The sequence below is a fragment of the Ranitomeya variabilis genome, chromosome 1, assembly GCF_051348905.1.
Source record: "Ranitomeya variabilis isolate aRanVar5 chromosome 1, aRanVar5.hap1, whole genome shotgun sequence".
In the NCBI taxonomy this organism is placed as follows: domain Eukaryota; kingdom Metazoa; phylum Chordata; class Amphibia; order Anura; family Dendrobatidae; genus Ranitomeya; species Ranitomeya variabilis.
The window spans coordinates 719,534,384-719,678,562 of NC_135232.1; the positions used below are offsets into that span (position 1 = coordinate 719,534,384).

Here is a 144,179-nt window from a genome sequence, read left to right on the forward strand (position 1 = left end):
CTGACATTATATAGCGGGGTGTTGCAGACACTATAGCAGGGTGCTGCTGACACTATAGCGGAGTGCTGCTGACACTAAATAGCGGAGTGCTTCTGACACTACATAGCGGGGTGCTGCTGACACTATATAGTGGGGTGCTGCCGATACTCCATAGCGGGGTCCTGCCAACACTATATAGCGGGGTGCTGCTGACACTATATAGCGGGGTGCTGCTGACACTATATAGCGGGGTGTTGCAGACACTATATAGCGGGGTGCTGCTGACACTATAGCGGAGTGCTGCTGACACTATATAGCGGGGTGCTGCTGACACTATATAGCGGGGTGTTGCCGACACTATATAGCGGGGTGTTGCAGACACTATAGCAGGGTGCTGCTGACACTATAGCGGAGTGCTGCTGACACTATATAGCGGGGTGCTGCTGACACTATATAGCGGGGTGCTGCTGACACTATATAGCGGGGTGTTGCAGACACTATAGCAGGGTGCTGCTGACACTATAGCGGAGTGCTGCTGACACTATATAGCGGAGTGCTTCTGACACTACATAGCGGGGTGCTGCTGACACTATATAGCAGGGTGCTGCTGACATTATAGCGGAGTGCTGCTGACACTATATAGCGGATTGCTGCTGACACTATATAGCGGGGTGCTGCTGACACTATATAGCGGGGTACTGCTTACACTTCATAGAAGTGTGATGATGACTCCAAGCCTCTAATACCAGATAACATCTCAGTTATTACTCAGCAGACGTGACTCCAGCCCTGATCCGTTCCGATGTCTACAGGTTGTCACCTGGCCCCGAGCCGGACAGAAAGACAAGTTCCTCCTGTTTGAGGATTAATGCACATGAAGAACTTATCACAATGAAGAGGAAACACAATCACTGTCTATTTACAGGGTTTGATGGTGGCGACAGTGACGCGTCCCGGAGGGCGGAGTATAGATTTTTGAGAACAGCATTCAATCAATCCCTCAATCAATGGTTAATTAAGATCAGTGTGAAGCTGGAATTAGGGCATGAAACTGATGGGAACTGTACTTTCATAAAGTTTAATTTAATCAATAGTATAAGCGAATATAAGAAACTTTGTACAATATTGTCTAAGATAACAGCATGGGAATCGCGCAGATCCCACCGCTGCCACCACGTTGTCAGGGAACACAATTTTGCTGCCTCCAGTCATTAGGACAATTATGCAATTGACTGACGAGTGATGGATGAGGCCATGGCTGCTTCCACTACTAGGCCGGTTATTCGGGAACTAATAGCGAGCACCTGGTAGATACACCTCTGAGTCCAGCAGATGGAATATATGCTCAGTGATCATACTCAGAGTGGTGATAAATGGTTGCATATCCAATTGGCAGAGTGTTTCTAGTGGGGTACCACAAGGCTCTGTCCTGGCCCCAGTGTTACAAGTGGGGACCACGAGGCTCTGTCCTTGCCCCAGTGTTACAAGTGGGGTACCACAAGGTTCTGTCCTGGCCCCAGTGTTACAAGTGGGGTACCACAAGGCTCTGTGCTGGCCCCAGTGTTACACGTGGGGTACCACAAGGCTCCGTCCTGGCCCCAGTGTTACAAGTGGGGTACCACAAGGCTCTGTCCTGGCCCCAGTGTTACAAGTGAGGTACCACAAGACTCCGTCTTGGCCCCAGTGTTACAAGTGGGATACCACAAGGTTCTGTCCTGGCCCCAGTGTTACAAGTGGGGTACCACAAGGCTCTGTCTTGGCCCCAGTGTTACACGTGGGGTACCACAAGGCTCCATCCCGGCCCCCAGTGTTACAAGTGGGGACCACGAGGCTCTGTCCTTGCCCCAGTGTTACAAGTGGGGTACCACAAGGTTCTGTCCTGGCCCCAGTGTTACAAGTGGGGTACCACAAGGCTCTGTGCTGGCCCCAGTGTTACACGTGGGGTACCACAAGGCTCCGTCCTGGCCCCAGTGTTACAAGTGGGGTACCACAAGGCTCTGTCCTGGCCCCAGTGTTACAAGTGAGGTACCACAAGACTCCGTCTTGGCCCCAGTGTTACAAGTGGGATACCACAAGGTTCTGTCCTGGCCCCAGTGTTACAAGTGGGGTACCACAAGGCTCTGTCTTGGCCCCAGTGTTACACGTGGGGTACCACAAGGCTCCGTCCTGTCCCCCAGTGTTACAAGTGGGGCACCACAAGGCTCTGTCCTGGCCCCAGTGTTACAAGTGGGGTACCACAAGGCTCTGTCCTGGCCCCAGTGTTACAAGTGAGGTACCACAAGACTCCGTCTTGGCCCCAGTGTTACAAGTGGGGTACCAGAAGGCTCTGTCCTGGCCCCAGTGTTACAAGTGAGGTACCACAAGACTCCGTCCTGGCCCCAGTGTTACAAGTGGGGTACCAAAAGGCTCTGTCCTGGCCCCAGTGTTGTTCAACATTTTAATAAATGATCTACAGGGTAGGCCATTTATATGGATACACCTAAATAAAATGGGAATGGTTGGTGATATCAACCTCCTGTTTGTGGCGCATTAGTATATGGGAGGGGGAAACTTTTTAAGATGGGTGGTGACCATGGCGGCCATTTTGAAGTCGGCCATTTTGGATCCAACTTTATTTTTTTCAATGGGAAGAGGGTCATGTGACACATCAATCTTATTGAGAATTTCACAAGAAAAACAATGGTGTGCTTGTTTTTAACGTAACTTTATTCTTTCATGAGTTACTTACAAGTCTATGACCACTTATAAAATGTGTTCAAAGTGCTGCCCATTGTGTTGGATTGTCAATGCAACCCTCTTCTCCCACTCTTGACACACTGATAGCAACACCGCAGAAGAAATGCTAGCACAGGCTTCCAGTATCCGTTGTTTCAGATGCAGCACGTCTCGTATCTTCACAGCATAGACAATTGTCTTCAGATGACCCCAAAGATAAAAGTCTAAGGGGGGTCAGATCAGGAGAGCTTGGTGGCCATTCAACTGGTCCACGACAACCAATCCACTTTCCAGGAAACTGTTCATGTAGGAATGCTCGGACCTGACACCCATAATGTGGTGGTGCACCATCTTGCTGGAAAAACTCAGGGAACATGCCATCTTCAGTGCATAAAGAGGGAAACACATCATCATGTAGCAATTTCAGATATCCAGTGGCATTGAGGTTTCCATTGATGAAGAATGGCCCCACTATCTTTGTACCCCATATACCACACCATACCATCAATTTTTGTGTTCCAATTTTTGTGTTTCCTGGAAAGTGGATTTGTCGTCGTGGGCCAGTTGAATGGCCACCAAGGTCTCCCGATCTGACCCCCTTAGACCTTTATCTTTAGGGTCATCTGAAGGCAATTGTCTATGCTGTGAAGATATGAGATGTACAGCATCTGAAACAACGGATACTGGAAGCCTGTGCTAGCATTTCTTCTGCAGTGTTGCTGGAGCGCCCCCAGACGCAGGGCCGCGGGGTACTCGGTACCGGGCCTCTCTGTCTCAGTCCTGGGGTTGTCACGGTGGCTAGACCCGGTCCGTGACCCTGCTAAGGGGTGTCCAATGAAAGATGAGATGATGGTGCGTGGTGCAGGTCACGATGAATAACGAGGACACAGGGTTGCAGTCTCTTTACCTCTTTACTGAAGGCTTCAGGATCCTCAATCCAGAGCACTGCTAACAGGGCTGCCTGAGACCGGCCGGTCCAAAAGCACATCCAGAGTTCCCTTTGCAGGTGGAAATCAGTGCCTACCTTCTAGCGCCTGTGTGTTGTAGTACCTCCCTGCTGAGCACCACGGGATAGTCCTCACAACTGTTGTGTCTGTTTCTGATGTTCTTCTCTCACAACTCGTATCTATTCTGATGTTCTTCTCCGTCCCCCAGATGATATGGATAGGACGCACCCGTATGACGGGTAGGCCTGGAGTTCTTCCGGAACCCTAGAGTCGCCCCTCTCCCACAATTGCCCCCTATGTCTGCTTAGGTGATTTAGGTGAGACAGCCAACCTAAAATTAACTGTCCTGCCGCTGTTTGAAGTAATGCTTGGAGCCCAATACTTCCTCGGCGTTCCGGCCACCGGCTACGCGCCTCAGTAGGATGTTGCCTCGATCTTACGGCACGACTCCTACTGGCTTTATCTCCTTTTTGCTGCGATCTCGTTTCTCACTTCTCCACCGTAAACCTCGCTTCTTTTCCTTTCTTAGGATGCCACCGCATTCGAGTGCAGGCGCAGCTCCGTGACATTCTGTTCTGTTCGCTAGGCCACTGTCAGGATCCCACCCCTGACAGAGACCCACCTGAATCTTCCCCTGCAACACCCTCTGCCACAGGATGTTGCCTGGTTCCAACCCAGTCAGCTTCTGACTAACTTCCTATCCAGCCCCCAGTTTTACCAGATTGTGAGGAGTGGCCTAATACATAGAACCCTTTGCTCCCCCTGGTGGCCAGAATGTGAAGTGTAAAATGTGACTGTGATACCTGGTCAGGTGAACTCCTTAAGTGCCATCAGACGTACCATCACTCCCCTTAGTGGCGGAGCAACAGTACTGCAACGACCAGGACTCTGGGGCGCTGCATTGCTATCAGTGTGTCAAGAGTGGGAGAAGAGGGTTGCATTGACAATCCAACACAATGGGCAGCACTTTGAACACATTATATAAGTGGTTATAAACTTGTAAATAACTCATGAAAGAATAAAGTTAAGCTAAAACCAAGCACACCATTGTTTTTCTTGGGAAATTCTCAATAAGTTTGATGTGTCACACGACCCTCTTCCCATTGACAGAAATAAAGTTGGATCCAAAATGGCCAACTTCAAAATGGCCGTCATGGTCACCACCCATCTTGAAAAGCTTTCCCCCTTCGATATACTAATGTGCTACAAACAGGAAGTTGATATCACCAACCATTCCCATTTTATTTAGGTGTCTCCATATAAATGGCCCACCCTGTAGATAAGGGAACTCTAGGGAAACTGATCAATTTGCAGCGACTAATTATTATTTATTATTATTATAGCGCCATTTATTCCATGGCGCTTTACATGTGAGGAGGGGTGTGCATACTAAAAACAAGTACAATAATCTTAAACAACACAAGTCATGACCGGTAGAGGAGGAGAGAGGACCCTGCCGGCGAGGGCTCACAATCTGCGAATCCGTGAAATATTTTTGAATTGAAGTCGGCAGGAAGTGGAAAGGGCTTGGATATGTGGTTTGGAGGAGAGATCAGAGTCAAGGTTTACCCCGAGGCAGCAAGCTTGTGGGACTGGGGAGAGTGGGCAGCCATTTACGGTACTTTAAAGGATAGGGGGTGAGGTGAGGAGATGGTGAGAGAGTGGGAGACGCTGAATCTCTGGTCTGTTAGGTATGACGAGATCCAAGATAGGGCCAAGTCTGTAATGCCAAGAGATGAGAGGGTCTGTAGTAAGAGGGAATGGTCCACTGTGTCAATGGCAGAGGACAGGTCCAGGAGGAGGAGAACAGAGGAGTATCACTTGGATTTGTCGGTTAGTAGGTCATTGGTGACTTTAGTCAGGGCAGTTTTCAGTGGAGTGATGCGGTCGGAAGCCAGATTGTAAGCGGCCGAAGAGGGAGCAGGAGGAGAGGTGGTAGGACAGTTCAAGATGAACGTGTTGTTCCAGTAGTTTTGAGGCAAAGGGGAGAAGTGATATAACTAGATACAGAGGATGGATCAAGAAATGCCTTTTTGAGAATAGGTGTGATTGAGTCATGTTTGAAGCATGAGGGGAAAGCACCAGTTATTAGTGATAGGTTGAAGAGATGGGTTAGAGTTGGGATAAAGACTGTTGTGAGGTTTGGAATGAAGTGGGATGGGATCGAGTCAAGTGCACAGGTGGTAAGATGTGATCTTGAAAGTAGAGAGGGAAGTTGATCCTATGTAATGGTGGAGAAGTTGGTTTTCGAGGAGGAGGGCTGAGTAGTTAGGAGGAGGGGCTGTGAGTGCTGTAGGCCAAAGCTTTCTCTGATGTTATCAATCTTCTGCTTGAAGACTAATAGAATTGTATTTAACAGGGAGAAATGCAAGCTTCTACATCTGGGCAAGAAAAACAAAAATTACATCTATAGAATGGGAGAAATAAAACTAAGCAGCAGAATGTGTGAAAAATACGGGTATACTAATAGATCACAGACTGCACATGAGTCAACAATGTGATGCAGCGGCAAAAAAGGCAGACACCATTCTGGGATGTATTAAGAGAAGCATAGAGTCTAGATCATGTGAAACAATTATCCCCCTCTGCTCCTCCTCGGTCAGGCCTCACCTGGAATACTGTGTCCAGTTCGGGGCACCACATTTTAAGAAAGACAATGAAAAACTGGAGCAAGTTCAGAGAAGAGCAACCAGGATTGTGAGAGGACTGCAAAGTATGTCCTACGAGGAATGGTAACAGGATCTGGGAATGTTTAGCTTGCAAAAAAGAAGGCTAAAGGCCCCGTCACACTTAGCGACGCTAAAACGATCCCGACAACGATACGACCTGTCAAGGATCGTTGCTGCGTCGCTATGGGTTGCTGGTGAGATGTCAAACAGTGAGATCTTCCCAACGATCGCTGCTGCGATCTCACTGTTTGACATCTCACCAGCGACCTGTAGCGACCTGTACAACGATGTCACATGGGAGCTATTATGACGATTCAGTGTCTGAGTCGTCAACGAGGTCGTTGGTAAGGTGTCAAACACAGCGATGTGTGCTACCCAGCGGGACCTCAACGATCAAAAAAAGGTCCAGGCCATTCCGACACGACCAGCGATCTCACAGCAGGGGCCTGGTCGCTGCTACGTGTCACACATAGCGAGATCGCTACTGAGGTCGCTGTTGCGTCACAAAACTTGTGACTCAGCAGCGATCTCGCTAGCGATCTCGCTAGCGATCTCGCTTAGTGAGACGGGGGCTTAAGAGATTTAATAGCTGTCTACAAATATTTGAAGGAGGGATCATCCTTATTCTAATTTGCACATGGAAACACGAGAAGCAATGGAATGAAACTGAAAGGAAGAAGATACAGATTAGATATTAGAAAAAACTTTTTGACAATGAGGGTAATCAATGAGTGGAACAGGCTGCCATGAGAGGTGGTCAGTTCTCCTTCAATGGAAGTCTTCATACAGAGGCTGGAAAGACAGCTGTCTGAAATGGTTTAGTGAATCCTGCACTGAGCAGGGGTTGGACAAGATGACCCTGGAGGTCCCTTCCAACTCTAGCACTTTAGGATTCTATATACAGTATACCCCGGTACGGTCACTGTCAACACCACAATAACAAAAGCAACAACCAGCTGCCACCACCTATCATTTATACAGGCTGATTTGACACCCGTTACAGGTAGCATATGGCTTCAGGGTGCGGCTTACAAAGCAAGAGGAACAGGTCTATTAAATTTTATATATTTAATCCGGAAAGATAGGAAGTGTTTATTAAAACAATGTACAAAGATGTTGCAAAATAGGAACAAAACAATATAGTGTATACAATTACATAAAAAAACAGGGCTAACAAAAATAAATTACTAAACATTATGTCATGGCTTAGCGGAAGGAGGTATGCCTTAGGAAAACATGCAGAACCCACAGCAAGCTGTATTTTCCTGGACTTACAAATTACCAAAAACAAAACTCTGCTTTTTTTAGATCAAGGTTACTGCCCCATTGCTCCCCTTGGTGAGCTCATATGGGGGCTGGTTGTGGAATGTGCCAGGTCTTTTAGAAGTTTATGATATCTGCAACTTTCTGGATACCTTCGCCCCTGGAGTTCCCATGCGGTAGATATTTTCGACATGTCCTACCGCGATTTTACTTTTCTATAGATATGAAACATGGCAGGGATAACATCACCCATCAGAACAATATTAAGTTGAAGTTGTTAGAATGGCTTTATGGTGATGTGAGTGGATGCGTTATATTCGTCCCTTCGCTATGACACCGATAATATATCTCCCATAAATATCGGATCGATGCAAACCCCAATATTTATCAATGACCTCTGGCTCCAAATGGTTTGCAATCAGTGGTTTGTATAGGAAGCTCTTGCCTTAGAAGTGTACTTCACCTCTGAATACACAATTCCCAGTCTTGGTGTCTGTGTCTCAGAGTAGATCTCCTGTTGTAACACACAGAGAGACCCTGCTGCACTTTATAAGTCTTTTATTTCTCCCCAGATCTGGATTTACATCTACACTGCTCAATCTTGCTGCATAATGTCCTCCATACTGCTACTCCTACAACTGAACATGTGCTACATAGAGAAAAAAGAGCAGGAATCCCTCATGTCTGATGTATGGGAGACATCATAGCAGCTTGTCTCCACCCACCAGCTCAGAGACAACTGTGAAATAAGGCAGAGGGGAGAAATGGTGCGAAATCTGGTCATATAATGGCCAATATAGTGTTATTACTCATGCACACACAGAACTGCTTGTTTAATTACAAGCATCCATTGTCACCCCTCTCCCCCATGTGAGGGTGGGGGGACATGGCCAAGCACCCACCCAATATCCGTTATATGGAGGGATCTCACATATTAGATTTATTCTGGAGTTTTCCAGATCACAGTGCTGCGACCTAAAGGTACCGTCACATTAAGCGACGCTGCAGCGATAACGACAACGATGCCGATCGCTGCAGCGTCGCTGTTTGATCGCTGGAGAGCTGTCACACAGACCGCTCTCCAGCGATCAACGATGCCGAGGTCCCCTGGTAACCAGGGTAAACATCGGGTAACTAAGCGCAGGGCCGCGCTTAGTAACCCGATGTTTACCCTGGTTACCAGCGTAAAATGTAAAAAAAACAAACAGCACATACTTACATTCACGTCCCCCTGCGTCCACTTCCTGACTGACTGAGCGCCGTACAGTGAGAGCAGAGCGGTGACGTCACCGCTGTGCTGCTTTCACTTTCACTTTGCGGCGCTGAGTCAGAGGAGGAAGCAGACTGCAGGGGACGCAATGTGAGTATGTGCTGTTTGTTTTTTTTACATTTTACGCTGGTAACCAGGGTAAACATCGGGTTACTAAGCGCGGCCCCGCGCTTAGTTACCCGATGTTTACCCTGGTTACCAGTGTAAAATATCGCTGGTATCGTTGCATTTGGTGTCAAACACAACGATACACAGCGATCAAACGACCAAATAAAGTTCTGGACTTTATTCAGCGACCAGCGACATCACAGCAGGATCCTGATCGCTGCTGCGTGTCAAACTAAACGATATCGCTAGCGAGGACGCTGCAACGTCACGGATCGCTAGCGATATCGTTATAAAGTCGTTTAGTGTGACGGTACCTTAACTCTCTATAGAGCTGGACAGGGACCATGTTCCCTGAAATCCCCTCACTGCCCCCTGCGGGGGTCATTGTTCACTAGTGTCATTATTTATTAAGGGTCTTAACTCTGCAGAGCTGCCTGTGCCATTTCTAAAGTATGTGCCCCACTACATATGATCTAGGAGGACTGCAGCATTGATTGAATAGGGCTCATCCTGGAGGGGGAGCAGCGGGGGGCTTTTGTCTCCTCTCTTCTGTAACTAGTAGGGCCGCTCTAACCTGTCAATATCCCGCTCTCCATCTTCATCCATCTCTGTAAATGTAAATCATCCAGTCACCTCTTCAATCAAGTTGTCAGACACTCTCCTTAGGCATTTATTAGTGTTATCTTCTATCTTATCTCTGGGAAAGGTGGATGACTGCCATGTTTGTCATTATTGAGCTTTTCCTGACTTTGAGAGCATAAAAGAAGAAATAATGTAGGCAGGAAAGCATCACTGAATAGGCAGGAGCCCAGGAAACCTGAGAGACAACCCATGGACCTAATTATAGCCACAATGGTGGTCCTGTCACCCAGCTTTCCCAAATATAAGAAGTATATGTATGTGTACCAGCAAAGAAGGACTCCAGGACAATGCTCTATAACTCCGGGACTATGCTCTATAACTCCGTGACTATGCTATATAACCCAGGACTATGTCTGTAACTCCAGGACTATGTCTGTAACTCCGGGACTATGCTCTGTATCTCCGGGACTATGCTCTGTATCTCCAGGAGTATGCACTGTAACTCTGTATTTCTGGGAGTATGCTCTATAACTCCAGTACTATGCTCTGTAACTCTAGGACTATGCTCTGTAACTCCAGGACTATGCTCTGTAACTTCAGGCCTATGCTCCAGGACTATGCTCTATAACTCAAGGACTATGCTCTGTAGCTCCAGGACTATGCTCTATAACGCCAAGACTATGCTTTGTAACTTCAGGACTATGCTCTGTTACTCCAAGACTATGCTCTGTAACTTCATGACTATGCTCTGTAACTTCATGACTAAGCTCTGAAACTCCAGGACTATGCTCTGTAACTTCAGGACTATGCTCTGTAACTCTGGGACTATGTTCCATAACTTCAGGGCTATGCTCTGTAACTCCAGGACCATGATCTGTAACTCCAGGACTATACTCTGTCAATCTGGGACTATGTTCTGTAACTCTATAACTCCAGGACTATGCTCTGTAACTCCGAGACTATGCTCTATAACTCCGGGACTATGCTCTGTAACTTCGGGACCATACTCTATAACTCCGGGACTATGCTCTGTAACTCCAGAACTATGCTCTGTAACTCCAGGACTTTGCTCTGTAACTCTGGGACTATGCTGTGTAACTCCGGGACTATGGTCTTTAACTCCCGGACTATGCTATTTAACTCCAACACTATGCTCTTTAACTCCAGGACTATGCTCTGTAACTCTATAACTATAATAATAATAATAATAATAATAATAATAATTTTTATTTATATAGCACAACATATTCCGCAGCGCTTTACAAATTATAGAGGGGACTTGTACAGACAAAAGACATTACAGCATAACAGAAATCACAGTTCAAAACAGATACCAGGAGGAATGAGGGCCCTGCTCGCAAGCTTACAAACTATAGGAAAAGGGGAGACACGAGAGGTGGATGGTAACAATTGCTTTAGTTATTTGGACCAGCCATAGTGTAAGGCTCGGGTGTTCATGTAAAGCTGCATGAACCAGTTAACTGCCTAAGTATGTAGCAGTACAGACACAGAGGGCTATTAACTGCATAAAGTGTATGAGAACATGATGCGAGGAACCTATGTTTTTTTTTTTTTGTTTTTGTTTTTTTTTAATGGGCCACACAGGGATGGTTAGGTTAATGCATTGAGGCGGTAGGCCAGTCTGAACAAATGAGTTTTTAGGGCACGCTTAAAACTGTGGGGATTGGGGATTAATCGTATTAACCTAGGTAGTGCTTTCCAAAGAATCGGCGCAGCACGTGTAAAGTCTTGGAGACGGGAGTGGGAGGTTCTGATTATTGAGGATGCTAACCTGAGGTCATTAGCGGAGCGGAGGGCACGGGTAGGGTGGTAGACTGAGACCAGAGAGGAGATGTAGGGTGGTGCTGAGCCATGGAGTGCTTTGTGGATGAGGGTAGTAGTTTTGTACTGGATTCTGGAGTGGATGGGTAGCCAGTGTAATGACTGGCACAAGGTAGAGGCATCGGTGTAATGGTTGGTGAGGAATATGATCCTGGCAGCAGCATTCAGGACAGATTGGAGCGGAGAGAGTGACAACCCATGGACCTAATTATAGCCACAATGGTGGTCTTGTCACCCAGCTTTCCCAAATATAAGAAGTATATGTATGTGTACCAGCAAAGAAGGACTCCAGGACAATGCTCTATAACTCCGGGACTATGCTCTATAACTCCGTGACTATGCTCAATAACTCCAGAACTACGCTCTATAACTTCAGGACTATGCTCTGTAACGCCAGGACTATGCTCTGTAACTCCGGGACTATGTTCTATAACTCTGGGACTATGCTCTGTAACCCCTGGACTATACTCTATAACTTCGGACTATGCTCTGTAACTTCGAGACTATGCTCTGTAAATCCAGGACTATACTCTGTAACTCCAGGACTATGATCTGTGACTCCGGGACTATGCTTTGTCACTCCATTTGTAAAAAAATATTTAGAATTGAGAGTCCTCAGTGGTTGATATCTTTTAATGGCTAACTGAAAAGATGGTAACAAATTGCAAGCTTTCGAGATGAAGAGACCTGTGTAGTCTCGAAAGCTTGCAATTTGTTACCATCTTTTCAGTTAGCCATTAAAAGATATCAACCACTGAGGACTCTCAATTCTAAATATTTTTCTATCTACTGGCTAACACGGTACCAAGACATATATCTTTCCTGTATCACTCCATTTGCATAATTCTCACTTCATGTAACATTTCTTCATGTTTCCACTGATATTTATACTTTGTATCTTTATTTCATTGATTGGAATAAGACTCTGGTCTTTCCAGTTGAACTTTTCTCATAGATGATACATAGTAAGTGATCCACCTTTTCTTCATCCTCTTCACCCTCTAGCACTCAGGGAGGGCCTGCTGGATTTTACTTGTGGAATCACAGTTTAACCATAAATTAGTCCCTGGAGATGTGGATTTTCTTCAGTTCAGTGATTTCCCCTCTCCTCTCCCACAGTTTATGAGTCAACAAGAAACTGCCTGAAGATCCAAAGACAAATCATTTATTTTTTTGTAACTTTGACCCCTGATCCATCAGCCGAGGCTTTGATGTCTGTGATTTACACAGATGCTTTGGAAAAACTTGGCTATAAATAAGGGTTTGGCAATGAGACCCAAAACACCGTGGTCCCAGAACATCTTCAGGAGGTGAAGGATGATCTGATAACAAACATGTAGATGAAACAGGACTGATCCCCCCTGCTGCAGAGAATGAGGGAGGCGGACAGACTGCTGGGGGCACTACATAGAGGGCTATGGTTACATGTCCAGTAATGATCCCTTAGATCAAGAAAGAATCTGTTAGGAAAAAACTTGTTCTGATGGAACTTTTTATTCCATTATTAACTGATCTCTTTCGGATACATCAGTTGTCATCTAATTCTAATGAATCCGGTAAGATAAATATTTTTCTTGCTTGATCCATTAGCATGAGACAACAGAAGCAGCATTAATGAATCCGTTGCAAATTGACTCCAATGTTAAAAAAAAAAAAAAACGGATCCGTCAGAGATCAGGTAGTGAATAAGGCTTCTTTCACACTTCAGTTGTTTGGCGTCAGTCTGCTCCGACATAGTGACGGATCGACGGATCCGTCACAATTGTTGAGAAAACGGTTCTAACGGATCCGTTTTTTTGACGGATCAGTTACTTGGGGGTTGTCTGGGAAAAGTATCTAATTTTTGGAGCATGCGCAATTGAAAAAGCAGATTGGGGCGACGGATCCGCCGAAATGACGGTCGCGACGGATCCGCCGCCCATAGGCGGCCATTCTATGGAATGGCGGACGCGACGGATCCGTCGCGAACCACCATTTCGGCGCAGACAAAAAACGTTATAATGTCCGTCAAGGTCTAGACAACGTCCGCCAAATTTCGACGGATCCGTCGCATGGCGGATGGAACGGATGACCATCCGCCACAATCCGTCACTAATGCATGTCTATGGGAAAATAGCGGATCCGCAAAGAAAAAATGGCGGATCCGCTATTTGAAGAAAATGGCGGTTTCAGACTGAAGCAGAACTTTTTCCTAATGGATTCTTGATGAATCTAAGGGATCATTACTGGACATGTGAACACAGCCTACACATACAGTATACGTCATGGGCGAAACACTGGCTCTCCGACTCATACAGGCAAAGCTCACCGGGAGAAAGATGCAGATCGCACAGAACGCAGTCACAGCCTTTATGACCCGTTTCATCTCCATCATGTTCTATGTGCTAGAATGCTGCATATCTGGCAAAACTGATTGTTCAGGAGTCAGGGAAAGTTGGGTACGAGCATTATTCGTTATCACACAGCTTTTCCAGCATCGGATACAGTTAAGCAGTATCTTATGTCAGGAAAACATTTATTCGGGACATTTCCCACGTTTGCACTAGAAATCTGCAGCAGTGACTTGTTGCAGCGACCGCAGGATCCGCCCTTCAGTTCTCAAGACGTAATCCTGCCTGTAATTCACACTTTCCTAGGTTAGCAGCCCGCGGTGGAAAGTGAATTTATGAATTAATTTGTAAAACAAGCTCGTAGGCCCGGGCAAGTAGGAACCAGTCCTGCAAATCCTGGGAGCCCCCCGAGCGTACGAGCAGGCGCCGTGTTGTGTGTGTAGGTCACAGCAGATACCACCCCTCACCCTCCGTACAAAGACTATCACCACGTGAGCATTTACAGGACGGTGTTACTACACAGACACCAAGTAGGGTTCATTCAAACTTCATGTTCCATTGTTTGTAGCAATTTTCCAAAAATCACAGTTTTGCAGTTGAAAGTGCACCGTGACCAAAGTATTTGCAAAGCTGCACAAAAAAACACTCAACATGGCCAAACCTGCATGTGTCCTGAATGTGGAGGGGGACGAAAGTCACTGTCAGACCCCTTCATCCCCTCTGTCCAATCCAGACTCCTCTTTCCTCCTACAGACTCTTCTTTCCTCCTCTAGACTCATCTTTCCTCCTACAAACTCCTCTTTCCCCCTACAGATTCCTCTTTCCCTCTCCAGACTCTTCTTTCCTCCTGCAGACTCCTCTTCCCCCCTCCAGACTCCTCTTTCTGCCTCCAGATTCCTCTGTTCTCCCCTTAAGACTACTCTGATCCCTCACCCATACTCCACTGTCCCCTCCAGACTCCTTTGTTTTCTCCAGACTCGTCTCTCTTCAGACCCATCTGTCCTCCTCCATACCACTCTGTTCCATCCACAATCATCTGTCCCCTGTAGTCCTCTTCATGCCTTCCAGACCCCTCTGTCCTTTTTAAAACTCCTCGGAAGGCTGCTTATCTCCCCTGAGAACAGAATGATGGGGCATGTCAAAATCCAACAGCCCAATCTTTATTTCCTCTGATTGATATTTGCAGCTATGACTGAGCATTTCTAAACTTCTCACTATAAGGGCTCATACTCACCTGCGAGAAACTCGGATGAGTCTCGCACGTCAATACCCGGCACTGCACCCCGCACTCAGGAGGGGAACGTGCGGCTGCATGTATTGCTATGCGGCCGCACGCTCCAATCTGAGTGCTGGCAGCAGCGCCGGTTATTAATATGCGAGACTCATCCGAGTTTCTCGCAGGTGAGTATGAGCCCTTAATGAGGCTGTGTGAGGACGGTCACACGCACGTCACACAGATGTCACATGGGTGTCACACGCACGTTACACAGATGTCACATGCACTTTAAACATCATAGATGGCAGGGCAAGGAGTTCCACCAGACAGCGCCAGGGGCTCCATCAGGCACGGTGAGCGGCTCCATCAGGCAGGGCAAGGGGATCCATTAGGCAGGGCGAGGGGTTCCATCAGGCATGGCAAGGGGTTCCATCAGGCAGGGCGAGGGGCTTCATCAGGCCAGGCTAGGAGCTCCATCACGCAGGGCGAGGGGCTCCATAGCAGGGCGAGGGTCTCCATTAGACAGGGCAATGGGCTCCATCAGGCAGGTCTAGGGGCTCCATCAGGCAGAGCGAGGGGCTCCATAGCAGGGCGAGGGTCTCCATTAGGCAGGGCGATGGGCTCCATTAGGCAGGGCAAGGGGCTCCATCAGGCAGGGCAAGGGGCTCCATCAGGCAGGGCTAGGGGCTCCATCAGGCAGGGCTAGGAGCTCCATCAGACAGGGCGAAGGGCTCCATAGCAGGGCGAGGGTCTCCATTAGGCAGGGCAATGGGCTCCATCAGGCAGGGCAAGGGGCTAAATCAGGCAGGGCTAGGGGCTCCATCAGGCAGAGCGAGGGGCTCCATAGCAGGCCAATGGTCTCCATCAGGCAGGGCGAGGGGCTCCATCAGGCAGGGCGAGGGGCTCCATCAGGCAGGGCGAGGGGCTCCATGGCAGGATAAGGGGCTCCATAGCAGGGTGGGTCTTGTATAGATACAGGTGGTGCAGAATGTACGCTCTGACCAGGCACTGATGTCTGAGAGGGTCCAATGTTGCCATGAGCCTTGTAAGAAGAGACCAGCATGGCCACCGTGTGTGTGTGGGGAGTGGGGGGTGTTGGAGCAGATTTTGCAATGGGCCCCAGGAGCCCGTAGCCCCCCGTGCAGGTTCTGGCCCTCACTGTGCTGGCAGTCTCCCTGGTTGGTGTGTCTCAGACTGTCAGTCACTTTTCTGCGCTGTCGGTTCCGGGGACGACGCTCTCCTGCTTGCAGACATTGTCTCCGCTCTGTTTTCGCTCATGTTCCGTCTCGTTTCTCTCTTATTTCTCCATGAAAGACTCATAATTGAAGAGTGGGCGACCCGGGCACCAGACCAGATGCCAGCCCTTACCGTAGATGATCAGACTGGTGGTGGGTCAGTCGCTCGGCCGCACCGGTCTCTGAGCGCCGCTCATCACATTTATACAACTTAATGCAAAACATGTAAAGGGAATTGTTACTAGGCATCATCATTCCTGCATGTGATGAGGGATCCGCCGGTAAAGGGAAGGTTCACCCTAAAGATGGGGATCCACGCTGACAGCATGCAGGAGGGATCAGACCGGGGGAGGGGAGACGGGGGTCCCCATGACTGCTCTTCCTGGCACCACCTGAAAATGAACACTGGGCCAAAAGAAGCAGCAAAGAACAAAGTATCACATTATCCGCCGCTCTCCTGTGCGTCCAAGCTGGCCGCCATATTAGTAGTCACCAGCACAGACAGGTGTCACAAGAAATATGTCATCCTGCAAGAGGAAATCCCACCTCTAGAATGTGGTGTGTCAGGCTGGAAGGGGTTAAAGGTCGGGGGATCTCACGTCCCAACATGTAAAGAAAATGTCTCACTATTCTGCAGGAAAAGTTCTGGCAACAAATATAATAGGGCACAATATTTCCAGGGTGTACAATATGGCAGTATTTACAGCAGGTCCGTGTGTACAAATATGGAGCTATATACAGCAGGTCCGTGTGTACAATATGGCGATATATACAGCAGGTCCGTGTGTACAATATAGCAGTATATACAGCAGGTCCGTGTGTACAATATGGCAGTATTTACAGCAGGTCCGTGTGTACAATATGGAGCTATATACAGCAGGTCCGTGTGTACAATATGGCAGTATATACAGCAGGTCCGTGTGTACAATATGGAGCTATATACAGCAGGTCCGTGTGTACAATATGGCGGTATATACAGTAGGTCCGTGTGTACAATATGGCGATATATACAGCAGGTCCGTGTGTACAATATAGCAGTATATACAGCAGGTCCGTGTGTACAATATGGCAGTATTTACAGCAGGTCCGTGTGTACAATATGGCAGTATATACAGCAGGTCCGTGTGTACAATATTGAGCTATATACAGCAGGTCCGTGTGTACAATATGGCAGTATTTACAGCAGGTCCGTGTGTACAATATAGCAGTATATACAGCAGGTCCGTGTGTACAATATGGCGCTATATACAGCAGGTCCGTGTGTACAATATGGCGCTATATACAGCAGGTCCGTGTGTACAATATGGTGGTATATACAGCAGGTCCGTGTGTACAATATAGCGGTATATACAGCAGGTCCGTGTGTACAATATGGCGATATATACAGCAGGTCCGTGTATACAATATGGTGGTATATACAGTAGGTCCGTGTGTACAATATAGCAGTATATACAGCAGGTCCGTGTGTACAATATTGAGCTATATACAGCAGGTCCGTGTGTACAATATGGCAGTATTTACAGCAGGTCCGTGTGTACAATATGGAGCTATATACAGCAGGTCCGTGTGTACAATATTGCGGTATATACAGCAGGTCCGTGTGTACAATATGGCGATATATACAGCAGGTCCGTGTGTACAATATAGCAGTATATACAGCAGGTCCGTGTGTACAATATGGCGCTATATACAGCAGGTATATGGTGGTATATACAGCAGGTCCGTGTGAACAATATGGCGGTATATACAGCAGGTCCTTGTGTACAATATGGCGGTATATACAGCAGGTCCGTGTGTACAATATGGCGGTATATACAGCAGGTCCGTGTGTACAATATGGAGCTATATACAGCAGGTCCGTGTGTACAATATGGAGCTATATACAGCAGGTCCGTGTGTACAATATGGCGGTATATACAGCAGGTCCGTGTGTACAATATAGCGGTATATACAGCAGGTCCGTGTGAACAATATAGCGGTATATACAGCAGGTCCGTGTGTACAATATGGTGCTATATACAGCAGGTCCGTGTGTACAATATGGTGGTATATACAGCAGGTCCGTGTGAACAATATGGCGGTATATACAGCAGGTCCTTGTGTACAATATGGCGGTATATACAGCAGGTCAGTGTGAACAATATAGCGGTATATACAGCAGGTCCGTGTGTACAATATGGTGGTATATAGAGCAAGTCTGTGTGTACAATATGGCGGTATATACAGCAGGTCAGTGTGAACAATATAGCGGTATATACAGCAGGTCCGTGTGTACAATATGGTGGTATATACAGCAGGTCCATGTGTACAATATAGCGGTATATACAGCAGGTCAGTGTGAACAATATAGCGGTATATACAGCAGGTCCTTGTGTACAATATGGCAGTATATACAGTAGGTCCGTGTGTACAATATGGCGGTATATACAGCAGGTCCGTGTGTACAATATGGCGGTATATACAGTAGGTACGTGTGTACAATATGGCGGTATATACAGTAGGTCCGTGTGTACAATATGGCGGTATATACAGTAGGTCCGTGTGTACAATATGGCGGTATATACAGCAGGTCTGTGTGAACAATATAGCGGTATATACAGCAGGTCCGTGTGAACAATATGGCGGTATATACAGCAGGTCCGTGTGTACAATATGGCGGTATATACAGTAGGTACGTGTGTACAATATGGCGGTATATACAGTAGGTCCGTGTGTACAATATGGCGGTATATACAGTAGGTCCGTGTGTACAATATGGCGGTATATACAGCAGGTCTGTGTGAACAATATAGCGGTATATACAGCAGGTCTGTGTGTACAATATGGTGGTGTGCACAGCAGGTCAATTAGGCATTGTGTATAATCTGGAGATATCTAGCAAGAGCCGATGTATAGGATGTGCCAGTGTGTACAGTGCTCTAGACCCGGAGCCTTCAGAATCCTGGTGAGGGGTGGGTCCTCATATACAGCTGAAACCAGATGTTTCCATCCACTATATAAGAAGACACATCTGCAGGTTTTTCTCAATATCTGACATGAAATCAGAATAAACCTTTCCCATTTTAGGTCAATTAGGATTACCATAATTAATAATATTTGCCAAATGCCAGAATAATGAGGGAGAGAGAAGGTTTTAAGGCATTTTTATTACTTACTGCAAAGTCAAAAGTTTATGTACAGGCGAAGACGGGACCCGCTGCTATCAGAGTTGGGGTCCTGTAGTCCCTGTGTGGGCCCCGGTGCTATCAGAGTTGGGGTCCTGTAGTCCCTGTGTGGGCCCCGGTGCTATCAGAGCTGGGGTCCGATAGTCCTTGTGTGGGCCCCGGTGCTATCAGAGCTGGGGTCCTATAGTCCCTGTATGGGCCCCGATGCTATCAGAGCTGGGGTCCTATAGTCCCTGTATGGGCCCCGGGGCTATCAGAGTTGGGGTCCTGTAGTCCCTGTATGGGCCCCGATGCTATCAGAGCTGGGGTCCTATAGTCCCTGTATGGGCCCCGGTGCTATCAGAGTTGGGGTCCTATAGTCCCTGTATGGGCCCCGGTGCTATCAGAGCTGGGGTCCTATAGTCCCTGTATGGGCCTCGATGCTGTCAGAGTTGAGGTCCTATAGTCCCTGTATGGGCCCCGGTGCTATCAGAGCTGGGGTCCTATAGTCCCTGTATGGGCCGCGGTGCTATCAGATTTGGGGTCCTATAGTCCCTGTATGGGCCCCGGGGCTATCAGAGTTGGGGTCCTATAGTCCCTGTATGGGCCCCGGAGCTGTCAGAGCTGGGGTTCTGTGGGCCCCAGTCAGGACGAGGTGGGATTCGGCTCTGGACAGTGTTTCCTGCACATCTGACGTCCCCTCGTCCTCCTCGCCGCCTCGTCATATGCACCTCATTAAAATGACTCTTCACTGACAGCACAAATGAGATTCACATGGGGCCGATTATCGGGGTGAAGCGCTGGTGGCGGTGGGTCAGTTTCTAGAAGACGGCGCGCTGACATCTGTAGCATCTTGTGAGCGCAATGAGCGACGAGACCCCCAACGTGCGCTCCTGGGATTCTAGTACAACCGAACCTGAGGCGGACATGAGCCTCTCACTATGGACGCTTCCCATTCACTGACAGCAAGCAGAACACTTGAAGATCATTAGTCTTATTCATTCACTTAGTTTTCTGGTATAAAAAGAGAAGAAATGGAGTCTGCTATCTCCGTGCCACTTCAGCTCCGGCAGGCAGAGTTTTCATTTTATGTCTTACAGATGGGCATTAAAATGGACTGAATTTTTTTAAAAAATGTTACATTTTAAAAAGCAAGGACGATTTTCAGAAATGCCAGTCTTAATAAATTCCCCCCAAGTCTATTACAAGCCGCAGCAGGTTTCATTATACAGTGATTAAGCTTTATTACCGGAAGATTGGACGCCGGCCCTTTAAGTCCCTCGTGTGCTCGGTGAGATGAGCCTCATTTACATAAATATATAGAATCCCGGGGGCGAGCGAGTCATTGTAACACTTTGTGCCTTAATTTACACCACAAACACTCGCACGGAGCGAGGATCTGAGGAAACGACATTGTCAATTTGCGTCCAGCCCGGGGTCACGACCGGCGGTGAGCGGCGCAGACATCGGAATGTGCCCAGCGAATATTTAGGCGTAAACTCTGCTCCATCCCATTGCGTCATCCATGTGTTATGTGTAACCCGGGGCCAGAACTGCGCAGCGTCAGGCCGGGAACGATGGGGTCACCATCTCGCCGCTCCCTCGCCCACCGCCATCTTCTGACTGTGAGGAGGCGATGTCGCGTTCTGCGGCCTTTGCGCAGAATTGACGCTTTGCACTAAAATTAGGGCAGATGTACTAATCCTGGTGTAACGTGTAGAGAGCTCGTGGTTTTCTTACTTTTAGGTCATTGTTTTTGCAAAATCTTGCAAATATTTACACTTTTTGAACTAGGTCTCTTTCCTGCTAAAAGAGGTTTCCCTTGATGCCATCCCCCTCTACAGTGACCTACAAATATTGGGGGGGTTCAAAGATTTTATGTCTCTTTTACTGATGGAAAAAAGTAGCACATTTTGCAGAAAGCTGCATTTGAGCAAAATGTTGCAATTTGTAGCTATTTTTGCACTTCTTTTGCTGCTATTAATAAGTTATGGAAGAATTAAGAGGAGTTTAGCATCAGGTTCAGAACTGACATCGGGGGCTAAGTGCTGCGAGCCCCCCATAATAAGTGCAGCACTTTGCACCAACATGTGGCGTATTTGCCACCAAAGTCCAGATGTAGAGCAATGTCCATGGAGCCGGCTGTGTGGCTGGTGTTGGACAGTGACTACTAGTACAGGAATACCCCATGATCTGATACCCCTGCCTGCAGTCTGGGGGTCCTCCCTATGGACGCCTACATAGAAGATGCAGCAGCCGTCTGATGGAATATTTTTTGCTCTGTGTTGATACAGCAAGGAGACAATAGTAGAATTCACCCGGAGACGTAATGGCAGGAATTTGGGTTTATTATTTATTTTTGATGCCTTAGGAAATCAGATTTTTTTTTAAAATTTTTTGGGTAAAGTAAAAATAGAGCTGAAGAAGAATGGTGGCCGCTAAGAATAGAACGCACAAGTGACGGCGGCTGCAGGAAACCCGTCCACCCGCCACACGAGGCAAGAAATAACTTATAGCGCAAGCATCAGATAACGCCTTCCAGATGACGAGTCCGCCAGAAAATCCCCGAATCACATCGGGAAAGGATACTTCAAACTCCGAGCAACGGGAGCAAAAAGACCAAATGGAAAAATCTGCGTCCAAGAGGAACTAAAGTCTGGACTAAATAAAGCTTCATCATCGGTAATTTCAGTTTTTCACCATTTTTAAGATCTCTGCTTGCTGCTAGTAAAGAAAAATCATATTTGATGAGTAAGCACAGCAGCTGAGGGTTTGTTACAATGTATCCAGCCCTGTCATCTCCTGTACTGAGGGATTGTTACAATGTATCTCCTGTACTGATGGTTTATTACAATGTATCGGTGTAGAGTCCAGCCTCACAGAGCACTGTAGATTGGATACAATTGTAACAAACCATCAGCGAGGCCTAGATGAGTTTTGGTTGCAAAGTTTAGTTTCTTGACTTTTGCTTCTCTAGATCCCAGGTGATCACATGAGATGATGAAGAGGAATTTGCAGATAATTTATAATCTACGTCATATCTCGGATTCGGCAGCGGATAATCTTCCACTGATTCATTCTAGGAGCAGAATCTCCAGTTTCACAACTTTACATGACTTTACCTGGATAAATGCAGTCGGGAAGCAGAGATATGAGGAAGTGACTCAGCTGGGGGCAGAAGTAATAAAGGAGGTGGCCGGGCCAGTCCTTAAATTCTGTCACTTCCACCCCAGCTCATACAGGATTGCTCACATATATTGCGTTTACTGCATAGTTTACCATATGACTAAATTGTAGCAAATTTAGAGAAAAGAATATCATTCCAGAACTCCAGTGAAGACTGACACAGGAGGAGAGCAGTGGAACTGGGTGACAACCTGTACGGGCGCTATAATGACAGCCATCAGTGGTTGTCATCTATTATCAATGAGACCATGATAAGGAATGGCTCAGTAGAATAGTAATGGACTTCACGTATGAGGATGACCTTTGGTGTTTTAGGATCATTTTAGGGGGTAATGATGTTTAAACACCCCTCGCAGTGACTGCTATTGCCCTATATGAGTTTATGTTGAGACGATTGTGACATAGAAGTTACATTGTTTTTTTTCCTCATCCCTTCCATAAATGTTGTTATTGCGTCCCAGATCCGTGTCCTTCAGCGTACAATCCGCACCGTGGGGATACCGGTGTCAGAATGTTTCACCACTGAAGTTAATCTGTTCTTTCTGTTGTGGTGTGAATCCGAGGCCGGCGCTTCACTCTCAGGGAAAAATTGTGCTCAGAAGACTTATATATTAAACCCACAGCCCACTTGTAAGATCGATTCCCATGCAATGACAACATCCGAAAAGATTAACTCCTGAGAGTCCTGACAGTCTGGAGATGCAAGGAAGCACTTACTTTATGATAAAGTCAGACAAATCATTGGAAACTCCCGATCTCTGGTGAAAATGTTACACCTGGACATAAGTTGATGACTGCATGGAACGTAGGTGATGACATCATGCTGTACAGAATCCATACACATCACATTAGTCTTGAACAATGAGACTGATCCTCTACTGTCATGACATCACTGTACAGCTATCATAATATGTCACTTATACTATGTCCTCAGTACCATAGTGGGGTTTGCATGAGCCCCAGGCGTAAGGGCTTAGTGCAAACCCCACTGCTGTACCTTGTATAGTTATTATACATAATCAGGAAAGGCCCAAAGCTACAAAATTCTAATATATCAATCATCTCAACAAATCATTGGAAGAAAAAGAAAAGCTGTAACATGTCCATCCCATTTACATTACTTATAGTTCTGCCTTCGTTTGACTGCCAAATCCTTGATGATAGAGCATCAGCAAGGCTTCTTTTATTGTATTCCTGAGCAGTCCTCTTAGGAGACCCACAGCTATTACTGACATCATATACTAAAAGAGCACATGGGCCCCTAAGACCCTTAAGGCCCAGGTGCAACTGTGATGTCTTCACCCTCTAGAACTTCCATTGACCTTAAATAGGTCCCTTAATCATGAAATTCTTACCTGAATAGTCATTTCACACCATCACCCTGCAACACACTTGCCAACACGAGCATTGCTAATATCAGGACATTTAATCTAAAAATGGACATAAATGACAATTTTAGAGATGAGTTTTTGTAAACCATGCTTGGTCAGGCTTATGCTTGAATTTGCCAAATTTGGGGCAGTAGTAGCAACTTCTGGACAGGTATTTGCACCTAATGCATTTGTAGCATTTGTACTACAATATCCACCTTTTCAAGTCTTACTTATTGGTAGAATGAGGGATCCAGTGACCTAATTTGTCATCTGCATCCTTCAGTGGAGACTTCTTGTATGCAGCCCTCTGCATTAAAGTTTTGGGAGTCATAAAAGATGTCTAACATTAGAAAATATATTTAATCGAATGTTTACCTCTCCCATATGATGAATTCCTGGTAATATACCCACTGTTTGTCCTCACGATCTCAGTAGGATCCCACAGGTGGTGGAGGACACGGGCATCTTTAGTAGGAAGCCTCAGTTAGGACAATATCTGTTGACAAACTCTCCATGTTATTTTCTCTGCAAACAATGTATCCACTATGAGGGTCATTTCACCTGATGGCTTTATGGTACCTGGTGGTATAAGTAGCTGGCCCTGTGCATTGTGTGCAGCTTTGACTGTGTGTGGAGGCCACAGTTTGTGTGCCTTCACACAGTAGACTGTTGTCTTTGCTGACTGTGTATGTTCTTAGGATAATGAGCCTCCTTTTGTGGCCGCACATCATTGACACAAGTGTTTTCGCTCTATGTTCCCCAGCTGTGAATTCTTGGAGACTGAACAAGACCATTGTGTATGGACGATCCGAACCCTCAAAGCTGAGATCACTGGGAGGAAGGGAAATGCTGCAAATGAGGGCTAAGATAAAAGAAAGGTTCAGATTATTCATGATGGAAAGTGATGGTGGAAGACAGATGAGAGGACGTGTCCATGAGACTTCAGCATTACTGTGTACATCGATCCACTTTACAAGTGCTGCAGGTCCAATGTCTGCACTATGAAGAGTTCTGCAACTCTCTAATAGACGTCATCTTCCAGTTTCTCACCATTGATGTAATATCTGCTTGCTGTCAGTGAATGAAAATAGGGGTTTAGCTCTAGGAGTGGAGAGGTACCTCACACCTTACACTGACCGCCAAAGACCCAATATAGCCAGTGGACATGACATGACCAGTTTATTAGGTTTATGAATCAGGTGTAGTGTAACCCCCCAGTACAGGTGTAGCTGAGCCTCCCAGTACAGGTGTAGTGGAACCTCACAGTACAGGTACAAATGTAGTGTAACCTCCCAGTACAGTTACAGGGCAGCCTCCCAGTACAGGCACAGGTGTATCGGAGCCTCCCAGTACAGGTATAGGTGAGGTGGAGCCTCCCAGTACAGGTACAGGGGTAGAGGAGCCTCTGAGTGCAATTGTAGCGGAACCTTCCAGTACAGGTACAGGTGAGGTGGAGCCTCCGAGTACAGGCGTAGTGGACACTCCCAGTACAGGTACAGGTGAAGCAGAGCCTTCCAGTAGAGATAGAGATGTATCAGAGCCTCCAGTACAGGTACAGGTGTAGTGGAGCCTCCCAGTACAGGTTCAGGTGTAGCTGAGCCTCCCAGTACAGTTACAGGTGTACCGGAGCATCCCAGTACAACTACAGGTGTAGCGGATCCTCCAAGTGCAGATTTAGAGGAGCCTCCCATTACAGATACAAGTGTAACAGAATCTCCCAGTACAGGTGTAGCAGAGCTTCCTAGTACAGGTACAGGTGTAGCGGAGCCTATTAGTACAGGTTCAGGTGTATAATAGCCTCCCGGTACAGGTACAGATGTAGCGCGCCTCCCATTACAGGTAAATCTGTAGTGGAGCCTACCAGTACAGGTACAAGTGAAGCAGAGCCTCCCAGTACAAGTATAGCTGTAGCGAAGCTTCCCAGAGCAGGTACAGGTGTAGCGGAGCCTCCGAGTACAGGTACAGGTGTAGCAGAGCTTCCAAGTACAGGTGTAGCGGAGCCTCCGAGTACAGGTACAGGTGTAGCACAGCTTCCCAGTACAGTTGTAGCAGAGCCTCCCAGTACAGGTACAGGTGTAGCGGAGCCTCCGAGTACAGGTACAGGTGTAGCGGAGCCTCCCAGTACAGGTACAGGTGTAGCGGAGCCTCCGAGTACAGGTACAGGTGTAGCGGAGCCTCCGAGTACAGGTACAGGTGTAGCAGAGCCTCCCAGTACAGGTACAGGTGTAGCAGAGCTTCCCATTACAGGTAAATCTGTAGTGGAGCCTACCAGTACAGGTACAAGTGAAGCAGAGCCTCCCAGTACAAGTATAGCTGTAGCGAAGCTTCCCAGAGCAGGTACAGGTGTAGCGGAGCCTCCGAGTACAGGTACAGGTGTAGTAGAGCTTCCAAGTACAGGTGTAGCGGAGCCTCCGAGTACAGGTACAGGTGTAGCAGAGCTTCCCAGTACAGTTGTAGCAGAGCCTCCCAGTACAGGTACAGATGTAGTGGAGCCTCCGAGTACAGGTACAGGTGTAGCGGAGCCTCCCAGTACAGGTACAGGTGTAGCGGAGGCTCCGAGTACAGGTACAGGTGTAGCAGAGCCTCCCAGTACAGGTACAGGTGTAGCGGAGCCTCCGAGTACAGGTACAGGTGTAGCGGAGCCTCCGAGTACAGGTACAGGTGTAGCGGAGCCTCCCAGTACAGGTACAGGTGTAGCGGAACCTCCCAGTACAGGTACAGGTGTAGCGGAGCCTCCGAGTACAGGTACAGGTGTAGCAGAGCCTCCCAGTACAGGTACAGGTGTAGCAGAGCTTCCCAGTACAGGTACAGGTGTAGCAGAGCCTCCGAGTACAGGTACAGGTGTAGCAGAGCCTCCCAGTACAGGTACAGGTGTAGCAGAGCCTCCCAGTACAGGTACAGGTGTAGCAGAGCCTCCCAGTACAGGTACAGGTGTAGCGGAGCCTCCGAGTACAGGTACAGGTGTAGCAGAGCCTCCCAGTACAGGTACAGGTGTAGCAGAGCCTCCCAATACAGGTACAGGTGTAGCGGAGCCTCCCAGTACAGGTACAGGTGTAGCAGAGCCTCCCAGTACAGGTACAGGTGTAGCGGAGCCTCCCAGTACAGGTACAGGTGTAGCGGAGCCTCCCAATACAGGTACAGGTGTAGCAGAGCCTCCCAGTACAGGTACAGGTGTAGCGGAGCCTCCCAGTACAGGTACAGGTGTAGCGGAGCCTCCCAGTACAGGTACAGGTGTAGCGGAGCCTCCCAGTACAGGTACAGGTGTAGCGGAGCCTCCCAGTACAGGTACAGGTGTAGCGGAGCCTCCCAGTACAGGTACAGGTGTAGCAGAGCCTCCGAGTACAGGTACAGGTGTAGCGGAGCCTCCCAGTACAGGTACAGGTGTAGCGGAGCCTCCGAGTACAGGTACAGGTGTAGCAGAGCTTCCAAGTACAGGTGTAGCGGAGCCTCCGAGTACAGGTACAGGTGTAGCACAGCTTCCCAGTACAGTTGTAGCAGAGCCTCCCAGTACAGGTACAGGTGTAGCGGAGCCTCCGAGTACAGGTGTAGCGGAGCCTCCCAGTACAGGTACAGGTGTAGCGGAGCCTCCGAGTACAGGTACAGGCGTAGCGGAGCCTCCGAGTACAGGTACAGGTGTAGCAGAGCCTCCCAGTACAGGTACAGGTGTAGCAGAGCTTCCCATTACAGGTAAATCTGTAGTGGAGCCTACCAGTACAGGTACAAGTGAAGCAGAGCCTCCCAGTACAAGTATAGCTGTAGCGAAGCTTCCCAGAGCAGGTACAGGTGTAGCAGAGCCTCCGAGTACAGGTACAGGTGTAGCACAGCTTCCCAGTACAGTTGTAGCAGAGCCTCCCAGTACAGGTACAGGTGTAGCGGAGCCTCCGAGTACAGGTACAGGTGTAGCGGAGCCTCCCAGTACAGGTACAGGTGTAGCGGAGCCTCCGAGTACAGGTACAGGTGTAGCGGAGCCTCCCAGTACAGGTACAGGTGTAGCAGAGCCTCCGAGTACAGGTACAGGTGTAGCGGAGCCTCCCAGTACAGGTACAGGTGTAGCGGAGCCTCCCAGTACAGGTACAGGTGTAGCGGAGCCTCCCAGTACAGGTTCAGGTGTAGCTGAGCCTCCCAGTACAGTTACAGGTGTACCGGAGCATCCCAGTACAACTACAAGTGTAGCGGATCCTCCAAGTGCAGATTTAGAGGAGCCTCCCAGTACAGGTACAGGTGTAGCGGAGCCTCCGAGTACAGGTACAGGTGTAGCGGAGCCTCCCAGTACAGGTACAGGTGTAGCGGAGCCTCCGAGTACAGGTACAGGTGTAGCGGAGCCTCCGAGTACAGGTACAGGTGTAGCAGAGCCTCCCAGTACAGGTACAGGTGTAGCAGAGCCTCCGAGTACAGGTACAGGTGTAGCGGAGCCTCCCAGTACAGGTACAGGTGTAGCGGAGCCTCCCAGTACAGGTACAGGTGTAGCGGAGCCTCCGAGTACAGGTACAGGTGTAGCGGAGCCTCCGAGTACAGGTACAGGTGTAGCGGAGCCTCCCAGTACAGGTACAGGTGTAGCGGAGCCTCCGAGTACAGGTACAGGTGTAGCGGAGCCTCCCAGTACAGGTACAGGTGTAGCAGAGCCTCCCAGTACAGGTACAGGTGTAGCGGAGCCTCCGAATACAGGTACAGGTGTAGTGGAGCCTCCCAGTACAGGTACAGGTGTAGCGGAGCCTCCCAGTACAGGTACAGGTGTAGCAGAGCCTCCCATTACAGGTACAGGTGTAGCAGAGCTTCCCAGTACAGGTACAGGTGTAGCAGAGCCTCCGAGTACAGGTACAGGTGTAGCGGAGCCTCCCAGTACAGGTACAGGTGTAGCAGAGCCTCCCAGTACAGGTGTAGCAGAGCCTCCCAGTACAGGTACAGGTGTAGCAGAGCCTCCGAGTACAGGTACAGGTGTAGTGGAGCCTCCCAGTACAGGTACAGGTGTAGCGGAGCCTCCCAGTACAGGTACAGGTGTAGCAGAGCCTCCCAGTACAGGTACAGGTGTAGCAGAGCTTCTCAGTAAAGGTACAGGTGTAGCGGAGCCTCCGAGTACAGGTACAGGTGTAGCGGAGCCTCCCAGTACAGGTACAGGTGTAGCGGAGCCTCCGAGTACAGGTACAGGTGTAGCGGAGCCTCCGAGTACAGGTACAGGTGTAGCGGAGCCTCCGAGTACAGGTACAGGTGTAGCGGAGCCTCCCAGTACAGGTACAGGTGTAGCAGAGCCTCTCAGTACAGGTACAGGTGTAGCGGAGCTTCCCAGTACAGGTACAGGTGTAGCGGAGCCTCCGAGTACAGGTACAGGTGTAGCGGAGCCTCCGAGTACAGGTACAGGTGTAGCGGAGCCTCCCAGTACAGGTACAGGTGTAGCAGAGCCTCCCAGTACAGGTACAGGTGTAGCAGAGCCTCCCAGTACAGGTACAGGTGTAGCGGAGCCTCCGAGTACAGGTACAGGTGTAGCGGAGCCTCCCAGTACAGGTACAGGTGTAGCGGAGCTTCCCAGTACAGGTACAGGTGTAGCGGAGCCTCCGAGTACAGGTACAGGTGTAGCGGAGCCTCCGAGTACAGGTACAGGTGTAGCGGAGCCTCCGAGTACAGGTACAGGTGTAGCGGAGCCTCCCAGTACAGGTACAGGTGTAGCGGAGCCTCCCAGTACAGGTACAGGTGTAGCGGAGCCTCCGAGTACAGGTACAGGTGTAGCGGAGCCTCCGAGTACAGGTACAGGTGTAGCGGAGCCTCCGAGTACAGGTACAGGTGTAGCGGAGCCTCCGAGTACAGGTACAGGTGTAGCGGAGCCTCCCAGTACAGGTACAGGTGTAGCGGAGCCTCCGAGTACAGGTACAGGTGTAGCAGAGCCTCCCAGTACAGGTACAGGTGTAGCGGAGCCTCCCAGTACAGGTACAGGTGTAGCGGAGCCTCCCAGTACAGGTACAGGTGTAGCAGAGCCTCCCAGTACAGGTACAGGTGTAGCGGAGCCTCCCAGTACAGGTGTAGCAGAGCCTCCCAGTACAGGTACAGGTGTAGCAGAGCCTCCCAGTACAGGTACAGGTGTAGCAGAGCTTCCCAGTACAGGTACAGGTGTAGCAGAGCCTCCGAGTACAGGTACAGGTGTAGCGGAGCCTCCCAGTACAGGTACAGGTGTAGCGGAGCCTCCCAGTACAGGTGTAGCGGAGCCTCCCAGTACAGGTACAGGTGTAGCAGAGCCTCCCAGTACAGGTACAGGTGTAGCAGAGCTTCCCAGTACAGGTACAGGTGTAGCAGAGCCTCCGAGTACAGGTACAGGTGTAGCGGAGCCTCCCAGTACAGGTACAGGTGTAGCGGAGCCTCCCAGTACAGGTACAGGTGTAGCGGAGCTTCCCAGTACAGGTACAGGTGTAGCGGAGCCTCCGAGTACAGGTACAGGTGTAGCGGAGCCTCCGAGTACAGGTACAGGTGTAGCGGAGCCTCCCAGTACAGGTACAGGTGTAGCGGAGCCTCCCAGTACAGGTACAGGTGTAGCGGAGCCTCCCAGTACAGGTACAGGTGTAGCGGAGCCTCCGAGTACAGGTACAGGTGTAGCGGAGCCTCCGAGTACAGGTACAGGTGTAGCAGAGCCTCCGAGTACAGGTACATGTGTAGCGGAGCCTCCGAGTACAGGTACAGGTGTAGCGGAGCCTCCCAGTACAGGTACAGGTGTAGCGGAGCCTCCGAGTACAGGTACAGGTGTAGCAGAGCCTCCCAGTACAGGTACAGGTGTAATGGAGCCTCCCAGTACAGGTACAGGTGTAGCGGAGCCTCCCAGTACAGGTACAGGTGTAGCAGAGCCTCCCAGTACAGGTACAGGTGTAGCGGAGCCTCCCAGTACAGGTGTAGCAGAGCCTCCCAGTACAGGTACAGGTGTAGCAGAGCCTCCCAGTACAGGTACAGGTGTAGCGGAGCCTCCCAGTACAGGTACAGGTGTAGCAGAGCCTCCCAGTACAGGTACAGGTGTAGCGGAGCCTCCCAGTACAGGTACAGGTGTAGCGGAGCCTCCCAGTACAGGTACAGGTGTAGCAGAGCCTCCCAGTACAGGTGTAGCAGAGCCTCCCAGTACAGGTACAGGTGTAGCGGAGCCTCCCAGTACAGGTACAGGTGTAGCGGAGCCTCCCAGTATAGGTACAGGTGTAGCGGAGCCTCCCAGTACAGGTACAGGTGTAGCGGAGCCTCCGAGTACAGGTACAGGTGTAGCGGAGCCTCCCAGTACAGGTATAGGTGTAGCGGAGCCTCCCAGTACAGGTACAGGTGTAGCGGAGCCTCCCAGTACAGGTACAGGTGTAGCGGAGCCTCCCAGTACAGGTACAGGTGTAGCGGAGCCTCCCAGTACAGGTACAGGTGTAGCGGAGCCTCCCAGTACAGGTACAGGTGTAGCGGAGCCTCCGAGTACAGGTACAGGTGTAGCGGAGCCTCCCAGTACAGGTACAGGTGTAGCGGAGCCTCCCAGTACAGGTACAGGTGTAGCGGAGCCTCCCAGTACAGGTACAGGTGTAGCGGAGCCTCCCAGTACAGGTACAGGTGTAGCGGAGCCTCCCAGTACAGGTACAGGTGTAGCGGAGCCTCCGAGTACAGGTACAGGTGTAGCGGAGCCTCCGAGTACAGGTACAGGTGTAGCGGAGCCTCCCAGTACAGGTACAGGTGTAGCGGAGCCTCCGAGTACAGGTACAGGTGTAGCGGAGCCTCCCAGTACAGGTACAGGTGTAGCGGAGCCTCCCAGTACAGGTACAGGTGTAGCGGAGCCTCCCAGTACAGGTACAGGTGTAGCGGAGCCTCCCAGTACAGGTACAGGTGTAGCGGAGCCTCCGAGTACAGGTACAGGTGTAGCGGAGCCTCCGAGTACAGGTACGCCTCCTGACGAAGCCACTCAGGTGAAACGCGCGTCGAGGTTTCCCTCTCTGCCTGCAGCACCTTGTCATCCACTGCAACTATGTCCCAAGGTAACAGTATGCTATCTTTAGCTCACTCATTGTACCCATGACTATGTTACCTTTCTTTAGACATATATCCCCCACTATTCATTTTAGTTAGGGGATCACCATAGGAATTTTTCCCTTTGACATTCTGTGCATACTATTTTGGCACACCATTCAGTATTCACTGGGCTGCGGTCAGAGCAGGGTGCTCATATCCTTTTTTTGTTTTTTCATGTCATCGCCAGCATTGTTTTTTTGTCATCTATTACATGCTATCTTTTAGCTGCTTCTTTCTACCACCCTTTTGTCCATGTATTATTATATTTAATATTGTGTGTATATTTGATACCTTAATAAATACCTGTTCATTATAACTGTTCTTTGTACCTCTATTCTTATGCACAGATTCTTGGTCTATGACCTTTCCTCAATTGATCGTTTAGATCTAGGGATTATTTAGTCTGGTGCGTCTTTTTAGGTTCATATAACAGTACAGGTACAGGTGTAGCGGAGCCTCCCAGTACAGGTACAGGTGTAACGGAGCCTCCCAGTACAGGTACAGGTGTAGCGGAGCCTCCGAGTACAGGTACAGGTGTAGCGGAGCCTCCCAGTACAGGTACAGGTGTAGCGGATTGTATAGGGACCTGTGTGATCATTGTCCTGTATATACAGTGGGGTGACCGTTCGCTCCAGGTGCCTCCCTGACAGGGATAACGGAGGATGAAATCCATGTAACGCTCCTCCACTTCCCATTGATTTATTGTTTGTACAGATTGTGTCTGTGTTTTACAGCCCAGAGAGGGGACAGTCTGCAGACAATCACTGCTTCATTCATCCATGAGATCCTACTGTATATACAGACCCCCGCCCCAGACGGTTCCTGTAACCCCCAACCAAGCGTATAATTCCACAGCAGCACCGCCGGCATGGGAAGCAGATTGTTAGCTCTTTGGGTCATTAACTGGATTCCAAATATTCTGCCCTCTAATAATCTGGTACAAAGCCCCCAGACAAGTCTACTGGCCACTGGGGGCCACATGTGTTTTCTAGGGACAGCAAGCGGTTAACACTTAGAAATATTAGAAGCAGACAGACCTGAAATCAATTAGCTGAGCACAAACTGAGCAGAAAAGTAGAGAAAATGAAACTGGCAGGATTTCTTTTTTTTTTGTAGTAAAACTCTCTCTGTACTAGAGCGCCACCTGTGGTAAGGTAGAGGTACTGCACCCTCCGTGGACTGGAACATGGAGCTGCATGGAGCCCTCATATTACTGCGGATGGACTACGTGGAGAATAGTGTGTGCAATGCAGTTATTGAACTGATGCAGTAAACAGGAAAGCAGCATTTAGTGCAGCATCTGGACGAATAAAGGGCATCATGGATTAATGTAGCTATAGGTAAATGAGAAACTCCACTAGATAAGGATCTGGGTTATGAGAAGCATCCAATGTGCAGACGTCTGTGTATGGTATAAATGACTGATAGCATATCATATAGCATGCACTGTGCAAACTGCTGAGCACAGCATGTGTATGAGATGGTATTATTATTATTATTATTATTATTATTATTATTATTATTATTATTATAGTGCACCCAATACCCAGCATGCTGCACATTGTATAATAATACTAATAATATACAATGCACCCATGCCATAACTAGAAGCTTGAACATGGCATATACGATATTATAAACAATAGTAATAATATGTCCTGTCTTCCCACTTTCTTAATGAACCCTGTCTGGTCACATTTGCTCTTCTTCACCAGTTGAATACTGTGCCCTGATCTGAGCCATAATTGGGCTTTTGACCCCATAATATAATTCCTTTCTTTCCATTTCCCTGATCAGGACGGGGGTCTCAGGAGGCCTCCGTGTGCACCAGGCCCTGCAGCTCGCCCCCTAGCCCGGCCTGCTGCCTGCACTGTGCGGGGCTCGGGCTTCAGAGAGATGAGCGACTTCTAGGTTTCCGGTCTCTGAGGACACAGCCATTCTCGGCCCTGACCCGCGGATACAGAGCTGTCCTCCCCTGTCAGGGGCTGCCGAGCTGTCACCCCGGAGTGATTCATTACAGCTGATAAGATCAGTCACTTTCCTGTAATCTGGAGAAAGGGCTTTTAAAGACACATTCTCTGCCTGTCCGGGACATCCATCCTCCGCCGGTGAGAGGTGATGTGAGGCCCATTCACACACTGGCATCACCTGCTGCCTGCACCGGCCGGAGGAGGAGGAGGCCGTCAGGGCTGAGTGATGGCCTGCTCTGGGGACATGTGGCGGGCTGTCAGCAGGACGTGGTTGTATCAGGATAGTCCCTATTGTGAGGTCCCGGGGCCGGGGAGATGTGGGGGTCCGGGGCTGGGGAGATCTGGGGGTCCTGGGGACATGTGGGGGCTGTCAGCAGGACGTGGTTGTGTCAGGATAGTTCCTATTGTGAGGTTCCGGGGCTGGGGAGATCTGGGGGTCCTGGGGACACGTGGGGGCTGTCAGCAGGACGTGGTTGTATCAGGATAGTCCCTATTGTGAGGTCCCGGGGCCGGGGAGATGTGGGGGTCCGGGGCTGGGGAGATCTGGGGGTCCTGGGGACACGTGGGGGCTGTCAGCAGGACGTGGTTGTGTCAGGATAGTTCCTATTGTGAGGTTCCGGGGCTGGGGAGATCTGGGGGTCCTGGGGACATGTGGGGGGCTGTCAGCAGGACGTGGTTGTGTCAGGATAGTCCCTATTGTGAGGTCCCAGGGCCAGGGAGATGAGGGGGTCCGGGGCTGGGGAGATCTGGGGGTCCTGGGGACATGTGGGGGGCTGTCAGCAGGACGTGGTTGTGTCAGGATAGTCCCTATTGTGAGGTCCCAGGGCCGGGGAGATGAGGGGTCCGGGGCTGGGGAGATCTGGGGGTCCTGGGGACATGTGGGGGGCTGTCAGCAGCACGTGGGTGTGTCAGGATAGTCCCTATTGTGAGGTCCCGGGGCTGGGGAGATGTGGGGTCCCAGGGCTGGGGAGATGTGGGGTCCCGGGGCTGGGGAGATGTTCCAGGGCTGGGCAGATGTGGGGTCCCGGGGCTGGGGAGATGTGGGGTCCCAGGACTGGGGAGATGTGGAGTCCCATGGCTGGGGAGATGTGGTGTACCGGGGCTGGGGAGATGTGGGGTCCCGGGGCTGGGGAGATGTGGGGTCCCAGGGCTGGGGAGATGTGGGGTCCCAGGGACTGGGGAGATGTGGGGTCCCGGGGCTGGGGATATGTGGGGGTTCGGGGCTGGTAAGATATGGGGTCCCCAGGCTGGGGAGATGTGGGGTCCCCGGGCTGGTAAGATGTGGGGTCCCCGGGCTGGGGAGATGTTGGGTCCCCAGGCTGGGGAGATGTGGGGGTCCCTGGGCTGTGGAGATGTGGGGGTCATGAGCAGGGTGTTGTTGTATCAGAAAATCTTTTCTGTTTTGAGTTTTTCTATAAAACAAAGACTTTTCTACATAACCAGCGCTGAATGGTTTTGCGACCCCGACAGATCTGTGCTACAAAGTAACAGGCGGCCCGGGCATTAATAAGGGACCTGATGCTGAATCCTTTCCACAAACCCTAATGACCCAATTAGTGCCCCCTCATTAGCAGCTCAATAAAAGCCTCCCTGTCCCGAGCAGTCGTGTACAGTATGGGGGGATCCTGCAGCCCACCCCTGACTGCTCCATACCATACACTGCCCTCTGTTGCGCTCACTATTATCCTGTTCATTCTCCTTCATCTGTTACCCCATGTTACCCTTGTCACCCCCCACTACAGAGTAGCAGGGCAGCCAATGTCACAGGTCACCCCTCCCGACCCTAATGGCAGTCGGAAATGTCTGCTCCTCTATTGGGTTGGAACCTGATTTAATCGGGGAATAATGTGGATTTGTTGCCGGTGGCCGCAGGGGAAGGGTTAAGTGAATGCCATGTCCGTGGTGGGAGCGGTGGCAGCTGCTGGGACCTGGACAGACACAACCAATGTTGCTGTGACTGCACAGTGTGATGTGGAGGAGAGAAGCTGAGACTCCGGAGCAGAAATCACCCACATGCCAGCACTGGGCAGAGTCCCTCCAGTCACCAGCCTGGGGCCACGGGGCCCCAATGTACAGCCCACAGCTCAGACAGTTTTATCCATGGCAGCAGCTCCCTTTCCTCCTGGCATCTGGTTAACCCCATTTATGCGGGTCGGATTGTTATCTTTAAGGTTCAGCAATAACCTTCATACAGATGGGAAGGGGTTAAGCCTCTTCCTACCCCACTGGTGCAGGTTCGGGTGCGGCATGCAGGACTGGCATGCCATGGGTTAATCAGCAGTGGTTTCAGTTGGACTTGTGGCTCAGTCTGCTGCTGTCTGAGTCTCCGCTGCCTAAAAATGTGGGTGATGTCTGGAGGAGAGAGGAGGAGCTGGTGGGGTGCAGGGAACAAGCCCGGCTGGGGACAGAGCTGCCTGCCATGTGCAGCCTCTGCTCAGTGCATCTCTGATCACACTGCTGCCTACATGAGGGGCCAGACAGGACCCCAATAAAACGTTGCCGGAGCTCATTTGCATGACTCCTCCCAGGATCTTTTAATGTCTGCAGTGCTGGGAGCAGGAGGCAGGATCAGGAGCTGGAGGCAGGATCAGGAGCTGGAGGCAGGATCAGGAGCAGGAGGCAGGATCAGGAGCAGGAGGCAGAGCTGCGCTGCGCTCACACTGAGCAGTGAGGACAGGCGGCTGCTGCGCTCACATCCCCTGTGCGGAGCTCTGCACGACGGCGGCCGGGGCGCACACCACTCCGCATCTGGCGCACACCACTCCGCATCTGGCGCACGGGACCCGGGGAGCACCGACACTTACCGAGGGATTACTGTGATATTGGGGAGCAGTGACCCCTCCGAGGAGCCAGGACCCCGGGATGTGCAGCTCGGACACCAGGCGCAAGGTGGAAGATGCTTCACTCTCCTGAGGGGGCTCGGATCGCGCTGGACACCCCCCGGGGGAGGCTGCAGGAGTCCGCGGGGCACCGGGCACTGACCCCCCGCCGCTGGCCCGGCGCTGAACCCCGCGATATTGGATTGAGCCCCTGAGCGGCTGCAGGAGCCGAAACCCAAAGTTTCATTGGATTCTAGAATATTTTGGATGCAGAAAAGAAAGATTCAGAGGGGCTTCAGGATGAGAAGTCGGAGAGGAGAGCGAGACCCCCCCAGGTAAGAGGCGCCGGGCAGCTGCGCCCACCGTCTACAGGGGCCACAACGTATAGCAGTCCCTTTCTATAGGAGCCACTTTCTATAGGAGCCACTTTCTATAGGGGCCACTGTGTATAGCTGTCACTGTGTATAGCTGTCAGTCGTCGCCCTCGTCTATAGGCAGATGTGTCCCAGGCTGACAGCATCCATAGGTGACCAGTGACAGAGACTGATATCTATCCCAGGTGCTAGTGGGATATGGAGCGATGCCGATATATGGGGGTCTTCCCCTGGGGGTCTGTGTCGATCTGTTGGACGTAGGAGATAACTGGTCGGCGATCTGATCGGTGGAAGCAGCACAGTTTGTGGAGACTGTGGAGCTCGCGTGTTTTGTGTATAGACCCGTGTACCTGTGATCGGGGGTCTGTGGGCGATCAGTGCGGGGGTTCATCTGCGATGTAATGTTCATCTGCGATCGATCTTATATGATCCATAGATTATATCTGATGTAGGAACAACATGTACGAGATCTGGGGGAAAGACGCTACAAGGGAGCAGGTCTCTGGAGAGGGATCTGTGGGGATCAGTTATTCAGGGAAGGGAGAAGGAGCATCAGATCTCCAGGGGCTGGTGACGGGGATGAGTTATTTGGGATCATGTGGAGGGATCCGATCTTTATAGAGGGGGATCAGGGGATCTCCAGTCTCATTCCTGCACTGGTGGGAAATCGATTATTATCACATTAAGGGTTCAGTTATCATTGGTGGGGGGTCACTGTCACCTCAGAGAACTGCTGGGGGCTCTACCACTGATCGCCCCCCGAAAAAGAGGGCACCAGGCTCTACACCATGGACTGTAATAACTACCGGGGGACTTGGGTCCAGTATGATGAAGTGGGCTGAGAGACCCCAGAACCCACCCTGGATCCTGGCATCACACCTTCACTGTGTGGCTGCTCCCCCCATTAACCCTCTGCTGCCTGCTCCTCCTGTGTGTGTCACTCGGTGCTGACATGTCAGGTTTATGGCATGTGACAAGATCCCATATAACAGGGTGAACTCCTGCTCATATAGTGCAGTGACTAAGTCCTCACCTGACCACGTTATTGCAGTGATGGTGCCACCGAGCAGGACCCTATGGTGCCACCGTGCAGGACCCTGTGGTGCCACCGTGCAGGACCCTGTGGTGCCACCGTGCAGGACCCTATGGTGCCACCGTGCAGGACCCTATGGTGCCACCGTGCAGGACCCTGTGGTGCCACCGTGCAGGACCCTATGGTGCCACCGTGCAGGACCCTATGGTGCCACCGTGCAGGACCCTATGGTGCCACCGTGCAGGACCCTGTGGTGACGCCGTGCAGGACCCTGTGGTGCCAGGGCTGCCTCCTGTCCGAGCTGTGGCAGGATTTGGGCATGGAGCCTCTCCAGAATGGAGCAGCATATGGGTCTTTATACTCGGTGACAGCAGGCTCATTAACTGATGGGGTTGAAGGCAATTCTTCCATTATGACTAAGTGGTACAAATTGACTAGATGAGGCTATTATGGGTTATGAGGCTCAGGGCAGGAGCAGCCTCCATCTCCAGGCGAACACTTAATCCATATTATCTGCGCTAAGCCTGGATTCCTGGGGTGAGCACACAGGTGAGGGGGCAAGAAGCGGTTAACAGGTCACCCAGACAGAGGCAGGCAGATGCAGCACATCGCATTCCTGGAGATTGGGGGTACGGGATCAGTGAATCCTGCAGATGAGGGAGGAATTGGCGAAAATCTGAGCAGTCCTGTAAATGGATGAGGAAAGATGTGGCCCTGGCTTCTAGTGTTTCCTCTTGTTGTGGATAATAGGGGTTGTAGTCCATGAATAACTGTGAATGTAGTGATGAACTGTAACCATGAAATCCAGCTCTGATCCCCATAGACAGGATGAGTCTGTGACGAGCGGCGGAGACGGAGGCTGATGTCTGGGAGGATCATCTTATATCAAGTGCAGCTTCCTTACTGACACTGCCGCTCCCTGGAGATTTGGGGGGCCTGATGACTTGTGTCATCTAGAAGTGACCATCACCCAGTGCAGTGCTGGATGGATCTGGTCATATGGCCTCTGCTCCTCCGCCTGATGGCACCCTACATGGCACCACCGGGTGACCCCAGACCTGCACCCTTTCCATCCTGGTCCCCCCCTGACTGAGCAGTTTGTGCTGAGTTGATTCACATTCAGTTCATTACTGACCTCTATCTGTAAGAACTGTGCAGCCATTGTTAGTGGGGAGCCATGAGCCAGGCTTTCTGCACAGCCAACTCCTCTCTCCCAGCTCAGGGGAAGCAGGATTTATTTCCTCTATAAACCTGGACAAATTGCACATTATAAATGGAGAATATAATGGCAGGCACCGGCTGTAACTTTACATGCCCGCTTTAATATAATACGTCAGTTCTGTGGTGGCAGGAAGGGAGAAAACGGCAAATTTATTCTCCAAATTGTAAGAATTTAGAACTTGCATTATTGTTTAGCTGCAGGAAAATGTGGAGGGTAATGGGAATGTTTCCTGGCTGGAGACGGAGAGAAGCAATTATTATGTCATGTGCAACAGTAAGAGAAAATACAACAAGAATATTAGTAATACAAATATGTTGTGTTTTATCATCCTCCCCATTATTCTTATCATCCCTCTCCCTGCCGGTGCGGGATGTATATGGGATCATTACTGCGGGCTGTATACTATGTAACATGACAGGAGATACACTGTCACATCCAGAACCCACAGGGTCACATCCACAACCCACAGGGTCACATCCACAACCCACAGGGTCACATCCACAACCCACAGGGTCACATCCACAACCTACACGGACACGGTCACATCCACAACCTACAGGGTCACATCCAGAACCTGCAGGGTCACATCCAGAACCTACAGGGTCACATCCAGAACCTACAGGATCACATCCAGAACCCACAGGATCACATCCAGAACCCACAGGATCACATCCAGAGCCTACAGGATCACATCCAGAGCCTACAGGATCACATCCAGAGCCTACAGGATCACATCCAGAGCCTACAGGGTCACATCCAGAGCCTACAGGGTCACATCCAGAGCCTACAGGGTCACATCCAGAGCCTACAGGGTCACATCCAGAGCCTACAGGGTCACATCCAGAGCCTACAGGGTCACATCCAGAGCCTACAGGATCACATCCAGAGCCTACAGGGTCACATCCAGAGCCTACAGGGTCACATCCAGAGCCTACAGGGTCACATCCAGAGCCTACAGGGTCACATCCAGAGCCTACAGGGTCACATCCAGAGCCTACAGGGTCACATCCATAACCTACAGGGTCACATCCAGAGCCTACAGGGTCACATCCAGAGCCTACAGGGTCACATCCATAACCTACAGGGTCACATCCAGAGCCTACAGGGTCACATCCAGAACCTGCAGTGTCACATCCAGAGCCTGCAGGGTCACATCCAGAGCCTACAGGGTCACATCCAGAGCCTACAGGGTCACATCCATAACCTACAGGGTCACATCCATAACCTACAGGGTCACATCTAGAACCTACAGGGTCACATCCAGAACCTGCAGGGTCACATCCAGAACCTGCAGTGTCACATTGTAACTCTTCATATGGAGCTGGATCCAGTGCTGGGAAGTGGCTGATGCTCCTTCTACTCCAGTTCTGATAAAAGTCAATGAGAGAAGTGATACAAAGTAAATTAACTGAATTATGACAAAGAAAAAGTCTTATTTACAACTTTATTTTTTAACAAAAATAAATAAAGTGAATAAATATTTATAAAAACAATTAAAACACAACTATATAAATGTACAGTACATTGTATTAGTTTATTTCCTACATAGACAGATTTCTTCCCCTGTAATGACGGTCAGGATATGTGCACCAGGGTGGTAGAAGTCGCGGATTTTCCATTTAGATTTTCCAGACAGAAAATCCGCTGTGTATTATGGTAGCAGAATTGTAGATGAGATTTTACAGAATTCCCATTAATGTAATGAGTGAGACGTTCGACAAATCCACAGCGTTTCTGCAATGGAATCTGCAGAAGACCTTACGGTGAATTTTCTGCTGAGCAAATTCCTAAATGTATCCGCAGATGTCGAAAATATAACTTGTGTCATGGAGGAAACATAAGGCCTGATCTGTACATACAAGTCATAGTCATAGGAGGGGAAAATAAGGGGGAAACCGGGGGGGAGAGAGGAGGCAAAAGCCACGAAAGAGAAGTGCAACCAAGGGGTCCGATGGAAAAGGGCCATGGGCTTTACTCATCGTATGGTAGATATAAAGGACAGAGAGATTGAGGGATTAGGGGGTACATATATTATGGGGGTTTTCTGCTGTCGGGAAATGTAGATATAGAAAATGTATCATATAATGTAACACCTTGGAATAAATAATATATTGTGAAATAAAGAATCGATATAATATATAATGTCATACAGCAATAATTTAAAAATATCATTTATATAACAGAAAAATATAATCTAAATTATTCTTATATCATGTCGTGTATATATATATATATATATATATATATATATATATATTAGAATAATACAATAATCTCCTGATATAATGTATGACGGGATATTATATATTACAAGACTATAATATAATGTAGTATTATTATTTGTTATTGTTATAGTGCCATTTATTCCATGGCGCTTTAGATTATGATATAATATTGCTGTGCACATACTATGTTGGGTCTGACGGAGCCGAGCCTCATCCACAGGCGTTGGCTCCTCGGTGTACGATGGATGATTACTCTGCCGGTTCTGCAGCCTCATACTTCTCACCGCATACATTTTTTTTACTGGAATTTGTAAAATGTGACGGTATTTTTTTTTCTGGTCAAGAGGGTGAGGGTAACGTATTTTTCAAATTTTTGCAGTTTCCAAAAGTTTTCTATTAGTTATAGAGTAAATAAACATTGTAGCGTTTAGTCTTCACCTAATTTATTTATTGACGTGTACGAGTCACCAAATGATTGTTGTGGTTGTTTTACATGATGTAGTTATTGTTATTGCACATTATACCATCATGTTCTAGTGCCTCCTTCTTCAGGATGTCAGCGGGTGGCTCATGCCTCTTGTGCTTCCTCAGTGATATCACCTATCTATAATTTATTTAATTTATTTTTATAGCTCCAACATATTCTGCAGCGCTGTACAATTAAGAGGGACATGTACAGACAATAAAGACAATACAAAGTAACACGTAGATCACCAGATACAGGAGGAGCGAGGGGTCAGCTCCAAAATGCAGTCTATGAGGAAATAGGGGGGACAGTAAGTAGCATCTCATGTACAGTCCGGCCATCATTCTAATAAATAATGTACGGGTTATGATATAAACTGCATGAGCCAGTCATTAGGCATTACCTGGTGCCTCATGCCTCTTGTGTCTTATGCCTCAGTGATGTCACCCAGTGCCTCCTTCTTGGGTGATGTCAGCCGGTGCCTCCTTCTTGGGTGATGTCACCCGGTGGCTCCAGCCTCCTATGCCTTCTTCCTCAGTAATGTCACCTAATGCCTCCTTCCTCGGTGATGTCACCCGGTGGCTCCTTCCTCCGTAATGTCACCCGGTACCTCCGGTCTTTTATGCCTCCTTCCTCAGTAATGTCGTGCCTCTCCAGTGTATTGCGGGCTCCATTATATCACTTGATCCTATACTCGCCCCTCCGCTCGCTGTGTCGGAGACTTGTCCATTTTATTAAAGTCATAACTCTGCTGCTCGGTGGGTTTCTCCTCTGTGACGTGTCGTTACTTTGATACAATCGTACGCGGCCTCATTACCTCCCATAACATTAGATATTATATCCACCGAAGATAGAGAGCCCGGACTGAGGCCGAGCCGCCCATGAATAATCTATGAGGCCTCGTGAATGAGTGTGAGGTCTCTATGATCAATCGTCCTTCTACATTATATCCATTATATAAACAGTCGGCGGCGCCGTTCTCACACAGACACTGTCAATTATTAATAACCGTGGATATAAGACATGGCCCTATACAACGACCCGGCGAGATGCCTCCCTGGAGGACTACTACCTCGGCCAGTCAGCTGTAATCTCAGGGAGCTCCCATGCAGCGCCCCCACAGGAGAGACGCAGCATTACACGGATCTGATTCTAACCAATGGGTGGTTGGTGCAAAGTATGGACGTGACAGGTCCTCCAGGAAGCGAGACCGCTGTGTAGCTGCTCTACATCTCTACTAAATGATCAAGATCTCAAGTGACCAACATTTTCTAATAGGATATTGGAAAATGAGTTTTGTGAATAAGATGAGTTCCCAACACAAAGAAAATAAATGGAGAAACGTTACAAAATAATAATGTTATTCCTATAGATCCGACACATTCCGCAGAACTTGACAATTCAGCCGAGACTTGGACAACAGACATTACAGAGCGACACATAATTCAGTAATTAAAAGACGAGTGAGTACTCCGACCCCAAGAGCTCACAATCCATGAGGAGTGAAGACTCCGACCCCAAGAGCTCACAATCTATGATGGCTGAGGACCCAACCAGAAGAGCTCACAATCCATGAAGAGTGAGGACCAAAACCACAAGAGCTCAGAATCCATGAGGAGTGAGGACCCAGACCTTAAGAGCTCAGAATCCATGAGGAGTGAAGACCCAGACCTCAAGAGCTCAGAATCTATGAATAGAAAATACAGGTGCATCTCACAAAATTAGAATATCATCAAAAAGTTAATTTATTTCAGTTCTTCAATACAAAAAGTGAATCTCATATATTATATAGAGTCATTACAATCAGAGTGATCTATTTCAAGTGTTTATTACTGTTAATGTTGATGATTATGGCTTCTTCCAATCAAAACCCAAAAGTCATTATCTCAGTAAATTAGAATACTTTATAACACCAGCTTGAAAAATGATTTTAAAATCCAAAATGTTGGCCTACTGAAATGTATGTTCAGTAAATGCACTCAATACTTGGTCGGGGCTCCTTTTGCATCAATTACTGCATCAATGCGGCATGGCATGGAGGCGATCAGCCTGTGGCACTGCTGAGGTGTTATGGAAGCCCAGGTTGCTTTGATAGCAGCCTTCAGCTCGTCTGCATTGTTGGGTCTGGTGTCTCTCATCTTCCTCTTGACAATACCCCATAGATTCTCTATAGGATTAAGGTCAGGTGAGTTTGCTGGCTGATCAAGCACAGTGATACTGTTGTTTGTAAACCAGGTATTGGTACTTTTGGCAGTGTGGACAGGTGCCAAGTCCTGCTGGAGAATGACATTTCCATCTGCAAAAATCTTGCCGCCTGACCTTAACCCTATAGAGAATCTATGGGGTATTGTCAAGAGGAAGATGAGACACCAGACTCAACAATGCAGACGAGCTGAAGGCTGCTATCAAAGCAACCTGGGCTTCCATAACACCTCAGCAGTGCCACAGGCTGATCGCATCCATGCCACGCCGCATTGATGCAGTAATTGATGCAGAAGAAGCCCTGACCAAGTATTGAGTGCATTTACTGAACATACATTTCAGTAGGCCAACATTTTGGATTTTAAAATAATTTTTCCACTTTTCCAGCTGGTCTTATAAAGTATTCTAATTTACTGAGATAATGACTTTTGGGCTTTCGTTGGCTGTAAGTAATAATCATCAACATTAACAGAAATAAACACGGGAAATAGATCACTCTGTTTGTAATGACTCTATAGAATATGAGATTCACCTTTTGTATTGAAGAACGGAAATTCACTTTTTGATGATATTCTAATTTTATGAGATGCATCTGTAACTCTAAATTAATAACCATTATATAATAATTAATGTTTTCCCTCCGACTCCTCATGTTTCTGTTTTATTTCTTTTATTCTAGAAATTATTAAATCTAAATAACAGTAGACACAAAGTGATAGTTTTGTGGATGAATCGTCACATTGTTCACACAGAGCAGAAACGACGATTGTATCAGGCCGGACTTAGGGTACTGTCACACAGTACCATTTTGATCGCTACGACGGCACGATCCGTGACGTCGCAGCGATCGTATGATTATCGCTCCAGCGTCGTAGACTGCGGTCACATGTTGCAATCACGGCGCTGGAGCGATGCCGAAGTCCCCGGTAACCAGGGTAAACATCGGGTAACTAAGCGCAGGGCCGCGCTTAGTAACCCGATGTTTACCCTGGTTACCAGCGTAAACGTTAAAAAAACAAACAGTACATACTTACATTCCGGTGTCTGTCCCCCGGCGTTCTGCTTCTCTCCACTGTGTAAGCGCCATAGCCGGCAAGCACAGCGGTGACGTCAGACGTCACCGCTGTGCTCGCTTTCCGGCTGGCAGACGCTCACACAGTGGAGAGAAGCTGAGACGCCGGGGACAGACACCGGAATGTAAGTATGTACGGTTTGTTTTTTTAACGTTTACGCTGGTAACCAGGGTAAACATCGGGTTACTAAGCGCGGCCCTGCGCTTAGTTACCCGATGTTTACCCTGGTTACAAGCGAACACATCGCTGGATCGCTGTCACACACAACGATCCAGCGATGTCAGCGGGTGATCAAGCGACGAAAGAAAGTTCCACACGATCTGCTACGACGTACGATTCTCAGCAGGATCCCTGATCGCTGCTGCGTGTCAGACACTGCGATATCGTAACGATATCGCTAGAACGTCACGAATCGTACCGTCGTAGCGATCAAAATGGTACTGTGTGACAGTACCCTTAGACGACAGATAATAGTGATGTAGGACTTACAAACGTGACGTTGTATTAGAATTTATCCTCTTATGGGTAAAGCCAGGATGATCCCTTCTGAGGTAATATGTGACGGCTGTGGGCTTCTGCAGGAGGTTGACCCCGGACTTTACCCTGGATTCGGCTATTTTTGGTGGTTATGTTGAATGTGGTCCTGAGTCACCGGCCCCGTGTCTCCCGGTCATTACTGACTCATAATCTCATTATCAGTCTGATATGGCATCTGCACAGCAGCCTCCGCTCACCGGCTCCCCCTCCTGGTCACATTGATCCATTCACCAGAATGTAGCAGACACGGTCGCTCGTGTGTAAGGAGACGCCTGTTCATCTAGAATCTCAGAATCCAGAACTATTGCTAATCAGTCATTATCAGATCCCAGTAATCAAATTCTCTCCAATGTCCAGATAGTTTTTTTTTTTTTTTTTTTAAGGCAGGTCTGGGGCTCCCCAGGGGCCCAGCGAGTTATCGGGGCCATTGTCGCCTGCTGGTGATACTGGGCCGGCGTCACTTGTACTAGGATATCTGGCCACGTTGTGTAATGAGCTGCAGATTTCCGCTGTCATCTTTGGGTGACATGGAGAGACAGGGATAATATTGTCGGTTTAGCGTTCTCCTTCAGGCTCCTGAATTATTTACCAATAATTTATCCTCAGCCGCCGCAGTAAGAAGAACAAACCGTTAATGCCGACCAAACAAAGAGACTCCCCGCAGAAATGCCGGAGGCGAGAGACGATGAAACGCACAGAAAGAAGCAGGAAAACAGTGAGGAAGTAAGAGCAGCCGCACACAGCCAACGCCACGTTCTCTCTGCCCCCCCCATAATATAGTCTCCAAGCCCCTACTAAATCATTCTCCTCATTTCTCCATATATACTATCTACCTCCCCCAAACAATCTGTTTGCCTCTCTAACAAAATCTCTGCCCTCCCAAAATGACTCACAGCCACATAAAGTCACTGACTACAACCAACAAGGGACCTAGGTGTGCAAGGCGCTCCCCCTAGTGGTAGCTGCAGACAGAATATTATCTCTGTATACAGGGAGCTCCCCCTGGTGGTGACTGCAGGCAGGATTTTATCATGTGTCTCTATACAGGGAGCTCCCCCTACTGGTGGCTGCAGACAGGATCTTATCATGTATCTCTATATACAGGGAGCTCCCCCTAGTGGTGGGCTGCAGACAGAATCTTATCATGTATCTCTGTATACAGGGAGCTCCCCCTAGTGGTGACTGCACACAGGATCTTATCATGTATCTCTGTATACAGAGAGCTCCCCCTAATGGTGGCTGCAGACAGGATCTTATCATGTATCTCTGTATACAGGGAGCTCCCCCTAGTGGAGGCTACAGACAGGATCTTATCATGTATCTCTGTATACAGGGAGCTCCCCCTAGTGGTCGCTGCAGACAGGATCTTATCATGTATCTCTGTATACAGGGAGCTCCCCCTAATGGTGGCTGCAGACAGGATCTTATCATGTATCTCTGTATACAGGGAGCTCCCCCTAGTGGTGACTGCACACAGGATCTTATCATGTATCTCTGTATACAGGGAGCTCCCCCTAGTGGTGACTGCACACAGGATCTTATCATGTATCTCTGTATTCAGGGAGCTCCCCCTAGTGGTGGCTGAAGACAGAATCTTATCATGTATCTCTGTATATAGGGAACTCCCCCTAGTAGTGGCTGCAGACATAATCTTATCATGTATCTCTGTATACAGGGAGCTCCCCCTAGTGGTGGCTGCAGATAAGATCTTATGTATCGCTGTATGCAGAGATCTCCCCCTAGTGGTGGCTGCAGACAGAATCTTATCATATATCTCTGTATACAGGGAGCTCCCCCTAGTGGTGACTGCACACAGGATCTTATCATGTATCTCTGTATACAGGGAGCTCCCCCTAGTGGTGGCTGAAGACAGAATCTTATCATGTATCTCTGTATATAGGGAACTCCCCCTAGTAGTGGCTGCAGACATAATCTTATCATGTATCTCTGTATACAGGGAGCTCCCCCTAGTGGTGGCTGCAGATAAGATCTTATGTATCGCTGTATGCAGAGATCTCCCCCTAGTGGTGGCTGCAGACAGAATCTTATCATATATCTCTGTATACAGCTAGCTCCCCCTAGTGGTGGCTGCAAACAGGATATTATCATGTACTGTATATCTGTATAGAGGAAGCTCCCCCTAGTGGTGGCTGCAGACAGAATCTTATCATGTATCTATGTATACAGGGAGCTCCCTCTAGTGGTGGCTGCAGACAGGATCTTATCATGTATCTCTGTATACAGGGAGCTCCCCCTAGTGGTGACTGCAGACAGGATCTTATTATGTATCTCTGTATACAGGGAGCTCCCCCTAGTGGTGGCTGCAGACAGAATCTTATCATGTATCTATGTATACAGGGAGCTCCCTCTAGTGGTGGCTGCAGACAGAATCTTATCATGTATCTATGTATACAGGGAGCTCTCCCTAGTGGTGACTGCAGGCAGGATCTTCTCATGTATCTCTGTATACAGGGAGCTCCCCCTAGTGGTGACTGCAGACAGGATCTTATCATGTATCTCTGTATACAGAGAGCTCCCCCTAATGGTGGCTGCAGACAGGATCTTATCATGTATCTCTGTATACAGGGAGCTCCCCCTAGTGGAGGCTACAGACAGGATCTTATCATGTATCTCTGTATACAGGGAGCTCCCCCTAGTGGTGGCTGAAGACAGAATCTTATCATGTATCTCTGTATATAGGGAACTCCCCCTAGTAGTGGCTGCAGACATAATCTTATCATGTATCTCTGTATACAGGGAGCTCCCCCTAGTGGTGGCTGCAGATAAGATCTTATGTATCGCTGTATGCAGAGATCTCCCCCTAGTGGTGGCTGCAGACAGAATCTTATCATATATCTCTGTATACAGGGAGCTCCCCCTAGTGGTGACTGCACACAGGATCTTATCATGTATCTCTGTATACAGGGAGCTCCCCCTAGTGGTGGCTGAAGACAGAATCTTATCATGTATCTCTGTATATAGGGAACTCCCCCTAGTAGTGGCTGCAGACATAATCTTATCATGTATCTCTGTATACAGGGAGCTCCCCCTAGTGGTGGCTGCAGATAAGATCTTATGTATCGCTGTATGCAGAGATCTCCCCCTAGTGGTGGCTGCAGACAGAATCTTATCATATATCTCTGTATACAGGGAGCTCCCCCTAGTGGTGACTGCACACAGGATCTTATCATGTATCTCTGTATACAGGGAGCTCCCCCTAGTGGTGGCTGAAGACAGAATCTTATCATGTATCTCTGTATATAGGGAACTCCCCCTAGTAGTGGCTGCAGACATAATCTTATCATGTATCTCTGTATACAGGGAGCTCCCCCTAGTGGTGGCTGAAGACAGAATCTTATCATGTATCTCTGTATATAGGGAACTCCCCCTAGTAGTGGCTGCAGACATAATCTTATCATATATCTCTGTATACAGCTAGCTCCCCCTAGTGGTGGCTGCAAACAGGATATTATCATGTACTGTATATCTGTATAGAGGAAGCTCCCCCTAGTGGTGGCTGCAGACAGAATCTTATCATGTATCTATGTATACAGGGAGCTCCCTCTAGTGGTGGCTGCAGACAGGATCTTATCATGTATCTCTGTATACAGGGAGCTCCCCCTAGTGGTGACTGCAGACAGGATCTTATTATGTATCTCTGTATACAGGGAGCTCCCCCTAGTGGTGGCTGCAGACAGAATCTTATCATGTATCTATGTATACAGGGAGCTCCCTCTAGTGGTGGCTGCAGACAGAATCTTATCATGTATCTATGTATACAGGGAGCTCTCCCTAGTGGTGACTGCAGGCAGGATCTTCTCATGTATCTCTGTATACAGGGAGCTCCCCCTAGTGGTGACTGCAGACAGGATCTTATCATGTATCTCTGTATACAGGGAGCTCCCCCTAGTGGTGGCTGCAGACAGAATCTTATCATGTATCTCTGTATACAGGGAGCTCCCTCTATTGGTGACTGCACTCAGGATCTTATCATGTGCATGCATGGTTATGGTTGAGGTATCCAGAATTGTCACCTACTTGGATGGAAGCCCACGAGCTCTCGCTGCTCTCTGGACATATGTGGACAGCTGAGCTGTGTATGAGCTGTGGTTGAGTTCTTGACGCTGTCACTGTGGTAGCAGCATCGGGTATCGGTTTCCTGAGTACTGGGATCCCTGTATTTATTGCTGTGATGGGGTCAGCTGCTCGTTCCTGTTGCAATCGCTGGGACTGGCTTATACTGGTTGTACTTGATACAATGTTTCATTACATGAAGATTCTATAAGAAAACAATATTTACTTTATTCTGGAATCTTGTGATTCGCTGATACTTCCAAGCATTAAAGGGGTATTTCATGTCTCACACATCCACAGGTAGGGGGTAGAGGTATGATCACTAAGACCCCCATGATCACCAGAATTGGGTTACAAACAGGTTTATGTAGATGGGATGTGCGACCCACGCCGCCATAGTCAGTGACACATGCGGATCATTGGATTGAATATTATTTCAGGGGTGGCGGATTTGTCTGGTTTTCAGTGCTGTGTCCTCGGCTCATACGGGCCTGCTCAGGGTCATCTACTGTCCAGCGACCCCTTGTATTGGAAAGCTTGGGGGTCACTATGAGGCAGGGAGTCAGGGTAATGGGGTCCGTCTTAAGGCTGGTATGAAACGGGTGTCTGCAGGAGGTGAGATGCCTCTGATGTCTTACACATTGCTGTGATGCCATGACATCACTGCCCCGATGCCAGGGCTTGTGCACCGCCACTGCTGCGGCAGGCGCAGGCCACCCCACCTCTGGCACCGTTGGTACATGGGTGCCCTCCTATTGTAGCTGCTAGATCTTGGATAAATTCTCATGGGTAAACTAGGGGCAGTAGAAGAGGAGGGTGTGTGTAGTCTGTAACCATAGAGACACATCGCTCTGCACCAGAGCTGTGAACACAAAACGGCAGATTTTAAACCCAGATTCTTTGCAGTATAAAATAAATGGTTTTGTAAATCCACATTCCCGGTAATGGCAATGATGGCGCCTTGTCCCAGGAGCTGACAGTCGTATTTCTCGCTTCCGTTGCCCGTTATGTTCTGCGTTCCCTTCTGTGGCTGCAGATTTCTCCTGTGAATCCCAGTCAGTCCCGGCTCCGGTGACCGCCGAGGTGACGCCGGATCTCGAACGACACGAAGAACATCCATTTGGAAATGTAAATGCAAATTCTGCACAGTTGTAATATCCGAGGCGTCGGCGGCGGAACGTGTCGGTGACTGCAGAACACAAAGCGTCTCTTTCTCTTCAGCCTCCTATCTGACGTGAAATCAATGAGCCCCAGACGGCGGCTGTGCGGGGTCCACAGGAGCGTCCCGGAGCGTGCCCCACTAATGCCCCACTAAAAGCATTCCGATACCGCGATAAGACAGACGCCAGACACCCCGACAGCAAGGGCGCATCACACACCGTGGGCTTAGATACATGGCTCAGCAGATGGTATCACATAGGGTGGGCTTAGATACACAGCTCAGCAGATGGTATCACACAGGGTGGGCTTATACACCGCTCAGCATGTGGTATCACACAAGGTGGGCTTAGATACATGGCTCAGCAGATGGTATCACACAGAGTGGGCTTAGATATACAGCTCAGCAGATGGTATCACACAGGATAGGATTAGATACACTGCTCAGCAGACAGTATCACACAGGATAGGATTAGATACACGGCTCAGCAGACAGGATCACACAGGATGGGATTAGATACACGGCTCAGCAGACAGGATCACACAGGATGGGATTAGATACACGGCTCAGCAGACAGTATCACACAGGATAGGATTAGATACACGGCTCAGCAGACAGTATCACACTGGATAGGATTAGATACATGGCTCAGCAGACAGTATCACACAGGATAGGATTAGATACATGGCTCAGCAGACAGTATCACACATGGGGGGGATTAGATACACAGCTCAGCAGACAGTATCACACAGGATAGGATTACCGTAGATACACAGCTCAGCAGACAGTATCACACAGGATAGGATTAGATACATGGCTCAGCAGACAGTATCACACAGGATAGGATTAGATATATGGCTCAGCAGACAGTATCACACAGGATAGAATTAGATACACAGCTCAGCAGACAGTATCAAACAGGATAGAATTAGATACACGGCTCAGTAGACAGTATCAGACTGGATAGGATTAGATATATGACTCAGCAGACTGTATCACACAGGAGAGGATTAGATACACAGCTCAGCAGACAGCATCACACAGGAGAGGATTAGATACACGGCTCAGCAGACAGTATCACACAGGATAGGATTAGATACATGGCTCAGCAGACAGTATCACACAGGATAGGATTAGATACACGGCTCAGCAGACAGTATCAGACTGGATAGGATTAGATACACGGCTCAGCAGACGGTATCACACAGGATAGGATTAGATACACGACTCAGGATTGAGCATCACACATATGAACAGGTTCACACTATGTAAGTAATATCGCTCAGAGTTGCATCCAGGAGGATATTTTCTCCCTTGTCGCTCGTGTACAGTCCAGTTTTTACAGCTATTAACCATTCGTATCTCGGATGTTCCAGAATGACAATGTGTCTGTATATATTGTATCTCCGGCCTCCGGTTGCTGTAGTCACTTATGGCCGTGTCTCATCCGGTTTATGGAGGACATTGTGCTCGCTGCTGTTCTTTTGCACGCAGTGTCGATCAGTGAAAAAGAAAACTCTCTCATCTGCACATTGTGTGACATTGGACCAAGCGCCGGCCGCTGTTTTCTCTGGACAGTATCTGATGCACTTCTCCGTCTGTTAAACACTCGGATAGATCCTCTTCTCTGCAGATCTCGGCTGTGATCGGATTTTTCTCGCCGTCGGCCACATGCACACCAGCAGTATTTGGTCAGTTTTTTACCCCAGTATTTATAAGCCAAAACCAGGAGTGGAACAAATAGAGGGAAAGTATAATAGAAACACATGCACCACATTTGCATTTATCACCCACTCCTGGTTTTGACTTCCAAATACTGAGGTAAAATACTGACCAAATACTGAATGTGTGCATGTGGCCTTTCCTGTACGATCTCCAGCAGCCGCCATCTCTGATTCTCGGTGCTTGCTCGGATCGGTGTCCGGTATTTCTGCAGTTCTTTCCCCCTGACGTCCGGGAATGTCGCGGCAGGTAACTGACCTTTGCGCTGTCGTGGCGCCGTGACGTAGGTTCACATTAGCGTTTCTGTGCACAGCGTATCATCTGCATGCAAACACATGCTTACACCTGCGCATCATTTTACGTATGACGCAAACAAAAACGCTGCGTGTGCATGCATTTAAATGCGCTTTGGCATGCGTTTGCGTTTTTATGCGCATCATTTCCTGGACATGCGCAGTCTAAAGTACACATGTCAATGCATTCCCATAGACAGTAATACATTTTTAACGCAATACTTGATGCTTCAAAAAGTGCAACATGTTGCGTTTGCCGGACAAGCCGCACACAGCGAAACGACGCAAGCGTACGCATCTGCATGCGAACACATGCAAAAGCATGTCCCTGCGTACACCTGGTTAAAGATATGTGTGTGTGACACATGCAGATCTATGCGGATCATACGCAGTGCACAGAAAAGCTCATGTGAACCCGGCCTAGATTTTATCGTTCGCCCCTGGACGATCCGTGCGGCCCCTCCACTTTCATCATCACAGGTGGGAAACCAAGAAATGTTGGATCAAATTCTAGTTAAAATCTTCTTATTTTGGCAGACGCGGTACTGTATAACCCCTTCATGACCGTGGGATTTTTCGTTTTTCCGTTTTCGTTTTTCACTCCCCTCCTTCCCAGAGCCATAACTTTTTTATTTTTCCGTCAATTTGGCCATGTGAGGGCTTATTTTTTGCGGGACGAGTTGTACTTTTGAATGACACCATTGGTTTTACCATGGCATGTACTAGAAAACGGGAAAAAAAATTCCAAGTGCGGTGAAATTGCAAAAAAAGTGCAATCCCACACTTGTTTTTTGTTTGGTTTTTTTGCTAGGTTCACTAAATGATAAAACTGACCTGCCATTATGATTCTCCAGGTCAGTACGAGTTCATAGACACCAAACATGTCTAGGTTATTTTTCACCTAAGTGGTGAAAAAAAATTCCAAACTTTGCAAAAAAATAAATAAATAAAATTGCGCCATTTTCCGATACCCGTAGCGTCTCCATTTTTCATGATCTGGGGTCGGGTGAGGGCTTATTTTTAGCGTGCTGAGCTGACGTTTTTAATAATAGCATTTCTGTGCAGATACGTTCTTTTGATCGCCCGTTATTGCATTTTAATGCAATGTCGCGGCGACCAAAAAAACGTAATTCTGGCGTTTCGATTTTTTTTCTCGTTACGCCGTTTTGCGATCAGGTTAATGCTTTTTTTTATTGATAGATCGGGCGATTCTGAACGCGGCGATACCAAATATGTGTAGATTTGATATTTTTTTTATTGATTTATTTTGATTGTGGCGAAAGGGGGGTGATTTAAACTTTTATATTTTTTTTATTTTTTTCACATTTTTTTTTACTTTTTTTTTTAACTTTTGCCATGCTTCTATAGCCTCCATGGGAGGCTAGAAGCAGGCACAACTCGATCGCCTCTGCTACATAACAGCGATCATCAGATCGCTGTTATATAGCAGAATTGCAGGTGTGCTGTGAGCGCCGACCACAGGGGGGCGCTCACAGCCACCGGCGATCAGTAACCATAGAGGTCTCAAGGACCTCTATGGCTACAATATACAAGCATCGCCGACCCCCGATCATATGACGGGGGTCGGCGATGCGCTCATTTCCGGCCGCCCGGCCGGATGCGGTAGTTAAATGCCGCTGTCTGCGTTTGACAGCGGCATTTAACTAGTTAATAGCGGCGGGTGATCGCGATTTCACCCGCCGCTATTGCGCGCACATGTCAGCTGTAAAAAACAGCTGACATGTCGCGACTTTGATGTGCGCTCACCGCCGGAGCCCACATCAAAGCAGGGGTCCCGACATCGGACGGGATAGTACGTCCGATGTCGGGAAGGGGATAAGGTGCGCGTCTCTGATTGGGGAGCACCTAGATAGAGCAGCACGGAAAGGTTGTCAGTGCCAGTTCCCCCCTGGCATCACTCCCCCTTAGTGATGCACTAATTAGGAGACCCCCAGCCGGCCAGTGGTCACTAGAGGGGAGGGGTCCTACGGCCACTCCTACAGGGGTTAAATCCAGGTGTCCGGCCGGGAACTTCCTCTTTTCCTCCCAGCGGACACCTGGAAGCTTTTGACCCACCCTCCCTCCCTTTTTAAAGGCTAAAGATGGTACTAACCTGCGGGACGACGTAAATTTGTAAATGCTATTGTAATATTTTACGTAAAAAAAAAAAAAATGTATATACGTATGTGATATAACTAACCCTAGTAACCTTTATTAAGTCACAGCGGAAGAAGCGGAGGAGGGCAAAGTTCGTAACCGCTCGTTGGGCCAATTCCCCTGTCGATCACGGACAGGAGCTCGGCGCGAGCCGCTCATTACAATATGTAATTGCCTTTCTCTGCTTATTTAATTAATAAACTGTGACCGACATGTTCAACCGACCTAGGACTGTGTGTGATTCATGAAGGGAGTGACGGGAGGGGGGAAGGCACTGGTTACGACACCCAGGTCTCCACAGTCTGTGTCTACAGCTCCAGTGCAGACTGTGTCGCCATGGTGACAGTCTGCTTTCTCTTACCTGCACTGATACATTGTAACAGACAGGAGAAGTTTGTAAGGTCAGTTCCTCAAGACTGGTACAATTGTGACAAACCTTCAGCTCTGAGAAGCTGCATGCACAATAATGTTTACATCACTGACAGCAATAACGGTGCGGGATAGAAAATGTTATGGAAAACTGCAGAACCTTTCCTTGGTCAGTGATGGCCCCAGACTGTCCCCCGGGCACTACTTATCTCTTCTCAGGAGATTATATTTACCACATATCGACTGTCATTTCAATGTTCCTCGGGCCCCGCTCCTGTGAGGGCCCCTGGAGCCCACCTCCGTCAGACGGCAGCTGTTACACTGCTGTTACATCGTGTCTTATCCTCCAGTCCCCTCCAGAGCTGCAGTCACTATTCTGCTGTTACACAAAGTGCAGCAGATCAGATCCTGCAGCCAGAGAACAAGCGGAAAAGCAGCAGAATAACAGATACCCAAGTGTAAGAAAAATTACAGCAAAATATACACACAGTATCGGGGTAACGTCCCGTTATACACACGGTATTGGGGTAACACCCCGTTATACACACGGTATCGGGGTAACGCCCCGTTATACACACGGTATCGGGGTAGCGTCCTGTTATACACACGGTATCGGGGTAACGTCCCGTTATACACACAGTATCGGGGTAACGTCCTGTTATACACACGGTATCGGGGTAACGTCCCGTTATACACACAGTATCGGGGTAACGTCCCGTTATACACACGGTATTGGGGTAACACCCCGTTATACACACGGTATCGGGGTAACACCCCGTTATACACACGGTATCAGGGTAACGTCCCGTTATACACACGGTATCGGGGTAACGCCCCGTTATACACACGGTATCGGGGTAACGTCCCGTTATACACACGGTATCGGGGTAACGCCCCGTTATACACACGGTATCGGGGTACCGCCCTGTTATACACTCGGTATCGGGGTAATGCCCTGTTATACACACAGTATCGGGGTAACGTCCCGTTATACACACGGTATCGGGGTAACGTCCCGTTATACACACGGTATCGGGTAACGCCCCGTTATACACACGGTATCGGGGTAACGTCCCGTTATACACACGGTATCGGGGTAACGTCCCGTTATACACACGGTATCGGGGTAACGTCCCGTTATACACACGGTATCGGGGTAACGTCCCGTTATACACACGGTATCGGGGTAACGTCCCGTTATACACATGGTATCGGGGTAACGTCCCGTTATACACACGGTATCGGGGTAATGCCCTGTTATACACACAGTATCGGGGTAACGTCCCGTTATACACACGGTATCGGGGTAACGCCCCGTTATACACACGGTATCGGGGTACCGCCCCGTTATACACCCGGTATCGGGGTAATGCCCTGTTATACACACAGTATCGGGGTAACGTCCCGTTATACACACGGTATCGGGGTAACGTCCCGTTATACACACGGTATCGGGGTAACGCCCCGTTATACACACGGTATCGGGGTAACGTCCCGTTATACACACGGTATCGGGGTAACGTCCCGTTATACACACGGTATCGGGGTAACGTCCCGTTATACACACGGTATCGGGGTAACGCCCCGTTATACACACGGTATCGGGGTACCGCCCTGTTATACACTCGGTATCGGGGTAATGCCCTGTTATACACACGGTATCGGGGTAACGTCCCGTTATACACACGGTATCGGGGTAACGTCCCGTTATACACACGGTATCGGGGTAACGTCCCGTTATACACACGGTATCGGGGTAACGTCCTGTTATACACACGGTATCGGGGTAATGCCCTGTTATACACACGGTATCGGGGTAACGTCCCGTTATACACACGGTATCGGGGTAGCGTCCCGTTATACACACGGTATCGGGGTAACGTCCTGTTATACACACGGTATCGGGGTAATGCCCTGTTATACACACGGTATTGGGGTAACGTCCTGTTATACACACGGTATCGGGGTAATGCCCTGTTATACACATGGTATTGGGGTAACGTCCTGTTATACACACGGTATCGGGGTAACGTCCCGTTATACACACGGTATCGGGGTAATGCCCTGTTATACACACGGTATTGGGGTAATGTCCCGCTATACGGGGAGCAGACTGGGTCTGTGCTGGAGAAGACCCTGCCAGTGACCCCTTACTTCACCAGTAACAGGTCGGCAGCGGCGCAGATTATCGGAAAGCACTGGGTGACATTGTTACCTTCCTGCAGAGTGAATAGGTGCGCCGAGCACCATTTACTGCCTGCGATCCATCGTCACCCGCTCATTTCTCCGCTGACAGACACCCATTATCCGCAGCAGATACAGAACTTCTCCCGGTGTCCAGCTGTCACCGTCACATCAACGCTTATCTGATAAACGCGTCACTGTCTGAGAATTCAGGAGCTTCACCTGCTCTGAGAAATCCGACACCTGCACCTCCGCCATGGGAGCAGCATTGAAAGTATGCTCTGTCCATCCTGAGCCTCCTGGTTCATGAATACAATTCCAGTACTACAGTGCCGACTGACACACAGGCAGTGAGAGAGTATGGGGTGTATGTGACTTACCCCTGATGGGGGGGTCTCCCAGGATTCAAAACATTTTGTAGTAATTTTTGGATTATTCTGGAAGAATCTGTCAGGACCCAGGGCAGTGAGCAGGAACGGCCCGTGTCACCCGTCCCCCGTGTCTCCCTCGGGTGCAGCACATTTCAGCACAGGGCGTGCAAAGTACGTGGATTTGTGATTTTCCTGCCCGGGGCCCTGTCACCGATTACTCAGGAAGTTTCAGCTTTAAACCTCATTTCACGGTTTAAGTGGAAATAAAATATGGAGAAACTTCACAAATTCTCCGCTGTATTGTTTTTGTATCTGTTTCATGTTATGACTTGTCTTCTACTCTAGTCACATTCAGAGCTGCCTACAAACCTCACATAGAGGCAGAGATGTTCCCAGCAGCTTTAAATGTGAATGGAGGAGAAAACGTCCTGAAATGCCCAAGTTCTGCCTCCGCCCGGACCGCTGCTCTCTGTGCAAAATGGTGCCATGTTGCACCAACGTCAAAACTGCACCGTCCTTTCTTGATGACTGGTCCCAGCGGCTCCGTCACCCACCTTGTGCCCTTCACAGAAGACATTTTCTGTGCTGGTGTGACCTAGGAGCTGTGTGGGAGGGGGGCTGGCCGACTGCGGACAGTGGCCCTTTCTCCACCATCGCCTATTGCAGAGAAGGGGGCTGGCCAACTGCGGATACTGGATAGTGGCCCTTTCCCACCATCGCCTATTGCAGAGAAGGGGGCTGCCCAACTGCTGACAGTGGCCCTTTCTCCACCATTGCCTATTGCGGAGAAGGGGGCTGGCCGACTGCAGACAGTGGCCCTTTCTCCACCACTGCCTATCACAGAGAAGGGGCTGGCTGCCATTGAAGTGAGCAGGGATCTGTCTCCTTTCACCTTCACAGCCCGTGCATGCAAAGAGAAGGGGTCTGGCTTGGGTACAGAAATACGTGGTCACCTAATGGTAGGACGCTGCCTCCTGTGTTGGCACAAGCCATGGGTTGAGCTGCTGGGTGGAGATTGGTGAAGAATATCAGTAGTGGTGTAACTTGAAACTCATGGGCCCCGATGCCAAAGCTCCAACGGGGCCCCCAAATATTTTAAATCTTTAATAGCAATAGTCTTTTATATAGGCCAAAGGGAATTTTAGGGCCCTCTAAGCTCCAGGGCCCGGGTGCGATTGCAACCCCTGCACCTGTTGTAGTTACGCCCGTGAATATCAGTAAGCGTCTTGCATTTCTAACATGGCGGCCCCCCATTTCTAGAGCGCAGAGACCCCGCAGTCCTCAGTCCTGGATGTGAGCGTACAGGCTGTAGTTCGCAGTGGCGTGTCTGTGCTCTGGATTGCTGCTCTCTCCCAGTACTGGACCCCGGCGGGCGGGCGATCTGCTCCTCGACACTCTCGGATGGAGATTAGGAGAATAATTTCACTTCTGCTAAAATTAAAGAAGAACAATCAGACATTCCCGGCGCTCGCCGTAATGGAGATAAATAATTCAGCGCTGCTCGGTATTGGCGTGCAGCCCTCCATTAACCCTTCACTATCAGGAGAAGATGCCGGGACCTCCGGTCACTGTCGGAAGAGACCCCCGTATCTTCACCTGCTCCCTGAGAGATACGACCACCTGAATATTGCAGAAGTGGTGAGCAGAGAATGGCTGACACCCGAGCGGAGGATCTCTAGGTGGCCTGCCTGGTGGACCACACACCTGGTGAGACCTGGCAGTCAGCAGTCCTGTGCGGCCCCCAGCCTGGGGCTCCCCGGGGTCTTCTGACCACTATCACAAGTCAGACAGTGATGGGATGGAAGATGTCACAGCTTCAGGCGTCTCTGTCCGACTTCTCTTCCCATCTTCTCACTCTGTTTCTCGTTTCTTTGTAGCAGTCTCCTGCTTGTTCCTTTAGCCTCCTTCTCCTTTATTCCCGGTTTCTCCTCATCTCCATCATTCTCCTGATTCTTCTTTGCTGACTCCGTTTTATCTGCTTTGTCTTTTCTTTATCTTCGGCTTCTTAATCTTATTCGTTTCTTTTACATCTTTATTCCTTCTTTCATTTCTTTCATTTTTCTTCTTTTCCCTCCTTAATTCTTCTTCTTGTTTTGTTTTTCTGCCCCTTATTTTTTTTCCTTCCTCGTTTTCTTATGTTTTCCCCTTTTTCTTTTTATGTCTGTTCTCTTTCTTTTCTCAGTCTCACTTTGCTCCCTTTTCTCATGTTTTTTCCCCTTAGGGTATGGCTCCACGGTCCGGAGGGGCAGCGGTATCGCCGCAGCGGCGAAGCCGCTCGGCGCTAAGCCACGCCCCCTTTCTGGGACGCGATCATGCCGGATGTGTTAACTCTTCACATCCGGGATGATCGCTCGCTCCCATAGGGCCCTGTGATATGCCTTGCGGGGACGCTGCGTCCCCGCAAGGTGTACGGACATGCTGCGATCTGAAAAGACGCGCAGCATGTCCGTAGTCGCAGGGCCGCCGCGTGCGGGTTTCCACGCATAGTGGAGACGGGATTTCATAAAATCCCCTCCACTATGCTGGAACATCTGGACGCTGCTTGTTTGACGCTGCAGCTCTGCGCAGCGTCAAAAAAGCAGCGTTTCCTGACCGTGGAAACATACCCTTACTCTGTTTTATCTTTTCTTTTTACCTTCTTTCTCCTTCCGTCTTTCCTGTTTATCTTGTTGTTTGTTCCTTCCTTTTTTCTTTTTCCTTATTTCTTATTATCTTTCCATTTAATTGTCTTTCTTTACCTTTCTCCTTCCATGTTTTCTCTCCTTTGTCTTTTCCATTTCTTTTCTTGCCTTTCTTATTTCTTCTATCTTTCCTTACTTTCTTCCTTGATCACTTTATTTATTTGTCTCTATTTTCCTTCATTTTCTTCCTCTTATCTTTCGCTATCTTTGCTCTCTCCTTCCTTCTGTCTGTGTCCTTCCCTTCTTCTTTCTGCTGTTGTCTCTCTCCTTGTGCCGTGTACATCTTACATTAGACGGCGCTGATCACATCTGTGAGGAATTATAGTGAGTGCGGAGCTGATGAATTGTGTCTTAGTTTTGTTTTTTTTTTCTATGGAGCAGATTTTGTCTTTCTTTCTTTCTGCCTTGGACTCCAGACCTTTGTTTGACAGCAAATCTCCTGAGATGTAATGAAAGGTTATGAGGACTGCGCCCCCCGGAGGACAAGTTACTGGCCGAGGACCCTCCAATGGGCATCAGATCGAGAGAAATACAAAAAGTAACAGCGAACACTAACCTACAGGGCAGAGCTCAGATCATGGAGAGCATGTTGTATTTGTCGTGTGTCTCAGCGCTGCGCTGTGTACAGTGTATACATCATGTATCTCAGCGCTGCGCTGTGTATGATGTATACGTCGTGTATCTCAGCACTGTGCTGTGTATGATGTATACGTCGTGTATCTCAGCACTGTGCTGTGTATGATGTATACGTCGTGTATCTCAGCTCTGTGCTATATAGTTCTTCTGTATCTCAGCTCTGCGCTATGTATGGTGTATACATCCTGTATCTCAGCTCTGCGCTGTGTATACGTCTCGTGTGGTGGAACCTGCGCGGTCTGTATCTCCGTGTATATATAAGAGTGATGGATCCGCCGCCTCCAGTGATACATGGGATCAGCCTTCGCCAGATTCGCCTCCAGCTTCTCCAATCCTCTATCTCTCCCTATCAATCTCTGCTGATTCATTGTGTAATAATTTGCATCAAAAAGAGCAATTTCCCCACTGCAGATCCTCCGTCTCGGAACAGAAGATGCAGTAAAAGCTGCAGCAACACGGAATATTGTCAGGAAGTTACTGCCGATCCCCAGCTTCCTCTTCTTCCACCTTTTTAATCTTCCACCCACTTCCCACTGCTTCGGCCTCTTCTTCCTCATCCTCCTTTTTCCTCCTCCATCCTCTCCTCCCCATCCAGCCTCTTAATCTTTTTGCTTCCTCTTTCTCCTCCTTCAGCTGCTTCCTCCACTTCTTGCAACTTATACCTTCCGCTTTTTCCTCCTCCAGCCTGCTCCTCCTTTCACTTCCTCCTCCACCCACTTCCTCATCCTTCAGCTTCCTCTTCCTGCAGCCTCTTACTCTTCACACTTCCTCTTCTCCTGCTACAATCTCCTGCTTTCTCTTCCAGCTTCTTTATCCTAACGCTTGCTCCTCCTCCTCTAGCTTCCTCCTCCTCTCACTTCCTCCTTCAGCTTCCTCGTCCTCCTCCTCCAACTGCCTTCTCTTCCTTCAGCTTTCTCTTAATTCTGCTTCTTCCACCTCCCACTTCCTTCTCCTGTTTTTCTCCTCCTCCCATTCCTGCTGTTTCTCCTCCCATTTCATGCTTCCTTCTCCTGCTTACTCTTCTTCCCGCTTCCTCCTCCCGCATCCTAGGCCTCTCTTGTCTTCTGCCACTCGCATCCTCTGCTTCACGCGTCCTCTGCCTCACGCGTCCTCTGTTTCACGCGTCCTCTGCCTTCTGCACCCTCCTCTTCCTCCTGCTTCCCCCTCCTTCTTCTGCCTTCCGCTTCCTTCTCCCTCCTCCAGCTTTCTCTGCCTCTCGCTTCCTCTTTATTCTTCTTCCTCCCGCTTCCTCTTTTGGACCACATTGATCTTCTCTTCCATACACAGTGAGATACTGGAAACCAGTGACACCAGTGTGCCAGACCCTTCCTGGAGACCTGGTCCAGGTCATGTGACTGACACGATGTTCTGTGTACTGGCGCCGCCCTGGTACATGACACGGCCATACAGAGCAGATACCGTATATAGACTCTGCATATAGAAATGTGTAGATGCTGATGTTTATGCTCCTGTCAGTCTCCTCCCCTTATTGTGGATCCTCCCATTACTGACGCTCCTTCCCTTTATTGTGGATCCTCCCATTACTGACGCTCCTCCCCTTATTGTGGATCCTCCCATTACTGACGCTCCTCCCCTTATTGTGGATCCTCCCATTACTGACGCTCTTCCCCTTATCAAGGTTGTTCTCACTGATGCCCTTCCAGTTATAGAAGCGTCTCCCTTTATTTTGGACACTCCTCTTACTAATTCCCTTTCCTTTATGTAGGCCCCTCCCATTATGGAGACTTCTCCCCTTGCTGGCGCCTCCTAGTCAGTGTATATGCAGCAGAGATTATAATCTGTCCTTATTGTAATCATCTCTCTGACGTCCTGCAGACCTCGTGGTATACACAGTAGCCAACCCGAAGAAGCAGAGCTGCAGTGTAAAGCATTGAAGTCGGCACTAACAGGAGGCAGTGAGGAGACTGAGGGGGGATCTCAGAATTTAAGTCAGCTAAGGAGAAGTAACTGATCACAACTGTGTCCTAATAGAGCAGAGCTGCACTGTAAAGCATGGGAGACAACACTGCAGTTTAAAGGGAACCTGTCACCCCTTTTTTTCGATTTGAGATAAAAATATGGTTCAAATGTGCCTGAGCTCTGCTTTACAGCAGTACCTTTCATATCCCCCGATTCCCAACCTTTGCTTATAAAATACCTTTGTAATCTCTCCATTTTCGTATGTAAATTACTCCGGTCCGATGGGCGGGGCCTATTCGCCGTCTCTTCCCCGCTCCTCGGCATGCTTGATGTAATGAGATTTGTGAGTAGCACAGATCCCGTACAGTTTCTGCGCGTGCGCATTGAATTGGCCTCTAGCGCCTGCGGAATATGCTTTGCCCAACTGTGCTCAAAGCATAAAATCACTTGCGCATGCGCCGGCATTTTTCATGATGTTCCATGCTCCCTTGTATGGCAAGACTTCCGGGGCACAGAACGTCATGGAAAATGCCGGCACATGCGCAATAGTGATTTTATACTTTGACCACAGTTGGGCAAAGCACACTGCGCAGGCGCTAGAGGCCAATTCAATGCGCATGCGCAGAAACTGTACGGGATCTGTACTACTCACAAATCTCATTACTTCAAGCACGCCGATGAGCGGGGGGAGAGACGGCGAATAGGCCCCACCCATTGGACTGGGGTAATTTACATACGAAAATGGAGACTTTACAAAAGTATTTTATAAGCAAAGGTTGGGAATCGGGGGGATATGAAAGGTACTGCTGTAAAGCAGAGCTCAGGCACATTTGAACCATATTTTTATCTCAAATCGAAAAAAAGGGGTGACAGGTTCCCTTTAAGCCTCTGATGAGACAGGATGTGATTATTTAATTAAATGTTACTTTTAAAACATTTTGCTGACTTTTTGGACATGTACTCAAAAATGTATCTATTGGGGTCACCTGGACCCCTAGGACTGCGCCAGCATTGGCACCCTGTGTTATGTCATTGGATGTGAGGGTCTTATGGCGTCAGTGTTTTAGGCAGAGGACCCCCATAATTATGCCCCCCAGGCTCCTGATTCCTTCTCCTGTTCTGTAACTTACGTGAATGTCGGTGTTGGTGTGCAACACACTGAATGTTCAGTTGGGGGTGGCTGCGATGGCCGTGGTCCGGCCGTGGTATGTTAAATGATTGATGTTAAATAATTGATAATATTGGGGTCTGCGCTTTGGTCTCTGTAACTAAAGTGTTTATGTCAAAAGAAAATGTACCCCCCGCCCCCCCCCCCCCCCAGGACAGAAACCTTCAGCTGTTGTGGAGGGACAGCTGGGGCAGCTCTTATATCCCTGCGCTGATGTGTGAGCGAGGAGAGATATATATACACCGTGTGTGAGGAGGTATTTGTGCGCATACTGTCTCTATGTGGGTATATATCGTATGCGGGTATACACAGCTGCAATCACCACTATCCCCTCCCCCTTTTGTAAATTCTCCAAATTTACCACAATTTTCCACTTTTGCTGACTCCTCCAGTCTCAGGATTATTCACCTCTTCATTACCAGCATCCTTAGTACATGATAGAGACCCTCTGGCTGTTATAACATGCTGTTCCTCTGGCTGTTATAACCTGCTGCAGACGTGATGCATAGCCACACTCCAGCTTCTAGAAAGGACCCTAAGGAATCTTAGCACAGTCCCAATATTCTAGGGCTGTCAAGAAGGCGGTGTCCAAACAGTTAAAAGAAGGGATCAGATATTGATATGGGGTTATATGTATTCTGATGGCATGTGTAATATGTATGTGTCTGTATAGATATAGTGGTGTGAAAAAGTGTTCACCCCCTTCCTGATTTCCTATTCTTTTGTACATAAATGTTTCAGATCACCAAACACATGTAATTATTAGACAAAGATAACACAAGTAACACAAAATGCAGTTTATAAATGAAGGTTTTTTTTAATTATTATTATTATTATTATTATTATTAAGGAAAAAGAAATCCAAAGCTACAAGGCCCTGTGTGATAAAGTGACTGCCACTAAACCTAATAACTGGTTGGGCCGCCCTTTGCGATAACTGGCAATGAGTCCTTTACAACACTCTGGAGGAATTTTAGTCACTCTTCTTTGCAGAATTGTTTTAATTCAGCCACATTGGAGGGTTTCCGAGCATGAACCGCCTTTTTAAGGTCATTCCACAGCATCTCAAGCAAATAAATGTCAGGACTTTGACTAGGCCACTCCAAAGTCTTAATTTTGTTCTTAAGCCATTCAAAGGTTTACTTGCTGGTGTCTATTGGATCGTTGTCCTGCTGCATAATCCAAGTGCGCTTCGGCTTGAGATCACGAACAGATGGCCGGACATTCTCCTTCAGGATTTTTTGGTAGACAGGAGAATTCATGGTTCCATTTACCACATCAAGTCTTCCAGGTCCTGAAGCAGCAAAACGGCCCCAGACCATCACACTACCACCACCATATTTTACTGTTGGTATGATGTTACTTTTCTGAAATGCTGTGTTACTCCTACGACAGTTGTAATGGGACATACACCTTCCAAAAAGTTCAAATTATGTCTCATCAGTCCACAGAATATTCTCCCAAAAGTCTTGGGGATCATCAAGATGTTTTCTGGCAAAATTGAGACGAGCCTTTATGTTCTTACTGCTCAGGAGTGGTTTTCATCTTGGAACTCTGCCATGCAGGCCATTTTTGCCTAATCTCTTTCTAATGGTGGAGCCATGAACATTGACCTTAACTGAAGCAAGTGAAGCCTGCAGTTCTATGGATGATGTTGTGGGGTTTTTTGTGACCTCTTGGATGAGTCGTCACTGCGCTCTTGGGGTAATTTTGGTTGGCCGGCCACTCCTGGGAAGGTTCACCACGGTTCCATGTTTTCGCCATTTGTGGATAATAGCTCTCACTGTGGTTTGCTGGAGTCCTTAAGCTTTAGAAATTGCTTTATAACCTTTTTCAGACTGATAGATCTCAATTACGTTTTCTCACTTGTTCCAGAATGTCTTTGGATCGCGGCACAATGTTTAGCTTTTGAGGAACTTTGGTTTACTTCACTTTGTCAGGCAGGTCCTATTAAAGTTATTTCTTGATTATTGAGAATTAGGCCTGTGTGTGGCTAGGGAATGTGTACTCAGCTTCCCAAAGATGTGATAAACCTCAGTTAATGTATGTTTTGGTGGGGGGAGGAATCACTTTCACACAGGGCCCTATAGGTTAGGATTTGTCTCTCCCTTAATAATAAAGACCTTCATTTATAAACAGCATTTTGTGTTACCTGTGTTGTCTTTGTCTAATATTTACATTTGTTTGGTGATCTGAAACATTTACCTTATTTTCTGGTGTATAAGACGACCCCCAACTTTTCCATATAAAATATTGAGTTTGGGATATACTCGTCGTATAAGACGGGGGTCATCTTATACGCCCAGTCATCTTATACGGTGTGTGCGGTCCGGGTGGTTCCCAGGGTCTGGAGGAGAGGAGACTCTCCTTCAGGCCCTGGGATCCATATTCACGTAAAAAAAAAAAAAGAATAAAAAATATGGGATATACTTACCCTCCGACGGCTCTCAGCAATTCAGGAGGTGGCCTTCGTTCCTAAGGATGCATTGATCGAAGGACCTTAAATGACGTCGCGGTCCTTCGCTCAATGCATCCTTAGGAACGAAGGCCACCGCTTGCACCGCTGAGAGCCGGGGACCGTCGGAGGGTAAGTATATCCCATATTTTTTATTTTTATTCTTTTTTTTTTACATGAATATGGATCCTAGGGCCTGAAGGAGAGTCTCCTCTCCTCCAGACCCTGGGAACCATCCAGGACCGCTCCCTGCACACGCAGTACCCGGCGTATAAGACGACCCCCGACTTTTGAGATGATTTTCAGGGGTTAAAAAGTCATCTTATACCCCGGAAAATACGGTAAGTGTGACAAACATGCAAATGAAAAGGAAATTAGGAAGAGAGCAAACACTTTTTCACACAGCTGTATATAGTTTACTGTGTGTGTGTAATCTATCTCTGTATACCTATGTTTGCGTATACACTATATATATTTGTCTGAACAACATGCATATACTAATATATATACACACAGTACAGACCAAAAGTTTGGACACACCTTCTCATTTAAAGATTTTTCTGTATTTTCATGACTATGAAAATTGTACATTCACACTGAAGGCATCAAAACTATGAATTAAAACATGTGGAATTATATACTTAACAAAAAAGTGTGAAACAACTGAAATTATGTCTTACATTCTAAGTTCTTCAAAGTAGCCACCTTTTGCTGATCCCCTCAAACTCAAACCATTTGTGATTTGATTTGCCAAAAAATGCCTGCAAACTTTTTTACACATTGCAGAAGACGTGACAAGTCATAAAAGGCCGAAGTGACCTCAGGCACAACCTTTTTTATACCACAAGGTCTGGCTTAGTCAATCAGGAGGGACTATCGGAGCCTGTATAAAAGCTGAGTCAGGGAATGCAGCATCCACCATCATCTGCTGAATCCTGACAGTGAGAGGGCGTGACAGCACTGTAATAGAAGTAGGGTCAGGTGAGAAAGCCATAAAGCATTGGACAAATACTCTAGACAGTTGTGTTGTATAACAGCACCAGTGCCGAAGATGAGAGTAGTAGTCTGCGAATAAGGCTGCCGTCACACTAGCAGTATTTGGTCAGTATTTTACATCAGTATTTGTAAGCCAAAACCATGAGTGGAACAAATAGAGGAAAAGTATAATAGAAACATATGCACCACTTCTGCATTTATCACCCACTCCTGGTTTTAGCTTACAAATACTGATGTAAAATACTGACCAAATACTGCTAGTGTGATGGCAGCCTTATACAGGGATTCATTTTCCAGATAGAGATAGGAGAGATGCCAGCAACAGCGCTAGTGGGACTGATCTGTGATATGGTGGAGCTGCCTCTGTCCTACCGCATGTCAACTACCATTTTTTTTAATGCACTAGAAAGCACAATCCAGATAGAACAATGGTGTTTACAGAGAAAAAAACAATGCCACAACAATACAGCGCCGTTACAGGAGCAGGCTTTTTGGTCATTCACCTACCTCGCGTGTCTCATTTTGTCATTTATAACAGGAAGGCTAAATTTTGTTAAAATAGAAAAAAAAGGTTTAGAAGATGCAGACCTTTCTCTGTGCATGTCTGGTTTTGCTCACCTGTTTTACTAGCACATTTTGACAACTGTATATGTCACACCTACGCTGCGGCTGTCTGCCACATTTGTTTTTTTTGTACATGTACCCTCCTTTCTAATATCTCTTGTGTTTCTTTTGGCAAGGATTGAATACTTGGGGCTGAAACCATTGTCAAAAGTTAATTATGGTGTTGTAGAAAATAAATGGTAAAAGAAAAATTAATAATGGCAAATGACAGGGCAGTGTGTAACAAAAAACCTATACCATAGCTAAGAATGTGAGTGTCGGCAGCATGGGAAGAAGCTCCACCACCGCTGGCACCCGCCATCTACAGTAGGCAGTGGTACTGCCAGACACAGACCACAAGTGCCCTATTTTGCCTCCTGCAAATGTATTTGTGGGAAGGAATTGTAAGATGTTATGGCATACAAGGCAGATCTCATCTCATTCACAGCACGACGATGTTACCTCTGACAGTGACACCGTCAGTTTGAGTCAGTTTTGCACAGAACCATCTTCCTGATCACAAATGAATACTAGAGAAAATTGTGAACTTTTTATTATTTTAAAAAACATGAGAAGTCTGTCCGTGCACCATAGGAGTAAATGGGCTGTTGGTTACTACCGGTTACCTTTAATTCCGTTGTTGAGGTCGCAGAATGTTACTGTTGGCTGTGTTATTGTTCAATACCTTGGAAGGGGTTGGATACAGTTCTACAGTCCTAGGAGACCCCAGAGTGTTACATGTCTTTTTAGCTTTGTAGAATTGTGCTTCACAACAAATCAATTTGCTGCTGCTCAAATTTTGGGGAAAATGTAATCAAACCTGGCGAAATCATATTTGAAAAGACTAGATAATCTCTAGTCATTAGCAGTTTGTGTCGCGGTCGGTTGTGGCTCCGGGCTCTCTGCCCGGATTCCTACAAGCTCTAGAAGGAGTAGGATTTGCCTCCTTGTTATTATGAGGATATTAACACTGCAGAGCGGCAGATCTATGGACGCTTACAATCCGGCGAGGATTGGCGAGCGCAGCGCGATATAATTACGTGCTGGAGTCTATCACATTAATATCTGATCTGCAGATACTGACAGTGACAGCTCTGTGAATACTGAGAACCTGCAGCTCCGATTGTCCCGGTAATCCTGCTAAATCTTCATCAGACAGACGCCTGTCAGCTCCCATTGTCAGACGCTGCGCTGCGGGTCATAGCCAGCGGCCATATCTGCTAATTAATCAAGGTGTGGACTCCTGTGCAGCCACCTCACATTCCACCAGGAAACTCAGCACACGAGCTGCCTATGGGCAGCGCCGATTATAAGCGTACTGTCTCTTTAAATACCCACTTCCCCAAATATTTGTCCAGGTGGTAAAATATATAAATTTCATTTAAAAAAAAATTTTTTATAATTGGTGCAAATATTTTTGATAATTGGATCCAATCACAATATTATAGACACCATAATGACCGCCGTGTGCGCCCGTTCTCATCCTGGGGTCCGCCGTCTGGCTCAGCGATGTAATATGTGAGATTGTGCTATAAGAATGTGCAGAAATTCTACCGGTAACAGAATATTCCGGGTGACATGACGGCAGAACAGGTTTGAGAACGGGTTCGTCCACCCAGGGCCAAGCCCACGACTACTGACTGGTCTGAGCCTGGGAACACTGACACCTGCTGGTGATGGGTGGAATCACAGCAGCTGGGGAAAAAATCTGTCAAGTGGCAGCTCTTAAGATTTATAATTTGTGATGAGGAGGGGAGAGCGCCCTCTAACTGTGCTCAGATATGTCTAGATTATGGAGAAACCCTGAGGAAATATCCCTGTGCATGTGTTCGCTCTATTCTAGTTCCTCCACATTGTCATGTTGCATTTCTGGAGGAAGTAGTTTCCCCCATTTACAACATAGACAACCCCTAGTAACATAAATAAATACTTTGCTTTAACTGTCCAGAGTAACATCATAGCATGTACCCTAGTCACATCCAGAGCTGCAATCACAATCCTGCAGAGGACAGTTACATGTTGCACCTTTTAGGTAAGCTGCCAGGTCACAGAAAGTTATAGAAGCAGAATTGTGAATGCAGCTCTGGTTGTTTCTGACAACTGCTGTCTAATGTCATGGATAGTTCTCAGGGCTGTCAGTGGAGATGACCTGTCAGCATTCCGCTCTGTTTGGATAGTGGACTCCGGCATTGACAGGGTTAACCCCGTGTGTAACCGTGTCGCTGCAGCCAGAGATTCCACAGGGATACAGTTTCACCCCAAATATTCTGTGTTACGTTAGAGTTTATATATCACCCTGAGGAGAGGCCGAGCTTTAGGTACAGGTGTATCCGATCCGGCAGTATATAGAGCTCAGTGTACGGTATATAATCCTACACGACCACCTCCGGGCTGCGCTCAGGTTGCTTACAGCGACAGGACATCACATCTAGTGCGGCTGCGTAACTGAAACCTACGTCCACTGTAGCTCCAGATGTTACAGGATACAGTGCTGTGCAAAAGTCTTAGGCGGGTGTGGAAATAATGCTGCAGAGTAAGAAGCGTAAATAAAAAAAAATAGGCAGAGATGCTCACCTGTCTAAATGGGCCTCAATACAATTGCACTGGCAGGGTGCAGCGAACCCAAGTAAAATGGCAACTGCACAGGGGCAATACCTAATGAAACATCCAGCCTTCAATCAGGGATTGGCCGTGTGGTACACCAATGCAAAAAAAATTAATAAAAATATATTGGCGATGGAGGTGTATTGTATTTTGTTAATTGACACAAATAAACTATTATTCTGGAAGCTTTTGTATTTTCTCCACACCTGCCTAAAACTATTGGATGGTGCTGTATATCAGGGCAGATAACGCAGCACAGGAATTATGGGTGGTCCAAAAGTAGGTGGACAGTATGTGTAATAGGGTTATGAAGGGGGAGATTTATCAAACATGGCGTAAAGTGAAACTGACTCTGTTTCCCTCAGCAACCAATCAGATTCCACTTTTCATTCTTCACAGACTCTTTGTAAAATGAAAGGTGGAATCTGATTGGTTGCTGAGGGCAACTGTGTCAGTTTCACTTTACGCCATGTTTGATAAATCTCCCCCTTCATAACCCTATTACACATACTGTCCACCTACTTTTGGGCAGACAATGGAGCTCAGATATTATGGGATATATACACAGTATATATTTGGGCAGATAATGGAGCACAGATATTATGGGATATATATATTTGGGCAGTTGCTATGGGATATATATATATTAGGACAGATATTAGAATGAAAAAAAATATTTAAGATTAATGGGTGAAACCCATAAATATAATGTGCTGAATGGTGATGGAGACAAATAAGTGAAGAGAAAATAGAATAGAATAAAGTGAACAATATTTTATTGCAGATATCGCAATCACAAACCGAAGCACGGCGTTTATAATATCACACATGGTAAATATATATTACCCCATATGAAACTTTTATAGCATAGCCTTACAATTATGTGTGTATTTTTAACACTGTGTTGACACAATAAATCTCATATATCTAAAACCCATTTATACAAAAAAATTAAAAAAACATACCGTAATTAAAATATCCAGAAAGAATAAGTATGCGTTCCATATTGAGAATCCAATAGATTGTCTTAATGTGGGGGAGCAGAGGGTTAATAATGGATTATGATTGGTTTACATTTTTTTGCACTTTTATCATGAATGCCCTTTAATGATATAGGAACCCCCAGGTTTTCTTACCATTTTTTAAGAGCATTGGGCTTTATACTGTTTTGTGCATCTAATTCTCGCACCAGCAAATTGTGATCTCCCTCTTTTCCTGGAGGTTAATATCCCTGTTTTTTATTCTAGTTGTTATATTTATGTATGGTTTTATTGTTTTGGATTAATAAACATTACATTTTTAATATCTAGCTAGAATCTCTTGATTCCTTTAGCAAGAAGTCTAATTGCAGGAACTTGTATATTGATGTCTGTTATAAAGTGCCTAGCACCGGAGTATTGTACCTGGGGTTATTGATGATTAAATATATAATATATATATCCCCGATATTATGGGATACATGTATCCATGTATGGGACAGATATTATGGGGTATATATATATATATATATATATATATATATATAGGGGCAGATATTATTGGATATATATTAGGACAGATAACAGAGCGTATATATTATGGGATACATATATTAGGGCAGATATTATCGGATACATATATTAGGGCCGATATTATGAGATACATATATTAGGGCAGATATTATGGGATACATATATTAGGGCCGATATTATGGGATACATATACAGTACAGACCTAAAGTTTGGACACACCTTCCCATTTAAAGATTTTTCTGTATTTTCATGACTATGATGACTATGAAAATTGTACATTCACACTGAAGGCATCAAAACTATTAATTAACACATGTGGAATTATATACTTAACAAAAAAGTGTGAAACAACTGAAATTATGTCTTATATTCTAAGTTCTTCAAAGTAGCCACCTTTTGCTTTGATGACTGCTTTGCACACTCTTGGCATTCTCTTGATGAGCTTCAAGAGGTAGTCACTGGAAATGGTCTTCCAACAATCTTGAAGGAGTTCCCAGAGATGCTTAGCACTTGTTGGCCCTTTTTCCTTCACTCTGCGGTCCAGCTCACCCCAAACCATCTCGATTGGGTTCAGGTTTGGTGACTGTGGAGGCCAGGTCATCTGGCGTAGCACCCCATCACTCTCCTTCTTGGTCAAATAGCCCTTACACAGCCTGGAGGTGTGTTTAGGGTCATTGTCCTGCTGAAAAATAAATGATGGTCCTCCAACTAAAGGCAAACCGGATGGAATAGCATGTCGCTGCAAGATGCTGTGGTAGCCATGCTGGTTCAGTATGCCTTCAATTTTGAACAAATCCCCAACAGTGTCACCAGCAAAGCACCCCCACACCATCACACCTCCTCCTCCATGCTTCACGGTGGGAACCAGGCATGTAGAGTCCATCCGATCACCTTTTCTGCGTCGCACAAAGACACGGTGGTTGGAGCCAAAGATCTCAAATTTGGACTCATCAGACCAAAGCACAGATTTCCACTGGTCTAATGTTCATTCCTTGTGTTCTTTAGCCCAAACAAGTCTCTTCTGCTTGTTGCCTGTCCTTAGCAGTGGTTTCCTAGCAGCTATTTTACCATGAAGGCCTGCTGCACAAAGTCTCCTCTTAACAGTTGTTGTAGAGATGTGTCTGCTGCTAGAACTCTGTGTGGCATTGACCTGGTCTCTAATCTGAGCTGCTGTTAACCTGCGATTTCTGAGGCTGGTGACTCGGATAGACTTATCCTCAGAAGCAGAGGTGACTCTTGGTCTTCCTTTCCTGGGGCGGTCCTCATGTGAGCCAGTTTCTTTGTAGCGCTTAATGGTTTTTGCAACTGCACTTGGGGCCACTTTCAAAGTTTTCCCAATTTTTCGGACTAACTGACCTTCATTTCTTAAAGTAACGATGGCCACTCGTTTTTCTTTACTCAGCTGCTTTTTTCTTGCCATAATACAAATTCTAACAGTCTATTCAGTAGGAGGATCAGCTGTGTATCCACCAGACTTCTGCACAACACAACTGATGGTCCCAACCCCATTTATAAGGCCACTTATTAAACCTGACAGGGCACACCTGTGAAGTGAAAACCATTTCCGGTGACTACTTCTTGAAGCTCATCAAGAGAATGCCAAGAGTGTGCAAAGCAGTCATCAAAGCAAAAGGTGGCTACTTTGAAGAACCTAGAATATAAGACATATTTTCAGTTGTTTCACACTTTTTTGTTAAGTACATAATTCCACATGTGTTAATTCATAGTTTTGATGCCTTCAGTGTGAATGTACAATTTTCATAGTCATGAAAATACAGAAAAATCTTTAAATGAGAAGTTGTCCAAACTTTTGGTCTGTACTGTATTAGGGCAGATATTATGGGATACAGATATTAGGGCAGATATTCTGGGATACATATATTAGGGCAGATATTATGGGATGTATATATTAGGGCCCATATTCTGGGATACAGATATTAGGGCAGATATTCTGGGATACATATATTAGGGCCCATATTCTGGGATACATATATTAGGGCCCATATTCTGGGATACATATATTAGGGCAGATATTCTGGGATACATATATTAGGGCCCATATTCTGGGATACATATATTAGGGCAGATATTCTGGGATATATATATTAAGGCAGTTCTCGCCCTCTCCGCCGGTGTTCCCCTACAATGTCAGGAAGCCCTTGTGATATCCCAATTGTCATTCTGCATTCAGCGCCGGAGCCATAAAATCCTTATTGCATTTGTCTGTGCAGTTGCTGCGAGCGCTCGGCGGTGCTTACAGACAATTCTGATTTTCTTAGCTGAGCTCTTAATGACCTCTGTTTATTAAGCAGGGATGGAATTTGCTTCCAAATGTAGATTGGGAGGGAGAATGAGGAGCTTTATGAGCGTGTAAGCAAAACCACAAGCGCTCGCCTAATAGGCCTCCGCCATTCACCTTCTCCGGGTGGAAGCGCTACGGTTACCGCGGTCTGGGCACCGAACCTGACACCGGGCTGTAGGGACGTGCCCTCGTCAGCAGATTCACGGCGTATGGCTGCTCCTATTAAAGGGACGGTGCAGAGTAGACCCCACATGGCTCCTGGAATCGCTACATTGTATCTGCTTCAGTCTCATTGCTCCTGCTGATCCGGTGTCACACGTTTAATCCGTTTGTTAAAATTTTGAATGTAAATGGTCTCTTCTCTTATACTGCAAAGTTACAGGGGAAAAATATAAAAGTAGAAAAACAAATCCCGACATTTTTGTTGCTTTCCCATTTCCAGGTGTTTGGTCAAAATGGCGAAGCACATAACACCTGATATTTCGGGGCAGGTTTGGACTTTTCATTCTCCATTGTACCCGCACTGGTTTTTGGAGGTTGTGTGGGGTCAGTAGCACAACTAGAGGGGATGCAGAGGTGAGTCTGAGGGGCTAAAAAGACCCTCTAGTCACAGCAGGACTATACATGTCACCTAACTATTGGAGGGGCCCCAATACTGACTCAGCATTGGGGCCCTAGACCCTCACGTTGCACCTGTGCATGGGACTCGTCAGGTGAATCTTGCTGGTCCAGCAGTGTCGGGTAAATCTGGATTTGCAGCCTGAGCTCCCTGCCCCCACCCCGGCTATTAAGGGCTTTAGTGGGGTGTAGTCGGCCTTGCACGCTCTACCTGACTCTGGATTATGTGTTCTTCAGGCTGATGATGGAGGTGTCGTCTGTGTCGTCTCTGTATCCACACGTTACTGGGAATATTTTTAATATCTAATAATCAGCCCCAAATTTACCTTCATTAAATCCTTTATTTGTCCTCTTCTGCTGAAAGTTGTGATAACCAATAAAACAGCCATATTGTGCAGGAGCTTCCCAGGTGTACACGATTCACGGGACGGGGAGGTGATTCCAACAAATTAGTAAAATGAGTCTATACTATGGGGTGCATTATACTATATGAAGGACTATGGGGAGTGCATTATACTATAAGAAGGACTATGGGATGCATTAAATTATATGGAGGACTATGGGGAGTGCATTATTCTATAAGAAAGACTATGGGATGCATTATACTATATGGTTGTAATGGCAGTTTCATGTTCTCCATCCTAATGGCCGAATCCTCTCCTTATTCTTGGATCACTCACTAGCTTTGTGTGGCCACTAGGGGCAGCATTCCTTAGGAAATCACACCTGAAATATTGAGGGCTACTGGGGTACAACAGGTGACCATAGGACCACACAGCAAGACTAGCACCGACCTGGCTCAACCAGAGCCATAGCCCTCTGGTTACACTGCTCTTTGCTCTGTGTCTTCTTTGTCCTTTCAACAAACTTTGAATAAATCAACAGTACCAGCAAAAGTAAGAAACTTTGTAATACAGCCTTTCAGAAACATCCGCTTTATGCTCCACTTATGAGCCACTTCTCCCTCCCTGTGGACTCACCATTCACAAAACAAGAGAGGCAGCCAACTCACTGAGGGGTCAGATTACAGCTGCCTATTGAAGTCTGTAGATAGCGGATTAAGAGAGGAGAAAGAGGAGTGAGAGAGAGACACAAAGATGGTGCTGCTTTCCACTAAATGTTTTCTCATCATAATTCTCCATTCACAGCTACACTGCTGAGTACTGCTATATAATGTCCCCCATGCAGCTGCTTTTAGCATTTTATTTAATCTCGGAGATGGAGCTACACTACTCGGTACTGCAATATGGTCTCCACCTTGTTGCTGCTTTTAGTGTTTTATCTAATTCCGGAGCTGGATTAACAACTACACTGCTCAGTACTACTGTATTCTCCATACAGTTTATTTTAGCCTTTTTATTATACCTCTGAGCTGGATTCACAGCTACACTGCTATGTACTGCTGTATAATGTCCTCCATACTGTTTATTTTGTATTTTATTACACCCCAGCTCTTATTCATAGCTATGCTGCTCAGTATTGCAGTACAGTGTCCTTGCTGCTTCTTGTAGTACTTCTTTTATATTACCCCTGACCTGGAACACAGGTACACTGCTCAATATTTGTTCTATTTTTATTTTACTTATATAGCATCAATAAATTCAGCCAAACTTTACAGTCTAAATTCCCTGTCAGCATGTCTTTGGGGTGAGGGAGGAAAATCAAGTACCTGGTTTTCCTACCAGGATCTTACTAAGCCTGATTAATCCTGACAACGTGCCAGCCATAACTAGGGGATACATAATTCGCTGCTGTGGTGGCATCATATGTTTTCAGCCCACAATGTCATTTTTTCTGCAATTTGGGATATTTTTGTTTCTTCTGCTCTTTTTGTAGATAAATGAAGTGAAGCTGGTTTTTACCGGGGACATTTCCATGTAATTGTAATCACCACCGCGCTCCGCCACATGATTGGCTGGTGTGAGATGTAATAACATGTTGCTGCAGACGATCACTATTAACTTGTCAAGTGCTGCAAACAATTCGCTGTCTTACTAAATGATGACAATGGCGGCAGCTGTGCCGTTCTATATCTGTGCATCCCCCCCATCCCGCACCCAGCTCTGAAGTGGTTAAGCTGATGCGTTGGTCCGCAGGAGCAGCTGCTCTGTAGCATCCCGGACCCTATTGAGATTCAATTCACACGACAAGGAGAAGATTCGAAAACAAGACGGCGCGATCAGACACGAAGCGCAGCGCGTGAAGAGGGATAAACTGCGACTGTCACAATTGAGTTAGGGCCATAATCCAGTTAGAGGATCTTTTTATGCAGACTCGCGTCATCCACAGTAATTGGAGCCAAGCTGTCCTCTCACAGCCAGCGAACAGCTTATAGCAGAGCCGACTGTGTCACATGCAGCAGAGCTTGTCAGACATACAGTAGCTGATCTAATCAGATACAGCAGAGCTGAGGATGCTGTATGTAGCAGAGCTGAAGATGCTATATGTAGCAGAGGTGAGGGTGCTGTATCTAGCAGAGCTGAGGATGCTGTGTGTACCAGAGCTGAGGATGCTGTATGTAGCAGAGCTGAGGATGCTGTGTGTAGCAGAGCTGAAGATGCTATATGTAGCAGAGGTGAGGATGCTATATCTAGCAGGGCTGAGGATGCTGTATATAGCAGAGCTGAGGATGCTGTATGTAGCAGAGCTGAGGATGCTGTATGTAGCAGAGCTGAGGATGCTGTATGTAGCAGAGCTGAGGATGCTGTATGTAGCAGAGCTGAGGGTGCTGTATGTAGCAGAGCTGAGGGTGCTGTATGTAGCAGAGCTGAGGGTGCTGTATGTAGCAGAGCTGAGGATGGTGTATGTAGCAGAGCTGAGGATGCTGTATGTAGCAGAGCTGAGGGTGCTGTATGTAGCAGAGCTGAGGGTGCTGTATGTAGCAGAGCTGAGGGTGCTGTATGTAGCAGAGCTGAGGATGGTGTATGTAGCAGAGCTGAGGATGCTGTATGTAGCAGAGCTGAGGGTGCTGTATGTAGCAGAGCTGAGGGTGCTGTATCTAGCATAGCTGAGGATGCTATATCTAGCATAGCTGAGGATGCTGTATGTAGCAGAGCTGAGGATGCTGTATGTAGCAGAGCTGAGGATGCTGTATGTAGCAGAGCTGAGGATGCTGTATGTAGCAGAGCTGAGGATGCTGTATGTAGCAGAGCTGAGGATGCTGTATGTAGCAGAGCTGAGGATGCTGTATGTAGCAGAGCTAAGGATGCTGTGTGTAGCAGAGCTGAGGATGCTGTGTGTAGCAGAGCTGAGGATGCTGTATGTAGCAGAGCTGAGGATGGTGTATGTAGCAGAGCTGAGGATGGTGTGTGTAGCAGAGCTGAGGATGCTGCGTGTAGCAGAGCTGAGGATGCTGAATGTAGCAGAGCTGAGGATGCTGTTTGTAGCAGAGCTGAAGATGCTGTGTGTAACAGGCTGAGGATGCTATATGTAGTGAGCTGAGGATGCTGTATGTAGCAGAGCTGAGGATGCTGTGTGTAGCAGAGCTGAGGATGCTGCGTGTAGCAGCCTGAGGATGCTATATGTAGTAAGATGAGGATGCTGTATGTAGCAGAGCTGAGGATGCTGTATGTAGCAGAGCTGAGGATGGTGTGTGTAGCAGAGCTGAGGATGCTGCGTGTAGCAGGCTGAGGATGCTATATGTAGTGAGATGAGGATGCTGTATGTAGCAGAGCTGAGGATGCTCTGTGTAGCAGAGCTGAGGATGCTGTGTGTAGCAGAGCTGAGGATGCTATATGTAGTGAGCTGAGGATGCTGTGTGTAGCAGAGCTGAGGATGCTGTGTGTAGCAGAGCTGAGGATGCTGACTGTAGCAGAGCTGAGGATGCTGTTTGTAGCAGAGCTGAAGATGCTGTGTGTAGCAGGCTGAGGATGCTATATGTAGTGAGCTGAGGATGCTGTATGTAGCAGAGCTGAGGATGCTGTGTGTAGCAGAGCTGAGGATGCTGTGTGTAGCAGAGCTGAGGATGCTGTGTGTAGCAGAGCTGAGGATGCTGCGTGTAGCAGGCTGAGGATGCTATATGTAGTGAGATGAGGATGCTGTATGTAGCAGAGCTGAGGATGCTGTATGTAGCAGAGCTGATGATGGTGTATGTAGCAGAGCTGAGGATGGTGTGTGTAGCAGAGCTGAGGATGCTGCGTGTAGCAGGCTGAGGATGCTATATGTAGTGAGATGAGGATGCTGTATGTAGCAGAGCTGAGGATGCACTGTGTAGTAGAGCTGAGGATGCTGTGTGTAGCAGAGCTGAGGATGCTGAATGTAGCAGAGCTGAGGATGCTGTTTGTAGCAGAGCTGAAGATGCTGTGTGTAGCAGGCTGAGGATGCTATATGTAGTGAGCTGAGGATGCTGTATGTAGCGGAGCTGAGGATGCTGTATGTAGCGGAGCTGAGGATGCTGTGTGTAGCAGAGCTGAGGATGCTGTATGTAGCAGAGCTGAGGATGCTCTGTGTAGCAGAGCTGAGGATGCTGTGTGTAGCAGAGCTGAGGATGCTGAATGTAGCAGAGCTGAGGATGCTGTTTGTAGCAGAGCTGAAGATGCTGTGTGTAGCAGGCTGAGGATGCTATATGTAGTGAGCTAAGGATGCTGTATGTAGCCGAGCTGAGGATGCTGTGTGTAGCAGGCTGAGGATGCTATATGTAGTGAGATGAGGATGCTGTATGTAGCAGAGCTGAGGATGCTCTGTGTAGCAGAGTTGAGGATGCTGTGTGTAGCAGAGTTGAGGATGCTGTGTGTAGCAGAGCTGAGGATGCTGAATGTAGCAGAGCTGAGGATGCTGCATGTAGCAGAGCTGAGGATGTTGCATGTAGCAGAGCTGAGGATGGTATATGTAGCAGGGCTGAGGATGCTATATGTAGCAGAGCTGAGGATGCTATATGTAGCAGAGCTGAGGATGCTATATGTAGCAGAGCAGAGGATGCTGTATGTAGCAGAGCTGAGGATGCTGTATGTAGCAGAGCTGAGGATGCTGTATGTAGCAGAGCTGAGGATGCTGTATGTAGCAGAGCTGAGGATGCTGTATGTAGCAGAGCTGAGGATGCTGTATGTAGCAGAGCTGAGGATGCTGTATGTAGCAGAGCTGAGGATGCTGTATGTAGCAGAGCTGAGGATGCTGTATGTAGCAGAGCTGAGGATGCTGTATGTAGCAGAGCTGAGGATGCTGTATGTAGCAGAGCTGAGGATGCTGTATGTAGCAGAGCTGAGGATGCTGTATGTAGCAGAGGTGAGGATGCTGTATGTAGCAGAGCTGAGGATGCTGTATGTAGCAGAGCTGAGGATGCTGTATGTAGCAGAGCTGAGGATGCTGTATGTAGCAGAGCTGAGGATGCTGTATGTAGCAGAGCTGAGGGTGCTGTATGTAGCAGAGCTGAGGGTGCTGTATGTAGCAGAGCTGAGGGTGCTGTATGTAGCAGAGCTGAGGATGGTGTATGTAGCAGAGCTGAGGATGCTGTATGTAGCAGAGCTGAGGATGCTGTGTGTAGCAGGGCTGAGGATGCTGTATGTAGCAGGGCTGAGGATGCTGTATGTAGCAGAGCTGAGGATGGTGTATGTAGCAGGGCTGAGGATGCTGTATGTAGCAGAGCTGAGGATGCTGTATGTAGCAGAGCTGAGGATGGTGTATGTAGCAGAGCTGAGGATGCTGTATGTAGCAGAGCTGAGGATGGTGTATGTAGCAGGGCTGAGGATGCTGTATGTAGCAGAGCTGAGGATGCTGTATGTAGCAGGGCTGAGGATGCTGTATGTAGCAGAGCTGAGGATGCTGTGTGTAGCAGGGCTGAGGGTGCTGTATGTAGCAGAGCTGAGGATGCTGTATGTAGCAGAGCTGAGGATGCTGTAAAGATCTCTATCTGAGGTATGAGCTTTTCATCGACAATGTTGCTGTTTTTGTCACATAGAACAGAAGTTTAGGAGCGGAGTTTGTCATTTGGATTACCTTCACTGATCTCCCTCTGGTTGCAGCATTTTCTGAGTGGTTTTACACAAGACTGCCTGCTCAGACAGCGATTCAGCACTGCTACATGAGTAGCTCACTACACCCGGGACGCCGGCCGCGTGATGGGGTGAACGTCTTCATTTCTTTAAGGCTGATAATGGCAGTGAATATTAATCGGCCGCGGTAATGGCTCTGGGATTGATCCGGCTCCTGGTATAATGTGTTCAGCTCCGACACAGACAGCAATTTGCAGATTAGAGATGGAGGACGAGAAATAAAATGAGTGAAGGATGTGGGGGGCGATGATCCTGCGCTACGACGAGAGGACATACATTCATTGTAACTTCTGATGTCAGAGAGATACAGGGACCCCGTACAGCCCCGGCCACAGCACTGGGGCCCCATTATAATTATCAGCTGCCATTTTGACTTTTTTTTTTCTTGACAACATATCCAAAAATTACAGACACATCGGAAAACCAGAACGAATAATTCAGATTTTATGTCCTAAATGACTCCAGCCCATAATTCTGATAAGAAGAAATCAGCCGCAGTCACTGACTATGATGAGAATTACAGAATCCTGGAAATCTCCACCAGGGAGAAGGTCCAGGCTCCTGGGGATGGGGACAGCCCTGCTGGGGCAATTAGTCTGGGTGGGCCCTGTTCACACTGCATCCTCATCCTCACGTGTGTGCAGCAGAGGAACCACAAAGGGCGCCACCTACTGGCAACAATAGAAGTAGGAATGACACAGAAGAATGACATTCACGGGTCTTCAAGGGTTTTCTCACCACACCATGATGATCACTTGTCCATAGGAAAGCTCATTGATCTAAGATCTGGGGGTCCGACATCTGGCGCCCCAACAATCAACTGAGATTTGATTCTGCAGCCTATTCTGATCGGAGCTGTGTGCAATGCTCTGCGGAAGTTCTGCAGCTCTGCTCAAAGCGGTCACATCTGGTGGGCACCATAGCCAATAACAGTTGATTGGTGGAAAAGCCATGTGTGAAACCACTGATCTCACACTGATGACCTATGGATGGGTGAACAATGCAGTTTCTCTTCATCTCTCCTCCTCTCCAGGACTCTTTATCCTCTTCTCCTATTTCTCTCTGGAACTTTTCATCCACTTCTCTTCCCCCCTCTCCAGGACTCTTTATACCCTCCTCCTTCTTTCCAGGACTCTTCATCCCCTTCTCCTCCCTCTCCTCTTTGAGATTTTTCATCCCCTTCTCCTCCTCTCCAGGACTCTTCATCCCTTTCTCCTCCTCCTCCTTCTCCTCTTTGGGACTTTTCATCCCCTCCTCCTCCTCTCTGGGACTCTTCATCCCGTTCTCCTCTCCTGGACTTTTTATCCCCCTCTCCTCCTCCTCTTTGAGACTTTTCATCCCCTCCTCCTCCTCTCTGGGACTCTTCATCCCCTTCTCCTCTCCTGGACTTTTTATCCCCTTCTCCTCCTCCTCTTTGGGACTTTTCATCCCCTTCTCCGCCTCCTCCTCCTCTTTGGGATTTTTCATCCCCTTCTCCTCCTCCTCTCCAGGACTCTTCATCCCTTTTTCCTCCTCCTCTCTGGGACCTTTCAGCCTCTTGTGACGTCTCCTTCTGTACCTGGGCCTGCACTTGCACCTGTTGTCGTCAGCTGTTTTATCTCCACGAGCAGAGACGTTTGGGTCTGTGGGGCATCCTGTGAGCCTCTCGCCTCCTCTTTCTTCGCAGATGACCGCATTAAGATGCTCATGTATTCGGTGACACTGGGAATATGGGTTACTCATGTCCCCCGCCGGCGTTCTGTGAAATCTCTTGGAAATGTGGCTGAATTATTTATTTGTGCAGATTTGCTGTGAGTGTGGATCTGTCAGCAGCAGGAGCTGGATGCCGGGGGGCCGGTGCTGCAGTCTGCAGACTCCGCTTACTCCTGATTAGTAGGACGTCGTTCACACGGGAATATAACAAATCATGTACACAAGGTGCAGAACCAAACCCGACACAGACCCGTGGCCCATACCGCTCAACTCAGACCCCCTGGCACGGACCACAGACCCTCCGACAGGGAACCCCTGGCCCAGACCCCGGCTCAGACCCCCTGACCCAAACCCCCTGGCCCAGACCCCAGCTCACTGACCCAAACCCCTGGCCCAGACCCCATCTCAGGCCCCCTGACCCAAACCCCTGGCCCAGACCCCATGTCCCAGAACCCAGCTCCGACTATAGGGGATGAAATTAATAAAGGTGTTAATCTGGTTGGAAATACCAAATTGGACATAACCCGGTGTCCTGTGCCTCCTGTCATCACTGAGTTTCCTCCTGAGACGTCTTCAATGTTTCTTGTGTAGAACAATCCGTAGATCTATCTGTACCTGCAGCGTCCACCGCAACCGACGGCAAATTCAGCAGGAAAACCGACCACAACTATCTCCAGAGTCAACGGCTCTAATGATGCTTCTTAAAGGGCCAGAAACCTGTAGATTATAAAAAATCCTCAAAGTTATAAGAGGGCTGATACCAGTCACATGTGATGTAATGTCTGGAGGTTATATCAGTACTGGAGCGTTATAGGGGGGCTGATATCAGTCACATATGGTGTAATGTCTGGAGGTTATATCAATATTGTAGCGTTATAGGGGGGCTGATATCAGTCACATATGGTGTAATGTCTGGAGGTTATATCAATATTGTAGCGTTATAGGGGGGCTGATATCGGTCACATATGGTGTAATGTCTGGAGGTTATATCAGTACTGGAGCATTATAAGAGGGGCTGATATCAGTCACATATGGTGTAATGTCTGGGGGTTATATCAGTACTGGAGCGTTATAAGAGGAGCTGATATCAGTCACATATGATGTAATGTCTGGGGGTTATATCAGTACTGGAGCGTTATAAGAGGGGCTGATATCAGTCACATATGATGTAATGTCTGGGGGTTATATCTGTAATGGCTGATAACAGGAAGTAATAGATAATGAGGACTTGTTCGGGCAGGTCTGCTGTTTGGGGTGGGGTGGTAGTCTGGTGGTCCCTATTAGTGGTTTCTCTGCACAGTGATTCGTGTATGATGTTGGCTCTGATGATTTCCGGTCACTGACACTTTTTTCTCTTTCCCGCAGGTCCGGCTGTTGGAAATTGGAGCAGATCTTCCATAGAACAAGGAGCCTCTACTGAGAAGAGGCCGACGTCCGACCTTCAGGACAAGAACTGTGCCAAAATTCTGCCCAGAGTCACCAGCGTCCTCCTGGAAAGGAAAGGTCGTTCCCCGGTGATCCCTGAGTGCAGTATCGATGGCCGGTGGTGGAGGCTGTGGAGGACCGCTGCACCTCTAGCCGGTGGGAGTGCTCTTCTTGCCCAGAGGACAGACACAAGCACATTAAATGCGGAGATTTGCACTCCTTTTTTGCTTTTGCACCTCTAGTTTTAGCCTTTTATTTTCTCTGAACCAGAGATGGGCCTGCGGACAGTACTCTGGCCCATGGACTGGGTGTCGATTTTGAAGTCGTGGATTGTCTTTGCACTTGGGCTTTCCATGCAGATCGCTGTGTCCAGGTCCTGCCCCACCGTGTGCCGCTGTGACCGGAACTTTGTGTACTGTAATGAGCGGAGTTTGACCTCAGTGCCTCTTGGGATTCCGGAGGGTGTAACAGTTCTCTACCTCCACAATAACCAAATTAACAATGCTGGATTCCCCGCAGAACTGCACAACGTCCAGTCAGTGCACACCGTCTATCTGTACGGCAACCAACTGGATGAGTTTCCCATGAACCTTCCCAAGAATGTCAAAGTTCTCCACCTTCAGGAGAACAACATCCAGACTATCTCCAGGGTGGCACTTGCCCAGCTGTTAAAACTGGAAGAGCTGCATCTAGATGACAACTCCATCTCTACAGTTGGGGTGGAGGATGGAGCTTTCCGGGAAGCAATCAGCCTAAAACTGCTCTTCCTCTCCAAGAACCACCTGAGCAGCGTGCCTGTTGGACTTCCATTTGGTCTCCAGGAGTTAAGGTTGGATGAGAACCGCATTGCCCGCATTTCCGAACAAGCCTTCCAAAATCTGACCAGCCTAGAACGGCTCATTCTAGATGGCAATCTCCTTACCAACAAGGGCATTGCCGATGGCACCTTCAGCTACTTACCCAAACTGAAAGAGTTCTCCATGGTACGGAATTCCCTCACCAGTCCTCCCACCGATCTCCAGGGCACCTACTTGGTAAAGTTGAACCTGCAGGACAACCAAATCAACTACATCCCCGTGTCAGCATTTGCCAAACTGCACAAGCTCGAGAGATTGGATATATCCAACAATCGACTCCAATTATTGGTCAAAGGCGTCTTCGATAACTTGACGAATCTGAAACAGTTGACTGCGAGGAACAATCCCTGGTATTGTGACTGCAGTATCCGATGGGTGACCGAATGGCTCAAATCTCTTCCAGCTGCTATTAATGTTCGTGCGTTCATGTGCCAGGGGCCAGAGCATTTCCGGGGGATGGCAGTGAGGGAGCTCAATGTCAATCTCCTCTCTTGCCCAACCACCACTCCCGGATTACTTCCTGTTACTCAACCTCCTCCGACCGTGGCTCTGACCACCATCCCCACAACTGTGTTCATCCCTACGCCCACCACAACACCTACAGTTCCCACACCAACCCCTACACCAGAACCCACTACTGTGCCTGAGCCGGAGATAGTGGTGATCGAGAAGGTTACACCACCTCTCCGAGAACGTCTCCTGCTCTCCATCACTTTTATAAATGACACGAGCGTGCAGGTCAGCTGGGTGTCCTTCGTTAGCGTGGTGTCCTACAAGCTGACGTGGGTGAAAATGGGGCACAGCCTGGTGGAGGGGGTTGTCCATGAGCGCATAGTCAGCGGGGAAAAACAACACTTGAGTTTATTAAATCTAGAACCCAAGTCCATGTACCGGATTTGTCTGGTTCCCTTGGACGCCTTTAATAACTACCGCGCCAGTGAAGAGACTGTCTGCACCGAGGCCACCACCAAAGCTTCCCTGCTCAAAAACGGGAGCAACAGCCCCTCCAGCCACGAGCAGACTACGCCGAGCATAGGCTCACCATTTCTGCTGGCCGGGCTCATTGGGGGGGCAGTCATTATTGTACTTGTAGTCCTCCTCAGCATCTTCTGCTGGCATATGCACAAAAAGGGTCGCTACACATCTCAGAAATGGAAATACAACCGCGGGCGCCGGAAAGATGATTACTGCGAGGCGGGAACCAAGAAGGACAACTCAATCCTGGAGATGACGGAAACCAGCTTCCAGATAGTCTCCTTAAACAATGACCAGCTCCTTAAAGGAGGTTTCAGACTGCAGCCCATTTACGCCCCAAATGGGGGCATCACTTACACAGACTGCCACATCCCCAATAACCTGCGGTACTGCAACAACAGCAGCGTTCCAGATCTGGAGCATTGTCACACGTGATGGCGTGACGCCTGGAGGCTCCGGCACGGATCAGACTGAGCGGACAATGCAGCGCAGAGCGGATCGCCAGCCCACAAATCCATTTACATTTGATAAATGTTAGCAAGATGCGTTTGTGCATCGCAATTCTCTGTAATTTATACGGTGTACTATATAATGGAATTTAAAACAAAAAAGTGCTATCTTTTCTATTTCCAGGTCACTGCAAACAGTTTTGTAACTCTTTGCTTTTTAAATCTTTAAAATTGCTGAAGTACTGTACAGGGTTGTACAATAAGAACCCGTTTGCCATGATTCCCGCAGGATTGTGTCTGGATTTGTTATCGCGGTCGCAGCTCATGAGGTCGGGGTACACAGGAGGGCTGACTCCACATCTCTGTGCAATGCGGAGCGACTGGGCTGGTCTTACAGAATGCTGAATTATTCTCAAGTCACATCCAGAGCTGCACTCACAATTCCTCTTGGTTCATACGTGTTCGCAGAATTTTATATCACCCCGATGTCTGCTGCATTGTACAGATTATGTTCTGCTGTGATCCATTGTTAGAGATGTTGCTGCCAGGTGACAGGCAGCCACAATAATCTAACAGCATAATTAGGATTGCAGCTCTGCATATTACAGGAAAATAAAATATGTCATAGTAGAATTTTGAATGGTGCTCCTGATGTAACTGGTTTTCAGTGTCTAATGGAACAAAAGAAAAATGAGTGCAGCTCTGGAGTATAATACGGAATGTAACTTTAGATCAGTAATGTAATGTATGTACACAGTGACTGCACCAGCAGAATAGTGAGTGCAGCTCTGGAGTATAATACAGGATGTAACTCAGGATCAGTAATGTATGTACACAGTGACTGCATCAGCAGATTAGTGAGTGCAGCTCTGGAGTATAATACAGGAGGTAAACTAGGGATTAAAGATGAATGGTTATTATAAAATAAGGAAGGACATGGCTTCTTTGGTTCAGGAACAGCACCACTCATATTAATGATCTTGTCCTAACCTTGAGTTACATCCTGTATTGTAACCCAGAGCTGCACTCGCTATTCTGCTGGTGCAGTCACTGTATACATACATTACATTACTGATCCTGAGTTATATCCTATATTATACCCCAGAGCTGAAGCCACTATTCTGCTGGTGCAGTCACTATGTACATACATTACTGATTCTGGACTGATCCTGAGTGACATCCTGTATTATACTCCAGAGCAGCTCTCACTATTCTGCTGGTGGAGTCACTGTGTACACACATTACATTACTGATCCTAAGTTACATCCTTTGTTATACTCCTAGCTGCACTCACTATTCTGCTTGTGCAGTTACTGTGTACATACATTATATTACTGATCCTGAGTTACTTCCTGTATTATACTCCAAAGCTGAAGTTACTATTCTGCTGGTGCAGTCACTGTGTACATACATTACATTACATTACTGATCCTGAGTTATATCCTATATTATACCCCAGAGCTGAAGTCACTATTTTGCTGGTGCAGTCACTATGTACATACATTACTGATTCTGTACTGATCCTGAGTGACATCCTGTATTATACTCCAGAGCTTCACTCACTATTCTGCTGGTGCAGTCACTGTGTACATTGTGTACATTCATTACATTACTGATCCTGACTTACATCCTGTATTATACTCCAGAGCAGCACTCGCTATTCTGCTCGCGGAGTCACCGTGTACACACATTACATTACTGATCCTGTACTGATCCTAAGTTACATCCTTTGTTGTACTCCGAGCTGCAATCACTATTCTTGCTGGTGCAGTCACTGTGTACACACATAACATTACTGATCCTGAGTTACATCCTGTATTATACTCCAGAGCTGCACTCACTATTCTGCTGGTGCAGTCACTGTGTGTGTACATACATTACATTACTGATCCTGAGTTACATCCTGTATTATTATACCCCAGAGCTGTACTCACTATTGTGCTGCTGCAGTCACTATGTACATACATTACTGATCCTAAGCTACATTCTGTATTATACTCCAGAGCAGCACTCACTATTCTGCTGGTGGAGTCACTGTGTGCATACATTACATTACTGATCCTAAACTTCATCCTTTGTTGTACTCCGAGCTGCACTCACTATTCTGCTGGTGCAGTCACTGTGAACATACATTACATTACTGATCCTGAGTTATATCCTATGTTATACACCAGAGCTGAACTCACTAGTCTGCTTGTGCAGTCACTGTGAACATACATTACATTAATGCTCCTGAGTTATATCCTATATTATACCCCAGAGCTGAAGTCACTATTCTGCTGGTGCAGTCACTGTGTACATACATTACTTTACTGATCCTGTACTTATCCTGAGTTAAATCCTGTATTATCCTCCAAAGCAGCACTCACTATTCTGCTGGTGCAGTCACTATGAACATACATTACTGATCCTGAGTTATATCCTACATTATACCCAAGAGCTGAACTCACTATTCTGCTGGTGCAGTCACTGTGAGCATTCATACATTACTGATCCTGAGTTATACCGTATATTATACACCAGAGCTGAAGTCACTATTCTGTTGGTGCAGTCACTATTTACAAGCATTACTGATACTGAGTGACATCCTTTATTATACTCCAGAGCTGCACTCACTATTCTGCTGGTGGTGTCAATGTGTACACACATTACTGATCCTGTAGTGATCCTGAGTTACATCCTTTATTATACTCCAGAGCTGCACTCACTATTCTGCTGGTGCAGTCACTGTGAACATTCATTACATTGCTGATCCTGAGTTATATACTACATTATAAATAATAATAATTATACCCCAGAGCTGAAGTCACTATTCTGCTGGTGCAGTCACTGTGAACATACATTACTGATCCTGAGTTATATCCTATATTATTGGTGCAGTCACTATATACATACATTACATTACATTACTAATCCTGTACTGATCCTGAGATACCTTATATATTATACTCCAGAGCTGCACTCACTATTCTGCTGGTGGAGTCATTGTGTACATACACTACATTACTGATCCTGTACTGATCCTGAGTTACGTCCTGTATTATACTCTAGAGCTGCACTCACTATTCTGCTGGTGCAGTCACTGTATACATGCATTACTGTTCCTGAGTTACATCCTGTATTACACTCCAGAGCTGCACTCACTATTCTGCTGGTGCAGTCACTGTGTACCCACATTACATTACTGATCCTGAGTTACATCCTGTATTATTATACCCCAGAGCTGTACTCACTATTGTGCTGCGGCAGTCACTATGTACATACATTACTGATCCTAAGCTACATTCTGTATTATACTCCAGAGCAGCACTCACTATTCTGCTGGTGGAGTCACTGTGTGCATACATTACATTACTGATCCTAAACTACATCCTTTCTTGTACTCCGAGCTGCACTCACTACTCTACATTACATTACTGATCCTGAGTTATATCCTATATTATACCCCAGAGCTGAAGTCACTATTCTGCTTGAGCAGTCACTGTGTACATACATTACTGATCCTGAGTTACATCCTGTATTATAATCCAGAGCTGCACTCACTATTCTGCTGGTGCAGTCACTGTGTACATACATTACATTACTGATCCTGTACTGATCCTGAGTTACATCCTTTATTATACTCCAGAGCTGCACTCACTATTCTGCTGGTGCAGTCACTGTGTACATACATTACATTACTGATCCTGAGTTACATCCTGTATTATACCCCAGAGCTGCACTCACTATTCTGCTGGTGCAGTCACTGTGTACATACATTACATTACTGATCCTGAGTTACATCCTGTATTATACTCCAGAGCTGCACTCACTATTCTGCGATTAGTTTCCACAACACTTTGAATAAAACGTAGGGCCCGTTCAGCTTTTGCAGTGCTGGAGCTGACCAGCCTGACATGGGGGCAGTAGCAGGGTTCGGCTCTAGAGATCAGCTGGTGTAAAGATACAAACAAGGTCCTCCTGCTGCTCCATCTGCCCTCAGTCCGGAGAGGTTGGATGGAGGGGTGTGCAGACACAGTGTGGTGCTGGTGTTGGGGGTCTGGCGGCTGCTGTTCCCCAGGCCGAAGCCCCAGCTGTTCTCCAGAAAGGTGAGCATCCTTGTGATGTTTCCATGATTATTACTCCCAGACGTGTCCTCTAGTACGAGGTGTCGGAGCGCTCGCTCACACAGCCGGATTTTCGCTCCTGGCTCTGATTGGTCGGAGTGCGGTCTGCTCTCATTTCACAATGTTATTCAATGTGGCCGTGTAGATGAGCGATCTTTGTCACTGACTGAATCTGCGTGTGAAGAAATGTCAGTGTGTCCGAGTGTCTTCGGTTAAATAGATGAGACGCACATTGAAGGCTATGAGTGAGGAATAAAATAGCAGCAGATCCGATATATACGGATACATTGTAATTCTGTAACATCGGGAACTGTAAATAATAAACAGCTGCTGTAAATAACAGATTATACAGGAGAGAGGAAATCCTCCCACTTTTCTGGCTGAAGCTCTGACCGATTTCTTCTCCGCCTGGACGTGCGCTGGGGTGCAGAGCCGTGTAGGTGCCACCATTACATCCAATCATCATGGTCGCCCCAGCGTATTTCACGCCACTGGGGGAGAACTGTGTGCTCGGCTGTGACACTTGGTGCCGCGGAGCATTGTGTGCTGCCCGGATATTTTCCATGTAACGGTGGACAGGTGGCCTTTAGTGCTGCGGGATATTGGTGATCAGTATTCGTGAGGAGACCCCTTCTTCTCCTGTGAGTGCCCCTTTTATTGTAACCATCCAAGAGCATTAACAATGATTTATTGGTGATCTTGGTTTATTGCGCCACGTCAAAAACAAAAATCATGGCTGCGATTAGTCAAAGTTCACACATGATGGAAAGAATCCGCTGCGGATCTGCAGGTATCGGATAATGTTGCAGGTTTTCTGTGGGTTTTACTACATGAAATGCAAAGAGTGACCCCCAGTGCATGGGCTCCCCAACACGTGGCTCTTTGGCCCGTGATGTGGGCTCGCAGGTGTCTGCCACCAGGTGCAGATCTCTAGATGGTGACTTGTGTGCACCCCGCACAGGAGAGCAGATCTGAATGGGGGTAAGCTAGGGAGCCCCCCGAGCTCAGCACCGGCTGTGTGATTCCAGTGGAAAAGCTTTGGCCGTCATACCGGTAATGGGGGCTCTGGGTGCCACTACTGGGGCAGGAGCTGCAGGTGGCTCTCACGGTCAGAAAGGTTGGGGACATCTGCCCTAGTGGGAATCCACAGAAAGAACTGACACCAACGTGGACTTGAATAGCTCTAGATTGGCCGACCATGCGCAGGTGATGACGGCAGCCATGATGCAGCTCGGCTATGTATGCCCGTGGAGCAGGCTCTGAAGATCCCCATGAATATCGGTCACATAGTGTGGAGGGGTCACAGTAGTCACATTATAACCCACTAGGACTGGACTGTCCATCTGGCAATTCGGGCGAATGCCAGAAGGGCCTGTCTGGTCATGGGCCGCCTTGTCTGCTACATTGTCAACAAAATCGGTGTTCTCAAGACATCCTTACTTTTATTGGTCTTGTAGTAAATCTTCCTTTCCTCCATCCAAGGTAATATTAGTAATATATCCCATCTGGTGCCTGGGGATGGGGACAGCATGGGCCTGTGGGATTTGAAATGCCAGGACTGAATATCAGCCCCAGTCCGTACCTGTAACCCACCCATGGGCATCTCGGCCATATAGATTAGAACTGCCCATGCTGAGATCCATCTATCTCTATAAGGAAGCCCCCAGGAGAGTGGAGGAAGGGGCCTGCAGCACTGGGAAGAAACAGGGGCTGCTGGGAAATGTAGTTTGATCAGATAAGAATAGAAGCACCCATGAAGCTCTATGAGGCTGAGAAAAGACAAAAGTACGACAAGTCTGTGCAATAGTCCGACCGATACTGAGCGCTGCAATAACCATGGCCATGGTGGGAAAAGCCCTTTAAGGAGCATTTATAAAGAAGAATATGCACATACTATAGTAACAATTTCTTTATTACTTTTCCTACTTTTACCTATCTGAAACGTCTCCTCTTTCCCCCATGGCTCCTTGTACGGCAGCTGTGACGTTCTAGATTATTTTATATGGTGGTTTCTATACGTACAGGTAATCCTCCATCTCCACGGGGTACAGCGATGGGTGCGGCGTACAGTCTACAAATCATCTGTCCTGCTCTCACTTCTGACACTTTGCTGATTGACAATGTAAGTTTCATGGTTGTAAAAAATCTGCATCATGTGGAGACTGCGCCCCAGTGTGTCGGGCCGCGATCGCCCAGCTCCAGGTACTGCAACCATACCATATCTGGGACAGACGGACGTTCCGGGGGCTCTGCTCGTGTAATAGGACGAGACCCTATAAATCCGCTCCGCCATTGAGCGGAGGACTCGGACCGCCGCCGCCTTTACATCAAGTTTAATGCGAAGACACACAAGATGGAAACGTTGTAATAATTCTTCCTTGTCCCTGAATTTCCCGTCGTTATTAATAAAAGCCCCCGGAGTGTAATCTCGTACTTGGCGGCAGAGAAGCTTTGCTGTGTAATTGTGGAGCGCGGCATCGAGAGGAGGCGTCCGACCTCCAAGAGCGATCGCTGCCGAATCTCCAGATAAATGACATCCAATTACAGGGGCGGCGGCGGGGAAGCAGCGCCAGGATCCCGAACATTTCTGTAAAGGATCGAACATGTCCAACTGTGCAAGAGGAAACGGCACAGATGTAATAATGAAGGGTTATATCAGTACTGGAGCGTTATAAGAGGCTGATAGCAGTCGCATATGGTGTAATGTCTGGGGGTTATATCAGTACTGGAGCATTATAAGAGGGGCTGATATCAGTCACATATGATGTAATGTCTGGAGGTTATATCAGTACTAGAGCGTTATAAGAGGGGCTGATATCAGTCACATGTGGTGTAATGTCTGGAGGTTATATCAGTACTGGAGCATTATAAGAGGGGCTGATATCAGTCACATATGGTGTAATGTCTGGGGGTTATATCAGTACTGGAGCATTATAAGAGGGGCTGATATCAGTCACATATGATGTAATGTCTGGGGGTTATATCAGTACTGGAGCCGTATGATGGTCGCCTGTAGATGGCGCAGCATATGGTACGGTAGACAGTAAACGTGTCTTGTCCGTTCCATTCCAGCACCATGTGCTGCGCCATCTACAGGTGACCGTCATATAGAACAATACATCAAATTTTGAAAAGAGAGCAGTCTTGGGCAGATGGGACACGTACAATCCTCAGCTTCTACACCTTAAAAGTGGAGGAGATTTTGACAAATGTTCTGCAACCCCTATTACCAGGGCACGTTTCTGTCGATGGTGCGCGGCAGCTAAAAGAAGCGCCAAATTTATAAAGAGCTGCATGTAAAAACTGGAGCAAGTGCATTGTGCTGCGGCGCTCGCGTCATTAAGACTGACGAGCACAATGTGGGTCTTGGGAACGCAGGGCCGAAGTATCAACCAAAAGACACAAGAAATGGAAAGTAGCAATATATACGGTAACTAGAACATGGAAACTGAATCTGGAGATCACGGCCCTTCAGATACAGAGTCTGCAGATTATTGGCCATCAGTCAGTGTATAATACCGCTGTGTTCTCCTGCACAGGTGTAAGCCGCGGGATCAGCGCACCGCCTTATGTCACTGGTGACCTATGGGGAGGGCAATGAGCGTGGAGCAGCTGATGAGGCGTCTCCCCACAGCTCCGGATGAGGCCACATTCACTTGTACAAGGAGAAATGCAGACACAATGTAACAATTATTTGTGACGTGTAAAGAAAATTATACCAGGTATTCTATTTTTTTTTTTAAATCTGGACATTGTGCCGTGCATTTGTACCCCCCTGAGTTAATACTTTGTAAGACCACCTTTCTCTGCTGCAGTCTTTTGTGGTCTGTCTCTCCAGCTTTGCACATCTAGAGATGACATTTTGCCCCTTCCTCTTTGCACACTCGCTCTCGCTCAGTGACATTGGATGGAGACGTCTGTGATTAGCAATTTTCACGTCTTGTCACAGATTCTCCGGGATTTGGGTCTGGACTGTGACTGGACTGTTCACACACATGAATATGCTCAGATCTAAATCCTCCATTGTAGCTCTGCAGGATGTTGAGGGTTGATGTCCTGCCGGAAGGTGAACCTACATCCCAGTCTCAAGTCTTCTGCAGCCTCTAACAGGTTTTCTTCCAGGACTGCCCATCCATCCATCTTACATCACCTCTGACCATCTTCCCTGCCCCTGCTGGAGAAAAGTCTCCCCACAGCAGGATGCTGCCACCACCATATGTGACAATAGGAATGGTGTTTTCAGGGTGATCTGCATTGTTAGTTTTTTGCCAGACATAGCATTATTTATTTAGCTCAAAAAGTTCTCCTTCAGTTCATCTGACTAGAGCCTCCCTTTCCACATGCTCGCTGTGTCTGTTACATGGCTTTCTGCTTACTGTACTTTTTATGGCTTTCACAAATGTCTTTCTTCTTGCCGCTCTTCCATAAAGACCTGATTTGTGTAGTCTATGACTAATAGTCCTGTGGACAGATTCCCCCCCCCCCCCCGAGCTGTTGATCTCAGCAGCTCCTACATTGACCATGGGCATCGTCTCTAGATAGTGTTCTTCTTGCTTGGGATGTCAGGTTAGGTGGACGGCCATGTATTGGTAAGGGTAGATTTGCAGTTTTCTATAACCTAACCCTACGTTTCTCTTCTCCACAGCTTTATCCCTGACCTGTCTGGTGAGCTCCTTGGTTTTCATGATACTATTTGATCCATAATGTTCTCACACAAACCTCTGAGGCCTTCACAGAATAGCTGTAGTTATATTGAGAAGAAATCACATCCAGGTGGACAGAATGTACTAATTATGTGACCTCTGTGGGCAATTAGTCACTCAGGATTTAATTTAGGGACCCCAGACGTCAGGGGGCTGAATAAAAATACACCTCAGAATTTTCAGACTAATATTTATAAATGAATTAGAACATCCTGCATCATTTACACCTCACTACTAATAATTGTTACTTAGTGCTGATCTCACATAAAATCCAAATAAAACATGTTTGTTTGTGGGTGTAACCTGAAAGAATGTGGAAAAGTTCACGGGGTATGAAGACTTTTTCAAGGCACTGTATGTGGAGAGGTCCGGGCTGCAGTATGTAGAGGGTCAATTTGCGGCACTTTCATGGGGTCCAGACGTAAGAGATGCCATGTGGGGAGCCGCTACCCGTTTCTCCATGGGCGAAAGTAAAGGACAAACCATGTAGAACATAAATGGGAAGGTAGTATTGAGCTGTGATTGCTGCTCCTATTGTGTGGATTTCTGCGATTGCTCAGTGTTTTCTCCCAGTCTCCTGATCGTGATCTTCTGGCGGGAGGACGGCACCGATAACCTCCCGTCCGCCATCTTCTATTGCTGACCTGTGTTAAAATAAGCAGAACATTGGAGCTAGAAAGTAACTGCGCCTGGAAGTGAATGTGGGGTCACTGTTCACACTCATCAGTAATGCGCATGGTTACTGTGGATGCAACGGGAGCAGACACACGTGGCCCCTACTCCTGCGAAGATGGTAGAGGCCCCTGACGTCATGTCCAGTATATACTACATGGTGTGCTCATCCTATATGGCAGCATGGTCTTAGGTCAGGATTGTGCTCCGGCCTCACCAGACGCTACCTCTCCGGCCACATCAGACGCTACCGCTCTGGCCTCGCCAGGCGCTACCTCTCCTGCCTTGCCAGACGCTACCTCTCCGGCCTCGCCAGACGCTACCTCTGCAGCCTCGCCAGGCGCTACCTCTCTGGCCTTGCCAGACGCTACCGATCCGGCCTCGCCAGACGCTACCTCTGCAGCCTCGCCAGACGCTACCGATCCGGCCTCGCCAGACGCTACCGCTCTGGCCTCGCCAGACGCTACCTCTCCAGCCTTGCCAGATGCTACAGCTTCAGCCTCGCCAGACGCTACCGCTCCGGCCTCACCAGACGCTACCTCTCCGGCCTTGCCAGACACTACCTCTCTGGCCTCACCAGATGCAACCTCTCTGACCTCGCCCGACGCTACCTCTCCAGCCTTGCCAGATGCTACAGCTTCAGCCTCGCCAGACGCTACCGCTCCGGCCTCACCAGACGCTACCTCTCCGGCCTTGCCAGACACTACCTCTCTGGCCTCACCAGATGCAACCTCTCTGACCTCGCCCGACGCTACCTCTCCAGCCTTGCCAGATGCTACAGCTTCAGCCTCGCCAGACGATACTGCGTTGGCCTCGTCAGACGTTACTGCTCCTCCTCTATGTAGCAATAACTAAAGGGACAGAATCGCCATAAATAGTCGGAGCGCCGCATTCAGCGCCAATCCCAGGAATACTGCACATTGCTGTAATGCCACAGAGAACAATAGCCGGGCGCAGACGTCGCCCCCGCCATCACCCACGCTGTTATTTCATCCCATATATTTATAAAACTTCGCTCTTTATATTTTATTGTTTTCTTTTATTTCTGATCCAGAAGATTTTCCATAAAAAGGAAACAAATTCGCTAAATCATTTCACAATGTTAAAGGGGCCGGTCTGAAAACAGAACATAATCCTTGGGCAGAACTTCCATGTTACAATCTGTTAGGGCCGGCGTTGTACCTGCTATTGTCAGTAATGCGGCTTATTGATGAACAGGTGCACGTGACATCTTCTCAGCGGAAATATTACTCCGTACAGGGACTGTAGTAGTGTTTCCAACACTCTAATCTTGATGGATGTGACAAGTGGGCGTGAGCACAGCTCCTCTCCAGCTCTGTCCAATTTGGTAGAGTTGCCCCAAAACTGCCATGAAAACCCCAAAAGTAGCAAAATATTTGAACTCCACATTTGCAACTTTTCAAAGTGTTTAATGTCTGTTTTGTGGCATTAATGCTTTGTATGTTTCATTTTCAAGATCTCTGCTGTGTGTCAGTGAATAGCACATTCCCGATTACATCCAGGGGTTGATGGAACCTGCACTGATGTGGAGTGGTTTTCACAGCTGAGGTTTTGTTACAATTGTATCTTCTGCGATGGAAAGAGAGCGACTCCTGTCTGACACATTTTACTGGCACTGATGGGTAAGACCAGAGGCAGCTGTGCCTGACACATGCAGTAGCCATGTTGGCTACCATATTTCTGGATCCACATTGGAGTTGCTTACAATCTGAAGAAATAAAATTGCAGATTTTCTGTTCCGGATTCCGGCTCTTTCCGACTGTTCTCAGCCAGGTCTGGTGAGCCGATGATACATTGTAACCAATCTCAAGTCTGGTGTTATGATCCGGTGACCTTGGAGCCGCATGAGACTTTCTCAGGAGTAGGTGGTACCTGTACTGACCGCAAACCCTAATCTAACACCACAACTAGAAGTAGCCGTGGGATGTACCTAACACGTCCTAGACACCTCGATACAGCCGGAGGACTAAATACCCCTATAGATGGAAATGAGAATTCTATCTTGCCTCAGAGCAGAACCCCAAAGGATAGGCAGCCCCCCACAAATATTGACTGTGAGTATAAGAGGAAAGACAAACGCAGGCAGAAATCAGGATTTAGCAAAAGAGGCCATGCTAGCTAAATAGGAAAGGATAGGACAGAATTCTAAGCAGTCAGTATTAAAACCCTAAAAATATCCACAGCAGAAAATACAAAAATTCCACAATCTAACTAAAGTCATGGAATGTATCTCTGCATCTCCTGAGAATCCATCTGGACTGAAAATATCCAAACACAGTCTAAGCTGGACAAGAAAAAACTATGAATAGCACTGAATTGTAAGGCACACCGCATGTGTGCAGCAGAAACAAAACCAGACACTTATCTTGGCTGATTTGGCAGCAGGGCAGGAGGAACCAGACAGAGATGAATAACCTCCAAGAACAATGGTCAACTGGCAATGGCTAATGAATCCTGCACACCTAAATACCCCAGTCAGAGCTGCAATCAGCAGGAACACCTGCCCAGGATTGCAACCCAGGGACAACTGCATTACCACCAGCAACCACCGGGGGGAACCCAAGAGCAGAATTCACAACATCTGGAGACTTCTGGGTCAGTATTGTGACTTACTGGCAACGCTTCATGGGAGAGAAATCTGCATATTGGCCATAAGGGGAGTTTTTCACCCCCCAAAGAGCAAATTTAGCTACTTAAACATCCACATAGGGGACTTGAGCCCCAAAAAATCTTCCCAGTAACCCCCATTGTAGTGTCGTCGTTGCAGAAAATTCCCTCTTACTCGCATGTATATGATGGCGTCTGTCTCCTTGTCGTGGCCAATGTCTTGGTGCTCGTTACACCTTCTGATTGGCAAATCCAGCCATGTCCCTGAACTTGATTGACAGCGCCCCCTGACCTCAATACCCTATCCCTGCACCTGGAGGGGCCCAGCGGAGTCACTGCAGTGTGTGTGCGGAAACCTGATCTACAGCGCGCACCGACACTGAGAGCAAACATGAATACTTCCATCTGCTGACAGCAAGCAGAGATCTTGAAAACCATAACATGAGGTCTATAAAGCCATGTTCACACTGAGGTTCTGGACTGGAAATTCACCTAAAAAAACTGCTTCAAAAACTTTTGGAAAACTCTTCCAACTCATTTCAGTGTCTGTTTAGATGAGGAGTTGGATGAGGTTTTTTTTAAATGAAGAAGTTTTGGGTAACTTCAGGGGCGAATGTGGGAAGGAAAGTGCATGTCTTAAGGAAAAGTCTCCAAACCAGGCGCTGTCCAATCAAAAGGCTGCAAAAGAAAAGAAAATGTCCCCAAAAAGGAGTTTCTGCATGAAAACTTGTGTGAACACAGCCAGAGACTTTACCGACCTGCTGCTTCACCCTAATATTGACGCTTCTATAATATTAGGGCCCCGGCGGAGACTGTAGTGACAGTGACTTCAGATGCCAGCGTCCGTCCTCTGCGTCCCGCCGTTACGTCATCCCTGTTTATTGTTCCATCCGGCTATAATGAAAGACCTAAATTGGTAGAGAGGCAACAAACGCATTAAGGTTCCCGCCTCCTCCCTCCGCCAGCCGGTAATACGTTGCAGATTGTCAAATGGCGTCTGAATGGGAACGAGAGGGAAATGTCGCTGTCTTTCCCGAGAGGCATAAACATCAACACATTGCGCTGATGACTTTCACTGAGTTTTTCATGGCTTACGCAATTAAAACTAAGCTATTATGCAGTGGCTTAGAAGTCGGAGCCGGGCTGCTCTCTGCTAGCTGCCATGTTTCTTAAAAAGAAGGAATCATTTGTATCAGAGGTCTCCTGCACGGATTACAGCTGCCCCCGGACAGGAGGAGCATTAGGGGAACGTCGCCTCATTAATACATAGTGAGGACATAAATACATACGATTTATTATAGAAGGCTGTAATGCAACTTGTGGCCTCTGGATGGCACTGTGGGTCACAGAATCTGATTTATTACATTATAATTGGTCGTCTGGGTTATCAGTACATGTAGCTCAGGACCCTGCCCCAGGGGCTGCCCCAGCGCCAAGTTATATCTCTCCGCTCCGATTCCCGGTGCACAGGCAAGACGTATATTCTGGGCCAAGAAATTGTGAAGCAGGAAAGATTTTGATCTTAGAGTTGATAGGGGGGATGTACATCTGATTTTAGCTGTCAGTGACTGTCAGCCATATTGGGTGTCACAGAGCTGATCCTAATGTCATCCGACCTCTCTCTTAGCTCTTCTGTCAGTCGCAGTCAGAGACCCCCCTCCTGTCAGTCGCAGTCAGAGACCCCCATCCTGTCAGTCGCAGTCAGAGACCCTCTCCTGTCAGTCACAGTCAGAGACCTCCTCCTGTCAGTCACAGTCAGAGACCCCCCTCCTGTCAGTCACAGTCAGAGACCCTCTCCTGTCAGTTGCATTCAGAGACCCCCTCCTGTCAGTCGTGGTCAGAGACCCCCCTCCTGTCAGTCGCAGTCAGAGACCCCCTCCTGTCAGTCGCAGTCAGAGACCTCCTCCTGTCAGTCACAGTCAGAGACCCCCTCCTGTCAGTCACAGTCAGAGACCCTCTCCTGTCAGTCACAGTCAAAGACCCCCTCCTGTCAGTCGCAGTCCCAGACCTCATCCTGTCAGTCGCAGTCAGAGACCCCCCTCCTGTCAGTCGCGCTCAGAGACACCCCTCCTGTCAGTCGCATTCAGAGACCCCCTCCTGTCAGTCGCGGTCAGAGACCCCCCTCCTGTCAGTCGCGGTCAGAGACCCCCCTCCTGTCAGTCGCAATCAGAGATCCCCTCCTGTCAGTCGCAGTCAGAGACCCCCTCCTGTCAGTCACAGTCAGAGACCCCCCTCCTGTCAGTCACGGTCAGAGACCCCCCTCCTGTCAGTCGCATTCAGAGACCCCCTCCTGTCAGTCGCGGTCAGAGACCCCCCTCCTGTCAGTCGCGGTCAGAGACCCCCCTCCTGTCAGTCGTAGTCAGAGACCCCCTCCTGTCAGTCGTGGTCAGAGACCCCTCCTGTCATTCACGGTCAGAGACCCCCCTCCTGTCAGTTGCAGTCAGAGACCCCCTCCTGTCAGTCACGGTCAGAGACCCCTCCTGTCAGTCGCTGTCAGTGACCCCCCTCCTGTCAGTCACAGTCAGAGACCCCCCTCCTGTTAGTCACAGTCAGAGACCCTCTCCTGTCAGTCACAGTCAGACCCCCTCCTGTCAGTCGCAGTCCCAGACCTCATCCTGTCAGTCGCAGTCAGAGACCCCCCTCCTGTCAGTCGCAGTTAGAGACCCCCCTCCTGTCAGTCGCGCTAAGAGACACCCCTCCTGTCAGTCGCATTCAGAGACCCCCTACTGTCAGTCGCATTCAGAGACCCCCCTCCTGTCAGTCGCAGTCAGAGACCCCCTCCTGTCAGTCGCAGTCAGAGACCCCCTCCTGTCAGTCGCAGTCAGAGACCCCCTCCTGTCAGTCGCAGTCAGAGACCCCCTCCTGTCAGTCGCAGTCAGAGACCCCCTCCTGTCAGTCACAGTCAGAGACCCTCTCCTGTCAGTCACAGTCAGAGACCTCCTCCTGTCAGTCGCAGTCAGAGACCTCCTCCTGTCAGTTGCAGTCAGAGACCCCCTCCTGTCAGTCGCAGTCAGAGACCCCCTCCTGTCAGTCGCAGTCAGAGACCCCCTCCTGTCAGTCGCAGTCAGAGACCCTCTCGTTTCTTTCTAACCAGTTAAACATTTAAAATGTAACCCGACTTGTTCATCAAGTCATAGAAACCTGCTGGAAGTTTTCAATGGCGGGGGTTCAGGGAATGAAACCCCCATTATGACTGCCGATGGGCTCGATAGAAAGTCTATGATGCAGACAGCAGCAGTCAGCTGAGTATTCAAAATTTCCAATAAGTTTCTAGAACTTTACAAAGTTTTCTGAAAGTATAACAAATCCACCAGTAAAGTGTCAGCCATATAGTCTGATACTAGGGATGTGTCAGACGGAGTTTGGGAGGAGAGCAGATAAATGGCAGGAAGTAGCTAACTTCTCCTCTCCTGGATCTGTCACCTGGGACATGGGAAGAGGTGGGATTGGATGGAGACAGGGTATCAGTCTCACTGTGCAGATCTTCACCGCCGCCGCCATGCTGCCCTGTACGGCCGGTGACTGTCGTGTTACATTGTAACCATCTGAAATGACTTTTTAATTAATCTCAAGCTTCAGAAAAAACAGATTATTGTAACCGCGGCCGGGAAGGTAGAGCGGCGTCCACGGGGAATAGACGGCCTCTCCTGGAGCCTCACAAGCGTAGATCTTCAGCCAGAATTGGGGTTTAATTACATTTTCATAGCAGAAAGTCACACGCGCTAATTAATATGTTATGTTTGCCATTAACTTATTGTAAGCAAAGGACCCCGGAGGGGATGGAACGTGGCGGCGAACACATGCCGGGCATTAATCTCCCCTCCAAAATAGAATTGGGAAGATAGAAGGGAAAATTCTGTCAAAAATAGACTCTGACATTTTAACAGATCGACTTGGGCGGGGGATGGGGCTGGGGGGGATTTAAAGGGCAGTTACGGAAGAAGAATCTGAGGCTTGGGGGGCTTTGTCATCTCGCTGCCATTCTTCCCCATACGAGCCTCTTTTATGTCCTGGAGCAGCTGCTTTGCTTCGCTGCGTTCATGTTAGAAAGGATTTTCTTGTATGAGGAGAACGAGTTTAGCGATGGAGACAGGGACCTCCGGGCCAAGCTGAGACAGGGCAGGACAGGCTGCTGCCTAGGGCGCAAGATGGTCAATGGGCACAAGACCAGAGCTGAAGACTGATCAGATACGGCGTCAGCCAGAAGCTTCCAGCAATGAGGATATATATAACATGCTACTCACCCCCTCCCCCATACTGCAGGACAGAAGGGGGAGATATCCCTTTAAGAAAACGTTTAATCCTACAGCTCAGGACCTTAATGGGGTTGCTCACATTGGACCCATTCCTGGGTATAGTGGCTGATCGAGTGATGGTCCCCATTGTGGAGAAGCTGGGGGTCCATATGCTGTACTGAATGTCCTCAGTGACGCCGGGAGCACAGGAGGAGCAGTGACAGCAAACCTCGTCCTGCTGTGGTGATGGCTGGATAAAGATTTCCAAGTCTGTGCAGACCAGGATGACGCACGTCGGGGAGTTACCCTCCATGGAAATACCCCATAATTACCATCCAGAGGAACGATTATCCTCACTGCACTACTGAAAAGGGAAATGTGACGACGACAGTATGATGGCCCAATGCTCCCCCCTCTAAATGGTGCGGCGGGGGGGGGCGACCACTTCTCCACTATACTCAACGGTGCCTGGATCCTGGCGATGCCCAAACCATAGCAATTGTGATGACGGGTGGGGGTGGTGCTGCCCAGTAATGGGCCCCTGACTGGTCTGCAGTATACCCTGGTCTATAGTATCTGCAGGGTCTATGGCATCGGCCTGGTCTCACGGGGTCTATAGTGTCTGCAGGGTCTTTGGTATCGGCTGGGTCTCATGGGATCCCTTAGTGTCTGCAGGGTCTAAGGTATCGACCGGGTCTCACGGGGCCCCTTAGTGTCTGCAGGGTCTATGGTATCGGCCGGGTCTCATGGGGTCTATAGTGTCTGCAGGGTCTATGGTATTGGCCGGGTGTCATGAGGTCCATAGTGTCTGCAGGGTCTATGGTATCGGCCGGGTCTCATGGGGTCTCAAGCATCTGCAGGGTCCATGGTATTGCAGCGCCCCAGAGTCCTGGTCGTTGCAGTGATGCCATTCTTCCACCAGGGGGAGTGATATTACGTCTGATGGCAATAAAGGAGATCTTTCTACCAGGTATCACAAACCATACACCACACTTCACACTCCAGTCCACCAGGGGGAGCCTTGCTCCTATCTACTAGGGCACTCCTCACAGAAGGGTAAAACTGGTGGGCTGGATAGAAAGTTAGAGAGAAGCTGACTGGGCTTTGTCCAGGCAACACCTGTCAGGCAGACAGGAGGAAAGGAGGAACATCGGAGCTGCAGACAGAGGGTCCCTGACAGGGGTGGGATCCTGTCGGAGGCCTAGCGGGACAGAATGACACGGAGCTGCGCCTGCCCCACGTGCGGCAGCATCCTAAGAAAGGACACGAAGAGAATTGTATTGTAGAGGGTGAGAAACGAAGTCATAGCACAAGGAGATAACACCAGAAGGAGTTCTGCCCTGTAATAGGCTGCCTCCTTCTGAGGCGCATAGCCGGTGGCCGGAACACTGAGGGAGCAACCTGTTGTGAAATTGGATTTTGGGCTCCCCCGGTGGCCACTGGTGGAATTGAACTGGTGTGCATCATCCTCTCTGTTCACCTGTTTCCATCAGGATGTGGGAGTCGCTATTTAGCCTTGCTCCTCTGTCACTTCCATGCCGGTCAACATTGTAATCAGAAGCCTTTCTGTGCATGTTCCTGCTGCTAGACAACTCCCAGCTAAGTTGGACTTAGTCCTTGTTTGTTTTTGCATTTTGTTCCAGTTCACAGCTGTAGTTTCGTTTCTGTGTCTGGAAAGCTCTTGTGATCTGAAATTGCCACTCTGATGTTATGAGTTAATACTAGAGTCTTAAAGTAATTTCAGGATGGTATTTTGATAGGGTTTTCAGCTGACCATGAAAGTGCCCTTTCTGTCTTCCTGCTATCTAGTAAGCGGACCTCAATTTTGCTAAACCTATTTTCATACTACGTTTGTCATTTCATCTAAAATCACCGCCAATATTTGTGGGGGCCTCTGTCTGCCTTTCGGGGAAATTTCTCTAGAGGTGAGCCAGGACTATATTTTCCTCTGCCAGGATTAGTTAGTCCTCCGGCCGGCGCTGGGCGTCTAGGGATAAAACGCAGGCTACGCTACCCGGCTACTGTTAGTTGTGCGGCAGGTTTAGTTCATGGTCAGTTTAGTTTCCATCCTTCCAAGAGCTAGTTCGTATGTTTGCTGGGCTATGTTCTTTTGCCATTGAGAACCATAACAGTTTGACCGGCCCAAAAGGGTTAAATTAATTGACAGAGAAAGGAGAGAAAAGAGAAGTCTGCTGAAGATTTTTTTTTTTTTTTTTTTCCTCAGTTCTGAGTGTGCTTGTAATTGAATCTCTTGCAAGTCTGCCTATATTGCAGCCTTTCTCTCTCTCTCTCCTTCTGATCCTGGAATGGCTCTGTGTTCACCTGTTTAAAATGAATATTCAGAGTTTAGCTGCAGGTTTGAATAATCTCACCACGAAAGTTCAAAACTTACAAGATTTTGTTGTTCATGTTCCTATATCTGAACCTAGAATTCCTTTGCCTGAATTTTTCTCGGGGAATAGATCTTGCTTTCAAAATTTCAAAAATAATTGCAAGTTGTTTTTGTCCCTGAAATCTCGCTCTGCTGGAGATCCTGCTCAGCAGGTCAGGATTGTGATTTCTTTGCTCCGGGGCGACCCTCAGGATTGGGCTTTTGCATTGGCTCCAGGGGATCCTGCGTTGCTCAATGTGGATGCGTTTTTTCTGGCCTTGGGGTTGCTTTATGAGGAACCTCAGTTAGAACTTCAGGCGGAAAAGGCCTTGATGTCCCTATCTCAGGGGCAAGACGAAGCTGAAATACACTGCCAGAAATTCCGTAAATGGGCTGTGCTTACTCAGTGGAATGAGTGCGCCCTGGCGGCGAATTTCAGAGAGGGTCTCTCTGATGACATTAAGGATGTTATGGTGGGGTTCCCTGTGCCTGCGGGTCTGAATGAGTCCATGACAATGGCTATCCAGATCGATAGGCGTCTGCGGGAGCGCAAACCTGTGCACCATTTGGCGGTGTCTACTGAGAAGACGCCAGAGAATATGCAATGTGATAGAATTCTGTCCAGGAGTGAACGGCAGAATTTTAGACGAAAAAATGGGTTGTGCTTCTATTGCGGTGATTCAACTCATGTTATATCAGCATGCTCTAAGCGTACTAAGAAGCTTGATCAGTCTGTTTCAATTGGCACTTTACAGTCTAAGTTTATTCTATCTGTGACCCTGATTTGTTCTTTATCATCTATTACCGCGGATGCCTATGTCGACTCTGGCGCCTCTTTGAGTCTTATGGATTGGTCCTTTGCCAAACGCTGTGGGTATGATTTGGAGCCTCTTGAAACTCCTATACCCCTGAAGGGGATTGACTCCACCCCATTGGCTAGCAATAAACCACAATACTGGACACAAGTAACTATGCGGATTAATCCGGATCACCAGGAGATTATTCGCTTTCTTGTGCTGTATAACCTACATGATGTGTTGGTGCTTGGATTGCCATGGCTGCAATCTCATAACCCAGTCCTTGACTGGAAAGCTATGTCTGTGTTAAGCTGGGGATGTAAGGGGACGCATGGGGACGTACCTGTGGTTTCCATTTCATCATCTATTCCCTCTGAGATTCCTGAATTCTTGACTGAATATTGTGACGTTTTTGAAGAACCTAAGCTTGGTTCATTACCTCCGCACCGGGAGTGCGATTGTGCCATAGATTTGATTCCGGGTAGTAAATACCCTAAGGGTCGTTTATTTAATCTGTCTGTGCCTGAACATGCTGCTATGCGAGAATATATAAAGGAGTCCTTGGAAAAGGGACATATTCGTCCTTCGTCATCTCCCTTAGGAGCCGGTTTTTTCTTTGTGGCTAAGAAAGATGGCTCTTTGAGGCCGTGCATTGATTATCGGCTTTTGAATAAAATCACGGTTAAATATCAATATCCGTTGCCACTGCTGACTGATTTGTTTGCTCGCATAAAGGGGGCCAAGTGGTTCTCTAAGATAGATCTTCGTGGGGCGTATAATTTGGTGCGAATTAAGCAGGGGGATGAGTGGAAAACCGCATTTAATACGCCCGAGTGCCACTTTGAGTATTTGGTGATGCCTTTTGGTCTTTCAAATGCCCCTTCAGTCTTTCAGTCCTTTATGCATGACATTTTCCGTGATTATTTGGATAAATTTATGATTGTGTATCTGGATGATATTTTGATTTTTTCGGATGACTGGGACTCTCATGTCCAGCAGGTCAGGAGGGTTTTTCAGGTTTTGCGGTCTAATTCCTTGTGTGTGAAGGGTTCTAAGTGCGTTTTTGGGGTTCAAAAGATTTCCTTTTTGGGATATATTTTTTCCCCCTCTTCCATCGAGATGGATCCTGTCAAGGTTCAGGCTATTTGTGATTGGACGCAACCCTCTTCTCTTAAGAGTCTTCAGAAATTTTTGGGCTTTGCTAACTTTTATCGTCGATTTATTGCTGGTTTTTCTGATGTTGTTAAACCATTGACTGATTTGACTAAGAAGGGTGCTGATGTTGCTGATTGGTCCCCTGCTGCTGTGGAGGCCTTTCGGGAGCTTAAGCGCCGCTTTTCTTCCGCCCCTGTGTTGCGTCAGCCTGATGTTGCTCTTCCTTTTCAGGTTGAGGTCGACGCTTCTGAAATCGGAGCTGGGGCGGTTTTGTCGCAGAGAAGTTCCGATTGCTCCGTGATGAGACCTTGTGCTTTTTTCTCGCGTAAATTTTCGCCCGCCGAGCGGAATTATGATGTTGGGAATCGGGAGCTTTTGGCCATGAAGTGGGCTTTTGAGGAGTGGCGTCATTGGCTTGAGGGGGCTAGACATCAGGTGGTGGTATTGACTGACCACAAAAATCTAATTTATCTTGAGTCCGCCAGACGCCTGAATCCTAGACAGGCGCGCTGGTCGTTGTTTTTCTCTCGGTTTAATTTTGTGGTGTCCTACCTGCCGGGTTCTAAGAATGTTAAGGCGGATGCCCTTTCTAGGAGTTTTGAGCCTGACTCCCCTGGTAATTCTGAACCTACAGGTATCCTTAAGGATGGAGTGATATTGTCTGCCGTTTCTCCAGACCTGCGGCGGGCCTTGCAGGAGTTTCAGGCGGATAGACCTGATCGTTGCCCACCTGGTAGACTGTTTGTTCCTGATGATTGGACCAGTAAAGTCATTTCTGAGGTTCATTCTTCTGCGTTGGCAGGTCATCCTGGAATCTTTGGTACCAGGGATTTGGTGGCAAGGTCCTTCTGGTGGCCTTCCCTGTCTCGAGATGTGCGAGGCTTCGTGCAGTCTTGTGACGTTTGTGCTCGGGCCAAGCCTTGTTGTTCTCGGGCTAGTGGATTGTTGTTGCCCTTGCCTATCCCGAAGAGGCCCTGGACGCACATCTCGATGGATTTTATTTCGGATCTTCCTGTTTCTCAGAAGATGTCTGTCATCTGGGTGGTGTGTGATCGTTTCTCTAAGATGGTCCATTTGGTTCCCCTGCCTAAGTTGCCTTCTTCTTCCGAGTTGGTTCCTCTGTTTTTTCAAAATGTGGTCCGTTTGCATGGTATTCCGGAGAATATCGTTTCTGACAGAGGTACCCAATTCGTGTCTAGATTTTGGCGAGCATTCTGTGCTAGGATGGGCATAGATTTGTCTTTCTCGTCTGCTTTCCATCCTCAGACTAATGGCCAGACCGAGCGGACGAATCAGACCTTGGAGACATATTTGAGGTGTTTTGTGTCTGCAGATCAGGATGATTGGGTTGCTTTTTTGCCTTTAGCGGAGTTTGCCCTCAATAATCGGGCCAGTTCTGCCACCTTGGTGTCTCCCTTTTTCTGTAATTCGGGGTTTCATCCTCGATTTTCTTCTGGTCAGGTGGAATCTTCGGATTGTCCTGGAGTGGATGCTGTGGTGGAGAGGTTGCATCAGATTTGGGGGCAGGTAGTGGACAATTTGAAGTTGTCCCAGGAGAAGACTCAGCTTTTTGCCAACCGCCGGCGTCGGGTTGGTCCTCGGCTTTGTGTTGGGGACTTGGTGTGGTTGTCTTCTCGTTTTGTCCCTATGAGGGTTTCTTCTCCCAAGTTTAAGCCTCGGTTCATCGGCCCGTACAAGATATTGGAGATTCTTAACCCTGTGTCCTTCCGTTTGGACCTCCCTGCATCTTTTTCTATTCATAATGTTTTTCATCGGTCATTATTGCGCAGGTATGAGGTACCGGTTGTGCCTTCCGTTGAGCCTCCTGCTCCGGTGTTGGTTGAGGGCGAGTTGGAGTACGTTGTGGAAAAAATCTTGGACTCCCGTGTTTCCAGACGGAAACTCCAGTATCTGGTCAAATGGAAGGGATACGGTCAGGAGGATAATTCTTGGGTGACTGCCTCTGATGTTCATGCCTCCGATTTGGTCCGTGCCTTTCATAGGGCTCATCCTGATCGCCCTGGTGGTTCTGGTGAGGGTTCGGTGCCCCCTCCTTGAGGGGGGGTACTGTTGTGAAATTGGATTTTGGGCTCCCCCGGTGGCCACTGGTGGAATTGAACTGGTGTGCATCATCCTCTCTGTTCACCTGTTTCCATCAGGATGTGGGAGTCGCTATTTAGCCTTGCTCCTCTGTCACTTCCATGCCGGTCAACATTGTAATCAGAAGCCTTTCTGTGCATGTTCCTGCTGCTAGACAACTCCCAGCTAAGTTGGACTTAGTCCTTGTTTGTTTTTGCATTTTGTTCCAGTTCACAGCTGTAGTTTCGTTTCTGTGTCTGGAAAGCTCTTGTGATCTGAAATTGCCACTCTGATGTTATGAGTTAATACTAGAGTCTTAAAGTAATTTCAGGATGGTATTTTGATAGGGTTTTCAGCTGACCATGAAAGTGCCCTTTCTGTCTTCCTGCTATCTAGTAAGCGGACCTCAATTTTGCTAAACCTATTTTCATACTACGTTTGTCATTTCATCTAAAATCACCGCCAATATTTGTGGGGGCCTCTGTCTGCCTTTCGGGGAAATTTCTCTAGAGGTGAGCCAGGACTATATTTTCCTCTGCCAGGATTAGTTAGTCCTCCGGCCGGCGCTGGGCGTCTAGGGATAAAACGCAGGCTACGCTACCCGGCTACTGTTAGTTGTGCGGCAGGTTTAGTTCATGGTCAGTTTAGTTTCCATCCTTCCAAGAGCTAGTTCGTATGTTTGCTGGGCTATGTTCTCTTGCCATTGAGAACCATAACAGCAACCGTCTCCAAGCCTTGCTCCAGAGACCGGCAGGAAAGTCAATTCCAAGTTGGCTGCCTGACCTTAATACCTAGGAGACACGGTGGCAACTTGTGGGGGTCGGAGCGTCTCTTGGGTCCCTGTAAAAAGCCTCAGGCCATCAGTCATACGGGTCTGTCCTATCCATACCATCTGGGGGACAGAGAGGAAGAAATAACATCTAGAAGATCTACAACGGTTGTGAGGACCTTACCGAGAAGCTCAGCAGGGAGGTACTACAACACACAGGCGCTAGAGGAAGGCTACTGATGTCCACCTGGATAGGGGGACTCTGGATTTGCCCTCAGACCGGCTGGACTCTGCCTACCCTGTGGTCTGTACCCCGGACTGTGGATGCTGAAGCCTTCAGGAAAGGTAAAGAGACTGCACCCTTGTGTCCTCTTTATTCACTGCGCCTTACATCATCCACCATCACCATCTACACTTCTGGGAAGCCCTGGGGATACACTTCACCTGTGGGAAGGTATACCATCTAGCTGCCATAACATCACCCGAGCGGACCCCTCACAGCAGTGTCGGTCACCCTGACCGAATACCACAGGTGGCGTCACGAACATTATCCCGTTAAAGACCTTTCCCTTTTAATACGGACGTCCCTAGGGCCACGGACTGGGTCAGCCACCGTGACATCTCCCTTGAGAACCGAAGGGCCCAGCTCCGAATACCCCACTGCCCTACTGGGGGCGATCCAGTATCGGCCGGGTCTCATGAGGTCCATAGTATCTGCAGGGTCTATGGTATCAGTCGGGTCTCATGGGGTCTATAGTGTCTGCAGGGTCCATGGTATCGGCCAGGTCTCATGAGGTCTATAGTATCTGCAGGGTCTATGGTATCGGCCGGGTCTCATGGGGTCCATAGTATCTGCAGGATCTATGGTATTGGCCGGATCTCCCGGGGTCCATAGTGTCTGCATGGTCTATGGTATCGGCTGGGTCTCATGGGGTCTATAGTGTCTGCAGGGTCTATGGTATCGGCCGGGTCTCATGGGGTCTCAAGCATTTGCAGGGTCCATGGTATCGGCCGGGTCTCATGAGGTCCATAGTATCTGCAGGGTCTATGGTATCAGTCGGGTCTCATGGGGTCTATAGTGTCTGCAGGGTCCATGGTGTCGACCAGGTCTCATGAGGTCCATAGTATCTGCAGGGTCTATGGTATCGGCCGGGTCTCATGGGGTCCATAGTATCTGCAGGGTCTATGCCATAGTGTCTGCATGGTCTATGGTATCGGCTGGGTTTCATGGGGTCTATAGTGTCTGCAGGGTCTATGGTATTGGCCGGGTCTCATGGTGTCCATAGAGTCTGCAGGGTCTATGGTATCAGCCGGGTCTCATGGGGTCTCAAGCATCTGCAGGGTCCATGGTATCGGCCGGGTCTCATGGGGTCCATAGTATCTGCAGGGTCTATGCCATAGTGTCTGCATGGTCTATGGTATCGGCTGGGTTTCATGGGGTCTATAGTGTCTGCAGGGTCTATGGTATCGGTCGGGTCTCATGGGGTCCATAGTGTCTGCATGGTCTATGGTATCGGCTGGGTCTCATGGGGTCTATAGTGTCTGCAGGGTCTATGGTATTGGCCGGGTCTATGGTATTGGCCGGGTCTCATGGGGTCCATAGTGTCTGCAGGGTCTATGGGTATCGGCCGGGTCTCATGGGGTCTAAAGCATCTGGTAGGATCCATGGTATCGGCTGGGTCTCATGAGGTCCATAGTATCTGCAGGGTCTATGGTATTGGCCGGGTCTCACGGGGTCTATTGTGTCTGCAGGGTCTATGGTATTGGCCAGGTCTCATGGGGTCCATAGTATCTGCAGGGTCTATGGTATTGGCCGGGTCTCCCGGGGTCCATAGTGTCTGCATGGTCTATGGTATCGTCTGGGTCTCATGGGGTCTATAGTGTCTGCAGGGTCTATGGTATTAGCCAGGTCTCATGGGGTCTATAGCATCTGCAGGGTCCATGGTATCGGCCGGTTTTCATGGGGTCTATAGCATCTGCAGGGTCCATGGTATCAGCCAGGTCTCATGAGGTCCATAGTATCTGCAGGGTCTATGGTATCAGCTGGGTATCATAGGGTCTATAGTGGCTGCAGGGTCTATGGTATCGGCCGGGTCTCATGGGGTCTATAGTGTCTGCAGTTTCTTTGGTATTGGCTGGGTTTCATGGGGTCCGTAGTATTTGCAGGGTCTATGGTATCGGCCGGGGCGCCTTAGTGTCTGCAGGGTCTATGGTATCGGCCGGGTCTCACGGGGTCTATAGTGTCTGCAGGATCTATGGTATCGGCCGGGTCTCATGGGGTCCCTTAGTGTCTGCAGGGTCTATGGTATCTGCCGGGTCTCATGGGGTCCATAGTGTCTGCAGGGTCTATGGTAACAGCTGGGACTCATGGGGTCACTTAGTGTTTGCAGGGTCTATGGTATTGGCCGGGTCTCATGGGATCTATAGCATCTGCAGGGTCTATGGTATCGACCGGGTCTCATGAGGTACATAGTATCTACAGGGTCTATGGTATCGGTCGGGTCTCATGGTGTCCATAGTATCTGCAGAGTAGGATTGAGCGAAACGGATCGTTCATTTTCAAAAGTCGCCGATTTTTGGCAAAGTCGGGTTTCGTGAAACCCGACCCGACTCCAGCGTGGGATCGGCCACGTGGTCGGCGATCTTGGCGCCAAAGTCGCGTTTTGTATGACGCCTTCCCCGCCATTTTTTCAGCCAATTAAGGAGTGTGGGCAGCGTGATGACATAGGTTCCGGTCTGGTTTCTGCGGCGTCATAGAGCCATATTACCGTTCGGGCTGCAGTGATTTCCGCAGTCATTCACAACATATGCTTTGCACGGAGGGGAGAGAGAGAGAGAGAGAGAGAGAAAAGTAAATATAATCCACATTGACTTGCATTGGGTTTCGTGTTCTGGTACGGAACCCGACTCTACAGTAGAGTCGGCCGATTTCACGCGATCCGACTTTCGAGAAGGTCGGGTTTCACAAAACCCAACTCGATCCTAAAAAAGCAAAAGTCGCTCAACCCTACTGCAGAGTCCATGGTATTGGCCGGGTGCTCACGAGGTCCATAGTGTCTGCAGGGTCTATGGTATTGGCATGGTCTCATGGGGTCCATAGTGTTTGCAGAGTCTATGGTATTGGCCGGGTCCCAAGGGGTCTATAGTGTCTGCAGGGTCTATGGTATCGGCCGAGTCTCATGGGGTCCATAGTATGTGCAAGGTTTATGGTATCGACCGGGTCTCACGGGGCCCCTTAGTGTCTGCAGGGTCTATGGTATCGGCCTGGTCTCACGGGGTCCATAGATTCAAGATTCAAAGAAGCTTTATTGGCAGGACCAAATACACATCAGTTTTGCCAAAGCAAGTGTATAAAGGCAATAGGGATAGGGACTGTGGGGATGTTGGGTAGGAGCTGTAGGGGAGGTGGATGGGGGCAGATCCAGGGTGGGGGCTATAGTCCATGGCATAGGGGAGGTGGATGGGGGCAGATCCAGGGTGGGGGCTATAGTCCATGGCATAGGGAAGGTGGATGGGGCAGATCCATTGTGGGGGCTATAGTCCATGGCATCATAGTTCTCGTTCTGTCTATGACATTCGCTTACATGCCGCACTGCTATCTCCACTGCTCTCTCTTCTTCTCCCAGCAGGATATATGTTTTTTCTTCCTCCTTCATGGTGATGAAGTCCGGGAGGAGATGTGAGAGTCTCCTGAAGTGAGTGTCCCTCACTGCTGAGTATTTGGAGCAGTGTAGCAGGAAGTGGGTTTCGTCCTCTATGGCCTCCTGATCACAGTGTTAGCACAGTCTTTCCTCCCTGGGCTTGTAGTTCTGCCTGTGTCGGCCACATTCGATGGCCAGACTGTGGGCACTGAGTCTATATCGGCTAAGGATCTTGCGATCTCTGGGGTCCGGGAGTTTCTCCAGATATGGGGCCAGTCTGTAGTCTCTCTGTAGGCTCCGGTACATGATCAGTTTCTGTGAGTTGTTGATATCATTCTTCCAGTCACTGACATATCTCTCCTGGCCTTCATCTGCCATCTTCCTGATTCCGGCTTTTGTCAGGTTGTTGTGATTGGTGTTCTGGTCCGGTTGGTTTTGGCTGGGCTTTTCCGAGGGTTCTGGTTTTTCTGGTTCACCTACATGTATCAGGGCTTTATGGTGATGGGAGCTTGGATTGCTCCTATGCAGGTGAGCCCGGAATGACAGTGCCCTCTTTAGAACTGTTAGGTGCAGAGGGAATCTGCCCAGCTCGGCCTGACAAGCACTGTTGGAGGTGCTCCTGCAGCACCCCAGAGTCCTGGTTGTTGCAGTACTGTGGCTCCGCCACTATGGGGAGCTATGGTACGTCTGATTGCACTAAGGAGTTTCTCTGACCAGGTACACTCACACCACACTTCACGCTCCGGCCACCAGGGGGGGTGGTCCTATCTAGTAGGCCACTCCTCACAACTCTGGTAAAACTGGGGGTTGGACAGGAAGACAGGGAGAAGTAGCTGGGAAGAGCTAGTGAGAGGACCTGTCAGGGATGGGATCCTGGCGGACTCCTCAGAGCAGAACAAACCAGTGAACAACGGGAATACAGTAAAGAGGAATTAGAACCAGAAGGAGTCGTGCTGTTAGACCGAGGCAACATCCTTCTGAGGCGCAAACAGTCGGTGGCCGGAACGCCGAGCAAGTAAGAGACTTTAACTACTACTGCAAACCACGGCCGGACAGCTAATTACAGGTTGGCTGTCTCACTTAACACCTAAGCAGACAATGGAGGCAGCTGTGGGAGAGGGGCGACTCTAGGGTCCCGGAAGAACTCCAGGCCTACCCCGTCATACGGGTGCGTCCTACCATATCATCTGGGGGACGGAGAAAACGAACATCAGAGACAGACAGAAACAGTTGTGAGGACTATCCCGGGAGCTCAGCAGGGAAGAACTACAACACATAGCGCTAGAAGGTAGACACTGATTCCCACCTGTAAAGAGAACTCCTGATGTGCCTTTGGACCGGCCGGTCTCTGACAACCCAGTTAACAGCGCTCTGGACTGAGGTCTCCAAAACCTTCAGTAAAGAGGTAAAGAGACTGCAACCTGGTGTCCTCATTATTTACCGCGACCTGCACCCCACAACTGCACCGTTACAACACCACTTATTGCACCGGACGTCCCCCACTGACAGACAGGGCCACGGACCGGGTCTAGCCACCGTGGCAACCCCAGAACTGAGACTCAGAGGCCCGGCTCCGGGTACCCCTCGGCCCTGCGGCGGTGTGGGGGCGCTCTAACTTGGCGTCACGAACAGGATCTACTTAAGCCTGAAGAATCAGGTCATGTGTGCCTTGGAACTGTGATTTATTGCGCTTGAATTGTACTTTATTGAAAAGACTGTGTATTGCCATTTACCGCCAAAATTCGCCATTGCCGCGCACGGAGGGAGGAGCCTTAGCTACGTGGGCGGAATCAGCCAAAAGAAGCGCGGAACGGAAAGAGCGGTAAGGCGCCAATCCCGGAAGAGGAACTCCGACCTCCAGCAGGTTCGTGGGAGGAAGGGACAGCCATGTCTGAGTCGGGAGGAGAGGAGGTGGCGGTCGCAGCCGCGGACGCAGGGGCAGCTCCGGTCCCCGCAGCGGACGGAGCCGCGGCCCCAATACCACCACCGGTAGCCGCAGAACCCGCTGTTCCTCCCAGCCAGCCGGACGCTGCCGCTAACACAAAAGCCATAATGCCCTTCTCTATGCCGTACCTGCCCGGAGCGGCTTGGCTTCCGCGATACTCTGGGGAGTCGCATACGTTCACTGACTTTAAAGAGGGGCTCTGCAGCCTGCTCGAGTTCTATCCCCTAACTGAGCCTCAGAAGGTCCATATGATAACCGGCCAACTCTTTGGGGCGGCTCTGAGAGAATTGAAATCCTGGCCCGCTGAGGATAAAGAAACTGCACAACAGATTTTTGCCAAGCTTAAAGCCACCTTTGATACTCGCACTGCTACAGAAATTAAACTGACTTTTTATGGATGCAAACAAAGGCCACAGGATAGCTTACGGGACTATGCCCTTAATCTCCAGGAAGCGATGCGGGCCATTAAGCAGAGTGACCCCGGCAGCATGCAGGATGAGGATAAAATCCTGAAGGAGCGGTTCATTGAGGGGCTCCTGTGCAGTCACCAGCGGGGCCAATTGCACTTCCTGGCCATGCAAAATCCAGACTTGACTTTTGCGCAGTTTAAAGATAAAGCTATCCAGGCATTGCAGGAGCGACAGCCCAGCCGCGCAGTACCACCCAGGCGCCCCGCTCTCACATACCACCAGGAGGTGGCATCGGATACCCCAGTTGCCGCGGAGGCCGACGCCCAGAGCTTCGAGGACGACTCCCCTGCAGGACTCCGTCTCCAGATGCAAGAGCTAACCAAGAGCGTTGCTGCCCTGGCCTGGACGGTGCAGTCCCTACAGGAGGCCCCCAAAGAGAAGATCCAGTTGGCTTCCAGCCCGGAGGATGTCCCTTGGATGCGACAGATGAGGACTCCGCCGACCAGGAGCCGGCCCGACGATCGCTTCCACCAGGATGGACGACCCATCTGCCGCCGCTGTCACCAGGTGGGCCATCTTGCAAGGTACTGTCCTTTAAACGAGCAACCCCTGGGGCAAAGGGCCAACCCCCAGGAGTAGGACGGTCAGGCCCGCAGCATTGGAGAACCAAGTATATTGGAGGACGACCAGTTCTCCCTGTAGTGATTGATGGAATCCCCTTGAATGCTTTGCTGGACACCGGTTCTCAGGTGACGACTATACCTTACGTGCTCTACAAACGGTATTGGGAGGACGCTGATATTACTCGTGGCCCTGATGATGATTTCACCATAATCGCCAGTAATGGTCAGCCGTTGCCACAAGTGGGGTATAAGGAGGTCACCATCAAAGTGGGGCGGGTGGAATTGAAAGCCCAAGGGATTGTGATTGTAGATATTGATCGTCGAGAATGTAATCCCATGATGACTCTTGGTACTAATGTTATAGAAAATTGTCTTGCAGAAGTGATTGTTTTGTTGCAACAGGTGGCAGAAACCGCTGGCCACAGTGAGCAACGTGCCCTGCAGAAGGAAATCAGAGCTCTGATGCAGAGACAGCAGGTAGAGCTGTCACTGTGAGTGATTCAAACCCCATCGCGATACCCCCCAAGAGTGAAATGCTAATATGGTGTCGAGCAGCCATAGGCCTCAGGGGTAAGGACTACCAGGCCTTGGTAGAACCCGTATATTCAGACAATAGGCCTACTGTTCTGACAGCCCGGGGGGTGGTCGACGTCCGACAGGGGAGAGTGCCCGTACGTGTCCTCAATTGTGGGGAGGAAGAGGTCCACCTAACCAAGTATACCACGCTCGCCAAACTGTTCACTGTCAATAATAGTGTAATACAGACACCTGAACCCTTGGTCCCGTCAAACGTGGCGGAGAACAAAGGTTCTGCAGAGCACTCGAAAGACTGGTGTCGGGAATTGCATGTGGGCACTGACTCTACCCCATCTCATCAAATACAGGGGGCTTACAGGGTGGTACACGAGTACGAGCAGGTATTCAGCAAACACCCCTCAGATTTTGGGCAGGTGAAAGGGATCCAACATCACATCCCCACGGGAGATCACCGACCCATAAAAGAGAGATATCGCCCTGTACCCCCAGCTCATTACCAGTGTGCCAAGGACATGTTGCGGGAAATGAAGGAGGCTGGGGTGGTGAGAGACAGCTGTAGCCCCTGGGCAGCTCCGTTAGTCCTTGTTAAAAAGAAAGATGGTACAATGAGGATGTGTGTTGATTACAGGCAGTTGAATCGCATTACACATAAGGACGCATACCCACTGCCCAGGATAGAGGAGTCTCTGGCTGCCTTAAAATCTGCTAACTACTTCTCTACCTTAGATCTCACCAGTGGGTACTGGCAGGTTCCTGTAGCGGAGGCGGACAAAGAAAAGACGGCCTTCACGACGCCAATGGGTCTCTGTGAGTTCAACTACATGCCCTTCGAATTGTGCAATGCTCCCGGAACGTTCCAGAGGATGATGGAGTGCTGCCTGGGACACCTGAACTTTGAAACCGTGCTGCTATATCTGGATGACGTCATAGTCTTCTCTAAAACCTACGAAGACCATCTGAAGCACCTGGCCGAGGTGTTTGAAGCCTTGTCCAACTTCGGCCTAAAAGTGAAACCGTCCAAGTGTCATCTGCTGAAACCTAAAGTGCAGTACCTGGGCCATGTGGTGAGCGCTGAAGGAGTGGCCCCAGACCCCGACAAGGTCACAGTGATCAAGGACTGGCCAAAGCCCAGTGACCTCCACGAAGTCCGGCAGTTCCTCGGGCTGGTAGGCTATTACCGGAGGTTCATTAAAGACTTCACCAAGAAGGCCGCACCCTTGCAAAACCTGTTGGTGGGCCAACCAAAGAAGACCAAGGGGAAGAACACCCCCTTTGACTGGAACGGGGAGCTGGAGGAATCCTTCACCTGCTTGAAGTCGGCGCTGACGGGAGAAGAGGTACTGGCTTACCCCGAATACGACCAACCGTTTGTGCTGTACACAGATGCCAGTAATGTGGGACTAGGAGCCGTGCTGTCTCAAGTCCAGAAAGACAAAGAAAGAGTGATCGCTTACACCAGCAGGAAACTCCGTCCCACGGAAAGGAACCCTGACAACTACAGTTCCTTCAAACTGGAATTCCTTGCCCTTGTCTGGGCAGTGACAGAGAGGTTTAAGCACTACCTGGCCTCCGCGAAATTCACCGTCTTCACGGACAACAATCCGCTAACGCATCTGGATACTGCCAAACTCGGGGCTTTGGAACAGCGGTGGATGGCCCGGCTGTCCAACTATGATTTCACCATCAAATATCGGGCAGGACACCAGAATGCCAATGCCGATGCTCTGTCCCGAATGCCCAATTTACCAGAAGTGGGAGAAGACCCGGAGGCACTTGAAGAGGTGGAGCTGCCTGCCTTCCATCGCCCCAAAGCCACTCAGAACTCTCATCATGTGAAGAACAGGCACAAGAACAAACCGGATGCCACGCTGAATCCCCTGCCCCACCACGGATGGGCAGAAACCCAGGATAGGGACCCCGCGGTCCGTCAGGTGAAGGTACTCTTGACGCAGGCTTGGTTGCACCCTGGCCCAGATGATCCACAAGAAACCCAACAGCTGTGGAAGGGGAGAAGCAAACTGTTTATCCATGATGGCAAGTTGTGCAGGAGGAGCATCGACCCACGTACTCATGAATTGGTGTGGCAGATAGTGGTGCCAAGGCGAGATGCGCCCATGGTTCTGGGAGCCTACCATGATGGAGCCGGACACTTCGGATGGAGGAAGCTGGAGAAGCTGCTCCGAGGGAGGTTCTATTGGATTGGCATGAAGAGAACCATTGAGAAGTGGTGTCGGGAGTGTGGTCCATGTAGTCTGCGCAGGAAGGACCGTGACAGTCAACGGGCTCCCCTGCGGCCTATCATCACCAAACGGCCGCTCGAACTGGTCGCGCTGGATCATGTGAAGCTGACACCTAGCCGGTCGGGCTATATCTACGCCCTTACCATCGTGGACCACTACTCCAGGTTTTTGGTGGTTGTGCCTGTCAAGGATCTAACAGCTAGGACTGCTGCCAGGGCCTTCCAGCAGCACTTTTGTAGGCCCCATGGCTACCCAGAGAAAGTACTGACCGATCAGGGGCCTGCATTCGAAGCGGAAGTGTTCCAAGAATTCTGCCAGTTGTACGGGTGTAAGAAGATCAGAACTACACCGTACCACCCTCAAACCAACGGGATGTGCGAGAAGATGAACCAGGTAGTAATCGATTTATTGAAGACCTTGCCTGTGGAGGAACGGAACCTGTGGCCGACAAAGTTGCCTGACTTGGTGGATATGTACAACCACATCCCAGTAAGTTCCACCAACTGTACTCCAGCGTACCTGATGCGAGGAAGGTCTAGTCGGTTACCCGTTGATCTGGACATGGGGGTCCTAGTACCCGAAGATACCTCGCCGGATGCAGATTGGGATGCAGAAAGGCAGCGAAGGTACCGCGAAGTACAGGAGTGTGTAGAGAGAAGTCTCGCCCAGGCTAGGCAGAAGCAAGAAAGGGACTACAACCAACACGCTCCTGCGATTCCCCTGTCACCTGGTGAGCAAGTACTTAAACGAAAGAGGAGATTACACAAGCTCGATGACCAATGGGAAGCAGAACCATATACCATCCTGCCATCCGACTTCGACAACACAAAGGTCTGTCTCATCAGCAAGGACAGAGGGGAGACCTCGACAGCGGTATCCAGGGATCACCTTAAGGTCTGCCCCGATAAGTTAAAAGAGAGGGGCACGGCCCCAGAAATCTCCCCGCCGGTGGAAAAGGAGAAGATGTTCCATACTGTCCTTGGTGACTTTCCCCAGTCCTGGACTCAGATAAACCAAGCCGTCGTGGTACCTGTCATAATGTTTCAACAGCCGGACCCGCCAGAAACGATGGTGGTACCAGATCATCTGGCCCCGCTACCTCAACAAGCCTTACCTGATGAAGCCATGCCAACCATTGAGCCGGCAAATCCTCCCTCTGCTATCAGTGAATCTGCTGTACCCACTGTTGATAACCGCAGCTCTGAGAGCCCCAACCTGCCAGTGCTACCCAGACTCACTAGAAGTGTAGTTAGAAGACAGTGCACTACACCAGCGGTAGCAAGCATAGCGGGCCCTGTTAGGCCAATAGCAACCCCTGCGCTGCGAAGGTCCACACACAGCACTCAAAATCAAACTCCCCTCCGCTACAAAACTTGGAGGTATTGATAAGGGCTGCTATTTAATTGAAAATGTTTGTATGCAAATCTTTTTGTTACAGGTTTTTAAATGGACACTAGAGTAATGGACGGTGAATTGCTCAAAAACTTTCATAAGGGGGACCCCTTTGTTTACCCGGGGTCCCCGCCGTTTCAACCACTGAACTGAGAGTCATAAACTGTGCATGACCTAACTTTTGCAACGTTCAAGAATCCTCACCTCCCGTAAAGGGAAGCATAGTTATGTTCAATTGTTATGCTATTTCAAAAATTTGTGTGTTTCCTGTTAACATGTATTATTGTTCTTGTTTTCCCAGTCCCGGAGTACTGGATTTAACCGGGGGGGAGTGCAGCACCCCAGAGTCCTGGTTGTTGCAGTACTGTGGCTCCGCCACTATGGGGAGCTATGGTACGTCTGATTGCACTAAGGAGTTTCTCTGACCAGGTACACTCACACCACACTTCACACTCCGGCCACCAGGGGGGGTGGTCCTATCTAGTAGGCCACTCCTCACAACTCTGGTAAAACTGGGGGTTGGACAGGAAGACAGGGAGAAGTAGCTGGGAAGAGCTAGTGAGAGGACCTGTCAGGGATGGGATCCTGGCGGACTCCTCAGAGCAGAACAAACCAGTGAACAACGGGAATACAGTAAAGAGGAATTAGAACCAGAAGGAGTCGTGCTGTTAGACCGAGGCAACATCCTTCTGAGGCGCAAACAGTCGGTGGCCGGAACGCCGAGCAAGTAAGAGACTTTAAGTACTACTGCAAACCACGGCCGGACAGCTAATTACAGGTTGGCTGTCTCACTTAACACCTAAGCAGACAACGGAGGCAGCTGTGGGAGAGGGGCGACTCTAGGGTCCCGGAAGAACTCCAGGCCTACCCCGTCATACGGGTGCGTCCTACCATATCATCTGGGGGACAGAGAAAACGAACATCAGAGACAGACAGAAACAGTTGTGAGGACTATCCCGGGAGCTCAGCAGGGAAGAACTACAACACATAGCGCTAGAAGGTAGACACTGATTCCCACCTGTAAAGAGAACTCCTGATGTGCCTTTGGACCGGCCGGTCTCTGACAACCCAGTTAACAGCGCTCTGGACTGAGGTCTCCAAAACCTTCAGTAAAGAGGTAAAGAGACTGCAACCTGGTGTCCTCATTATTTACCGCGACCTGCACCCCACAACTGCACCGTTACAACACCACTTATTGCACCGGACGTCCCCCACTGACAGACAGGGCCACGGACTGGGTCTAGCCACCGTGGCAACCCCAGAACTGAGACTCAGAGGCCCGGCTCCGGGTACCCCTCGGCCCTGCGGCGGTGTGGGGGCGCTCTACTCCGATGGACCTGGAGAAGGTGCTTGCAGAATTCCAGGTGGAATATTTCTGTTGGACTGGAATCCCACCTTGACCAGTCTGGGTAGGTGTGAGGACCCCAGACTTCGCTGCCATACAGGAGGATTGGGGCGATGATGGAGTCGAAGATTTTTAGCCAGACCCTCACTGGTGGCTTCAGATGGTAGAGTTTCCTTTGGATGGCATAGAAGGTTTTGCAGGCCTTGTCTTTCAGGGTCTCTATGGCTTGTTTGAAGCTCCCTGACCGGTGAATCTCTAGGCCCAGGTAGGTATATTTGTCCGTTCCTGTGAGGTCGCAGTTGTTGAGGACAAATGATGGGTGCTGGTCTGATCTTCTATTTCTCCTCTGGAACACCATGGTGTTGGTTTTCTTTAGGTTGACCGGTAGAGCCCAGGTGGTGCTGAATTTCTCTAGGATTTTCAAGTTGTCCTGGAGGCCTTTCTCGGTTGGTGACAGCAGCAGCAGGTCATCTGCATACAGCAGGAATTTCACCTGAGCATCGTGGAGGGTGAGACCTGGTGCTGAGGAGGATTCCAGGACGGTAGCCAGCTCGTTGATGTAAATGTTGAAGAGCGTTGGACTTAGGCTGCAGCCTTGTCTGACCCCGCGGCTTTGCTGGAAATAAGCCGTTCTTCTGCCATTCACACTCACGCTGCAGCGGTTCTCAGTGTAGGAGCTTTTGATGACATCGTAGGTCTTTCCCCCTATTCCGCTCTCCAGCAGTTTCAGGAATAAGCCCGGGTGCCACACTGAATCAAAGGCCTTTTTAAAGTCCACAAAGCAGGCGTATATCTTCCCATTCTTTGTATTGTAGATGTGTCTCTGAATGAGGCTGTGCAGAGTATAGATGTGGTCAGTGGTGCGGTGGTTCGGCATGAACCCTGCTTGGCTCTTGCTGAGGACGTTGTGCTCGGTGAGGAAGGTGAGAATCCTCTTGTTCAGGATACTGTTGAACAGTTTTCCCAGGTTGCTGCTGACACATATGCCTCTGTAGTTGGCTGGGTCATACCTGTCCCCATTCTTGTGGATGGGTGTGATGAGGCCTTGGTTCCAGGTACAAGGGAAGTAGCCGGCACTCAGCACAATATTGAAGAGTTTGACCATTGCAGCCTGTATTTCTGGTGGGCTGTACTTCAGCATTTCTGGTAGGATTCCGTCCAGGCCACCGGCTTTTCTACATCTTATGGAGGAGAGTCTCTCGGCTACTTCCTGTAGTGTTATAGGTGTATCCACCGGGTTTTGGAAGTTTTTTATTTTTTCCTCCATTGCTTTTAGTTTCGCCATTATGTTTTCCTGTTCTTGGCTTAGTTCTTCCTTTGGAATGACTTTATAGAGGTCTCTGAAGTATTGGAGCCAGAGGTTGCCATTTTGGATAAGGGTTTTGTTTTTCTTGTCTTTGGTGCCCATGTGGTTGAATAGTTCCCAGAAGTGTCTGCAGGGTCTATGGTATCGGCCGGGTCTCACGGGATCTATAATGTCTGCAGGGTCTATGGTATCTGCTGGGCTCATAGGGTCAAGAGTGTCTGCAGGGTCTATGATAACGGCCGGGTTTCATGGGGGCCATAGTGTCTGCAGGGTCTATGGTATCGGCCGGGTCTCACGGAGTCTATAGTGTCTGTAGGGTCTATGGCATCGGCCGGGTCCCATGGGGTATATAGTGTCTGCAGGGTCTATGGTATCGGCCAAGTCCCACGGGGTCTATAGTGTCTGCAGAGTCTATGGTATCGGCTGGGTCCCACAGGGTCTATAGTGTCTGCAGGGTCTATGGTATCGGCCGGGTCTCACGGGGTCTATAGTGTCTGTAGGGTCTATGGCATCGGCCAGGTCCCATGGGGTCTATAGTGTCTGCAGGGTCTATGGTATCGGCCAAGTCCCACGGGGTCTATAGTGTCTGCAGAGTCTATGGTGTCGGCTGGGTCCCACTGGGTCTATAGTGTCTGCAGGGTCTATGGTATTGGTCGGGTCTAACGGGGTCTACAGTGTGTGCAGGATCTATGGTATCGGCTGGGTCTCACGGGGTCTATAGTGTCTGTAGGGTTTATGGTATCGTCCTGGTCTCACGGGGTCTACAGTGTCTGCAGGATCTATGGTATTGGCTGGGTCTCACGGGGTCTATAGTGTCTGTAGGGTTTATGGTATCGGCCGGGTCTCACGGGGTCTATAGTGTCTGCAGGGTTTATGGTATCGGCCGGGTTCCACGGGGTCTATAGTGTCTACAGAGTCTATGGTATCAGCTGGGTCCCACGGGGTCTATAGTGTCTATAGGGTTTATGGTATCGGCCAGGTCTCACGGGGTCTACAGTGTCTGCAGAATCTATGGTATTGGCTGGGTCTCACGGGGTCTATAGTGTCTGTAGGGTTTATGGTATCGGCCGGGTCTCACGGGGTCTACACTGTCTGCAGGGTTTATGGTATCGGCCGGGTACCACGGGGTCTATAGTGTCTGCAGAGTCTATGGTATCAGCTGGGTCCCACGGGGTCTATAGTGTCTGCAGGATCTATAATATCGGCCAGGTCTCACGGGGTCTACAGTGTCTGCAGGATCTATGTTATCGGCTGGGTCCCACAGGGTCTATAGTGTCTGCAGGGTCTATGGTATCGGCCAGGTCTCACGGGGTCTACAGTGTCTGCAGAATCTATGGTATTGGCTGGGTCTCACGGGGTCTATAGTGTCTGTAGGGTTTATGGTATCGGCCGGGTCTCACGGGGTCTATAGTGTCTGCAGGGTTTATGGTATCGGCCGGGTACCACGGGGTCTATAGTGTCTGCAGAGTCTATGGTATCAGCTGGGTCCCACGGGGTCTATAGTGTCTATAGGGTTTATGGTATCGGCCTGGTCTCACGGGGTCTATTATGTCTGCAGGGTCTATGGAATCAGCCTTGTCCCATGGGGTCCATAGTGTCTGCAGGGTCTATGGTATCGGCCGGGTCTCATAGGGTCCATAGTATCAGCAGGGTCTATGGTATCGGCCGGGTCTCATGGGGTCCATAGTATCTTCCCGGTCTATGGTATCGTCCGGGTCTCATGAGGTCCATAGTATCTGCAGGGTGTATGGTATCGGCCGGGTCCCATGGGGTCTATAGTGTCTGCAGGGTTTATGGTATCGGTCGGGTCTCATGGGGTCCATAGTATCTTCCCGGTCTATGGTATCAGCCGGGTCTCACGGGGTCTATAGTGTCTGCAGGGTGTATGGTATCGGCCGGGTCCCATGGGGTCTACGACCACTACCTCATTCCCGGACCACATGAGAGCAGTTATCATGTCTGACAGTCACATTTTTCTCTGTCCTGGAAGCCGCTGAACATCTGGAAATCTCTTTGCAGAACATGATACATAATCAGAGGTCAACCACAAAAATGTCCCAAATCACAAGCAGATCCACAGAGACGTAACGAGCGCCTATGATTAGCACACAATGATTATACCCAGGGCTGGAGGCTGCGGGCGCGGAGGCCGGTGTGAAGGCTGCACCCGCCAGGTGACATCACGCTCTCGTCACACTGCGGCTATATACCATGTATACAGTCTGCATGTCATTTGTGGTATGTACCTGCTCATATCATAACTAGTACCAGGAATAATGGCTGCTGCTCTCCCCCTTGCTTTACACTCCAGCACTGCTCCCTCAGGACACACCTATGATCATAGATGCAGTGTGTTCTGGAATCTGAGGCAATCGCCTTTCTGTAACCCTATCCTCCCCTCTGCTCAGTCAGATCTGGTTCCGTAAGCTCCACAGCGGGTCAGTACAGGGAGAGACGATGACACCACAGAGGGTTTTATACTGCAGGTCATTATGTTTCTTGTGGTTTTCTTCTTTTTATATAGTTGAGCCATTAATCATTTTCTGCGCAGCCAGCGATCATCTGCGCCGGTCGGAGGGATGGATTTATCCGGCGTGACATTAGGATTCTGTGGGAATGTTGCGGGTGGGCTGCTGTGACTGGCTGCGGGGGTCTCGCCGCTCGCCCTGTATAAAATGATGGCTCCGGTAATAACGCGGCGGTGGCGCAGGAGCCGACAACCCTGGAGAATTGATATCTAATTATCTACTCGCAGGCGAACAAGTGGCCTCATTCACTTCCATGTAATTGGCGGCTGCTCTGGGAGGACGGGGGGATTTTTCTGTTCCGAGAAGGGGGCATAAAATAAGGGGCTGGTAATTGAGTGAGAGGCAGAAAACATGGAGGTTCCTCCGCCAGCCCCTCTGGCCACTGATTACATTACAGAGCGGATTGTCATGGCGTGCAGACGAGACATGGAAACGCTAGGAATACAGTACACCCCTGATGTATGACCCCATCATTAATGTGCCACTGTCATGTGACCGCGCCGGTAACGTCACACGGTACATTCCGGACGTTTATTAAATATAACTATATGAAATCAGTTACATTGTTGCATCCCGTCTACTGACAATGGGCCCCTGTGCAAGAACAATATGTGGCCCTTAGCCCATCAGGGTGCACAGGTCTACTTGCTTTACAGGTAGATGTGGCCCCTTTACCTCCTGGGCCCCTATGTGGTGCACCAATGTCTGCCCCGACCCCACCCTATAGATGTGCGGCTGTTATCCTGGGTCTGTCCTCATACTAGGCTGGGGAAGGGGCTGTGTTCACATTGCCTTGTATCAAATGGGTTCTCCAGTCACATCCAGAGCTGCATTTATAATTCTGGAGCTGCCACATAGAATCTATAGTGCAATGATGACGCCCCTGCCACGACGGCGCAGCTACTCTCCCAGAATGCACTGTAATAACTTGCATTTCGGACAATGTAGCATTGCCTGTAGTTTTGGGTTCATCTGCTCCACTGAACCAGCAGGAGGCAGCAGTGAGCTCTTTGGCCATTCATTCTGCGTGCTAAGAGCAGAATTGTGATTGCAGCTTTGGATGTGACTGGAGTGTAAGGCTAGCTGCGTATCCCTGACCCTTGCTGTGATCTTCTGGTCTGGAGGGATGTGGAGACTTAGGGAGTCGTGTGGGATGAGGAGGCTTGTGAGCGGCCGCGTCCTTGTGTGACCTGCTGTACCTAGTCATGTGTAGATCTTCAGATATAGTTGCTCTTATTTGTCAGGTATCATTTTATTTTCCGGCGCAGACGAGACGCTGACTGCTCATCGTGTTATTAGTGAATTGTCTAAATGGCATAAAATAAAGAAGCCGCTTAGTAAAGGCGACAACGGACGGTCCGCCTGTGAGATCCGCACCGCAGAGGTTGTCACTCTGACGCATGAAGGACCTCAGAAAGCTCACGTGATACGTTGTGATACGCCTCACTCTCCGCAGAGAAGCCGTGAGACGCCCTCATTTCGGAGCGCGAGGCGGTGAAGGTGACGATTTTGTTGTCACCGCGGCTCCTCGGTTTTCCTGCCTCCCTCCCGGGTAACAGATGGCGCCGGTGCTGTGTAGAAGCAGGTCATTACCGAGGGAGGGGGCGCCATGACTTATGGTCTCAGCCTGAACCCTCTGCACCCCGACATTGTGCATCCAAACTGGAAACTACACCATTTATCAAAAGCAAAGGGAACGTTACCAGAAAATGTCTTGTTGTTTAACCCCTTAATGACCGCCGATACGTCTTTTAACTGACCTGAGATATAAGAGACTAGCCTCCCCATACAGGTGACAATCCAGCAGCTGTCGGCTGTACACTGTAGCTGACAACTTGCTGCAACAGCCACGATCAGTGTTTGCAACGTCCAACTCTGTTTAACCCCTTAGATGCTGCTGTCAATAGTGACTATATCATGTAAATAGTTAACAGAGTGTGGGGGCTTCCTCTTTATCCCAGCTGGTGCCCTCAGATCATGATTGTGTGGTCCTGATGTTTACCATGTCAATTCATGACCAAATAGCAGCCTTAGGCCGGTTTCACACGTCAGTGGCTCCGGTACGTGAGGTGACAGTTTCCTCACGTACCGGAGCCACTGACACACGTAGACCCATAAAAATCAATGCATCTGTGCAGATGTCATTGATTTTTTGCAGACCGTGTCTCCGTGTGCCAAACACGGAGACATGTCAGTGTTCGTGGGAGCGCACGGATTACACGGACCCATTAAAGTCAATGGGTCCGTGTAAAACACGTGCAGTCCGTGTGCCGTGCAGGAGACAGCGCTACAGTAAGCGCTGTCCCCCCCCCACATGGTGCTGAAGCCGCCATTCATATCTTCTCTGCAGCAGCATTTGCTGTAGAGAAGATATGAATAATCCTTTTCTTTTTTTGTTTCTCGTATTTAACATAAAGATCCATGTCCCCACCCCCCTCCCACCCCCTGTGTGCCCGCCCGCTGCTATTAAAATACTCACCCGGCTCCCTCGCAGTGTCCTGTCCTGGCCGCAGCTTCTCCTGTATGCGGTCACGTGGCGCCGCCCATTACAGAAATGAATATGCGGCTCCACCCATATGGGAGGTGGAGCCGCATATTCATGACTGTAATCGGCGGCCCCACGTGACCGCTCATACAGTAGAAGGTGCGGCCAGGACAGGAAGCAGCGCCAGCGAGGGAGCCGGGTGAGTATTTTAATAACAGCGGGCGGGCGCACAGGGGGTGGGAGGGGGGTGGGGACATGGATCTTTATGTTAAATACGAGAAACAAAAAAAAAAAGGATTATTCATATCTTCTCTACAGCAAACGCTGCTGCAGAGAAGATATGAATGGCGGCTTCAGCACCATGTGGGGGAGACAGCGCTTATCTCTAGCGCTGTCTCCTGCACGGTGCGTGTGGTACCCAGTCGGCACACGGGCAGCACACGTGTGCCGCACTGATGTGCCACAGAAACGCACGGGCACACGGACACGGATAATTCCGGTACCGATTTTTCCGGTACCGGAATTATCTGGACGTGTGGGACTGCCCTTAGAGTCTGACGGCTGTTGTAACCTGTTCAGAAGTTAGCGACATTTAGGTGGTAAAAATACAAATTTTAATTTCTGTCATGCCACTTTGCATTAAATCCTGAATATCACCTGAAGGGTTAATAAACTACCTGACAGCAGTTTTCAATATGTCAGGGGGTGCTGTTTTAAAATGGTATAATTTTGGGGGGTTTCCCAATATATGGGACCCCTAAAGGCACTTCAAACATGGATAGGTCCCTAAAAAAATAAATTGTGTAAATTTCCTTGAAAAAATGAAAAATTACTGCTACATTTTAAACCCCATAAAATGCTAACGAAATAAAAGAACATTTTGCAAATGGTGCTGATGTAAAACAGACATGTGGGAAATGATATTTATTAATGTTTTGTTGTGGTATGACCATCTGGATTAAAGGGATAATCATTCAAAGTTTGAAAATTGCAAAATTTTTTACATTTTTCTAAAATTTATGAATTTTTTTTATAAATAAACAACAAAACATATCAACCTAAATTTATCATTATCATAAAGTATAATGTGTCATGAAAAAACAATCTCAAAATCACTGGGATATATTGCAGCATTCCAGAGTTATTAAGACAAAGTGACACTGGTCAGATTTCAAAAATTTGGCTCCGTCACTAAGGGGATCCGTTTTATGTGTTATGTATTTTTTTTAACTTTTGCCAGAGGTTTTCCTTTTTTTTTCGCTATCACAATCTTTACTAAATATGAAATTTAGAAATCTTGCAGTTTTTCCACAGACCAGTGAAGCTTTACTGGAGCTTCTTGTTTCAGGAAATCCACATGCACAGTAGCCACAATGAACAAAGTCTGAGCTGTCTGTATATCTAATCGGCGTGTGCAAAGGTCACTTTACATTACGAGAAGGAGGTGAGCTGTGACATCACCTATTGTGAATGGTGGATCCTGTATTATCTACTGTATATAGAGGTGTTATCAGTCATTGTACAGGAGGAGGTGAGCTGTGACATCACCTATTGTGAATGGTGGATCCTGTTATCTACTGTATATAGAGGTGTTATCAGTCATTGTACAGGAGGAGCTGAGCTGTGACATCACCTATTGTGAATGGTGGATCCTGTGTTATCTACTGTATATAGAGGTGTTATCAGTCATTGTACAGGAGGGGAGCTGAGACATCACCTATTGTGAATGGTGAATCCTGTGTTCTCTGCTGTATATAGAGGTGTTATCAGTCATTGTACAGGAGCAGGAGGTGAGCTGAGACATCACCTATTGTGAATGGTGGATCCTGTGTTTTCTGCTGTATATAGAGGTGTTATCAGTCCTTCTACAGGAGGAGGTGAGCTGTGACATCCCCTATTGTGAATGGTGGATCCTGTGTTATCTACTGTATATAGAGGTGTTATCAGTCATTGTACAGGAGGAGGAGGTGAGCTGTGACATCATCTATTGTGAATGGTGGATCCTGTGTTATCTACTGTATATAGAGGTGTTATCAGCCATTGTACAGGAGGAGGTGAGCTGTGACATCACCTATTGTGAATGGTGGATCCTGTGTTATCTCCTGTATATAGAGGTGTTATCAGTCATTGTACATGAGGAAGTGAGCTATGACATCACCTATTGTGAATGATGGATCCTGTGTTATCTATATATAGAGGTGTTATCAGTCATTGTACAGGAGGAGGAGGTGAGATGTGACATCACCTATTGTTAATGGTGGATCCTTTATCTACTGTATATAGAGGTGAAGACACAAAAGAGCACAGTGAGGTCAAAAATACTGTTGTAAAAAAAAAAAAAAAAAAAAAAACAGTAATCAGCAAGTGCTAGTCAAAAGATGTAAAGAAAACAGGGTATTTAGTTGATACGTTTTTTTGCAAAAAAATGTATACTAAGCTGCTCCACCAAATCGTCAAGGTATACCCTTATAGAGCAGTCCTAACTAATGTATAACATCCCTATCTGATGTATTTAAAACCTGATCATCTGTATAGTACCTGTATAAGCAGGGTTCAGAGAAGGACTATCCATGTGGACATGCAGGATGGAACAGCTTAAATGCAAATGACCCACAGAGGAGTGGTGGACTCCCCAGTCTTGTAGAGACAAGAGAACAATTATAGAACCAGAAACACATGGGCCACTTGCACATTGAACAAGTCTGTAGGAACCTGTTCACACCACCAGAATACTTGAAGACACAAAAGAGCACAGTGAGGTCAAAAATACTCTGTTGTAAAGAAAAAAAAAAAAAATGTATATAGAGGTGTTATTAGTCATTGAACAGGGGGAGGAGGTGAGATGTGACATCACCTATTGTGTATGGTGGATCCTGTGTTATCTACTGTATATAGAGGTGTTATCAATCATTGTACATGAGGAAGTGAGCTATGACATCCCCTATTGTGAATGGTGGATCCTGTGTTATCTACTGTATATAGAGGTGTTATCAGTCATTGTACAGGAGGAGGAGGAGGTGAGCTGTGACATCACCTATTGTGAATGGTGGATCCTGTGTTATCTACTGTATATAGAGGTGTTATCAATCATTGTACAGGAGGAGGTGAGATGTGACATCACCTATTGTGTATGGTGGATCCTGTGTTATCTACTGTATATAGAGGTGTAATCAATCATTGTACATGAGGAAGTGAGCTATGACATCCCCTATTGTGAATGGTGGATCCTGTGTTATCTACTGTATATAGAGGTGTTATCAGTCATTGTACAGGAGGAGGCGAGCTGTGATATCCCCTATTGTAAATGGTGGATCTTGTGTTATCTACTGTATATAGAGGAGTTATCAGTCATTGTACAGGAGGAGGAGGAGACAAGCTGTGACATCACCTATTGTGAATGGTGGATCCTGTGTTATCTACTGTATATAGTATAGTATAAAGTAGCCCCAGTGGCCGCGTGATTATTGCAAGGTTACCAGTTTTGCTTTTTAACAAAGAGCATGACATTTGAAATAATAAAACAAACCTTCAAACAGATGTGAATCAGTGATACATTATGTGGAAATATGAATATATTTGTACTAAAGAACTATTTGGGTAGGTGCACGCGATCAGTAAACGCTGCGGGTTGGACGCTGTGTACTTCTGCAGCACCAAGATGTTACAGCATAATGGATGGGATTTAAAGAAATCCCATGTCCACTATGCATCTACAGACGCCCGTGGCTTCTCTGCGGAGACGGACATGCGGCACGTCTTTCCAGACTGCAGCAGGTCTGTTTCACCCATAGAATATATTGAATGCGGTAAGTTTGCACGGTTCAGTGATCACATGCGGATTCACCTGCATTCAATAGACGGCAGCGAACATACACTGCATCCAAAGCTTTGCTAGTTCCGGATCGTGGGCACCCAGCCTTATACCGGGAGCAGAAAAAATAATAAAATCCATATAATCTATAAGGGACAATAAATATGAGGATATAGATGGGTCATATATATACTGTATGTATGCACTGCGGCCTGTGCCCTTCTCTCCGGCCCCACGGCCCGTGCCCTTCTCTCCGACCCCACGGCCCGTGCCCTTCTCTCCGACCCCACGGCCCGTGCCCTTCTCTCTTGCCCCATGACCCGTGCCCTTCTCTCTGGCCCTGCGGCCTCCGGTTCCTTTACATGTGGTGTCTTGTACATCAGCCTCCATAGTGCCTACTAGCGGAGCGCAGCGTCTCACAGGCCGGTCTTGCAGAGTAAATAAAAGTTTCTCTTTGCTTTTGCTTGAACAAGGAGCCTCATTTACAGATCTTGTTGCCGCTACCTTAAAAAAACAGCCAAAGCCAAGAGCCTGGGAGCAGGAAAAAACAGAGCGTTCATTTATGGGGCGCCATTTATGATGCTCGTTAGGGATACGACCTGGATTTATGGACTGGTCTCCTTCCCCTGGTAACCTGGATGTGGGGGATCTGGCTCCAGTCTCTGCTCCGAGATGACGGACCCCGTGTATAATCTTTCTCAGCGCGGTTATTACGTTTTCTCATTATATTTTGTTACTTTGTGCCACGTTCCATCTGCCTCTCGGGTAACATATTATGATTGGGGAGATACATTTCCTAATACTGGGATTATATCTATTGGCTGAGTGAGTGCCACAAGCTGGAATCGGAGGCGGACAAGGAAACAAAGATTTTGGGCCTTTTTTGCACAAGTTACAGTAAATCTCCGGGCCATGATCGGCCGCACGGCTTTTAAGTCCCACTATGTTTTTCAGTTGAAGAAAAGTTGCAGTAATGGAGGAAAATGGAAAAAGTGGAAAACGTTCCCCCTGATTGGTCCTAACTTCCATTCTGCACTCAGTCCTCCCGTCGTCTTTTTCTAGTGATTTCCATGATTGACTGATTGACACCATCCGTCTTGCTACCATTTCTTCTCCTTTTCTTTTCCTTCCATTTTTCCTTCATATTTGCCTCCCATGCCCAGAAGATACACCCCCCGTCCTGCTCACATGGAGGAACGGGCTGCGGACGGTCTAATCCAACCTTCCTTAGAGGAAGCTGTTCACATGTATCTGTATTTATAGACTTCACTTCCCCTTTAAGTCATCAGATGCTGGAGGAGAAAAGTGGACCGTTCCTCGAATTGGAGCCTGATCTGTGACGTTGTGCTCCTCCGTGGGTCCAGCGCCTGCTATCCTCCTTCTCCTCCAATGATACAACATTACGCCTTGTATCAATTTCCAGCCTGCAATCATAAAAAAGCCACTTTTTATTTTTTTTGCAGAACTCGGCCGCTGCTGAGACTAATCTGTCAGTTCAAAGGAAAATGCTTGAAAGCAGATATAAGAGGAGCCAAAGCCGGGGTTTGTCCGAAAGTAGCAAGACAATATTTCTTCAAAAGAAAGTCGATCTGTGTTTTGTAGCCTTATTACCTCTTTGAAGGCTCCTACTTGTACGGAGTCCACTGGGAAGAGGAAAATGGAATTGTTATTCACTCTCCTCACTTATCCCTCCGACATCAAGGAGGAAAATGGAGAAGTGTTGAGAGGAGAGCGCAGAGCGAGCACCGAGGTCAAGTACCCCACAAGATGCTCGTGTGCCAGAAAGTGGGCTTCACGAATGCAACAGGTGAAGACATATTCCAGCAGAGAGACGAGCCACTGGGGGGTGTTACTGCAGTGTCAGTGGGCAGCGATGCTATTTCCAAAATTAATTTACCTCATGTAGCTAACACAATGTTCCCTCCCTTTATACGTTTGGTAAAAGCCCAGGTGACAGGAGGACTGGGCGAGGGGACAAAACCCTGCTCCACGCCATGGTCACTACTATACATATAGGTGACTTGTCTTATTTATCGATGGGGTGGGTTGTACTGGAAGTGGCGGTCGGTGTGTATCTCTCTACTGAACGTACTGGTTGGTCCATGTCTTTCTGAGGGGTGGGTCTTTTTCTTTTTGCGGGGGAAAGTCTTTGTCTCAAGGGCAGGTTTTTGGTTTTTTGCAGGGCAGGTCTTTGTCTCTGTGGGGGTGGGTCTTTGTCTCAAGGGCGGGGTTTTGTCTTTCTGCGGGGGCGGGTCTTATTATTATTGTTTTATTGAAAGCAGGGTTGGGTCTTTGATTTTGTACAGGAGGTGGAGGAAGGTTGTTGGTTTTCTGCTCTTGCTCTCCTGTCTGTTAAAATGTACCATACATAGATAAGAAAGAGGGACACACTTTCAGTTTGGGGCAGGACAGCCACTGAAAAAGTGTAATGGGAAATGAGAAGAAAGGAAGTTCCTGCACCTACAATACTGGATGAGGTCAGATAAAGTGCAACTACTAACTGTAAAGTCTGGATGTGAAGTCACAAAGCAGTGTCTGGTATAGGCACCAAAAGTAGCAAGATGAGGGCGGCAGGACCAGGTGTTTCTACAGGTTTGCTGTGAGTGGATAGGTACTCTTGGTGTAGGAGAAGAAAGCAGAAACTCTGTAGGTGACAATAATTTGCTCTCCATTGCTTGAACCTTGGAGACAGTAAATCTGACAGGGAGCAGCCATCCCTACTGCTCCGCCTGCAATGGAAGCAAAAAAACACTTAAAGGGGTTTTCCCACAAACAAAGTTCATTTTAATCACTAGATCTTGGAACAATAATAATTTCCACAATTGGATGTGATAAATAAAATGCTCCTGTGCTGAGATAATCTCATAAATGTCCCCTGCTGTACTCTGTAATGGTCGTGTCGGCCGTACAGTGACATGTCTGATCATACCACATCTCCTGGGCAGGGGGGGGGGAAGCAAAAGAAAGTATACAGACATTACAGCACGGGATCACAGCTGATTCTTTTTGTGAGATAAAACATTTCTCTACCTGTTTTTAAACAATATTTTACCCAAAACAAAGAATCAGCTGTGCTCCCGGCTGTAATGTCTGTATACTCTATTATTCCCCCCCCCCCCCCGCCCAGGAGCTGTGGTATGATCAGACCATGTCCCTGCACGGTCAGACACGGCCATTACACAGTACAGCAGGGGACATTTATAAGATTATCTCAGCACAAGAACATTTTATTTATCACATCCAATGGTCGAAGTTATTATTATTCCAAGATCTAGTGATTAAAATTAACTTTTGTTTTTGGGGAAACCCCTTTTAAGCCTGTTCATTATTAAGCCCCTCCCCTCTGATGTTTAGCCCCTCCCCTCTGTGGCTCTTTTATAGCAATCTCCAGCCTATGCTTCTCTGACAACTAGAACACCTAACGTGCTGCTGAGTCTGCATTTGCAGGACACTGGGAGTTATAATTTTGGAAGGTTGTTAAAAAAATAAACTGATTTATTATGTAAATATGTTGTATTGGTCAGCGATGGCAGTAGCCCCACCCCCGAGGATCATAATCTGTTCCTACAGCTCAAATAACTGAGATATTGTTGTTTCACCTCCACCCAATGTCACCAGTGATGGCGATATAAAATGCAATGCGGTAAAACCCATCAGAACAGTCAGATACGTGATTAGAGAAGTTCTCAAAGACTTCTGCTCATTTCTTATTTTCTGTAGAATTTCTTATCTTTTTCATTTAGAAGCGCAGTTGGGGCTCCGTTATATTTAATAGATGCATAACCTTTATGAAATATACATCTCCTAACTACAGAGCAGCGTTGGTGTGCTCCGTCATAGTAATCTCCTCCATTGGTGGCAGCTCATATCTGACTATCTCGTATAGAAAACCTGCAGTCACATAAACCCGGCTGCAAATCTGCTTCACTGTTTGTACAAGATGCTCAGAATTTATGACCAGATTCTGTTCTATTGGGAGAGAAGCACAGAATGTTCTGGGGCCAATCTAACAAGATCACGTGACAGTATCGCTCCAGGTCGGCGGTCCAGTGAAGGTACCAGCTGAGGAAGATTCTCTCCCTTTGATGTGGGCTCTGGGCGATGAGCCCGCACTTTTTCTAGCACATGTCAGCTGATTTCATTAGCTGACATGTGCCCCTAACCGTCGCGGTTAGAATCGCGATCCACCTGCAGCTGTTAACTTATTAAATGCTGTTGTCAGTCTCCTACAGCAGCATTCAACATGCTTGTGCCAGAAGAGTGTCACAAACCCCTTCCATTGACGCTCGTGTCACATGACCGCGGGTCGCTGATGGGTTGGCATGACAACTTGGGGTCTGGAGACCCCTGTGGTTGTCATAGCCGGTCAGCGCTCAAGTAAGTTTTTTTTCGGGCATGCGCAGTTGCGCTGCCCTTTCAACTTACAGCGCAGGCGCCGGGAATGCAAATGAATGAAGAGGAGGCGGCGCCCGGCGTGCAGAGGCCCTGAGTGACGGCTGTGGTGCATCTGTGTTAGGGGGGAAAGACCTGCCCCCCTGGCGATTTCAAGGTATGAGGGGCACATTATAAAAGCGATCATTGCAGCGCTGGCAGGGACCAGAACCAAAAGAGCCACCTTGTCAGAATGCAGCATTAGTGGCTCTTTTAGTTACAAACATGTGGGGGGGTGACAGGTTCCTTTAAAAACATCAGCTTGGTGCCCAAAAAATAAGCCCTCACCCAACCCAAGATCACGAAAAATGGAGACGCTCTTGTAAAATGACACAATTTATTATTTTTGGTTTTTAACAAATTTGGGATTTTTTTTCAACACTTAGATAAAACAGAACCTATACATGTTTGGTGTCTGCAAACTCGTAATATAAAAAAACACCGGGAGCACTACTATGAGAGGTGCTAAGATAGGTCCCCAAGCCGTTCAATATAGTACAAGTATAATGAAACCTTGCACTCAACATAATGGTGTGATGATTTATTGTAGTACGCTTGACAAACGTTTCGGTCACGTTCGACGCTTGTCTCTGTGGATGCCGCGTCTGAGGTGCCTGCGCCCTAACATCTTAGGATTAAGACTACAACCCCACGCAATTGCTATTGCCAAATCCACGATAATCACCGATGAAGGTCGAACGTGACCGAAACGTTTGTCAAGCGTACTACAATAAATCATCACACCATTAGGTTAAGTGCAAGGCTTCATTATACTGCAAAGTCGTAATGGCCTGGAGAATCATAACAGCAGGTCAGTGTTAGCATATAGTGAACATGGTAAAAAAAAAAACACTTGGATTTTTTTACCCATTTCAAGTACATTACATGGTAAAACCAATGGTGTCGTTCCAAAGTACAACTCATCCCGCAAAAAACAAGCCCTCAAATGGCCATATTGATGGAAAAATAAAAAAGTTATGGCTCTGGGAAGAACGAGAGCGAAAAACAAAAATGCAAAAATGGAAAATGGCCCTGGTGTGAAGGGGTTAACAATCAAGAGCGGAGGGATTTTTAATTTTATTGTTTATTGCTTGTTGCTAAGTTACCAGCCACCACTGAAATCTATCAGCAGTTTATAGTCTCTTAAAGGGCGCAGTGCGTGTAAGCTTTTTGTGGTAGTTCTTGTAAGTGCTGCCCCTTCCTGGGCCTCTCTGGAGATGCGCTGCTCAGACCAGCAGTACCACCGTGCTGCCGACCCACCTTGTCAATCATCAGGGGCTCCTCCGCCTCATGGCTTCTTGGTTGCTGAGCTCCTGAAGATTGACAGATAAGTTTGCATCGGACAAGGACAGGGGCACTGCAGCTGGCCAGATCCAGGAAAGGGCAGTGCTTACAAGCCCTATAGCAAAGAGCTTGTCAGTGCATTCCTTGCCTAGGAATACGTCCTCCACTGATTAACTGCAGAGGTGGCTGGTAAACTATAGAATTAAAAAAGACCTCGGTTCTTGATACCGGAGATGACTTTAATATTTTTTTACAACCACTTAGAACATTTACCCATGTATTATGATGAGACCACCCCTTTAACGGAGAGTTTCCAGCTTAAAGCAGCATTCTTCCACCTTTTCCTCCTCCTATCAAAGTTTTTTATCCTTTTAATATAGTCCCTGCCAGGGACTTTTGCAATGACTCATGACTCATGCAGGGAAACTTTACCTCCTTTCTAGGGGAGTCAGCTCCTTCGTTATTAATCACGTGATGTCACAGACCTAATGGAAAGAGAAGAATTATCTGGGTAGAAAGGGAAAATGAGCAATTGTAAGAGCACAGTGCTGTATAACATGGTGACTGCAATATATTAGGAGGATGGATCTGATTTCTTCTTTACATCCTCTTCATTTTTCAGGTTGATAGAACATGGCGATAGAACATGATACCGGTCCGGGTGAGCGACCCAACACGAACACCGGACAGTGAGCGTCCGGGGCCACTTACAGGCATCAATAACTCCTGACCAGATTGTTGGAATCGTCGGACACTAATCTAGACCAGTAAGATTCGCACAGACGTCCTTATAATCCGCAGGTTCAGACTTTATCTAAAAAAATAATTTCTTTACTGGAATAAAGGGGGGTCATGCCACACTCAGCACAGGGGGACACCAGTGACACATGGCAGGGGCCCCGATCTCTTCAGCCCCTCCCCCATCTTTGTCAGGTCCGGCCTGGATCTCCAGGTTCTGCTGCTGTAATTGCGGCGTTTCTTGCATTTCTCCTGCCTCCGCTCCGCAGCAGCCGAGTCTTCAGATCAGCTTCTCTATTGTCCTTCGGAAAGGTGACCCAGTTCATTAAAGCCATAAAATCTCCTCTTTCTACAGCGTGAAACGCGTCGGCGGTTATGCCATAAAATAATTGGCCGCTTTCTCTCCTGCTGGAAATGTGTCCCCGTAAATTTACACCAAGGCCGAGTGCTTTCAACTATTGTCTCTTGGGGCTGCGGCTCTCCACAAAAGTTTTGTGTTTTCACCCAGAAGGTAAAACTGAGGATCTGGAGGCGCCACTTCAGGCTGCGCAGACGCCGCGGTGGAAACGTCCCCTGCTCTTTATAGAGCCTCATCTCGTCAGATCTTCTAATTTGTAAGGAAAAACAAAACTTCACCTTCTGCAGAACGTGATCTCATTGATGCGGTGTCAGAGATCCCCCTATAATGGCGTCTCCTGCAGCGTCGTGAGGACCAGCGGCATCATTACCATGGCAACGGCCACTTCACCAAATGAGCGCAGCTTCATCACACCTTAAAGGGCTCGTCCAGTTCACGGTGTAATGAGAAGATCTGCAACTTTCTAAGATCTGATGTCTGAATTCCTCTATTTTTTCCTAGATCTCTGCTTGCTGTCAGTGAATTTCAGTACTTGTCTGCATCTAGACTTTACAAAGCCATACACTTCCAACTTCTCACAGCTGAGGGTTTGTTACAGTTGTATCCAGACTTGATGATAATCTGGGGTTAAACAGTGAGGACTCAGGATGGATACAGTTCACCAGTACTGACACTACCAGGAAGGGTGAGAGAGAGTAAATGGACTCGATGCATAGTTACAAAGGTCCATCAAGCTTTCTCCATACATTCTGCACTGATACATTGTATCAAAGCCCTAGCTGTAGCCTGTTCATGGAATTTATCCTCCAAGTGACCTCTTTGTTGAGCTGATAGTTTGTTACAATGTTTCAGTGCAGGTAAATTGTATCAGTCTGGAGTCAGAGCTGCAAAAACTGCAGCAAACCCTCAGGTGTGAGAAGACTTTGGGGTCTCTGAATGTAAATGTGGACGTGTCCTATTCCCTGACAGCTATCAGAGGTCTTGAAACTGAAATACAAATCTGTTAGTTTTTGGTGGAAACTGGTGTGAATTCAGATCTGTGTTCTTGCAGGTGTAGGATTGTGGCCCAAATTATGTGAAATCTGTCACATGGGGTGGGGAGGTGCTCTGGTGCCCTGCCCCTTGCACTTAACCCCACTTACTAAATTGCATTAAAAAGTTACAAACTGTTTCACAAAATCAGAGAAATTTTGTTTTTAATTTATTTTCCTCCCAGTAAAGACGCCCCCACCATAGTAAATCTGTGTCAGAACCTCAATAAGGGTAATTCTGTTAATTTTGTTCCCATTGCGCCCGCTCCTCCGCTCGCTGTTGCACCCGGTCCTCCGCTCACTGTTGTGCCTGGTCTTCCTCTCGCTGTTGCGCCCGGTCTTCCTCTCGCTTTTGCCCCTGGTCCTCCTCTCGCTGTTGAGCCCGGTCCTCCTCTCGCTCTTGAGCCCGGTCCTCCTCGCACTGTTGCGCCCGCTCCTCCTCTTGCTGTTGCGCCCGCTCCTCCTCTTGCTGTTGCGCCCGGTCCTCCGCTCGCTGTTGCACCCGGTCCTCTTCTTGCTGTTGCACCCGGTCCTCTTGTTGCTGTTGGGCCTGGTCCTCTTCTCGCTATTGCGCCTGGTCCTCTTCTCGCTGTTGCACCCGGTCCTCTTCTTGCTGTTGCGCCCGGTCCTCTTCTTGCTGTTGGGCCTGGTCCTCTTCTCGCTATTGCGCCTGGTCCTCTTCTCGCTGTTGCACCAGGTCCTCTTCTTGCTGTTGCGCCCAGTCCTCTTCTCGCTGTTGCACCCGGTCTTCTCGCTCTTGCGCCCGGTCCTCTTCTCGCTGTTGCGCCTGGTCTTCTTCTCGCTGTTGCGCCCGGTCCTCCTCTCGATGTTGCGCCCGGTCCTCCTCCCGCTGTTGTGCCCACTCCTCTGCTCGCTGTTGCTGCTATATCGGCGGCAGGAGACTCCGGGCCAAGTGAAATCTTCTCTAGGGCTAGATTAATACAAAACCAAATTCTGATGAGCATTATATGTGGTATAAGATTTCCAATATAAAAGATCACCATCAAAAGTGTATCTAACTACCACTATAACATGGATATATATGGATAACTGCCCAAATCACATAGATTACAGAAAACCGTCAAGCAGTCCTAGAATCCAAAAATAACAACTTAACTAAATATTATAAAAACATGTCATATCAGACAAACGGATATGTGGGACTAAAAGATGGCAACAGATGCTACCAACATCAAACAAAAAGCCCAAGGTTGGGTGTATCCCTGGTAAAAGGTATATACAGATATATGCAGGTTTCAATAACACACATAGATATATGGAGATGTATATATTGAACAAGTACCAACTAGCAGAGCATAAGTGAATCACAAACCCCATTGCTATGGACATAATCAACAATGTAGTGACTCCATATATTACCTTATGGATGATGGATCGATCCCACAGGGACACCGTTCACCCCGACGCGCGTTTCGGTAATGATACCTTCCTCAAGGATTCACTTATGCTCTGCTAGTTGGTACTTGTTACATAGATAAATGGAGATGTATATATATTTATGTTACTAAAATCTGCATATATCTGTATATACTTTTGACCAGGGATACACCCAACCTTGGGCTCTTTATTTGATGTTGGTAGCATCTGTTGCCATCTTTTAGTCTCACATATCCGTTTGTCTGATATGACATGTTTTTATAATATTTCATAAAGTTGGTATTTTTTAATTCTATGGCTGCTTGGTGGTTTTCTGTATATCTAGGGCTAGATTGTTTATTACCCACAATGTCGCGTGCTGGGAGGCGATGCACAGTTCTCTCCATTCTTGTTGGTTACAATGTATCAGTCTGCAGGAAGAATTGTTTACACTGGATGCAACTGTATCAAATGAAAGAATGAATGTATCTATTCACTGACAGCAAGCATCTGGAAATGCTGAGAAATGATGCATGCTGGGCCAGATTTAATAAACTTGGTGCTGGATCAATCACTAGAATAAAGCTGGATCAATCACTAGAATAAACGGCACCAATTAATTAAGGGGCTCATTGCACTCAATACATTTTGCCTGTTTTTTTTACACTGTCTTGAGGTCAGAAAAAGCTTAATAAACTGTCTATAAGATACGAGTGCGCCTCCTGGGGTTCCGTGCCCGGAGTTGCAACTTTTGGAGAGAAATTGATATTTTAGTGATGTGTAACATTTTGGGGTTTGCTGTACGTGGAAAAATGACAGAAACGGTAAAGTCTGTAAGAAAGCTGCTGGACGTGTCAGTGATGACTTTTTATTTACATAGGACTGCACAGACTACATTAAAGTTGTATGTCTGGAGGAGAGCAGAGCCGGTGACGTCACGTCCACTGACATGGGCACATCCCAGTAGGGATCATAGACCTGACGTCACGGCCCTGCTTCCCTCTCGTTACACTTGAGCAGTGCCGGAATACCCCCTTTAACACCCCCATGGAGTCAATGTGAACCAGTTGGGTCACTGGGAGAGAATGGGTTAATAGGAGCACCCTGGCGGGTCATTCCGGCTCTGTCCTTGGGAATCCAGGGATATCCGGCCAGTTTGGCGCGGTAAGTTCTGAAGGTCCTTGTACAGACAAGGAGATGCTCCGCACATCGCTTCTTCTCCATCTCTTGGCGACATGCACCTCGGAAAGTATCACTAATGACTTCTGCCTCGGCCTTAATAAGCTGCAAGTTCATTTTTATTAATGGTGACCTTTGCAGCGAGCGATTAATTACAGAGGGAGAGCGCAGAGCCAGTCAGGACCCATAAAACATCGGCTCCCGGGATCATGCGGCCATAATTAGTATTCAGGGCACCAGAGAACTAATCTGTGTTTATTCTCATGGAGTTTGCATTACCCTGGGCTGAAATATCGCCTGCCGCATCCAGAGCGCACCAAAGGTTATGTGTATTAAAGTGCCGGCGTCCTAAAAATAAACTTTTGTAACTTTCTAATTGACTACGTTCCGTTTCCCAATATTTTACAGATCTTTGCTTTCTGTCTGTGAATGGAAACCTGATTTATGCATAGAGACCAACAATGTGCATAACCAAGTGCTTACAACTGAGGGTTTGCTATAGTTGCATCTAGAAAAGCACTTCTCCTTGTCCTCCCTCCTCAACCTCCTCAACCTCCTCTTCGTCCCCCTCATCCTCCTCTTCCTCCTTGTCCTCCTCCTTACATCAGAGTTTTTATCCTCTTAATATATTCCAGTCACCATATTTTACAGCGCTGTGCTCTTACAAGTGCTCATTTTGCCTTTCTACCCAGATAATTCTTCTCTTTTCTCTTCTTTTTGTAGAAATATGAAGTCTCTCATCCTGGAGAATCCATGCCCCATTATATGCCCGGGCATAGAGTTCCTGAATTTTGTGAGTTTAGATGAGGGGTGGGGAACCTCAGGCCCAAGGGCCATTACGGCCCTCGATGACCTTTTATCAGGCCCCCGAGCAGATTCTCTGAGACCGCATTCTTGGGCAGGGAGCGGTATTTTGATTACAACCAGCTCATTAATTTCTTCTTGCTCTGTTAGCACACACATGCAGTGCTCACTACTGAACACTGAAGGGCATGCAATGAAAGATTACGTC

At 48.3% G+C, this 144,179-nt stretch overlaps 1 protein-coding gene across 1 annotated transcript; it reads left to right on the top strand.

Annotated features, from left to right (window-relative positions):
* Positions 1-36,370: 36,370 nt before the first annotated feature.
* Positions 36,371-87,271, top strand: FLRT2 (fibronectin leucine rich transmembrane protein 2). The gene is made up of 2 exons (XM_077267567.1): positions 36,371-36,986; positions 84,651-87,271. The coding sequence occupies exon 2, from the start codon at positions 84,983-84,985 to the stop codon at positions 86,975-86,977; it is 1,995 nt and encodes a 664-aa protein (XP_077123682.1). The 5' UTR covers positions 36,371-36,986; positions 84,651-84,982; the 3' UTR covers positions 86,978-87,271.
* Positions 87,272-144,179: the final 56,908 nt, after the last annotated feature.

Coding starts and splice junctions, on each gene's coding strand:
- FLRT2 (XM_077267567.1), top strand. CDS start 84,983: ATGGGCCTGCGGACAGTACTCTGGCCCATGGACTGGGTGTCGATTTTG.